This window comes from Procambarus clarkii, chromosome 43 (genome assembly GCF_040958095.1).
Source record: "Procambarus clarkii isolate CNS0578487 chromosome 43, FALCON_Pclarkii_2.0, whole genome shotgun sequence".
NCBI lineage: Eukaryota > Metazoa > Arthropoda > Malacostraca > Decapoda > Cambaridae > Procambarus > Procambarus clarkii.
The window spans coordinates 32,795,388-32,939,566 of record NC_091192.1 but is presented as its reverse complement, the minus strand read 5'-3'; the positions used below and the strand labels follow the sequence as shown (position 1 = coordinate 32,939,566).

The 144,179-nt window shown below is 41.4% G+C and overlaps 4 protein-coding genes across 10 annotated transcripts; all 4 read right to left on the bottom strand.

Annotated features, from left to right (window-relative positions):
- Positions 1-296: 296 nt before the first annotated feature.
- LOC123755936 (gamma-interferon-inducible lysosomal thiol reductase) lies at positions 297-11,876 on the bottom strand. Its single transcript, XM_045738905.2, has 5 exons — positions 11,719-11,876; positions 8,440-8,577; positions 8,016-8,186; positions 6,332-6,478; positions 297-1,292 (listed from the first exon to the last, which is right to left on the bottom strand). The coding sequence occupies exons 1-5, from the start codon at positions 11,773-11,775 to the stop codon at positions 1,197-1,199; spliced, it is 609 nt and encodes a 202-aa protein (XP_045594861.1). The 5' UTR covers positions 11,776-11,876; the 3' UTR covers positions 297-1,196.
- A 19,750-nt stretch (positions 11,877-31,626) lies between these two features.
- On the bottom strand, positions 31,627-32,485 carry LOC123757777 (uncharacterized). The gene is made up of 2 exons (XM_069299931.1): positions 32,333-32,485; positions 31,627-32,172 (listed from the first exon to the last, which is right to left on the bottom strand). The coding sequence occupies exons 1-2, from the start codon at positions 32,483-32,485 to the stop codon at positions 31,627-31,629; spliced, it is 699 nt and encodes a 232-aa protein (XP_069156032.1).
- Positions 32,486-36,927: 4,442 nt separating this feature from the next.
- LOC123755933 (putative helicase mov-10-B.1) lies at positions 36,928-108,132 on the bottom strand. Of its 7 annotated transcripts, XM_069300214.1 has the most exons (24): positions 108,063-108,104; positions 98,867-98,925; positions 81,861-81,939; positions 81,009-81,064; positions 80,745-80,836; positions 79,733-79,842; positions 77,259-77,411; positions 76,512-76,636; positions 74,192-74,316; positions 73,083-73,220; positions 72,309-72,483; positions 68,164-68,303; positions 65,358-65,528; positions 63,587-63,734; positions 60,458-60,594; positions 59,858-59,980; positions 57,752-57,966; positions 56,496-56,653; positions 51,656-51,796; positions 50,233-50,340; positions 46,439-46,609; positions 46,152-46,228; positions 40,790-40,911; positions 36,928-39,959 (listed from the first exon to the last, which is right to left on the bottom strand). In XM_069300214.1, the coding sequence occupies exons 3-24, from the start codon at positions 81,862-81,864 to the stop codon at positions 39,889-39,891; spliced, it is 2,760 nt and encodes a 919-aa protein (XP_069156315.1). In that variant the 5' UTR covers positions 81,865-81,939; positions 98,867-98,925; positions 108,063-108,104; the 3' UTR covers positions 36,928-39,888. The 7 variants fall into 7 exon arrangements, with proteins under 7 accessions (XP_069156315.1, XP_045594857.2, XP_045594853.2 ...); XM_045738901.2 differs by lacking the exon at positions 98,867-98,925 and having other exon boundaries at positions 108,063-108,132; XM_045738897.2 differs by lacking the exons at positions 98,867-98,925; positions 108,063-108,104 and adding an exon at positions 85,087-85,225.
- A 5,848-nt stretch (positions 108,133-113,980) lies between these two features.
- LOC123755934 (transmembrane protein 209) lies at positions 113,981-143,762 on the bottom strand. The gene is made up of 12 exons (XM_045738904.2): positions 143,585-143,762; positions 142,128-142,273; positions 140,676-140,857; positions 140,070-140,294; positions 138,922-139,031; positions 133,484-133,664; positions 127,207-127,338; positions 126,536-126,654; positions 124,818-124,997; positions 124,454-124,612; positions 119,384-119,536; positions 113,981-114,696 (listed from the first exon to the last, which is right to left on the bottom strand). The coding sequence occupies exons 2-12, from the start codon at positions 142,250-142,252 to the stop codon at positions 114,505-114,507; spliced, it is 1,758 nt and encodes a 585-aa protein (XP_045594860.2). The 5' UTR covers positions 142,253-142,273; positions 143,585-143,762; the 3' UTR covers positions 113,981-114,504.
- Positions 143,763-144,179: the final 417 nt, after the last annotated feature.

Here is a 144,179-nt window from a genome sequence, read left to right as displayed (position 1 = left end):
TCTTTCCTCATGGGAAGATCTCCTCTTATAGGGGAGAAAGGTGGAGAAGGGGGGGGGGAATTGTGGAAAAGAAGCACGTCCGGCTGCGAGCAGCCACGTCCAACAGCATGGTCGACCAGTCCAGCAACCAGGAGGCCTGGTCGACGACCGAACCGCGGAAACGCTTAGCCCCGAAAACATCTCAAAGTAACCCTAAGGAGGGGGAGAGTGAGACCCGGACACAGCCGGACACATTTAGTATATTTACTTAAATTTTTGACAAACGTGAAGAAAAAAAAGTATAATAAATTTCAAACAATATTTGTAATTTATTAATATTACAACAAAATATATATGAAGCAAATTAACATGTCAGCAAAAAATACCAAAACAACGTGATCCAAGATCATCCTGGTGATTGTATCTATGCTCCAAGGGTATCCTGGGGAGTGTATCCATGCTCCAAGGGTATCCTGGTGATTGTATCTATGCTCCAAGGGTATCCTGGTGATTGTATTCATGCTCCATGGGTATCCTGGTGAGTGTATCTATGCTCCAAGGGTATCCTGGTGATTGTATCTATGCTCCAAGGGTATCCTGGTGATTGTATTCATGCTCCATGGGTATCCTGGTGAGTGTATCCATGCTCCATGGGTATCCTGGTGATTGTATCTATGCTCCAAGGGTATCCTGGTGATTGTATCTATGCTCCAAGGGTATCCTGGTGATTGTATCCATGCTCCATGGGTATCCTGGTGATTGTATCTATGCTCCAAGGGTATCCTGGTGATTGTATCCATGCTCCATGGGTATCCTGGTGATTGTATCCATGCTCCATGGGTATCCTGGTGATTGTATCCATGGGTATCCTGGTGATTGAATCCATGCTCCATGGGTATCCTGGTGATTGTATCCATGCTCCATGGGTATCCTGGTGATTGTATCCATGCTCCAAGGGTATCCTGGTGATTGTATCCATGCTCCAAGGGTATCCTGGTGATTGTATCCATGCTCCAAGGGTATCCTGGTGATTGTATCCATGCTCCAAGGGTATCCTGGTGATTGTATCCATGCTCCAGGAATATTGCGGTGATTGTATCCATCATCCAGGGGGATCCTGGAGTATTAGTAACACTGATTGTAGCACTCTGGAGCATTAGTTACATTAGCTAAGGTATCTTGGAGCGTAGTTGGTACTTTTGCAGCATTTCCAAGCATTAACTACAGCCTGCAGGTGGGGTTCCCTCGTAGGTCCTGCACACAAGGCCTATCAGGTCTAACTGGGCCTCAACCAGGTTGTCCGCGGTATACACCTGTTTGAAGGGTACGAGTGTTAGTGATGGTAGTGTACACACACATATACACGCACGCACACACATACACGCACGCACACACATACACGCACGCACACACATACAGGCACGCACACACATACACGCACGCACACACATACACGCACGCACACACATACACGCACGCACACACATACACGCACGCACACACATACACGCACGCACACACACACACTGGAGGACATCAAGAGTGAGATGCAAGAAATGATGCAGGAAATGAAGAACGAAATAAGCAACCTGAAAAGAGAGCTGAGAGTAGCAAAGGAGGAGATTAGAGCCCTCAAAGAGAAGGGTATCGAGGCTGAGACTCAGAAAATCATCCAGGGAGAAGGTGGTAATAGTTTTTTGGAAAAGAATGCCACAATAAAAGCAACATTTGCAGAAATGCTAAAAAAAAACTCTGAAGTAATGTCTGCAGTGATGGAGGTGGCCATGAAAATAGCCACCTCACAGGAGGCGGCACGCTCCACTAGCCAACTGCTGGAAAGGAACAGATCAGTGGTTGCTGTGGGTATTAAAGAGCAGGAAGGCTCCAATAGGACAGAGTGGAATGACAAAGACAAAGCGGCAGTGAATGAAGTACTGAAGGCACTTGACATGGAAGGGGCTGAGCATAGCATTGAGAAGGTTTTCAGGCTAGGATGGTACAACAAAGACCGTGACCGAGTGATAAAGATAGTGTTTGCAAACGAGAGCACAAAGGAGAAGATTCTATCAAGGAAGAACTCCCTGAAAAACGTGGGAGAATTAAAAAATGTATTCCTCCAGAGAGACATGACAAGAGAGGAAAGAGCCGTGGCAGCAAAAGCAAGGAGGCGCAGGGCAAGAGGGGAAAACCAGGAAGTTACAGCTCCCAACACAACACCCCCAGAGGCGAGGGAGGAACCCACAACCCGCTACCCAGTAACACCAGAGGGGAGGACAACCCCGCTACCCTCCTCTGCTTAGAAAACCCCCCTACCCCAAACCCTCCCTGCCCCCACTCAAATGTTCAGCCAAATCTCCCTCCCCCCACACCCAATCCCCACCCTTCTACCCCTCCCCTCCTCCTGCCGAGTTCTCCCCCCCCCCCCCCTTTCCTTCCTGTCCTCCCTCCCCTTGCACCCCATACCCTCCCTGTCCCTCCCCCTTCACTGGATCCCCCGCCCCTCATCCCAGTATCCTCTGAGACCCTGTTATCCACCTCACAGGTCCTCACACCCATGGAACAGCTTCCCCTACCAGCAGAACACTCACCAAGGAGGCGATTTGAGAAGGGACAGAAGAAAGTGAGCCTCAAAGCGATGTACACAAACATAGATGGAATTACAAATAAAGCAAGTGAGCTTAGAGAACGGGTACAAGAGGAAAACCCAGACATAATAGCCCTCACAGAAACAAAGCTAACGAAAACGATAACAAACGCAGTGTTCCCACAGGACTATTATGTTATGAGGAAAGAGAGGGAAGAAAGAGGTGGTGGTGGTGTAGCTCTGCTGGTAAGACAAGGCTGGGATTTTGAGGAGATGGATATTCAGGGCTGTGAAGGTTTCAGTGACTACATAGCAGGTACTGTAACAAATGGAGGGAAAAAAATTATAGTCGTAGTCATATATAATCCACAACCAAATGACAGAAGACCTAGACAGGAATATGATAGAAACAACATGGCCACCATTAACATAATAGAAAGAGTAGCTTCTGTTGCTAGCAGGAATGGATCTGGACTACTAATTATGGGAGACTTCAACCATGGGAAGATAGATTTCGAGAACAGAGACCCGCATGTAGGATCAGAAACATGGAGAGCTAAGCTGCTGGACGTGGCAACAAGAAACTTTCTAAGCCAGCACATCAAGGAACCAACAAGAATGAGAGGAGAAGATGAACCAGCAATGCTTGATTTGATATTTACCCTAAATGAGTGGGATATAAGGGAAGTTAAGATGGAAGCGCCCTTGGGAATGAGTGCTCACAGTGTATTGAACTTTGAGTACCTGGTAGAGCAAGGAATTATCTCCCCAAAAAAAGAACTAGGAATCAGAAGGCTGGCATACCGAAAGGGGAGTTATGAACAGATGAGAAGTTTCCTAAGTGAAATACCTTGGGACACAGACCTCAGAGATAAGTCTGTACAGGGTATGATGGACTATGTTACCCAAAAGTGTCAGGAGGCAGTAAACAGGTTTATCCCGGCCCAAAGGGAAAAATCCGAGAAGCAACAGAAGAATCCATGGTATAATAGGGCATGTATGGAAGCGAAGAAACTGAACAAAAGGGCGTGGAGGAACTTCCGGAATAACAGAACACCAGAAAGCAGAGAGAGATACCAGAAAACCAGGAATGAGTACGTCAGGGTGAGAAGAGAAGCAGAGAAAAGTTTTTAAAATGATATAGCAAATAAAGCCAAGACCGAACCAAAGCTACTCCACAGTCACATCAGAAGGAAAACAACAGTGAAAGAACAGGTAGTGAAACTTAGAACAGGCGAGGACAGGTATACAGAGAATGACAAAGAGGTGTGTGAAGAACTCAACAAGAGGTTCCAGGAGGTCTTCACAATAGAACAAGGTGAGGTCACTGTGCTTGATGAAAGGTAGGTAAACCAGGCGGCCTTGGAAGAGTTCGAAATTACGAGAGAGGAGGTCAAGAGACACCTGCTGGATCTGGATGTTAGAAAGGCTGTTGGTCCAGACAGGATCTCACCATGTGTACTGAAAGAGTGTGCAGAGGCACTTTGCTTGCCACTCTCCATAGTGTATAGTAAGTCACTGGAGACGGGAGACCTACCAGAAATATGGAAGACGGCGAATGTGGTCCCAATATACAAAAAGGGCGACAGGCAAGAGGCACTGAACTACAAGCCAGTGTCCTTGACTTGTATACCATGCAAGGTGATGGAGAAGATCGTGAAAAAAAACCTGGTAACACATCTGGAGAGAAGGGACTTCGTGACAAATCGCCAACATGGGTTCAGGGAGGGTAAATCTTGCCTGACTGGCTTAATAGCCAGACTGGCTACGACCAGGTGACAAAGATTAAGCGAGAAAGAGAGGGCTGGGCAGACTGCATTTTCTTGGATTGTCGGAAAGCCTTTGACACAGTACCGCATAAGAGGTTGGTACATAAGCTGGAGAGACAGGCAGGTGTAGCTGGTAAGGTGCTCCAGTGGATAAGGGAGTTCCTAAGCAATAGGAAGCAGAGAGTTACGGTGAGGGGTGAGACCTCCGATTGGCGTGAAGTCACCAGTGTAGTCCCACAGGGCTCTGTACTCGGTCCTATCTTGTTTCTGATGTATGTAAATGATCTCCCGGAGGGTATCGATTCATTTCTCTCAATGTTTGCGGACGATGCCAAAATTATGAGAAGGATTAAGACAGAAGAGGACTGTTTGAGGCTTCAAGAAGACCTAGACAAACTGAAGGAATGGTCGAACAAATGGTTGTTAGAGTTTAACCCAAGTAAATGTAATGTAATGAAGATAGGGGTAGGAAGCAGGAGACCAGATACAAGGTATCATTTGGGAGACGAAATACTTCAGGAGTCAGAGAGAGAGAAAGACCTGGGGGTTGATATCACGCCAGACCTGTCCCCTGAAGCTCATATCAAGAGGATAACATCAGCGGCATATGCCAAGTTGGCTAACATAAGAACGGAATTTAGAAACTTGTGTAAGGAATCTTTCAGAACATTATATACCACATATGTCAGACCAATCCTGGAGTATGTGGCTCCAGCATGGAGTCCATATCTAGTCAAGCATAAGACTAAACTGGGAAAGGTTCAAAGGTTTGCCACCAGACTAGTACCCGAGCTGAGAGGTATGAGCTACGAGGAGAGACTACGGGAATTAAACCTCACTTCGTTGGAAGACAGAAGAGTTAGGGGGACATGATCACCACATTGAAGATTCTCAAGTGAATCGACAGGGTAGATAAAGACAGGTTATTTAACACAAGGGGCACACGTATTGGGGGACACAGGTGGAAACTGAGTGCCCAAATGAGCCACAGAGATATTAGAAAGAACTTTTTTAGTGTCAGAGTAGTTGACAAATGGAATGCATTAGGAAGTGATGTGGTGGAGGCTGACTCCATACACAGTTTCAAGTGTAGATATGATAGAGCCCAGTAGTCTCAGGAACCTGTACACCTGTTGATTGACGGTTGAGAGGCGGGACCAAAGAGCCAGAGCTCAACCCCCGCAAGCACAACTAGGTGAGTACACACTTCTTTTGCAAACAGAGTGGTAGAAGGTTGGAACAAACTAAGTGAGAAGGTGGTGGAGGCCAAAACCGTCAGTAGTGTCAAAGCGTTATACGACAGAGTGCTGGGATGACGTGACACCATGAGTGTAGCGCTCGTCCTGTTACTACACTTAGATAATTACACTTAGGAAATTACACACACACACACACACACACATTCCCCGCCCCCCCCCCCCTCCCCAATCTTCCCTATATACTCCCGAGAAATAGTTATCTTATGAACATTCTTGCAATTTAAGACTGCAGAGAGCAGCAGCCTCCAAGAATGCCCCAGCCAAATCCAGATATATATCTAACTGGATGAACAGATCTAAACTGGATATATATCTCAGCAAACCTAGAGGCCTCCGTAGCACATGTTAGTATACTGTCAGTATGACAGCCATTCGTCACTTGCTTACGTTTTTACAACTGCCTTTGTGTATTATCCTGACAGTACTGACCTGTGTGTATTTATAAATACATATACACAAGAAAATTATGTTCTGTAACAATATATTCTGGTATTAATGTCATGTATTCCCATATGCATACTCTAATTATATATGTATGAATATATGATCATGAGTCTTCATCATAGCATTATTAATCACATGTTTTAACATAAATACATAAGAATTAAGGAAACTGCAAAGGGCCAATAGACCCATACGAGGCAGTTCCTATTGGCCCATACGAGGCAGCTTCTATTGACTATATAAATACAACATTCACAATCAAACATATCCCTGCAGAAAGACTGAATGTGACCCACATCATTGATGATGATCCAGGGGATCCAGTCCGGAGCGGGTTGAAGGGCATCCTGCTCCTGACCCTGAAGATAGAGCAGCGTCTCCCCCTCCGTCGACTGCGCACACTCGCCGATGGCCGCCCACTCCACCCCGACCTTCTCGGCGCACTGTCAAACCAAAAGGACTATAAGGAAGATTTCTGTCAAACCGCGAGGACGAGTTATACGAAATATTTCAAGTATACTTATCTGGTTGTCTGAAGACGCCCAGGCAGGAAGGGTTAATGCGTGTGGTCGCTGCTCTTTGAACATGTTGTCAGCCAGGATGACATTCTTGTGGGGGGCGTGGGAGTGCGTCGGTCGTGTCTATTATAGCATTGTGGAGCACAACTGTGTTCCAACGTCTGGCTGTTACTGTTTGAGTACCTTGCTAAACCATCCATCTGATTCACCAAACCATGCATCTGATTCACCAAACCATGCATCTGATTCACTAAACCATGCATCTGATTCACTAAACCATACATCTGATTCACCAAACCATGCATCTGATTCACTAAACCATGCATCTGATTCACTAAACCATGCATCTGATTCACCAAACCATGCATCTGATTCACTAAACCATGCATCTGATTCACTAAACCATACATCTGATTCACCAAACCATGCATCTGATTCACTAAACGATGCATCTGATTCACTAAACCATGCATCTGATTCACTAAACCATGCATCTGATTCACTAAACCATGCATCTGATTCACTAAACCATACATCTGATTCACCAAACCATGCATCTGATTCACCAAACCATGCATCTGATTCACTAAACGATGCATCTGATTCACTAAACCATGCATCTGATTCACTAAACCATCCATCTGATTCACCAAACCATCCATCTAATCCACCAAACCATCCATCTAATCCACCAAACCATCCATCTGATCCACCAAACCATCCATCTGATCCACCAAACCATGTTTACTCCAGGACGCAAGTAAACTCTCCGTGTATACTCACTGAGATTCGGGGTCTACCTCTCAGTGTACATGACTCCTACGGTCAGTATGGAGCATAGGTGGGTCATGTAGCACAGTGGTCTACGTCCTCGATTCATAATAGAGACACCCCAGGTTCAATCCCCGGGCAGGACAGAAACAGTTTGTCACGTTTTCTTTCACCTGATGCCTTTGTTTATCTAGCAATAAAAAGGTACCTGGAAGCTAAGCAACTGTTATGGGCTACATGCTGCGGTAGGGCAGTAGTTGGCCTGGGGACTAGGAACCTTGATGAGCCAATAAGTTCCTGCCCCCGAGAACGGGAATTTTAACCCCTAGAATGAACATGGAGTCGAGACGTTTTGAGAACAGTCTCCGTGGTGTAGAACTCCGACGATCCCCGCCGCGTAGTGGTAAGACTCTCGCCTGGCGTTCCGCGAGCGCTTTGTCATGGGTTCGTATCCTGGCCGGGGAGGATTTAGTGGGCGCAAATCCTTAACTGTAGCCTCTGTTTAACTCAACAATAAAATGTGTACTTGGTTGTAACAACGATTCTTCGCGGCGGGGATCGTATTCCAGGGACCTGCCCGAAACGCTACGCGTACTAGTGGCTGTACAAGAATGTAACAACTCTTGCATATATCTCAAAAATAAGAAAGAAGAGTGTTTATTAAAAAAAATTCTTTCAATTCTTTCCCTACCGTTTCCCCTTCAGTGGGTGGATATTCTCCCGTCATAAGACAGATGCTGAAGTCAACGTATGTCTCGTAGTCTGAAATATAGGCCTTGGCACAAGCTTCGACCTTGTTGCCCTGACACTCGTCATCTCCGTGTTGACAGTCGAAGACGTAGCCGTCGCCAGAGGGAGTCGCCTGGAGGAGAGAGAGCAGCGCTGGTTATACCAAATATAATTCAGAAAAATTTATACATTTTGTAATCAAAGTGTCTACATAAGAGAATAAGGAACTGAGAAGAAAAGCTGAGGTAAAATACGGTAATATGAGGAGAAAACGCTTGGTTTCACAAAATATAATGTAGCGAATAACATAAGTTTTGGAGATAGGTTTCAGAAATCATACTGTACCGAATACCTCATTTTTTAAATCAGAGTTACAGAATACATACTGTAGCAAATCCGTACGCGGTGAGGTCAACTTCCATGATGTCTCTGATGGTGTTCCATGCCGGCTCCAGCTGGGAGTTGAAGAAGGCGATACTGTCCGGACACAGAGTCTCGAAGAACACTGACACCTTCACGGGTTCCTGAGACACAAGATGTCACAATTACGTAAGAATCCATTACGATATATACAATAAACTATGTAACTACCTTATGAAGATTGTAACGTGCTTAGCCAAATACATTTAAGGATTCAGTTCCTGAGCCCATTCTGTGCCTATGTAACCATTTCCAAAACCACCCATAGGATGGATATAGAGTCCCACACCACCTGCAGGATAGGTACAGGGTCCACTACAACCCACAGGATGGGGTATGGTGTTCAATACCACCCCTCAAGGTGGGCATAGGGTCCATTACAACCCACTGGGTAGGTTTGGGGTCCATAATCAATGAAGTAAACTAAAATAAACTAGCCTAATGGGGTAACTCATGGGATTTAATAAAAGTTGTTCTAATGCAATCAAAATTTTTTGACGTTTTATATGTAAAAAGGGCTGCAACTGGTCCAAGTTTTAGTACTGCAGCCTAAATAGAAAGGGAGATTTAATATTTTTTGTTTTCAACGAATATTACACATTTTCAAATCCTTATAACAACCACAAGTTTCAAATGAAATCATTTCTATGACACTTTAGCATATAATATAGGATCTGTAGCAAGGGATTTTCCAAAACATCTTTAGTTTTCCTAATACAAATAGTCAAAGTTCCCCAAAAAAATTATGCAAATATATCATGTTTATTGCTATTATAAAATCAATAAATAAACTTAGGAAAAAATGCTGGCCCCCAGATTTTAGAGACATAAACTTTACATATAAGGTGTTAGTTTCACGTAAATTGAATAAAAAATGAAAGAGTTATAAGAACGTTTATGTTACTTGTAAATAAATAAGAAAAAAATTAATTCTAAGGTGCTGCCATCTGTGGCTGAGGTTGACATCAACCAATTTCCTCCAGAATTGGCACCCTTACAGATAGGCTTAATTGCAGTCAGGTGTATAAGTTTCATGCAATTCGTCCGATAAACAAATAAAAATAAAATTTAAAAAAAAATTAATAAAACTAATTATAATATTTTTTAATATATGGTATTGTGATACCTGAGAGTCATAGATATGATTTCAGTGGACACTTGTGTTTGATAATCGTTTTTTACCATTTTGGAAAATTTTTGACACATAATTCAATATTTTTTTCTCCCTTCCTATTTATACTACGATGCTGAAACTTGGGCCAGTTGAACCAAATTGTATATACAACTAGTCAACAAAGTTTGATTGAAATCGAACCAGTTTTCATTTATCGCATTTTTCCATGAGTAGACCACCTTAAGTCAATTTCCCGTTCTTAAAATGCCTTCACATTTTAAAAGAATTTACCCCTGGAAAACGGACAAACAGCTGGTGTGGAACTACGCATGTGAAAATACCAAATAGTCAAAGCACTGGCTAAATATCTGCAGTCGACCAACAAATTGGGTCACATCTGACCCGCGCCACATTTATACCTGGCGCCACCAACAGCTAAACACAGAAAACAAATGCTTCGTGGCAGCACCATGGATCAGCTGACGCCATAAACACAACACACCGCCCTACGGTGCGGCAAGTCTCCCTACAACACACACCTCTGTTTTAATCACCGTTCCTCTATCTACAGCACAACGTAACAAACACCTTGGTAGCTCCGATCATCCTCAACATAAACGCGTCCACCAACATCAGTATTGGTGCAGTCATCGGGAGGACAAACCCTTCATGCAAACTGCACCTACTATCAACAAGAAGAAGTATCCACTCTGGTTGACACCTACGTACACTTCGGTGCTGATCAAGCAGGTGGGGCGGCCAACCACAGAGATATAGCAAAATCAATCAAATACAGACGATTGGAAGGTCAGTACACCTTTGTTCCCATAGCGTCTGAGACGCATGGCCCCTGGGGTAGGAGTGCCTTGGGATATCTCAAAGAATTGGGTTCCACGCTCATTGACATCACCAGAGAACCAAGAGCTGCCAGTTTTTTTGTTTCAGCGCCACAGTGTGGCGATCCAGAGGGGAAATGCCTACTGCGTCCTCGGTTCCCGTCCGGAAGTGGAGTTCCAAAAGATCTATAACCTTTAACCACTCATTGTATCATCCAATGTACGTCTTGTAACCTTTAAATATTTAATAAAGCACAACAAAACACAAAAGGAAGGGGGTGGTAGGAGAAACGAACATAGAAACAGTATTGGAGGGGACCTAGACATCCCTTCTAATGCGTTATGTGTTCTTTCCTCCGAGGCTAACAGTCTCCTTCTTCCAGCCAGAGGAGGTACTCCCTTCCATATTTGAAGAAAAAAAAAATATATATACACACACACACATACTACTTCCCCACCGGCACTCGGATGGTAATCTTGGGCATAGCATTTTATCAAATCAAAGGGCCTATTGGCGCATATTTCTTGATGCTTCTATATTGGTGCGGAGTCTTGAAGTGGGTGGAATATAGTTGTGGAATAGAATATATAGAATATATAGTCACAACTATATTCTACCCACTTCAAGACTCCGCACCAATATAGAAGCATCAAGAAATATGGGCCAATAGGCCCTTTGCATTTACTTCCATTCTTCCCCTTTAACTTTACCCAATATTACCCAATATTTCGTGTTCTATCTTGTGTTGAAAGTTTGTTTTCACCTCATCCAAAACTGTTGTAACATATCACCTCACCCAAATGCAGGTATATAAAATGAAAACCCGTTTGAATTATAGCATAGTAAGAAATCTGTTTGTGTTTGCAGGTTATAGTTGTGTGTGTGCAAACTAAAGTCTTTGAAAATGTAATAAGTTGTTACGAAACGCGTTCAAGTGTCGCGTCAGACTAGAAATAAAAATGAATTTTGGAGAACTGATTTTTCAATTACCATCGACAGTGAAAAGAACCATAAGAAATATTGAGAAAATTCGTGTTAGAATTATTAATCTTACTTTTTCGGTCATATTTATTAATATATGTCTACAGGAAAGACTGCTACCAAAATATACTAATATATATATATATATATATATATATATATATATATATATATATATATATATATATATATATATATATATATATATATATATATATACATATATATATACATATATATATATATATATATATATATATATATATATATATATATATATATATATATATATATATTTAAATAATCTACTAACCTGAGCGGCAGCTGTGGCCACCAGGAGAGCCAGCAAGACGTGTACAGCACCTGCCATGGTCAAGATGTTACTGGAATCTGAGCCACGAGTCGGTAACTATCTCTGTATATAGATACCGTATTATTTATGGGATCTCGTGATGGCAATGGAGTGTTGTCACTTCCAAAACCTTCAAACAATGATGGTAATAAATTACTTTTTATAATACATTCGAGCCGGAAGTTAGTTTTGATACCTGGAAAGGAATTTATATTTTTTGGTGAAATAATAATGTTCCAGAATATTGACAAATTGATTTATATAATTTATTAAATTTTCTGTTTTTACAGAAATATTTTTAATGGTTTAATTAGAACTTCGTTAATCTTATGATATAAGATATGTACTAATAATGATGATATGTAATAATGATAATAAGACTGGTAAGTGCAGGTGTTAATTAAGGCACGTTATCAGGTGTGGACCGTGGGAACGTTTTCAGGTGTGGAGAAGAGAAACTTTCCCGCTCCACACGACAGAAATCCCCAGTTTTATAATTATTATATATTCATTCTTGTGAACTTCCACCTGTAGCGTTATAGTTATTTCGCAACGGGAGTTACTAGGGTTCCATTCTCGAGTTGGGCGAGAGGTTTGGGTACCTTTCCTTAACCCTGATGCCTCTGTTCACCTAGAGGCAAACAAGTATGCTTGGGAGTAAGGTGACTGTTGTTGGTTGCATCCTGGGAAAGGTCAGTAGTTGTTAAAATTTCTTGTTATATCACTAAACTTAGAAACTTATGGTTAGTTCAGTGTTCATCACACCTTACACAGTGTTCATCACACCTTACACAGTGTTCATCACACCTTACACAGTGTTCATCACACCTTACACAGTGTTCATCACACCTTACACAGTGTTCATCACACCTTACACAGTGTTCATCACACCTTACACAGTGTTCATCACACCTTACACAGTGTTCATCACACCTTACACAGTGTTCATCACACCTTACACAGTGTTCATCACACCTTACACAGTGTTCATCACACCTTACACAGTGTTCATCACACCTTACACAATGTTCATCACACCTTACACAATGTTCATCACACCTTACACAGTGTTCATCACACCTTACACAATGTTCATCACACCTTACACAATGTTCATCACACCTTACACAGTGTTCATCACACCTTACACAGTGTTCATCACACCTTACACAATAGGTAATAGCAATGTCTCCTCACAGACATAATAACATGGATAAAAACTTCACACTTGTGTATTTGTGAAATTTATATAAAGAATTACACCAAGTCTTACGCACTCTCCTGAGTGCTTGTCAAGGTCTGAGTGTGTGGTGAGGGCGACACATCTCAATGTCTAATCAGACTAGTCGTCGAGATGTTCGTCTCGTCCTAACCACACACTTGACAGAAGAGCTAGGGGAGACATGATCACCATATATAAAATTCTCAGGGGAATTGACAGGTTTAGACAAGGATGGATTATTTAACACGGGTGGTGCACGCACAAGGAGACACAGGTGGAAGCTGAATACTCAAATGAGTCACAGAGACATTAGAAACATTTTATTGTCAGAGTAGTTAGTAGATGGAATACACTAGGAAGTGATGTGGTGGAGGCTGACTTCATACAGAATTTCAAGTGTAGATATGATAGAGCCCAGTAGGCTCAGGAATCTGTGCACCAATAGATGGACGGTTGAGAGGCGGGCCCAAAGAGCCGAAGCTCAACCCCCGCAAGCACAACTAGATGAGTACAACTATGTGAGTACACTCAGACCTTGACAAAGCACTCAAGAGAGAGTGCGTAAGACTTGGTGTAATTCTTTACATACAAATACACAAGAGTGGGTTTTTATCCTATACTTTACACAATGTTTATGACGCAAGTCTTGGGTCGAGGCTTCGAACATGTCAAGTGGACTTTTAGCCAAATACTGACTAAAATACATTTTAGTATGTCAGTATTTGACTTTCAATGTTTGAAGCCTACCATCAGGAATGACCTGGGTAAATACAGGCTTGGAATTAGGGTTATTGATTTATGAAACAAATTACCGGTTAATATAATAGACATTAACACTGGATTGTTTCAAGCGTAGGTGGATTTAAATAGAAGGGCAGGGATTAGAGGAAAGCGCCAAGCCGTTACGACTATATAGCACTGGGAAGGGGTCAGGATAAGGATTTGAGATGGGACGGGGGGAAGGAATGGTGCCCAACCACTCGGAAGGTCGGGGATTGAACGCCGACCTGCATGAAGCGAGACCGTTGCTCTACCGTCCACCCCAAGTGTTTGCGGCTGACTCGTATGGACCAATAGGAGCTGCCTCGTATGGACCAATAGGAGCGGCCTCGTATGGACCAATAGGAGCTGCCTCGTATGGACCAGTAGGTCCATACGAGGGCCTCCATTTGGGCATCTCCTATTGGTCCATACAAGGCCTGCTCCACTATTGGTCCATACAAGGCCTGCTCCACTATTGGTCCATACGAGGCCTGCTCCACTATTGGTCCATACAAGGCCTGCTCCACTATTGGTCCATACAAGGCCTGCTCCACTATTGGTCCATACAAGGCCTGCTCCACTATTGGTCCATACAAGGCCTGCTCCACTATTGGTCCATACAAGGCCTGCTCCACTATTGGTCCATACAAGACCTGCTCCACTATTGGTCCATACAAGGCCTGCTCCACTATTGGTCCATACAAGGCCTGCTCCACTATTGGTCCATACAAGGCCTGCTCCACTATTGGTCCATACAAGGCCTGCTCCACTATTGGTCCATACAAGGCCTGCTCCACTATTGGTCCATACGAGGCCTGCTCCACTATTGGTCCATACAAGGCCTGCTCCACTATTGGTCCATACAAGGCCTGCTCCACTATTGGTCCATACAAGGCCTGCTCCACTATTGGTCCATACAAGGCCTGCTCCACTATTGGTCCATACAAGGCCTGCTCCACTATTGGTCCATACGAAGCCTGCTCCACTATTGGTCCATACAAGGCCTGCTCCACTATTGGTCCATACAAGGCCTGCTCCACTATTGGTCCATACGAGGCCTGCTCCACTATTGGTCCATACAAGGCCTGCTCCACTATTGGTCCATACAAGGCCTGCTCCACTATTGGTCCATACAAGGCCTGCTCCACTATTGGTCCATACAAGGCCTGCTCCACTATTGGTCCATACAAGGCCTGCTCCACTATTGGTCCAAGTGGAGGCGAGAGTTTACTTCTTACTCTTGGTCCGTTAAGAGCTTTACGAGGGACGCTCTCACCACGGGTGTCCCACAGTCTACCATGTGTGTGTCCCAGTGTCCCGTAAGTGTCCCTCAGTGTCCCATAAATATGTCCCAGTGTCCCACAGGTGTCCCACAGTGTCCCAGTGTCCCACAGTGTTCCATAGTGTCCCACAGGTGTTCCATAGTGTCCCACAGGTGTCCCACGGTGTCCCACAGTGTCCCACAGATGTCCCAGTGTCCCACAGGTGTCCCACGGTGTCCCAGTGTCCCACAGTGTCCCAGTGTCTCACAGGTGTCTCAGTGTCCCACAGGTGTCACACAGTGTCCCAGTGTCTCACAGGTGTCCCAGTGTCCCACAGTGTTCCAGTGTTCCACAGGTGTCCCACAGTGTCCCAGTGCCCCACAGGTGTCCCACAGTTGTCCCAGTGTCCCACAGGTGTCTCAGTGTCCCACAGGTGTCTCAGTGTCCCAGTGTCACACAGTGTCCCACGGTGTTCCACAGGTGTCCCACAGTGTCCCAGTCTCCCACAGTGTCCCACGGTGTTCCACAGGTGTCCCACAGGTGTCTCAGCATCCCACAGGTGTCACACAGTGTCCCAGTGTCACACAGTGTCCCAGTGTCTCACAGGTGTCCCAGTGTTCCACAGGTGTCCCACAGTGTCCCACAGGTGTCCCACAGTGTCCCACGGTATCCCAGTGTCCCACGGTGTCCCAGTGTCCCACAGGTGTCTCAGTGTCCCACAGGTGTCCCACAGTGTCCCAGTGTCCCACAGTGTCCCAGTGTCCCACAGTGTCCCAGTGTCCCACAGTGTCCCCAGTGTCCCACAGGTGTCCCAGTGTCCCACAGGTGTCCCCAGTGTCCCACAGTGGCCCAGTGTCCCACACTGTCCCAGTGTCCCATAGTGTTCCACAGGTGTCCCACAGTGTCCCACAGGTGTCCCACAGGTGTCCCAGTGTCCCAGTGTCCCACAGGTGTCCTACAGTTGTCCCACGGTGTCCCAGTGTCCCACAGGTGCCCCATAGGTGTCCCACAGGTGTCCCATAGTGTCCCAGTATCCCACAGGTGTCTCACAGTTGTCCCACGGTGTCCCAGTATCCCACAGGTGTCCCACAGGTATCCCACAGGTGTCTCAGTGTCCCACGGTATCCCAGTGTCCCACAGGTGTCCCACAGGTGTCCCCAGTGTCCCACAGGTGTCCCACAGGTGTCCCCAGTGTCCCACAGGTGTCTCCAGTGTCCCACAGGTGTCCCATAGTGTCCCACAGTGTATATTTACTATTTTTGTACAAGTATCGGGCTGTTAGCTCTTGGGCCCCGCCTTTCTACCCGTTGATTGTTTAATGTACTGACCTATTTGTTATTTCTACTTCATATTTCGCTCACACACACCCAGGAAGCAGCCCGTAGCAGCTAACTCCCATGTACCTATTTACTGCAAGGTGAACAGGTGCATCAGGGGAAAGAAACTCTGCCTTTTGTTTCTGTCTCCTCCGGATGGCACTGGTCGTGTGTGTGTGTGAATGGTTCTCGCCTAATTGTGCTTGCGTTTGTTGAGCTTCGGCTCTTTGGTCCCGCTTCTCAGCTGTCAATCAACTAGTGTACAGGTTCCTGAGCCTACTGGGTTCTATCATATCTACATTTGAAACTGTGTATGGAGTCAGCCTCCAGCACATCACTTCCTAATGCATTCCATCCGTTAACTACTCTGACACTGAAAAAGTTCTTTCTAATGTCCCTGTGGCTCATGTGGGTACTCAGTTTTCATCTGTTTTAGCGAGTACCAATAATTTATCTTTATCTACATTGTCTATTACCCGGAGAATTTTGTATGTGGTAATCATCTCTACCAAATCCTTCTGTCTTCCAGCTACATGAGGTGCAATTCACGCACCTTTTCCTCGTAACTCATACCTCTTATTTCTGGAACTAATCTTGTGGCATACCTTTGAACCTTTCCCAACTTCGTCTTGTGCTTGACTAGGTATTATGGCCTCCATGCTGGAGCCGCGTACTCCAGAACACATACTCGAGTCTGACATATGTGGTATACAAGGTTCTAAATGATTACTTACACAAGTTTTTACAGGCAGTTTTGATGTTAATCAGCCTCGTTGTTGTTGTTGTTTTACTTTAACTACGCTTAAACTGACACTTAAAAGCACTTACTTACTTAGCTGACACTTAAAAAGTTCTTTCTAAAGTCTTTATGACTCATTTGGGTACTCAGTTTTCACCTGTGTCTATTACCATGGTAATATAATTTTTTCACCTGTCTTTTTTCACCTATTCATCTTTTTTATAGGTGATCACGTATCGAAATCAAGTATCTATATCAAGGATCATGTATCACCTGTGTCTAGCAACATGGACATAGAACGAAATGTCCATGTAGCACGGGCTATAGTGAGCCCGTAATTCAGCCTCGCATATGCCGCTGATTATATCCTTTTGGTGCGGCTTCAGGAGACAAGTTCGGTGTGATATCAACTCCTAGATACTTCTCTCTGTACGTTTCATGGAGGACTTCGTCTCCCATTCGGTACCCTGCGTCTGGCTTTATGCTCCCTCCATCTAGTTTCATTACTTTACATTTACTGGAGTTAAACTCTAGTAGCCATTTGTTGAACCATTCATTTAGTCTGTCTAGGTCATCTTGTAGCCTCTTGCTATCTTTCTTGGTCTTAATTCTCCTCATAATTTTCGCATCATTAGCAAACAATGAGAGTAACGAGTCTATATTTCTGGGAGATGGTGTGTGGACAACCCGTATCTCTCAGAATGTTCAGTAATATGTTTATTGTTTGTGATGTGTGTATATGTATGTATTAACACGTTGTACTGAACGGGGTGAGAATAGCTTGAGCTACCTCATCCCTTTGTGTGTATTTTATCTCAATAAACTTATTTCAATTTCAACCCGTCCTCCTAATAAAACGTCACATTTTGACGTATACTCTATATACCTAAGACCAAAAGTTGTCGTACTAGAAAATGGTAGCGGCCTCGTTTTTTGTTTGGGGTCCTCTGGTAGGTTAGGGTAAGGGCACTTTAGTACGACAATTGCTGGACGTTGGGAAATCTTAGGAGGACGGGCTGGTGTGTGTGTATTCACCTAGTTGTATTCATCTAGTTGTGCTTGCGAGGTTGAGCTCTGCTCTTTCGGCCCGCCTCTCAACTGTTAATTAATCAACTGTTACTAACCACTATTTTTTTTAACTCACACACACACACACCCAGGACGCAGCCCGTAACAGCTGTCTACCTCCCATGTACCTATTTACTGCTAGGTAACCGGGGCGTCAGGGTGAAAGAAACTCTGCCCATTTTTGTTTTTCGCTGGCGCTAGGAATATCGAACCCGGGCCACGTGTGTGTGTGTGTGTGTGTGTGTGTGTGTGTGTGTGTGTGTGTGTGTGTGTGTGTGTGTGTGTGTGTGTGTGTGTGTGTGTGTGTATGTGTGTGTGTGTTCGATAAGACCAATATGTTCAGTTCTCACCCTCATAAGTGAACTCGCAACTGGGAAACCTCGGGCTGATAATGACCCAAACTCCGATAGAGATAATACATATATACCGGTATATATGTATATATATGTATATATATATATATATATATATATATATATATATATATATATATATATATATATATATATATATATATATATATAACTGAAAACTCACACCCCAGAAGTGACTCGAACCCATACTCCCACAACTGGTATGTACAGGGACGCCTTAATCCGCTTGACCATCACGACCGGACATAAGGAAGTGATAGCCGAGGCTATATGAACCACTTCCCCGCCGGCACTCGGATGGTAATCTTGGGCATAGCATTTTATCAAATCACCTCATTCTTTGGGGCACACGTGAGGAACACAAATGCAAACAAGCCTGAATGGTCCCCAGGACTATATACAACTGAAAACTCACACCCCAGAAGTGACTCGAACCCATACTCCCACAACTGGTATGTACAGGGACGCCTTAATCCGCTTGACCATCACGACCGGACATAAGGAAGTGATAGCCGAGGCTATATGAACCACTTCCCCGCCGGCACTCGGATGGTAATCTTGGGCATAGCATTTTATCAAATCACCTCATTCTTTGGGGCACACGTGAGGAACACAAATGCAAACAAGCCTGAATGGTCCCCAGGACTATATACAACTGAAAACTCACACCCCAGAAGTGACTCGAACCCATACTCCCACAACTGGTATGTACAGGGACGCCTTAATCCGCTTGACCATCACGACCGGACATAAGGAAGTGATAGCCGAGGCTATATGAACCACTTCCCCGCCGGCACTCGGATGGTAATCTTGGGCATAGCATTTTATCAAATCACCTCATTCTTTGGGGCACACGTGAGGAACACAAATGCAAACAAGCCTGAATGGTCCCCAGGACTATATACAACTGAAAACTCACACCCCAGAAGTGACTCGAACCCATACTCCCACAACTGGTATGTACAGGGACGCCTTAATCCGCTTGACCATCACGACCGGACATAAGGAAGTGATAGCCGAGGCTATATGAACCACTTCCCCGCCGGCACTCGGATGGTAATCTTGGGCATAGCATTTTATCAAATCACCTCATTCTTTGGGGCACACGTGAGGAACACAAATGCAAACAAGCCTGAATGGTCCCCAGGACTATATACAACTGAAAACTCACACCCCAGAAGTGACTCGAACCCATACTCCCACAACTGGTATGTACAGGGACGCCTTAATCCGCTTGACCATCACGACCGGACATAAGGGAGTGATAGCCGAGGCTATATGAACCACTTCCCCGCCGGCACTCGGATGGTAATCTTGGGCATAGCATTTTATCAAATCACCTCATTCTTTGGGGCACACGTGAGGAACACAAATGCAAACAAGCCTGAATGGTCCCCAGGACTATATACAACTGAAAACTCACACCCCAGAAGTGACTCGAACCCATACTCCCACAACTGGTATGTACAGGGACGCCTTAATCCGCTTGACCATCACGACCGGACATAAGGAAGTGATAGCCGAGGCTATATGAACCACTTCCCCGCCGGCACTCGGATGGTAATCTTGGGCATAGCATTTTATCAAATCACCTCATTCTTTGGGGCACACGTGAGGAACACAAATGCAAACAAGCCTGAATGATCCCCAGGACTATATACAACTGAAAACTCACACCCCAGAAGTGACTCGAACCCATACTCCCACAACTGGTATGTACAGGGACGCCTTAATCCGCTTGACCATCACGACCGGACATAAGGAAGTGATAGCCGAGGCTATATGAACCACTTCCCCGCCGGCACTCGGATGGTAATCTTGGGCATAGCATTTTATCAAATCACCTCATTCTTTGGGGCACACGTGAGGAACACAAATGCAAACAAGCCTGAATGGTCCCCAGGACTATATACAACTGAAAACTCACACCCCAGAAGTGACTCGAACCCATACTCCCACAACGGTATGTACAGGGACGCCTTAATCCGCTTGACCATCACGACCGGACATAAGGAAGTGATAGCCGAGGCTATATGAACCACTTCCCCGCCGGCACTCGGATGGTAATCTTGGGCATAGCATTTTATCAAATCACCTCATTCTTTGGGGCACACGTGAGGAACACAAATGCAAACAAGCCTGAATGGTCCCCAGGACTATATACAACTGAAAACTCACACCCCAGAAGTGACTCGAACCCATACTCCCACAACTGGTATGTACAGGGACGCCTTAATCCGCTTGACCATCACGACCGGACATAAGGAAGTGATAGCCGAGGCTATATGAACCACTTCCCCGCCGGCACTCGGATGGTAATCTTGGGCATAGCATTTTATCAAATCACCTCATTCTTTGGGGCACACGTGAGGAACACAAATGCAAACAAGCCTGAATGGTCCCCAGGACTATATACAACTGAAAACTCACACCCCAGAAGTGACTCGAACCCATACTCCCACAACTGGTATGTACAGGGACGCCTTAATCCGCTTGACCATCACGACCGGACATAAGGAAGTGATAGCCGAGGCTATATGAACCACTTCCCCGCCGGCACTCGGATGGTAATCTTGGGCATAGCATTTTATCAAATCACCTCATTCTTTGGGGCACACGTGAGGAACACAAATGCAAACAAGCCTGAATGGTCCCCAGGACTATATACAACTGAAAACTCACACCCCAGAAGTGACTCGAACCCATACTCCCACAACTGGTATGTACAGGGACGCCTTAATCCGCTTGACCATCACGACCGGACATAAGGAAGTGATAGCCGAGGCTATATGAACCACTTCCCCGCCGGCACTCGGATGGTAATCTTGGGCATAGCATTTTATCAAATCACCTCATTCTTTGGGGCACACGTGAGGAACACAAATGCAAACAAGCCTGAATGGTCCCCAGGACTATATACAACTGAAAACTCACACCCCAGAAGTGACTCGAACCCATACTCCCACAACTGGTATGTACAGGGACGCCTTAATCCGCTTGACCATCACGACCGGACATAAGGAAGTGATAGCCGAGGCTATATGAACCACTTCCCCGCCGGCACTCGGATGGTAATCTTGGGCATAGCATTTTATCAAATCACCTCATTCTTTGGGGCACACGTGAGGAACACAAATGCAAACAAGCCTGAATGGTCCCCAGGACTATATACAACTGAAAACTCACACCCCAGAAGTGACTCGAACATATATATATATATATATATATATATATATATATATATATATATATATATATATATATATATATATATATTTTATTAAATATGACCGAAAAAGTAAGATTAATAATTCTAACACGAATTTTCTCAATCTTTCGTACATTATGCTTCACTGTTGGAGGTAAATCAAAAATCACTTCTCCAAAATTCATTTTTATTTCTAGTCTGACGCGACACGGGCGCGTTTCGTAAAACTTATTACATTTTCAAAGACTTCACAAATACACAACTGATTAGAACTTGCGTTTCCCTGATTTTATATCTACATTTGAGTGAGGTGGGAAGGGTGATGTGGCATTACATTTGAGTGAGGTGGGAAGGATGATGTGGCATTAGAGAATATTAATAGGGTATTAAAAGTATCAACACAAGACAGAACACGAAACAATGGATATTGAATAGAAGTGTTTGTAGAAAGCCTATTGGTCCATATTTCTTGATGCTTCTATATTGGAGCGGAGTCTTGAGGTGGGTAGAATATAGTTGTGCAATAATTGGCTGTTGATTGCTGGTGTTGACTTCTTGATGTGTAGTGCCTCGCAAACGTCAAGCCGCCTGCTATCGCTGTATCTATCGATGATTTCTGTGTTGTTTACTAGGATTTCTCTGGCGATGGTTTGGTTATGGGAAGAGATTATATGTTCCTTAATGGAGCCCTGTTGTTTATGCATCGTTAAACGCCTAGAAAGAGATGTTGTTGTCTTGCCTATATACTGGGTTTTTTGGAGCTTACAGTCCCCAAGTGGGCATTTGAAGGCATAGACGACGTTAGTCTCTTTTAAAGCGTTCTGTTTCGTGTCTGGAGAGTTTCTCATGAGTAGGCTGGCCGTTTTTCTGGTTTTATAGTAAATCGTCAGTTGTATCCTCTGATTTTTGTCTGTAGGGATAACGTTTCTATTAACAATATCTTTCAGGACCCTTTCCTCTGTTTTATGAGCTGTGGAAAAGAAGTTCCTGTAAAATAGTCTAATAGGGGGTATAGGTGTTGTGTTAGTTGTCTCTTCGGAGGTTGCATGGCTTTTCACTTTCCTTCTTATGATGTCTTCGATGAAACCATTGGAGAAGCCGTTATTGACTAGAACCTGCCTTACCCTACAGAGTTCTTCGTCGACTTGCTTCCATTCTGAGCTGTGGCTGAGAGCACGGTCGACGTATGCGTTAACAACACTCCTCTTGTACCTGTCAGGGCAGTCGCTGTTGGCATTTAGGCACATTCCTATGTTTGTTCAGTTTGGATACAACTGACGATTTACTATAAAACCAGAAAAACGGCCAGCCTACTCATGAGAAACTCTCCAGACACGAAACAGAACGCTTTAAAAGAGACTAACGTCGTCTATGCCTTCAAATGCCCACTTGGGGACTGTAAGCTCCAAAAAACCCAGTATATAGGCAAGACAACAACATCTCTTTCTAGGCGTTTAACGATGCATAAACAACAGGGCTCCATTAAGGAACATATAATCTCTTCCCATAACCAAACCATCGCCAGAGAAATCCTAGTAAACAACACAGAAATCATCGATAGATACAGCGATAGCAGGCGGCTTGACGTTTGCGAGGCACTACACATCAAGAAGTCAACACCAGCAATCAACAGCCAATTATTGCACAACTATATTCTACCCACCTCAAGACTCCGCTCCAATATAGAAGCATCAAGAAATATGGACCAATAGGCTTTCTACAAACACTTCTATTCAATATCCATTGTTTCGTGTTCTGTCTTGTGTTGATACTTTTAATACCCTATTAATATTCTCTAATGCCACATCATCCTTCCCACCTCACTCAAATGTAATGCCACATCACCCTTCCCACCTCACTCAAATGTAGATATAAAATCAGGGAAACGCAAGTTCTAATCAGTTGTGTATTTGTGAAGTCTTTGAAAATGTAATAAGTTTTACGAAACGCGCCCGTGTCGCGTCAGACTAGAAATAAAAATGAATTTTGGAGAAGTGATTTTTGATTTACCTCCAACAGTGAAGCATAATGTACGAAAGATTGAGAAAATTCGTGTTAGAATTATTAATCTTACTTTTTCGGTCATATTTAATAAAATATGTCTACAGGAAAGACTGCTACCAAAATATACTAATATATATATATATATATATATATATATATGTCGTACCTAGTAGCCAGAACGCACTTTTTGGCCTACTATGCAAGGCCCGATTTGCCTAATAAGCCAAGTTTTCATGAATTAATTGTTTTTCGACGACCTAACCTACCTAACCTAACCTAACTTTTTCGGCTACCTAACCTAACCTAACCTATAAAAATAGGTTAGGTTAGGTTAGGTAGGGTTGGTTAGGTTCGGTCATATATCTAACTTAATTTTACCTCCAATAAAAAAAATTGACCTCACACATAATGAAATGGGTAGCTTTATCATTTCATAAGAAAAAAAATTAGAGAAAATATAATAATTCATGAAAACTTGGCTTATTAGGCAAATTGGGCCATGCATAGTAGGCTGAGAAGTGCGTTCTGGCTACTAGGTACGACATATATATATATATATATATATATATATATATATATATATATATATATATATATATATATATATATATATATATATATATATATATATATATATATATAATATATTGTTGAATATGACCGAAAGGGTAAGATTAATAATTCTAACACGAATCTTCTCAATATTTCTTACGTTCTTCTTCACTGTCGAGGGTAATTGATAAAGTTGGTTGGGCATCGTTCTTTACCTGGTTGATACCTGGTTGATACCTGGTTGATGGGGTTCTGGGAGTTCTTCTACTCCCCAAGCCCGGCCCGAGGCCAGGCTTGACTTGTGAGAGTTTGGTCCACCAGGCTGTTGCTTGGAGCGGCCCGCAGGCCCACATACCCACCACAGCCCGGTTGGTCCGGTACTCCTTGGAGGAATAACTTTACCCCGTCCTCATATCCCAGCTCCTTGTCTTCATGCTAACTTACCACCGCCGCGCACTGGATGGGCGCAGTGGTAAGGCACTCGCCCTGCACTTCATAAACAATTTGGCCCTGGTATTTTGGCCGGGGTGGAGCTGACTAGGCGCCAATCCTGAATTTTACCTCTCTGTTCACCCAGCAGTGATTGGGTATCTGGTTGTTAGATGATTGGCGGGTCGTGTTGCCGCCCAGTTGGGTGGGTGTGCAGCAAGACTAGTAACTGTGTGACTCACTATAGATGTAAAGTGCCTTGTATAGTGACTGTTGTGAGCCTCTTGTTGAATCACTTGTGACACAAAAGATTATCGATGTGTGTATTTGTGTGGGGTGATTAAATATGTATGTGTATGTATATATGTATACGTATGTATATGTACATGTATGCATGAGTATGTGTACTTGTATATATAACATTAATAATTGTGTAACTATCGTCAAAAGATTGTTATTTGCTTAGCTAAACGGGTTCAGTTCCTGAACCGATTATGTGCCTCTGTAACCCTTTACACCACCGCCCACGGGATGGGTATGGGGTGCATAATAAAATAATAACAGTAAAAGAAAGTGTTCCAAGGAGACTAGTGGGTAGGGCTTACCATGAACTATGGTAAGGGAAGGGAAAGCTCTCAGCCTGCTAACATTTGTCACCATTCGTCTGTTTGAGGCCAGTCGCTGGCCTCAGTGTTCGCGGACCTCAGTATTCCATTGTTCACTGTCCTCATTGTCTGTTGGCCTCTGTGTTTGCTGTCTTCAGTGCTCGGTGGCTCTCAGTGTTCGCTGACTTTAGTGTACAATCTTAGCTGGACGCCAATTGGTTCAGTGTTGGGAGACTTTGGTGGTGTTTGACGCGGGCGCGATATCCGTTTTGTGTGGATATCTTGCGTGGTTTACCAAGTACAGAACGCGAATTTGATCATTATCGTGCACCGGGACGTCGATATGACTCGGGTCCCGTGGCTGTCAGCCATGTCCTTGACGCTCCTGATAGACATTTGTGTAACTTTCTGACGGTCATAGAATATTGAGGAGGAACTGAGGGCTGTAGTTCATAACAGCTAACAGAACAATTGCACTATTTTTTTTGTTTGCGAACATCGTGTGTAGAAATAATTGGCAAACAACTTAAAAAATTCCCTTGACTGAGCTGTTACAAAGTTTGGTGTTGGCAATATTCCTGAAACAATGATGATGAAGCAATGTTGCAAAATAAAAACACAAGACAAAACGATGGCAGGAAAACTGGCATGAAAAGCGATGGAAAGGAAAGTGACTGTTCAACTACAGTCCTTGTGCTCGTTTGTCATTGTCCGCTGAGGCTTTTTACCAGCCTCACCGTACCTTTTGAATTATTGGAATTATGATCATTATGATCCTTTTGATTGGGGAATGATGAAAATAAGTTAGCTCTTGAATACCTAATTTTACAGTACCATAGTCTTACTGACAATTAAATAAAATATACTCAGAATTACTCAGCATTACCACTCAGAATTGTTTGAGGCGCGTACACCAGCCCTTCCTCCTAAAGTTTCTCAACGTCAGCCCAACTTACCAGAGGACCCAAAACAGAAAACGGTACAGTACGTAAATTTCGCGAGACTCTACCATTTTCTAGTACGAAGATTCTTGGCCTTAGGTAGAGTATATGTCAAAATGCGACTTTCTATTAGGAGGACGGCTTGACGAAGTACTGCTGGACCTCATGAGTTACCACTGTGATCTGATCGATCCTCTCTAGTTTGTATATATAAAATAATATTTTCATTTTGAGAGGATTATATAAAAGTTATTAAAGAGGGAAGGAAGCTAGACGCTTACATGCCATTACCTTACATCGCCATAAGGCTGGCAGTACTTTAAAGAAACCACCACTCTCTACATTTGTAAATTTACTTAATTGTTCGTGCTCAACCCTTGTTCCTTAATCTCAGAGGCATCAGAGTCGTAACAGTCTTGTTAAAAACGTTAATAATAAATATTTTGTTAACAAGCTTTCTAAAAAACATTCATTTATTTCAATTTCTTTGTTATACTTTTGTTAATAGTGAAACAATAAATATACACGTAAATAAGCAACATGACTCCTTTTCTTTCTTAAAAACATATCTTCATTACTCCTACCAATTCACTCATTTTATTTCTTTTGGAGTTACTATTGTTATTAATAACATATAATTCCTAAAGCTGTACCATTTAATACGATTCAGAAGAGTTATTGGACCGTTGCCTAAACAGACTTGTTTAAGAATACTTTCAAGCATTAATTGTTCTCTTTCTCCATAAAATATGGTACTATACAAATATAATAATAAATGATAATCTGCAGCTCAAAATTCCCATGGGCATTCGAGATCTTTTTTTTCAGAAACCTATTGCCAATTTGGGCTCACGCTCTTAAAACCGTTCGTCGCCCCCCACATAGCGCAACCTGCCCTGTAGTTGACTTATGGGAGAAGTTTGGTTACACTAAGTACAGGCTTCCTGTTCCCGACAACGGGGATATTAATATATTATATAGACCGGGGGCAACAGATGAGCTGTGTTATCACTCATACAGATTTACGGGTTATTCGTGTTGGTGACACGAATAACGAATAAGTGACTTGGGTGACATAATCTTCATCAGTCAATCACTCATACAGACTAGAGTACCTATAGCAGCATACAGAGCTCTGTACCTCGGTTATTAGTGAAAGCAGTGTGGTTGTGGAAATGTGTAGCCTAGCTATTCAGTGACCATTTACATATTCAAAACTTAGAAAAGCCCGCTGTACTTTCTTGTAAATAATTAAATTAATTATAATTATGTAAATAAGTAAATTAATTATTTTACCTGTATCTACAAAATTACCTACAGTATGACATTATTTTGCCAGACATTATAAACAGCTGATTATATCTACATATGAACAAATAGGTGCATAGGTGCGCCCTGATTCTCAATGTTTACATTAGTCCTGAGCTAAATTATACCTGTTGGTTAGTAAGTTCTTGTAGTGGCCTTAGTAACTCTCCCGAAATTTATAGGCCTCAAACCAGATACCAAACCATTTATCAGCCAGTGTTATAACTTCCCACACCACTTACTGATAGTAACAATGAACTCTGGGAATATTGGTGTAGGATGGAGCACCTGTGATGGATAAGATTTAGGGTCAGGCTACAATTATAGGTGATGACTTGTCAACTGAGGGGCACCCGGTTCAAAGAGCGCATAAGAACTACTTTGAATCCATTTGAGGACTGAGAGAGCTTTGTTAATTAATTCCTTGAGACATATGCCATTACCTTTAACTGCGAACGACAGATGCAGTTTGTTTCAAGATTAACTATGTTAATAGCAGTCTAGAGATTAATAAATGCAACAAGAAAGCGCCATCCCTACCTCATAAAATATCCAGCAAACCCTGATGTTGACTCTTGCAAGGAAAAAAACCATACAGGTTCAGAGAAAGTGTCAGATTTGAGCCATCAAATCTTGAGGAGAGAACCATACTCTTTCAAGACCGTCACACCGGCCCCTCGCAACTGATCACCTTGGCTAATGTGATGACTCCTTATGGCAGGGGTCGGAGAACAGGAGTAAATTACCCCAAATGGGGGATCCTTTCAGCGGATAGTGACTTGACGTGTTGAAGGGACTCTTGTGCGCCGCCCTCGGAAATACACCCCATGCAATTCAATGTCTTTCTTTTTTATGCACCCCATACCCATCCCGTGGGCGGTGGTGTAAAGGTTTACGAAGGCACATAATCGGTTCAGGAACCGAACCCTCTAGTTCGTTTAGCTACTCCATGTGTTAACCGTGCATAGAGACCTGTACATTCCCTTATGCTCCTTCATCTGGGACTTGAGACTTCCCTGCGGTTGGGACCCCTGGGGGGAGGGGGGGGGGAAGGATGCAAGTAAACGCTTATTTTGGTGAGGGGAAGGAAGTAAAACATTACCTCCATCACCGTTTCCGACATCATAGTGCTAGAGTAAACTTCAAACAAGTGCTTATCGCCTTTAAAATCAACCATAAGAAATATTGCCGGAACAACCGTGGACATCTTCAAGATAAAACTAGATCATTTTCTCAAAGGAGTGCCGGACCAACCGGGCTGTGGTGGGTATGTGGGCCTGCAGGCCGCTGCAAGCAACAGCCTGGTGGACCAAACTCTTACAAGTCAAGCCTGGCCTCGGGCCGGGCTTGGGGAGTAGTAGAACTCCCAGAACTCTTTCAACCAGGTATCAACCAACTTTTTATCATCGAGCATATATTGGGAGGTGAAGTTTCATTACAGTACATATATAATATCAAATAGTCAAAACACAGCTAAATATCTCCAGTCGACCAACTGGGGCGCCTGGTGACTGAATGGACAGCACTCAGGACTCGTAACCCTGGGGACCAGGGTTCGATCCCCGGCGATGGCGGAAAACAAGTGGGCGGTTTCTTTCACCCTGATGCTCCTGTTACCTAGCAGTATATAGGTACCTGGGAGTTAGACAACTGTTACGGGCTGCTTCCTGTGTGTGTATGTGAAAAAAAAATAATCGTTGATTGACAATTGAGAGACGGGCCGAAAGAGCAGACCTCAACCCTCACAAGCACAACTAGGTGAGTACAACAGTTACAGCCCCGCTCCTGTGCCAGGTAAGTCTACTACGGGCTCACCAAAGTCCGTGATACTTGGAACGTTTTGTTCCGAGTAGCTGAATCTAAAACAACAACAACAGCAACAGCCCAACACAGAAAACAATGCCTCGCCGCAGCACGAATGAGCAACTGACGCCATAAGCACAACATCCCGCCCTAGAGTGCGGCAAGTCTCCCTCTAACACACGCCTCTATCTAGCCGCCCCTTCTACATCTACAACAAAAGACAACAAACTAAACTCTTCAAACCTTGTCACTCTCAACGCTGAGGCGCCACGGTGCCGCGTCTCCCAACACCACCCCCTCGTGCAGGCGTTGGCAGGGTCATACTGCACCAAGAAGAACACACTTGCCCTAATGATGTGCACAGTTATACATATAACCACTTGATCACCCAGGTTACGTTTAACCCCACCTGGACTGGTAATTGTGTTCGTTGCGGCCCCTTCCCTGTCCACCGCCGGCTGCGCTTCTGTACACTCTGGGTTGATCCTGTCTCCTTCGTCCCGTGTTCCAAGTTAGTTTAGTTTAGTTCATTTATTATGCACCCCATACCCATCTTGTGGGCGGTAGTGGAAAGGGTTACAGAGGCACATAATGGGCTCAGGGACTGAACCCCACAGTTCATTTAGCTAAGCAAGTTACAAAATTCAATATACGTCGTCACAGCATCAGTGGGTTCGAGATCGACCAAAAGTAGTTTGTAACATGTAGCAACTGACATGTGGAGAACTAGTGTCATATTTGATATATTTGTCCTGCACCCCCGCCCCTACTATCCAGTGGGCAGCGGTGGATAGGTTACAATCACTTACAAGGATCGTTTATCTCAAGTTGTCTGCAGTGTCAAGTCTAGCCAGCCTGCGGTCTACCCCTCGGACCATGACAGTTGCAAATAGGGACCGTGTTTGAAACAACGCGGGATTTTCTGTATTAAGAAAAACCAGTGACTAGAGACTTGCGCGGGGCTGCGCACACAGCCGCTGGGCGCACTCAAAAGTCAAGCGCCATATGAATGTTATTCTCACAGGGGAGACATCTCCCGTCACGCAGGGTGCAGTCGCACCTCCACAGATCTCCAGTATCGGCTATTGATACTGGTAATGGCCCCAAAGGACCACCACCTACGGGCTATTCATGCCCGTGCCACCTTTTGGGTGGCTTAATCTTCATCAATCAATGAATGTTATTCACACTCCCGTGGAAATAAATATTCTGTCCATCTGCTGTATGGGTCTCGAACCGTGGACCCCACACGTGTGAGGGCGACGCTCTATCCACTGGGCTATAAGCTGTCTTAAAAAAAAGGAGTTTCCAGAAGCAGCATCCTGCTGTCAAACTGGAATTTTCGACCTTCCCTGACTACTACTTTCCGTGGGTCATTCTGGACTTCAGCAGTAGTAGTCAAGCAAAGTCGAAAAATCCAGTTTTGTAGCAGGATGCTGCTTCTGGAAACTCCTTTTTTTTATTTTTTCCTGCATCTGCAAAAGAAGGCCGGGAAATGTGCGGAATAATCAGACGGCGCTAAATATAACTTAGAATGCCAATATGAGGAACAGAAACGCATAAGGCGAACGATACTAAAAGTATCCGATTCACCAAGAATTCTATCGAAAGCCAAATGACCCCGAGGGACGGTCGAAAACCAAGACACACGCTCGTCCTGGAAATCAGGACATTCAACAAGGATATGCACGATTGTAAGAGGGACAATGCAGTTTGGAAAATAAGAAGCAGGACGGCCCAGCTTAAGAGCACGCAGTTTGTTACCAGTAACAAAAGACCAACAACCCTGCCAACGGGCAAGGATGGATGAATGAATAAATGGGTAAAAGTCGGAATAAGGAATACCTTTACGGGAGATGGGACAAGTGTGGATAGCTTCCTTAGCGGCAGCGTCCGCACACTCATTTGAAGAGACACCAACATGGCTGGGAACCCAGCAAAACTCTATAACGTACGATTATGTTACGTAGTTGGGTAGATTAGATACACAATGTTTAGTGAGTTTCATATTTATTTAGTAGTCCTGGATACAGCAGTGTCGTAGACGTTGAGACGGAGCTTGGAGCAGAGCAGAGAGCTGAGTGTGGCCGGAGTCGCGGAGCTCTATGTGGGAGAGCGTTGTAGCTCGATGCGGTCCTAGTCTGCTGCCTGTTCTGTGTCGAAGCTGTAGCGTCTTGAAGACAATTAGAATTGCCTACGCCGAGTGCTACATTCTTGACTGGAAATTGTACTGTCGACTATTCGCAATTCGCTTGGTTATATTCGGTGACTACACCTCAGCTTCCTCCACTAGGAGAGATGGATGGAAGAACACTAGGAGAGGTGGATGGAAGAACACTAGGAGAGGTGGATGGAAGAACACTGGGAGAGGTGGATGGAAGAACACTAGGAGAGGTGGATGGAAGAACACTAGGAGAGGTGGATGGAAGAACACTAGGAGAGGTGGATGGAAGAACACTGGGAGAGGTGGATGGAAGAACACTGGGAGAGGTGGATGGAAGAACACTAGGAGAGGTGGATGGAAGAACACTGGGAGAGGTGGATGGAAGAACACTAGGAGAGGTGGATGGAAGAACACTAGGAGAGGTGGATGGAAGAACACTAGGAGAGGTGGATGGAAGAACACTGGGAGAGGTGGATGGAAGAACACTAGGAGAGGTGGATGGAAGAACACTAGGAGAGGTGGATGGAAGAACACTAGGAGAGGTGGATGGAAGAACACTAGGAGAGGTGGATGGAAGAACACTAGGAGAGGTGGATGGAAGAACACTAGGAGAGGTGGATGGAAGAACACTAGGAGAGGTGGATGGAAGAACTGTTACCTGTAAATAGGGATAGGATTGTAGCTTGTGTAGTTAAGTGCTAATTAGTTATGCCATTAAGATAATGAAATAATGGAGCGAGTCTAAGGTTTACTCGCTACAACTCTACTGTCTTAAATCTACTAGAGATAAGAAACAACCAATGTCGAATCTCAACTACCACCGGATGAACTTTATTAAAGGACTCCAGCGTCATGAGGGCACTGCGAAAGTCAACTATAACCACAATGGAGGACTGACAGCTAGAAAGCAATAGACGAAGAGCATAGAGTTCTGCTGTGAAGATGCTGGTCTGCAGAGGCAGGCGACACATATAAGTGTGGTCAGGAAAAACAACAGAGTAGCCTACACCGTCTGCAGACTTCGACCCATCGGTGAAAATGGAAATGGAGCGGGAGTGTGAAGAAAAGTGTTCAAGGAAAAGACGTTTCAGAACTGTAGGAAGGGTAAAGGCTTTAGTGATCTGGGATTTACAAAATTTAGGAAGGGGGACATAATGAAAAAGCAACTGCATTAGCAGAGTTTGAGCCATGCATATAAATGTAATAGTAGCGAATAATGGCAGAAAGAGAAGTTCAAGGAAAAGGCACCTCAGCTCCTCATGTATACTGCTACACAGCCTTCTCGGCTTGGCGCGTTCTTTTGATAATTACTTACTCCACGTGCATACATTTCCTCACAAGAGTTGCAATGCCGAGATGCCCAATAAGTCATACATGTAAGAGACACATATCCGGAACAACTAAAGCCGTCCTATTGTTTGTAAACACCTCACATTTTGAGAAAATATTAAAGCCATACAATGGGACTGGACCCACATCCTTGAACCCACTACCCAGTGAACCATCATAAGATACACCCGTTCTTGTCATTCCACTGCGCCCGTCACGTGATTATTACTTACTAGTTGGAATATACTCAAGCACTTCAATCAAGAGGTAACATTTATTTTTATAATAATGAACATCCAGTAGTTACAAAACTCTTATTTTTTCGACTTGGTGATTCAAACACGCTATGACGATAAAAGTTCATTGACAAATTTAATGATTATTAACTTTAATTATAAATTATATCAATTTGAAGGTAATAATAAGGGTAATAAACATGTGAAAGTTTTCACTGGGTAAAATAACTTGATAACATTAACGATTTAAGTTAACAATGCACTCTAACTTAACCTGTTGAATTAAAATGACGAAGTTTAACATCGTGAGATTAACCTTGTATATTAAACTTGGTAAGTGTAACAAGGGCAAATTTAATAATGTGTAACTTCCAGAGAGCAAGTCTAACAATGAGGACTTACATTGGTGAAAGTGCTACCTTGGGTAAAATAACAAAGTAATACAGTAACATTGTATGAGTTAAAGCTGTATTGCCGGGTAGGAGGGGAGGGGGGACCGGCGGAGCCCTCACTTGAGAAGGCACATGGTACAGGGCACCTTAGTGAAGTGCCGAAGGCCCGGGAAGAAGCGGGTGGGCGTTTCAGCGCACAGCGTGTATGTGACCCAGAGAGCGCTCCTGTGCCTTGCTGTGGAGGAGCCTAGCTGGCAACGACCCTGTGCCACTGGTGAACCGTACCTTGCTGTGGAGGAGCCTAGCTGGCAACGACCCTGTGCCACTGGTGTACCGTACCTTGCTGTGGAGGAGCCTAGCTGGCGACGACCCTGTGCCACTGGTGTACCGTACCTTGCTGTGGAGGAGCCTAGCTGGCAACGACCCTGTGCCACTGGTGTACCGTACCTTGCTGTGGAGGAGCCTAGCTGGCGACGGTTGTGCCTTGCTGGTCAAATGCCTCCACCGAAGCGCGCAAGTTTGAATCCCCAGAGCCGAAAAATTAGAGCGCAATTTTTACATTTAGTATTTCGTCTTTGTGATTCAAACAAGCTATGGCAATAAAAGTTTATTAATAAACTTAATTATTAATAACTTTAATTATAAATTATATAAATTTGAAGGTAAATCTTATTTTTACATTTAGGAATTTCTTAAAAACGAACTGCAACTATTGGAAACAATTTGTACTTTAGCTCATCATTTGCTCAACTGGACACAGGCAAGTGTTATGACACTTGTCCTTATCATTAGAAAATAATCAATCTTATTCATATATATTTTTACATGTGAAATCCAAAAAAAAAAGTAAAACTGGAATTTCTACTTTAAATATATATATATATATATATATATATATATATATATATATATATATATATATATATATATATATATATATGTCGTACCTAGTAGCCAGAACTCACTTCTCAGCCTACTATGCAAGGCCAAATTTGCCTAGTAAGCCAAGTTTTCATGAATTAATTGTTTTTCGACTACCTAACCTACCTAACCTAACCTAACCTAACTTTTTCGGCTACCTAACCTAACCTAACCTATAAAGATAGGTTAGGTTAGGTTAGGTAGGGTTGGTTAGGTTTGGTCATATATCTACGTTAATTTTAACTCCAATAAAAAAAAATTGACATAATACATAATGAAATGGGTAGCTTTATCATTTCATAAGAAAAAAATTAGAGAAAATATATTAATTGAGGAAAACTTGGCTTATTAGGCAAATTTGGTCTTGCATATTAGGCTGAGAAGTGCGTTCTGGCTACTAGGTACGACATATATATATATATATATATATATATATATATATATATATATATATATATATATATATATATATGTCGTACCTAGTAGCCAGAACGCACTTCTCAGCCTACTTTGCAAGGCCCGATTTGCCTAATAAGCCAAGTTTTCCTGAATTAATATATTTTCTCTAATTTTTTTCTTATGAAATGATAAAGCTACCCATTTCATTATGTATTTGGTCAATTTCTTTTTATTTGAGTTAAAATTAACGTAGATATATGACCGAACCCAACCAACCCTACCTAACCTAACCTAACCTATCTTTATAGATTAGGTTAGGTTAGGTAGCCGAAAAAGTTAAGTTAGGTTAGGTTAGGTAGGTTAGGTAGTCGAAAAACAATTAATTCATGAAAACTTGGCTTATTAGGCAAATTGGGCCTTGCATAGTAGGCTGAGAAGTGAGTTCTGGCTACTAGGTACGACATATATATATATATATATATATATATATATATATATATGTCGTACCTAGTAGCCAGAACGCACTTCTCAGCCTACTATGCAAGGCCCGATTTGCCTAATACGCCAAGTTTTCCTGAATTAATATATTTTCTCTATTTTTTTTTCTTATGAAATGATAAAGCTACCCATTTCATTATGTTTGAGGTCAATTTTTTTTATTGGAGTTAAAATTAACGTAGATATATGACCGAACCTAACCAACCCTACCTAACCTATCTTTATAGGTTAGGTTAGGTTAGGTAGCCGAAAAAGTTAGGTTTGGTTAGGTAGTCGAAAAACAATTCATGAAAACTTGGCTTATTAGGCAAATCGGGCCTTGCATAGTAGGCTGAGAAGTGCGTTCTGGCTACTAGGTACGACATTATGTGTGTGTGTGTGTGTGTGTGTGTGTGTGTGTGTGTGTGTGTGTGTGTGTGTGTGTGTGTGTGTGTGTGTGTGTGTGTGTGTGTGTGTGTGTGTGTGTGTGTGTAAATCACGAAAATTATCACATGATGAAAAATGTGAGTGTCAGACCACGAAGGAAGAATTGAAACAGGAATTTCATTAAGTACTTTTGTATATTAATATATCTTCAAAAGGAATGAAACAATAGCAATAACAATAACTCATTCCTTCTGAAGATGTATTAATATTCGAAAGTACTTAAGGAAATTCCTGTTTCAATTCTTCCTCCGTGGTCTGACACTGTCATTCATTCATTCATTCATTTTATATATATATATATATATATATATATATATATATATATATATATATATATATATATATATATATATATATATATATATATATATATATATATATATATATATATGTATATATATATATATATATATAGATAGATAGATAGACACACACACACGAGTTTATTGCTTACTTTGGGATGGGGTTTACCATTCAAAAAAAGCTGGTTTTGTACATTTCACAAGGGACACAGCAGGAATCTTAAAACATAATGAACTAGGTATAAATATAATGTTGCTGCAAAATAGAATCCTTCACAATTTTCTTTGTGTTAATGAAAATTTCTCTCACAATAGGGAGGGAATGGTATTAATTATAATAACAAATGTAGTAACAATGCCCAGGTATTTTAATGGTGAAACAACATTAAAGAGAAGTCATGGATACTGACATAGCACTAGGGCAACATAAACTACTCGGTATGCACTTTCATTCAGCCATGGTAAACCTTTTTTTTTAAGATGTTCGCATTGGCTCTAGAGGCTAGTTTGGTCTTGCAGTTTTAAACAAGACAATAGCTAATTCACACCCTACATTGTAATGCTTCCAACTCTCATCAGGACACACATCTCAAAAGCTGGGATTGCCAAAAACATGCAAACAGAGCTATGGCACTCCCAAGACATGATTATATAGCGTGTGCAATACAAAAGTATTTATACATACTGTATGGATACCAATATTACAATTAAATTGTATAGGTTAAAAAATAAGAATATTGGCATAAATAATTCCTTTCTGTGCCTTAACTTTACCATGGTTTATTTAGTGATAAAGTTCAGATGGATAATTGAAGCTACGAATGTCAAAATGAATCACATTTCAGATTCCACAGAACAATAAATGAAGATTACAAACAAAACTTAAATACGGTGGTAATACAAACAAAACTTTGATCAGTTTCATTCTAGTTAAATTTATTATAAAAAATGCCACAATTGTTTCGAAGTTATTTTTTATCACCAATATTAAAAATACAGTACACAGTCATGAAAAATAATACCATGGGAAGTATGAGCAAAAGTCAGTAAATATGACGATATTACTACGCCTAAGATCACAAGAATATGACTTGTTCTATTAAGTCTTACATCAGGTATCATAACTGCACGAGTTTTTAATTTCTCCTTATCAAATAAATGACTGTAATCTTAGAATACATAAATCATATAAAATTCTAGGATAATGATATAGGAATGCTTTGGGTGGAATGATAACACAAAAAAAGGTATTTGAGAATAAGTAACAGGCATAAATGGATGTAAAAACACAGGAAAGAAATGAGTTGTAACTACAGTACAGACATGGAAATAGGAACTAATACAAACACTGGCAGGATCATAACTCTGGATGGGTCAGCTGGCACAACAAACATGAAGTGTCAGAGTGAGTGAGTGAGTGAGCGAGCGAGCGTGTGAGTGTGTAATTACCTAAGTGTAGTTACAGGATGAGAGCTACGCTTGTGGTGTTCCGTCTCCCCAGGATCAACATGTGCGATGTCACACACGCACACACATGTGCGTGTGTGCGCGCGCTCGCACTTTACTCACAAATCAAGATTTTTCTACATTTCATTCTTTGTAGTGGCAATAACTTCTTAAAAAGAATGAGATGACACAGTCCCATGACATAATTCACAGTATCTAGTAACTACTGCCAGGATAGAAATGCTGGGTAGTCTGAGGCCTTAGTACAGCATAGGAGAATGTCTGCCTTTCACCGCACTTGATCACTATGTGATGTTAGGGTAAAACCCACACCTCATGATATCAAAGCACAAATGATTGGTATTGCAATATAACCGGCCAGAAACTCTTCACAAATCTGAAGAAAGTGTTTGTAATATGGATATGCTTCCATCTTTACCATATTCACACAAATCAAGCCAGGTGTAATATATATGGCTTGGAGTAAGTGCTAAACATTTAATCTTGGTTAGGCACAAGGGCTTCGCTGCTAATTTACTTAAGATAATATTAAGAAAACTCATGTTATTTACTTGGTCCCACATTTAACAGAAGATGGTGCACATAAAAATCCACCATTTAGCATATACTATACAGTGCACCCTCCCAAATTCAGACCTTCACAATAATGGATCCCTCTAAACAATGGACCAAATCTCCCTACTAGATTTCCCCCTCCAAAATCTGGATATCTTAAGAAAATAAACGGATTCTGGAGAGGGATGCAGTGAAATCAGAATTCTCGGTTCATAATCAAGTAATTTCTATCAAACCATATTTTTTTGACATTTTAATTTGAAAATTATAATTTAATTTCTTTGTTTTCTTTCTAATATATCATTATATGCACACTGAAGCAATGTTGTGTGGCAATAGTAGTATGTGTACATCAGACAAAGATAAGAGGAACCTCCTTTTCATGGTCTTGTAAGGCTACGTTATTAGAATAACAATCCATACCATTTAGACAATAAGGCTACATTATTGACAACAGAAGCGTAAGTCAGAATCATATAGCACTATAACAGCATTTTGCTGCTCTGTATTATCAAGACCAGTCTGTGCTACATCACGTTAGGTGAAACCCTAGATTTGGGTATATATTTTTCGTGCACAATCATTTTACAGAAGGATAAATTTCCAGTAATCAGAATTTCATGCAACTTCCAGATAAGGTCCGAAATGAAATGATCTGGATTTTGGAGATGTCACTGTATCTCAAACTGATGCATAGATATATTTGATTGTGCACAGACAGTGGTAAATAGGTACATTCTTTTGTGCACAAGCATTACTAATCTACTAAACTGGCACTCGATAAATCTGAAATTTGTGCTTATAAGAGGTATACACAATAGCTAATTCTTATATATTCTATACAAAAAACTCTCATATATATATTCTTAATTTTTTCTTTAAAGTTATGCACCTGTGCACGCTTTAATTCATCTTTGGTCATCTATTAAAAAACTGGTAGTTATTGCAAGATGTGCTATGCAAATTAAACAGATACATCAGAAATATTCCAATTATCATTCAATTGTCTGCAACAATCTTTCAATTATTTGTAACAATTTAATTCCACTTGTACTTTTAAAGTTCCTCTCCGGTGAACTTCCACATTACTAAAAGAGAACATAAAAGTGACGACGCCTCAAAAACTACACAATACTGAAATCAATAAAAGTATTTGAAAAATCTAAATCTAAACAATGACAAGAAAAGTTGTTTATTAAGCAACTTTCTTAATAAAAGTGATTGAGAACTAAGCATTTATGATTGACAAAAATGAGAATCAGTGTTGGTGTTTAAATAATATAAAAATTATCAGAATAAGATACTTAAAAAAAAAAGTGTAAAAGGTGATACTTCAACACTAACTTATCACATACAAGTATTGAAACTTCTGCCCATAAACTACCATCACATGACCTCACCTCATGAGAACATAACATATATTTTTGTATATATTGTCTTAGAGTTTCATTGTCCAAGAAAATCAGACAAATACATAAAATATAAAAAAAAAAAACATACGAGAAAACATAATTATGTAATTAACAGAAAAATAATCTTTAAAAATACATCACAAAATACAAGCACCATTTCATTAAACTCCAGTTGTGATTAAACTCCAGTTGTGAGCTAGATATTGTAAGCACATACATGGAGTAAATCACCTACAAATAACAGTGTTATAAACAAAATGTCCACACATTTCTACAATATGATTGTCATGCTGTTGGTGATAATGGATGGCTAAAGCCTCTAGTGTGAGCCCAGAGCAGGGTACATGTGACAGTGCACTACTTGTTGGAGCCCAGCGTAGGACACACACTCATGTATCGGCACCGCTCGTGTGCTATCCTACTGCTGGACGTGTACATCAGTGTTCTGTACGCCACTCAGGAGTCTCCGCTAATTCCCGGACACTGATATCCTCTCCTAATACTGGACCTGGAACAATAAAACACACTATAATATAGATCAATTTCTTAAAATGGAATAATTCATCTGCAAGAAATTCCTTACTTTTAATAACAATGCCCAATAAAAAAGGTTAAATATTTTTCTGAATATTTTGAAAGTTCAGAAAAGAGGGAGAATAAAAGGGAAGAGAAAGGATAGCCAATAAAAAGGAAAGGGTGATGGTAGGAAGGAATGGAGGGGGTAGGTGTAGGGGGCAATGGCGGAGAAGTGGGAGCAGGAACAAGAACGGGGGTGAATAGGATGAAGAGGGAGGAGAGGGAAAAGAGGTGGGAGAGAAGAATAGGGAGGGAGGGCAGTGAGGGAAAGGAGAGGGAACAGAAGAGGGAAATTTAGGAAGGGAGGGAAGGAAGGGAGGAGGGAAGGAAGGGAGGAGGGAAGGAAAGGAGGAGGGGAGGGAGGGAGGGAGGGAGTGAGGGAGGGAGGGAGGAAGGAGGGAGAGAGGGAGGGAGGGAGGGAGGTAGGGAAGGAGGAGGAAGGGAAGAGAGGAAGAGGGGGGGGGAGGAGGAAGGGAAGAGAGGAGGAGGGGGGGGAGGAGGAAGGGAAGAGAGGAGGAGGGGGGGGAGGAGGAAGGGAAGAGAGGAGGAGGGGAGGAGGAGGAGGGGAGGAGGAGGAGGTGAGGATGAGAAGGGGGAGAGGAGAGGAGGGGGAGTGAGAGAGGGAGGGAGGATGGAAGACAAAGAGAAGAGAAAGGGGGGTAACAGAGGAAGGGGGTGGAAGAGAAAGGAGTGGTAGGGTAGGAGGGAAGAGTGTGGGGAGTAAAGAGTAGGCTAATACATTAATGAACCCAATACACTTACGGAGGCCGAGATTATCAAATCTTGTCAGAATATCATCCAAATCATCAAAACCATTTCGAGAAAATCTATGCCCTCGATAACCGCCTTTCTGTTGTATGAAATCAAGCAGTTTTCCCCAATGCCTGCAAAGAAAATAACAAACAATAATACAACATATTAATACATACTGTACATGTAGTACAAGACAAGTAGTAAATTTGCATATACAGTATAAATGGTAAAATAAGTTTATAACTAGGACCACGATTCCATGTGCTGGTGGAGATAGGTAATTACATTCATGTGCACGATGGGGCCCTAAAGACGAAAAAAATTCAGAAAAATTGTAAAATACTGAAATATTTGCAAAAATACTACATATTTGTGGCAACACAGTGGTGCAAACCGATTATTTTTATGATGAAAACTTACGTATTTATGGTAAATTTGCAGCCGCAATTGTACAAAATCCGGTGACCCACGTCTCGGGTGCCCGGGAGGGTACTGCGCCATATGTTCTAAACGTAATTATTTTTGTAATAATGTAGAAAATAACTTCTTATGCATAAATAATACACTCACTGTTGACCAAACCAAACACTATAAAGTGAAGGAACGACTAACAAACGTGACCTAATAAAGCTTATCCTTTCATTTATCTTTCTTTCTCTTTCCTTCTTTCTTTTTCTTTCCCTTGTTTTCTCTTACGATCCCTTGCCTATTCCTATTATTATCCCTTGCCTATTCCTATTACTATATCCTTCTTATTCCTATGCGTATGACAGTCGAGAAGGATACCATTGGACGGATATCCCCTTCTTATTGGGTGGGTATAAATAGGAGCTGCCTCATATGGGCCAATAGGCCTCCTGCAGTTACCTTTGGTCTTATGTTCTTATTCCTATTACTATCCCCTTTATTACACCTTACCTTTTGTACCTTTGCCTTGCTTTTTCTTCCTCTAAGATTACCCAAATAAAGCTTACCCTTCCATTTATCTTTCTTTCTCTTTCTCTTTCCTTCTTTCTTTTTCTTTCCCTTGTCTTCTCTTACGATTCCTTGCCTATTCCTATTACTATCCCCTTCTTATTCCTATTACTATCCCCTTCTTATTCCTATTACTATTCTTTTCTTATTGGGTGGATATAAATAGGAGCTGCCTTGTATGGGCCAATAGGCCTTCTGCAGTTACCTTTGTTCTTATGTTCTTATTCCTATTACTATCTCCTTTATTACACCTTAAATTTTGTACCTTTGCATGGAATGTACACACCTTGCTGACCGCATGGCTCTCTGCAAGAGTGCCAATTTTGAAAGAACTCGGCCAACGTCAACATCAGCCACAGGTGGTCAAACTTTAAACTTATTTTACTCAAGTAAGTAATTTACAACTTCATGGTGCCTGTACTCATTCATTTATTAATCAATTTTTATGAAAATTACACATTATATATAGAATTTGTTCTTCTACAATCTGTATGAGACACTTTTCTTCTATGTCCATTTATTGATTTTTAAAAATATTTATAAACATCAGTTTGTTGCATATTTCTGCAGGGAAACTGAAAAATTGTATTATTGCACTAAACAATTTTTTGATAAAATTGTTCATAGAAATCCATAAAATATGCTAATGTGATAGCTGTCATAGAAATTATTTTAATTGACACTTGTGTTTGTCCAGGCATTTTGAAGTGTTGAAAATTTGTTGAATAATAGGTTTTATATTTTTTCTCCTTTCCTAGTTATGCTATGATGCTGAGACTTGGACCAGTTGAAGCCCTTTTCATATACAACTAGCAAATAAAGTTTGATTGAAAATGAACAACTTTTATTTTTTGGTGTTAGGCCCCCTTACGTAATTACCTAAGTGTATTTATAGGATGAGAGCTACGCTCGTGTTGTCCCGTCTTCCCAGTACAGTACTGTACTCTGTCGTATAATGGTTTCGGCCTTCACCACCACCACACTTGTTCCAACCATCTACCACTCTTTGTTTTCAAAAGAAAACTTTCTAATATTTTTTCAGCACCTTTGTTTCCTAAGCTTGAATCTGTGTCCTCTTTTTCTTGAAGATGCTGGTTTCAGGAATTCCTCTTTGTCAATTTGGTGGATTTCTGTTAGTATTTTGTTAGTAATGATCATATCATTTCTTTTTCTTCTATCTTCTAGTTTTGGCATGTTTAATGCCTATAGTCTCTCCTTGTAACTCTTATTTTTCAGTCCCAGAAGCCACTTTGTAGCACGCCGTTGCACGTTTTCCAGTTCATTTATGTGCTTCTTGAGATATGGGCACCATACAACTGCTGCATATTCCAATTTTGGACTAAAAAATTCATGAACATTTTCTTTAGTATTTCACCATCCATAATTAAAAGAATATCCAAGTTGGAAAGCAACTCATAAGCTCCTCACACAATGTTCTTTATGTGTTCCTCTAATGACAGTTTACTATCCAAAACCACCCTTAGATGGTCTCAAGAATTCTTTAACCACTGCACTGCTCAAAGTGCCTTAACCACCGCACTGTAACCACTGCACTGCACAGAGCGCCTTGAGGCTCTAGATCGCAACCCGTTCTCGCAAATTTAATAAGTCAATATTGACTTATTAAATATGTGCATAGGTGACATACTTAACATAATAGATACCCTTAAAAAGATTCATAGAAAACACCGACCTTACCTAACCTACTTAGTATGTTAAGATAAGCATCTTATTGCTTCGTAATTACAATTATTACCTAACCTATAATAGGTATAGGTTAAGTAATAATTGTAATTACGAAGCAATAAGATGCTTATCTTAAGATACTAACAAGGTTAGGTAAGGTCGGTGTTTTCTATGAATCTTTTTAAGGGTATCTATTATGTTTAGTATATCACCTATGCACGTAGTTAATAAGTCAATATTGACTTTACGAATTTGCGAGAACGGGTTGCTAGATCGAGGGTGTGCAGAGCGCCTCACGGTGATCGTAGGTATAGCGTAGGATTCAAAACTCCCGCGAGTACACGGGGCTCACATCTTATCAAATTGTGCACATTTTAAAGGCACTTATTTTGAAACTATCCCGAGGTCAATGGGATAAAAAATTAATTTTATACAAATATCTTTGTAGTGGATGCAAGTCCTGTCCACGGCTATGACTCAGGAGAAAAAAAATGGACGTGATCGGTGTCCAAAGCGAGCGATAGTGCTAAAATGCATTCCCTGGTAATAAGGGAGAACAAAATTATTGTATGTGACTTACTTTGGCTGTGGTAAAGCCAGAAAGTCTTGCTATGACGTCACGATTTATGTGCGCTCATCAAGCAAGCTTCCCAAGTTGGTAGCCACGAGCCAGCCGTCAGGCAGGAGTTGCCATGAATATATTTTTACATATCTATATCAATATTTATGATTAGTTTTTTGTTTTTGTTTTTGTAGTAATGTTATTCAACAGTGTGGCTTTGCAAAATTTTGAAATAAAATGAATGGAATGTCGGAATGCTCAAATATTTTCACGTCACTAAGATGTGTCTATCTTTTTTGCTAGAAACACTTAAACATTCTATTTATGGTATTATTATACTGTATACATACTACATATATAATTATGTACATTTCATTCACGATTATGAACCCCTGAGCTGTTGTGATGGGTGTGGTAACCTCATAACATGTGGTCAAGAGTTCAGCCAGGCTCTACATGTTTTGCATGAAATTGTAACTGCAAGCATTGAATATATATAATGTTTTCTTCTCATTTCTAATGATATTCCATAGTTTTTCAAGTGCAATGACACAACAGACTGTCAATAATGTTATTTGTATCACAGAACATGTAGATCATAGGTACGCACAGATATATTAGTGTCACTAAGATATGAACTATATTATTTGCTAAAAGAACAATAAAACATTCTATTTTTGGTGTTATGTCGACCAGTTTTGAGCTAATAAGTGCTATTCCCTTGAGGTCAGAGAAGTGATGCATGTATTAGCTCTAGAATTACCGAAGTTATCCAAGTTTACAGATCCAATGAAACATAGCTAATTTAATGAGCCGGCGCAGCTGCAACCTCACCGATGGCGACAACATCGAACAGTGTCAACGAATTTGTTTTAAAATAGTGTCCATTTACTTTAGGCCTGAGGAAGCCAATGTAAGCCTGTATACCCGTGGGATTTTAAAAATCTTATGCTGTACCCTAATACTTCATATGATGGGATGCGCAGCCTAAGGGTTAATCATGGCGGCTGTGTTTACATTTATTAAAGTTCATAAGCTCCAAAGCACTGCAAGGTTTTAATAACAACAATAACCTTGGGCTGAGGAATTTCCAAGCTCATAAACTGTTTAATAAATGTAAACAAAACCACCATGATTGAGGAAAAATGTACAATTGTCGTAAGTGGTTGGGTAATTGCTTGATGAATCCCAACCCTGCATATTCTTGTGGTATCAGGCATTTATTCAGCCATCTTGAGGTTACCTTGAGATGATTTTGGGGATTTTTAGTGCCCCCGCGGCCCGGTCCTCGACCAGGCCTCCACCCCCAGGAAGCAGCCCGTGACAGCTGCTTCCAGGTACCTATTTACTGCTTCTCTCCAACACTCTTTCCTCTTTCTCAACAACTATTAATACAACTAATCCATTCCCATATCTTTATGTTATCCCAGCCTGCTTTTCCAACTTGAGAATTAGCCTACTGTAGGAGACAGCATCAAACTCTTGCTCCATTACTGTATTTTCTAGCAGATAAGACGCATAATTTTTGCTCCCACCACCAACAGAGATTATACTGGATTTACACACAAGGTCAAACGATTCTTACTAGTACACAACCACTTGAAAATTGCTTTCAATAAATTTATAATGAATCCTACAAAAACAATCTTCCACAAAATATCCTCATTAAAATATATGTGTCTTATATGTGAGCAAATAAGGTCAATAAGATCCTACTAATCCCATAATGAGGATCACCTCAACATTCTGCACCAAACCTATGCAACACAGATCTTTTACATGTGCTTCTGTTGGAATAAATGCATCATTAATTATTTAAATACACTTACTTTCTAAATATTTTCTTTTGAGAACTAATGGTGTGTTTAAACCTGTAAACCAACAAATACAGCCTGGATAATAATTTGTATCTATTGATAGCAAAAAAAAAACAAATGGCCCGACTCATTTATGAACTCAATAAATATTTCACCATAACAAATGCTAATTTGAAGCTAAGAAAATGGTTGAAAAGATGGTCAAGACAAAATGGTAACTGAAAGAGCCTTCTCTTGGAAATATAAAATCAACATGACAGGCAAACTCCCAACAAATGGCTTAACAAAGACACTTAACATGTGTCTTTGTTTACTTAAAAATAATACTTACTCATCCAAACACAAGATTTCTGGACAGCCAACTATGATGAGCAAAGCCTTGGCACGAGTGACAGCCACATTAAATCTCTGCAAAGAAAGTACATGCGTTAGTCGATAGCAAATATACTTCATGTATTTTATGTTACTATTATGTTCTAATAATTAAGATAGGGTACAAAAGCAATGAGGGCCAAATGCTTTATATTTATAGAAATTTTGTCACTTTCATTTCATGTGCGTGGGTTGGGTTATTTATCCGAGAAAAGCTTGAACTGCTCCTAGAAATCAGGGTAATACCTTAGGATTGCGCAAGAACCCAAGTTTGAAGAACTGATCACCAGCAAGCTTATCAGCAGAAGCACGAACAGTAGAAATTATGATGACACGCCGTTCGTCTCCTTGGAATTCTTCAGGGGAGCCGACCTTAATATCATTTGTGCCATGTACTTTCTTCATTTGGTTCCTGATCTATTAAAAGTAAAAATATATTGCAATATATAGCAACAGACAAAAAATGAATTCAATATATTAGAGCACAAATGTTTTTATGATTCAACAAAGGCTGTCCATATATACTTAATAAAAAAACAGTCGCTTCTACAAATACAGTGGACTACAAATACATTTATACTTTTGGAAACACATACAGATGGATTTGCTTAAAAACTGAAAGAGTACATTTAATATTCACTGCTGAAATAAACAAAACACAGTAAGGACAAGAATATCATTAAATAAAAATGTATCCCTGATAATTGAATATTTTTGTCTAAATTGTGTAATTACCTAAGTGTAGTTACAGGATGAGAGCTACGCTTGTGGTGTCCCGTCTCCCCAGCACTCTTTGTCATAGAACGCTTAAAAATTACTGACGGTTTTGGCCTCCACCACCTTCTCACCTAACTTGTTCCAACCGTCTATCACTCTGTTTACAAAAGTGAATTTTCTGATATTTTTTCGATAACTTTGTTTCATTAGTTTAAATCTATGACCTCTTTTTCTTGAAGTTCCGGGTCTCAGGAATTTTTCCCTATCAACTTTATGCTGTTACTACTTTGTACCTAGTGATCGTATCGCCTCCTTTTCTTCTATCTTCTAGTTTTTGTATATTTAATGCTTCTAATCTCTTCTCGTAGCTCTTGCCCTTCAGTTCTGAGAGTCACTTAGTGGTATGTCTTTGCACCTTCTCCAGTCTGTTGATGTGCTTCTTAAGATATGGGCACCATACAATCGCTGTTTATTCCAGCTTTGGTCTAACAAAAGTCGTGAACAATTTCTTTAGTATTTTTCCATCCATGTATTTAAAACAATTCTGAAGTTAGAAAGTGTAGCACAGGCTCCTTGCACAATGTTCTTAATGTGGTCCTCAGGTGACAGTTTTCTATCTAGAATCACCCCTAGATCTCTTTCTTTATCAGAATTCTTTAAAAGCTTCTCACATAATTTCTAAGTTGTGTGGGGTCTATGTTCTCCAATTCCAGATTCCATAACATGGCATTTAATCACATTAAATTCCATTTACCAAGTGGTGCTCCATATACTTATTTTGTCCAGGTTTTCTTGAAGGACATGACAATCATCTAAGTTTCTTATCTTCCCTTTTATCTTAGCATCATCAGCAAACTTGTTCATATAATTCTGTATTCCAACTAGTAGATCGTTTATGTAGACAATGAACATTACCGGTGCAAGAACTGGACCCTGTGGTATTACGACCCTCATTTTTCTATCAGTTAGGAAATTTTTCATCCATGTTAGAAGCTTACCTGTCACCCCTCCAATATGTTCCAGTTTCCAGAACGTCTTATGTGGAACTCTGTCAAAAGCCTTTTTTAGGTCTAGATAGATGCAGTCAACCCAACCATCTCTTTCCTGTAAAATCTCTGTGGCTCGCTCATAAAAACTGAGTAAGTTTTACTGACTCTGATATTATATTGTTTTTCTCCAGGTGTTCTACCCATTTAGTTTTATTATTTTTTCCAATAAAGTATTTTGACTATTACACTTGTCAATGATACAGGTCTATAATTGAGGGAGGGTCTTCCCTGCTGCCACTTTTGTAGATTGGAACTATGTTAGCCTTTTTCCACACATCAGCTACAACTCCTGTACACAGGGATGCCTGAAAAATCAGTTGAAGCGGAATGCTGAGTTCAGGTGCACATTCTCTCAGAACCTATGATAAAACTCCATCTGGACCAACTGCTTTGTTCTTATTTAGCTCTTTGAGCATTTTTTCCTCTTCGTCTCTACACACCTCTATGTGCTCTATGTTGTTCTCTGGAATTCTTATTGTATCTGGTTCCCTGAAGATTTCTTTTTGTACAAACACACTTTGGAACTTTTCATTTAATGTTTCACACATTTCCTTTTCATTTTCCATGAATCTGATTCTCATTTTCAACCTCTGAATATTATCCTTTACCTGGAATTTGTTGTTTATGAATTTATAGAATAGGCCTGGTTCTGTTTTACATTTGTCCGCAATCCCTTTTTAAAAATTTCTTTCTGCTTCTCTCCTCGCTGCCGTGTAGTTGTTTCTCACACCTTTGTATCGCTGGTATGTTTGGGGGTTTGGCCTCTTCTTATATTGATTCCATTTATGTGTCTTTTAGTCTCTGGCCATCTCGCAATTTCTGTTGAATCAATCCTGTTTCCTAGTTCTGCATCCCTGTTTTGGTATAAATTTTGTTATACCTTTATCATATATTTCACAAAACTTGACATACATCTCATTTACTTCATGTCCTAACAGCAAGTCTTTCCAGTCAAATTCCTTAAAGAAATGTCTGAGCTCCCCATAATGACCTCTCCTGAAATCAGGATTTTCAACTGCTTCAACCTCATTTTCTTTCAGATTATAATGCATTGCATACTTTATTCCCAAAAAGACATGCATCACTTTTACCCAAGGGAGTAAAGGTACTGAATGTCAAATATCTCTTCCTCTTTCCTGGTAAATATTAAATCCAGCATGGAGGGAACATCCCCTTCCCTCATCCTCATAGCTTGTTTAAGATGTTGAAACATGAATGTTTCCAGGATGAGGTTTCCAAATCTACAAGTTCAAAAATCCTGCAGATCTGTAGTGTTATTATGTCAACTTCTCATGGACTGGTAATCATTATTTCGTTTACCTTCAGGTGTTCTTTCACCAGCACAGCAACGCCACCGCCTTTCCTAAATTTTCTATCCCGTCTTCAGACCGAGTAGCCCCTTTGGGAATATGATCTCATTTAAAATATCATCTTCAAGTTTTGTGTATGTGCTTTTATGTATCTTCAAGTGTGTGTATGTCCACGTGAGTAGATCATTTTAGAACATCCTGGCTTCAATCCAGATACAGTATTCAATCCATCGTTGAGAGATTCAAATCACATACAGCAATTAATTTATCTTTTGACAGATATTCAGCATATGACAAGTTCAAATTAAGATTTTGCTAAGCAAAATTTGCCCATTAATCTTGGAGAAAAGAGAGAGACTATATAGTACTGTACCTCTAAATAATGCTTGGATTGAGTTTTCAACAATTTACCAAATAGGTACAGTCCTATACGAAGTTTGGGTAAACCATAGAGAAGAGCTAAAATATAATGCTATGGTTGCTTTTTCATGGTGTTTGACAAATTATTTGATGTAAACAAAATATATATAGATTAGGAGATAAATAGCCAAGAAAGAGTAGCATTTCTGACATTCAGATTTCTCATGAATCCAGACAAGGACACATCAAGCAATTGTGTGACCACTTACAAAACCTGTGTAGTTTTCCCCGATCATGGTGGCTTAGTTAGCATTTATTCAACAGTTTATGAACTGCAAAGCACTACGAGGTTGTCTATAACAAGAATGACTATGGGGTCGCAAAGTTTCCAAGCTCAAACTTTTTAATAAATACTGGAACAATCTAAGCCACTACAAATGAGGAAAGATTTTGGACGTGCCACTAGAAAGATTAACTAAAACCATAGAATGGATCTAGTTCAAAATAGCTAATTCTATTGAGGATAGACTCCTCTACACTCATACACTCATACACTCCTTTTCAATTAAAACCATATCTGGTTTCTTTCTAGCCTAATTCTTACCTTCTCTACTTGTCTTCTGTAAGGAGTAATTATTCCAATTTCCTTGGGCATGATCTTTGGGTTTTTAGAATCAAGGAGCTTCTTTACATAGTCCATCACTGAAGACACCTGGTGATATAAATACATGCAAGTGGTTAACAAACTTTGGTCTACAAATTATTCATGTAGTCTTTACCAAATTATCATAATGCTATTAAACCTGAAATGTATCAGTGAGATGATATATATATTACAGTGTTATATATACAAGCTGTCATCCAAAAGTGAGAGTATCTATACAAGTGGCGCCTCGATTAACGAGTTTAATCCATTCCGACACCGAGCTCATTATGTGGAAAACTCGTCTTGCGAAACAACAACAAAACTGTCGTCGGAGGTGTCGGGAGAACAAGCGGGAACGCTCGTTAATCAAGCGAAAGCTCATCAGTCGAGACATATTTTCTGCGAGTGGCTTGCTCGTTACTCGAAAGGCTCGTAACTGGAGCCCCACGTCACTCGAGGTTCCACTGTATTTACTATGGAAGGTAGTACAAAACATGTCTATTACACAAATGAACTCCATGTTTCTAGTATTGATACCTGGTTGATGGGGTTCTGGGAGTTCTTCTACTCCCCAAGCCCGGCCCGAGGCCATGCTTGACTTGTGAGAGTACCGGTACCGGGGGATTAATTTGGTAGAGGATTCACTGAAAAAGATAACAACCAAACCTAACTTTTCCTAGGCCGTGTTAAGTATATGTACTAAATTATGCATTTATTAGACCTAGGATTTCTTAGGTTATCTGTGTGGATAGTATATTCCACTTTTTTGTTATGCTCTTTATAATTCCAATAGTACAGAACATGAACTTTTTTGGATGACGGCTCGGACGAACAATCCTCGCTTAATAAAACATTTGTATGTTCCATTGAATATTAAGTACTGAATGTAATTTGTTTAGACCATCCGGGAATTCGTTAGAGCGGGGCTCATTGGAGTGAGTATGCAGTATACTGTATTTAAAATAGAGAAAATCATACTAATAGCAGCATTAGAAGTAGAGCTTAGAATGTAGATGATAAGCTCCTTTCTGAGAAATGCATCTAGCAGCTCTGAAAAACCAAGACAGTAGAAGTAGGTACAGGTACAAGAGAGTTGACCCAGAAGAATGTGTGTGAGATTAGATCAACAGCCACAATTGCTAGACTAGCCCTAGTATTTGAAATGCAATTTCAAATAGTGTACTGTAATGGTGCAGAGCTGCAAGAAAGGATAGCAGCATTTACAGTCAAAAATGACAAACATAAAGGTGTGAATAGGGATGATGGATCAATCCCATTGAACAATCCCTCAATATTTTCTCATTGATTCATCATTTTCTAGTAATTTGACTGTGAAAGCTATACATATTTTTATGCATGCGCGTTAGACATGCGAACAAACCTCAAGAGAATTGAAGTAGCTGGGAGAATTTCCTTCTCGTTCATCTTTGCCTTTAACTGCATGGAAGATGAGGGGAAACTTTTTCTTTGGAAGATGCTCCCAGTTACAGAGAGAATTCACCAACACCTGGTCTGAACATGGCTGTAGAAAAAATCAACTAAGCATTAATTCAGCAGGTTTAAATATTCAACAAAATTATTTTTAACATGTGCAACAACTAAAAATAGTAAATAAAGCGTAACAAAAATAAATAACATTAACCCTTAAAGTGCGCATCACTTCATATGAAGTGTAAATCGTTTTACCAGTCAACTGCGCTTCACTTCATATGAAGTGTATGGGTACCGCGCACGATTTGAATGGCCCGCGGTGTAGCTGGGGGTCCCATACGCTGCCCAGGGGCTCTAGTAAACAGCGGCCATTTTGAAAAAAAATCCAGCTCACGCTCCGATGGCATGGGAGGCCTCAGTTTAGCGAGAGTCACCATGGCGAGCGCACGGTGAAACGCCTCACGAGCACGCATCACTCAGTCCCTCACCCCAGAGCAAATAGCCCACGAATTATTCTCTGAAGGTGAAGAAAGTGTGTTTGACGATTCAGACAACGATGAGGATTATACACAGTTGTCGGGAGATAGTAGCAGCAGCAGTGAAAGTGAGAATGACCGCCATGCCATGGCGAGGCCTATACGCTCTCCCATGCCTCCTCGCCCATTTTCTACCCCAATTCTACCACGACCTCACAGTTCCTGTGGATATTTTCTGTTTGAGGGTGACGAGTCAGAGGGAGGTGACTCCTTTTCTGGGTTTAGTGACTCAGATCAAAGTTTTATTGAGCCTGTGGCTGGTACCAGTGGTGTAACTGGGCGAGAAATTGTCGCGTCAGCAGCATCTCGCCCAGCCAAGCGCCACCGCATAGCACCAAATGAGGGACCAAGACCCTCGTGTTCACGTGCACCCACCTCACGTGCACGTAGCCGCCGTGCTTCTCGCAGACGGTATTCAGCTCCTGGTCGCCGGTATGCATCGCTTCCTCGCCGTCTTTCCTCTGCATCTCGCAGGACGCCTGGTGTACTTGAGTGGAGTGATGGTGACGATTTTATTCCTAATATTCCTCACTTTGACGATAAAGATGTAGGGATTACAAACCTTTTCCCTAATCAAGGTGAGGACATGGCTGAGATGGAATATTTTACAGCATTCTATGATGAACCACTCATGGAATACATTGTACACCAAACGAACCTGCATGCTGCTTACCTGATTGAGAGGGAAATCACAGAATTTTCACGACTGCAGCGTTGGAAAAATACCACAGTGGCGGAAATGTATGTGTTTTTGGCACTCTGTTTGTTGATGAAGCACTGTCACAAACATGCAATAAATGACTATTGGAGCAAGGACAAGACAATACCAACACCTTTATTCGGGAAATATATGTCACGAGACAGGTTTCAGATACTCCTCAGGTGTCTACATTTTGGAAGTGTTCAGGACCGAACACCTGATGATAGACTGTGGCGAGTGAGGCACTACATGAACGATGTTATTGGAAAATTCAGAGATTTTTACGTACCAGCACAGAAGCTGGTGGTTGATGAATCTCTCATACTTTTCAAGGGACGTGTTCCATTCAAACAGTACATTCCCTCAAAACGAAACCGATTTGGCCTGAAATTTTTTGTTCTTTGTGATTGTGAGACAGGATACGTGTTACACATGATTCTGTACTTGGCTAGTGATGTAGACATTCCCGGTAACGACGAACATGGATTCTCGGGGAGTGTAATGAAGACCATCATGGCTCCGTGGATGAACAAGGGACACATTTTATACACAGATAATTACTATACAAGTCCCTTGCTAGCTCGGTTCTTGCTAGAAAATAGAACCGGATTGGTTGGTACAGTAAAGCCACAACGAAGGGAAATGCCTGTGTTTGACAACGACATTGCAGTTGGTGAGTGTCAGAGAAGGAAAAGTGATAACATTCTGTCAGTTCGGTGGAAAGACAAAAGAGAGGTGAACTTGTTGACAACAATTCATGATGGAACAATGGTGAACAGTGGGAAAGTGAGCCATAAAACAAACGCACCACTATATAAGCCAGACTGTGTTTTAGACTATAATATCAACATGCGGTTGATTGATAAATCAGACATGATGATTGGCACTGCAGAGTGTGTGCGGAAGACATGTAGGTGGACGAAAAAAGTGTTCTTCCATCTTGTGGACATGAGCATGCTGAACTGTTTCAACATGTACCTTGTGAGAACTGGACGTAAGCCCACTTTCCGTGACTTTGTATTTGATGCTGCAATACAGTTATTAGGAAAGTTTGCAAAAGATGTCCCAGGTATTCAGCGGCCCATCATAAACCCACTGTTGCAGCATGCTGGTACTCCATGCCTCGCTCACACTGAAGGCTTCCTAGCACACAAACTTAAGTATTTGCCACCTGGTGTGAAGCGTGCAATAGCCCAACGTGATTGCTTGGTGTGTAAAACAACGACACGTAGAGACAAGAAACGGAAGCTTGTGCAAACATGGTGTGAAACGTGTGGTATCCCATTATGTGCTGTCGACTGCTTCAATGACTACCACAGTCTAGAAATCTTCTAAGTGTGCTTCAAAGTGTGTATAGTGTGTGCGAGTGTGTAAATATGTAAACATATAAGCAGAACATATAATATAATAGACTGTAATGACATATTATATTGCCGTAATTGAAAACATTTGTGTGCGCCTGTGTATACTCAAATATGCAACAATTATTGATACAAAATATGTTCAAACAGTATTTGAAACACAATTAGTGAAAAAAAATTAGATAAAATGCGCTTAGACATTGTAAATAAATAGCGCGAAAATATATTTGTGGCAACTCTGGCTGTTTGAGGACCGCGCGCAACATCTCCCGGGCGTGTACTGCATGAGCGACCATGCAGATTGTGACGTCATCGCAGAGCTTCTCGGCTCTATTGCAACAAAAGTAAGTACAATAGAATTTTTTTTTTATTTTTCCCGTAATCAGTGAACAGAACTTAACAGATTAGCAAAAAAAAAAAATTTTTTTTTTTTTCAAAATGACATGCGCCTGTGTGGATAGCAGGATATTAGACCCCGAGCATGTTAAGGGTTAAAGGATGGTATTCAAGAAAAAAATTAAACACACCACAAAATAGGCAGAGCTTCTTAGAAAACCATGTATGTAGCTAATCCACTTAAGTTTAACTTAACAACATAGAGGAAACATATGAATAGATTCTAAATGCTCAAAAATCCCTTCTTTCCCTCAATGATATGCAAGTATTGAACTAAAAAAGCAACACCATTCATGTTAACTGTAGTCGAGTAAAACCCTGGTTTTTGTCTCGAAGAGGCTGCAAGATCTAATAAGTTCAGTAGAACTTCAGTTTCAACTCTTTTGATCATGTCGTAGCTCAGTCGATTAAGGTAGCGTCTGGGATGCTCCTGGACGTAGGTTTGAATCCTCGTCGCAGCCCTTGTGGATTTGTTCATGTTAACTGTCTCTATTTGCAGTAACTTACTAGATAATTCCTCAAGGTGGAATTAGTTGATTCTTATTCATAGTCAGTGAAATCATTCACACTTCAGTTTCTTTCATAATTTCAGCTTGCTGGCTGGCCTGCTGGCTTACTGAATGGCCTGCTGGCCTACTGGCTTGCTGACTGATGTATTGGCTTGCTGACTGGCTGGTTGGTTCATTGGCAGGCTCACTTTATTCGAGCTTCAGGTGTAAAGCTGATTGGTACATACAACAGTATTTTATGATGCTTTATGAGAAAGATCACGATATATATTAAAAGGCATCATATATTGTATAATTCTAAACCCTCAAGTTGTTGAACACCAATTCATTAAATAATACATATAAATTTGATATCAGTAGTTGATATTAAATGGATAACACGATAGAATTTTGAGTATGATAAAGCTTTTATACCAAGTACAGTACAGCTGTCAAGTTGATATTTCAAGTTATGGCTTCGCAAGGTTCAGCCTAATGGTGGCTAATGAAGTGTTCTCGTGGAAATCCAAGCCAAGTCCGGGACTACAGATAGCTGGGAGCAAGCCAGTAGGCATCCCCAAAAATAATGAGGCAGAAAAAAGGGGACTATAAAACATAGTTGAAAGAAATCCATGTCATCACGTAACAAAAGAATTAAGGACACTGCAGAAGGCCTATTGGGCCATTCAAGGCCACTCCTAATAATATCCATCAAACTAATTTATATATATATGTATATATATATATATATGTCTAACCTATGTTTGATTATGCTACCTAGTTATTTTTCCATAAATCCCTTGGGTATACCAGAGGATTTATTTTTCTTCCCTTGGGTAGACCAGTGTCTACCAAAGTTTGTACTAAATCTAAATTACTCCCATCTGTATCCGTTATCTTAAGATGTTTCAAATTTATATATTTAAATCTTGTAGTGTCTCTTATCTGCTCAGTGCGTGCGTGCGTGCGTGTGCGTGCGTGCGTGCGTGCGTGCGTGCGTGCGTGCGTGCGTGCGTGCGTGTGTGTGTGTGTGTGTGTGTGTGTGTGTGTGTGTGTGTTTTGGTAAATGAGGCTAATCTATTGAGAAGATACTATAAAATAAAGCAAATAATACATTATGAAAATATGGTACAGTAGTTGTATGATATGACTGAACTTGCATACCTGAACTCTCCAGGCACACACGCTACAGAGAGTTCAGGTATGCAGGTTCCATCTCATCATACAGACTCAATATTTTCTCCTTGATTCATCACAGAAATCATCAGTAACTTCAATATGCAAGTAATACATTTAATAATACAATTACCTTCAATTCTGATTTGTAGAATAACTCATTAGGCTCCTTAAGAATATCCTTATGAGAGCGGTAGTTGTTGAGCAGCTTGGTCACGACCTGATTATTGAACGTCCCATTTTTGGCCTGATACATGTCCATTTCCATCATTCTCTCCAAGTATGACTTGTCTGTAAGATGGTGATAATGCAAGAATATTAGGAGATAATGATAATGTACTGATCCATCTACAATCCCACAGCTAAATTCAGCTACAATCCAAACTACGGAACAGGTGGATAAGCTCTGCAAAAAAAATAAATATACTACACTTCTGTCAAATCAAGCATGATTTTCACATTTTTTAATTTAAGGAAATTTCTTTATGCTAAATACTGTAATAAATTATTACCATTAGCATTTACAATTCCACACCAGTGTCAAATGGCCATCAAACTTTGACTAATGCTACAATGCCAACCTTGGCAGAGAACAGCACTAACTAAAGTGAAAGATGTCTCACCAGTATGTTAGGGAAGGCAACACTCCCATCCTTACAAACTCCCGCTCCTTTACCTGCACGTAACCTTCACTTGAAACAATTTACCAATGTTACACCAATGTTACTTGGTAGTTTATTCCACACATACACAACTATTCCTAAACCAGTATTTACCCAGGTCCTTGCTAAATCAAAACTGATCAAATTTATATCCATTCTTTTTGTGTTGATATATTTAAAACTATTTACCATATATCCCCTTTGGTCTACCCTCTTTTTCATAGGTATACTTAAATCCTGTTACCTCTTAACTCTTTTGTCTTTCTACAGAATGTAAATTAAGCTTTTCTAAAACTCTTCATCATTCAGATTTTTACCCAAGGGCTACTAACCCTAGTGGCCTCGACAAGGACAGGAAGACGGCAGCTTGTCGAAGATGCCCCCCCCATTCCTAGGCTTAAGTTTGTCATTCTTTTAAAGTGAAAGTGTTTCAAATCTGAAGATATCTAGGAATAAATATACAAAAATCAGGACAAAACAAAACCAACAGCACCTATTGTAATAATAAACAGACACAAAATTGAAGTACAGTACTGCCAGGTAAGCAATCAACAGAAATACAAAAGAGAAGTATTGCCAGGTAAGCAATCAACAGCAATACAAAACAGAAGTATTGCCAGGTAAACAATCAACAGCAATACAAAATAGAAGTACTGCCAGGTAAACAATCAACAACAATATACAAAACAGAAATATTGCCAGGAAAACAATCGGCCATAACACTTACCCAAGCCATTATTTGTGAAGAGTTTCTCACTAGAGAAACATTGTGTATTTCTTATCACTGGCCCCAGCTGGTAGGGGTCTCCAGCCAACACCACCTGGCCGTCTTTAGCCAACACTCCTGCCAGTGGCACCATTGCTTCAGGTTCCATGGAGTGTCCACATTCATCAAGGAAAACATGGGTTATGTGACCAGCTTTAAGAGCTGCAGACACAATCCTGAAAATATATATAAAATAGTAAAGCAACAAAACTTCATAATTGCATTCAAGATAAAGGTTTCTTTACCTTTTTTTTTTTGCATAAACAAAATATATTCTACTCTATATTGTTTATTTTGTTGTAATGTCTAATTAGTCACTTTTGTTAACATTAGGCCACTTCTTACTTTATTTAAATTTAAATCACAAGAACAGGATGTATCCGAGAAAATATTGAAACCGTATAATGGAATCGAACCCATATTCCTGAACTCAGGCGCACACCCTGCTCCAGGCGGCAATGCATGTGCGTGGCGAGCTCAGGGATGTGGGTGTAATCCCATTGTATGTCTTCAATGTTTTCTCCTTACTATATTTAATTATTTCACTATCTGCTTGATACCTGCTTGATGGGGATCTGGGAGTTCTTCTACTCCCCAAGCCCAGCCCGAGGCCAGGCTTGACAAACCTGAGGCTTGATCTACATCTAGTAGATATATATGACTGCACGTACTACAGAGGCACATAAAAACCTTATGAAAATCTATGTACCTTCTTATACTGAACTATATTAAAGTACAATATTGTCCATATCATGTTTTTCAGTACAGCATTCCAAATTCAGTGAAAAACTCAACACATAGAACAAATTTGCATTTTTTAAATCAGGACGAACACAGTATTTTCATAAACTATGGTTGATATCCGCTCTGGTTGACAACGAGAGCGCAACTCCATAGTCTCCCGAGACTTCAGGATACCTACTACTATGGTTGATTTTATTACCAAATTTTAAAGTGAATTAAAGCTAAAATTAGTGAAACTAGCTAAAATTAAATCTAAAAATGTACATACCAAGTAAGCCTGTCAACCACTTCAAGCAACCAGAATGTTCAACAACTTATCCTCAACACATATTACACACACATTTGTAGTAATAGTCACAGTAACATGGCTGAAACAAAAGCCAATCAGACTGGCACTGGAAAATCGTGACCACTTGATAAGGGTTCGAGACAGACCGAAAGTTATTTTTACTTGAAGTACGGTTGAGTTATTACAAGCTCGTAGTGCGACTCCCACCATTTTGACATTGACAAATTAAAATTGCCATTAACAATGACCTATAATTAATTTCAAATGTTTGTTATTTGATCATAAATTTGCATATAAGTTACAATGACTTACCAGATGACTTAGCCTGAAAAATTATGCCTAGTGTTACTCCATTATATTAAATGCCTATAATTTCTGTAAATGACGAGTCAATAACTGATGCATTTAACCAAAGGCAGTACCTTTATGCAAAAAGTAATTATTTAACAAATAACACTGATTAATAACCCATTACATCAGCTACACAGCAATTAGCACCCACTGCCAGCATGCCCAACTGGTCCAAGATCCATCACACATTAACATGTCCACTTACAAAACCTGTACATCTGTCCTTGATCATGGTGGTTTACTCTGAAATTATTAAACAACTTACAACCTTCAAGTCTTAGTAAACCACAGTAAATATTGTTAAACAACTTCATAGCATTCTGCAGCTCATAAATTTTTAATAAATGCTAAGCAGCCACGATCGAGGAAAGACGTACAGGTCTCGTATGTTACACACGTAAGATGCACAGGTTTCATAAATAGACATGTAAATTGACCAGACCACACACTAGAAGGTGAAGGGACGATGACGTTTCGGTCCGTCCTGGACCATTCTCAAGTCGATGAGAATGGTCCAGGACGGACCAAAACGTCGTCGTCCCTTCACCTTCTAGTGTGTGGTCTGGTCAACTTACTTTAGTCACGTTATTGTGTCTCATCGCCTGCATAGACATGTAAATGCTTGATTACTCCTGGCAACAAATATCCCACAAGAACACTTCTATCATCCACATTTCACCTACCTGGCAGCAGTTACCATTGTGCACACAATAACTCTATATTCTTCCAACACTTCTCCTGAAGGGTAGAATACTTCATGATTTCTCAGGTTAGATATTTCTAGAAGTTTATCCGGAATTGTAATACTGGAAAGAAAAAAAAAAAAGATGTGCATCTATAGGGGGCATAACAGCATCATTATACACAAGGCATAATATTTGTTGGTGAATAGGATCCAAGATTTTGGTCTACAACCAGCCCAATATACTGTATACATTATACACACACCAACTGCCTAAGTCCCAGGTGCGTATTTTACTACTAGGTAAGTGTACCCAACCAGGTATCAAACCCGGGGTCCTTGATTGCGAGTCAAGGACGTAGACCACTGTACTACAGAGCATACAGTTACACAAAAGTTACACAAACATTAACATATTTTGTCAATATGTGAAAGTGTTAAAGAAATCACATGGAATAAATGCAGAATAACAATATAACAAAATGTTATCCTTGTGAAGACAAACAATTTGGTCATACAGAAGAAAGACTTAGCAACCCAAACTTGTTAACCTGATAATATAGTAGTGGAAGTATAAATATTTAATAAATACAGTACATACCTTTGTCTAGACTTTGCATGCATTCTCAGCAAGTGAGTCTTGTTAATGTGTTCTAGAAGCCGTACAGCAATGAGATCTGCAGCTGAATTAGAGGGAGCACATGCTAACACCCTACTGAGTGGCTGCATCTTGTACACCTGCAACATTACCCCAGTAATGTATATAATAACAAATTAATATTCCCCTACTTTAAAAACTATACTCTTGTACAAAGGCTAGCAAGGATGAATTATAAGGGACTGATTAACAAAAGGGTATATACAAGATAGGTAAAACTATACATAACAAAATCATAATACAGTAAAAGTTGGGATTTGGTTTGGATATCTTTATTAAAATTAACAAGGGCTTGATAATTAAGATAATTAACTATACTCACCAGCTATTTGTTGAAGTAGAGACAAGGCAGCAGATGAGATATGACATTAATATACATTCTAAAACAACCCACTAATTAGTTATTAAATTACAACATGGGATCACATAGGAATTTGTAATGCCACCAGTTGTCCCAGACAGTACAGTCATAGTATATGGCTAGAGAAGAGAGATTTTAAGTGCCAGCAAGGATGCTGGGTGATCACCAAGGGTGACTGACAAGAGTAATCCTTCTCATGTTTCCTTATATTTAGAAATAATTCCTGTGTCGAGAACAAGAATCTTGTACTTAACCCTCTAGTTGCGCAAGACATCATACGATGCGTTGAGTGGCTTGCAGTAACTTGCGCTCCGCATCATATGATGTTTTGGAGTACCGCGCAAGGTTTAAACGGCCCGAGGATACACAGGGTTCACCACACCTTTATCAGGGCTCTTGTAAGCAGACGCCATTTTTTTTTAAAATCGTGGGCCAAATTTCCGGGTGTGAGGGGCCTCAGTATTGAGTGAGCTACCAAACCTGACGCACGCAACATGAGCTCACAGCACTGCTGTTCAGCTTGTGACCACAGCATCGCCTAAAAATGCCATAATATACATGTTCTTGCTATTATTTAGAGATGATATTATTACAGAAGACCCATGACTGTGATAAAACTGACCAGGGTTCTGATAACAGCAAGATTGTGCTAATATTTAGCGCTGTGCTCCATGGAGGGAGGAGGGCTGTGGGAGGGAGGGTGCTGACGTTGTCTTCTGACTGTGTGTGGCCACCTTTTATTGACTGCACTCACCATACCAGCTTAGTGGTTCGCTATGGTGAACACAAATGTAGATACTTATATATAATGTGTGTATAGAGTGTAATAATAGCAATAGGAGTAGGTTGGGAGCCGCCATTTTGGTGAGGGAGGTGGCGTCATCTGCACAACTTATCATGTTTACTGGTGACCACTATGGTCTTTGGGCACCATACCAACTTACTTGTACAAGTATGGTGAATAAAACAGGTAGATACTTTTATATAATGTGTATGTATAGCATAATAACACCACAAACAGTATTGTTGGAGGAGAAATATCAGTGCGTCTGGCCTTGAGGGCGGTCGCCACCAGCTGACTGTGTGAGTAGCTACGTCTTTGTGCATTTACTCACCATACAAGCTTAGATGTGCAGTTATGGTGAACAAAACATGTAAATACTTATATATAATGTCTGTATATAAAAGCAAAAACAGTATGGTGGGAAGAGAGTGTGGGCGAGTGAGGTGTTGAGGGAGTGAGTGGCAGCGAGTGGCTGGGTGGTGTGTGGCGGTCACTCCTCGCTACTTTTTGACTCATAATAGCAACTTAGTGGTTCGTTATGGTGGACAAAACATGCAGATACTTATATATAACCTGTGTATATAGTGTAATAACCAGCAGATACTTATATATAACCTGTGTATATAGTGTAATAACCAACAAAGTATTTGTTCACCGTTTGATGAACATAATAATTGAATCAACAATATGCACACCATATTTTTTAGTACAGTGATGGCGATGGTACAGCGATGATTCACTCATTTTATTATATAAATATATCACACTACACACTATTGAATAATATTACAACAAAAAAACTACGAAAAATCAATCAGAGACATTGAAATAATTAGGTAATTATCTCTTTGTGGCCACTCCTGCCTGACAGCTAGGAGCAACAGACCGTCTGGGACGCACGCTGAGTCAGCGCCTGTTTTTTGCCAGAATTCCCCGCCCTATAGCGGGCAATATATGCCACTTACGATTTTTTTATTATTTTTCCCATGATCAGTGAACACAAATTATCAGGTTTAGAATTTTTTTTTTTTTTTTTTTTTTTTTTATGCGCCTGTGGGTGACAAATGTTAAATAGCCTGGTGCCATACAAGGGTTAAAACTTACCGAGGCTCCCCCTTTCCCCACCCTAGGTCTACTACTGACCTTCCCTGGGATGCAACCCACAACAATTGTCTGACTTAAGCCTACCTATTTTATTGCTAGGTGAACAGAGGCATCAGATTAAAGAAAGAGTGCTCAACTGTTTCTATTCACCTGAGAATAGAACTCGGGACCAAAGACTGAGAGTTGTGGACATAGACCACTGTACTACATGACCCAAGACAATCAATTTAATGGAAAAATGCTTGACTGATAAATATATGATCTACAGTCAAAACAACATTGTCATCAATGATAAATAAACTAATATTTTATTCATCTAACTTTTGGGTAAGTTTTACAACAGGTGCATAACACACACAAGATCCAAACTAGAGGGTATAATATTGGAATAATTTTGTCTGCACATACAGGGCTTGTTACATTTTATACCTGTGCAGTACAGTGGTTAAACAATACAGCAATCCCACGCCTTTCCGGTATCTAAACTTCCCCAATTTACAGTACAGTATATCCAATGCTTCAAGTTCTATTTTTAAACTTTATATTTAAAACCTTATTTCTATCCCATCATCCATCTATATGCATCAATCATGTCATTCCCTACATTTCATCCTTCTAGAGAATGTTGTACTGATCACAAGGGGTCTCACTACTGATGCCAGTGGTGGCATGCAAACCTGATGTTACAGTACAAGGATAAACAAAAATGTCTTTGATGATGTAATTTGTAAATATTGTGCACAAACTGCATTGCAGAAGAAAGTTTGTTTACATTATTTTCATCTTAACTGACACATAAATCACCAAACATGTCTGTATTTACCTGTTTAATGGCTTCTACAATAGTAACGGTCTTTCCGGTACCCGGGGGGCCAAACACTATATACGGGGCTGGCTTCGATGTCCCCGAGACGATGCTACACACTGCTAGCATTTGCTCCTTGTTGGTCTGTAGCTTACGGTTGTATGGCCTACAAGGAAGAAATAACCAGAAATTTGGTTTTATACCACTAACAATAACTAGAGAATGATCATAAAAGTTGTAAAAGATATGCCAATGAAGGCTGGTCAGAGACCAAGCCATAGGGACTTTGATCCCCCAGAATTAACGCAAGGTAATGCATTAAATCATTAAATTTAAGAGGAGACATTAATCAAAGGCTCAACTACTGTTACATGATTTTTTAGCTTATGAATGTGAATATAAAACAGGTGGGATACAGTAGTAACAACTGTAATAACATCTTTATATTGGTGGAATACTGAGAGGCAGCAAAGTCAGGACATCATCAATATGGTGCAATGATAGCCAATGATACAATATGGTGCAATGATAGCCAATGATACAATAGTTGACAGTAGTGGTATGTGGAACTGGTGCTGTGGATGTTGTGGTGGTGGTAGTGAAGTGATATGGTACTTACTTATCAGTAACTTTGGGGAAGTGAGGTCTAGCTCTTCATGCCCTGCATTCTACCATAGCCTTGCTGTACCCATTGCAATAAAGCTTCTGATGGTAGTGGAGGAATATTGTGGTGGTATGGAGGGATATGGTTACCTTGAGGTTACAGTACCTTGGGATGATTTCGGGGCTTAGCGTCCCCTGCGGCCCGGTCCTCGACCAGGCCTCCGTTTTGTTATACATCCCCAGGAAGCAGCCCGTAGCAGCTGTCTAACTCCCAGGTACCTATTTACTGCTAGGTAACAGGGGCATCCGGGTGAAGAAACTCTGGCAATTTGTTTCATCCTCCACCGGGGATCGAACCCAAAACCTGAGGACTACAAATCCAAAGCACTGTCTACTCAGCTGTCAGGCCCCATAAACTAACTATGGTTATTGTAGTGATGGAACATGGTGGTGGCTGTAATGGAGGAATATGGTGGCTGTAATGGAGGAATATGGTGGTGGTTGTAGTGGAGGAATATGGTGGTGGTTGTAGTGGAGGAATATGGTGGTGGTTGTAGTGGAGGAATATGGTGGTGGTTGTAGTGGAGGAATATGGTGGTGGTTGTAGTGGAGGAATATGGTGGTGGTTGTAGTGGAGGAATATGGTGGTGGTTGTAGTGGAGGAATATGGTGGTGGTTGTAGTGGAGGAATATGGTGGTGGTTGTAGTGGAGGAATATGGTGGTGGTTGTAGTGGAGGAATATGGTGGTGGTTGTAGTGGAGGAATATGGTGGTGGTTGTAGTGGAGGAATATGGTGGTGGTTGTAGTGGAGGAATATGGTGGTGGTTGTAGTGGAGGAATATGGTGGTGGTTGTAGTGGAGGAATATGGTGGTGGTTGTAGTGGAGGAATATGGTGGTGGTAATGGAGAAATATGGTGGTACTGGAGGAATTTGGTAGTAAGAGGGATATGGTGGTAGTGGTGCTTTGTAGTAGATATGGTAAAAGTATCCTCTCTGCTGCACAACTTCTTCACTATTGGTAGATGGAGGCCTACAGTGGGTAAGGAGGAGGTTGGCAAGAGAGGAAGACTGGTCACGGGTTAGTGAGAGGATGCTGGCCTTCAATACTAAGGTTAGTGAAAGAGAAGGCCTAACCTGAAAAAGAATGAGGTTCGGGACCCAGAAGAGAAAGCTATTATACTTACAGGATATCCTCTATCAATTGAACATTATTAGTTGGAGGAGAGGGGAAGGTCAAGTACGTTGAAGATCTTTGTCCAGTGAGAACCAGCGCTCGGTGGCACACTCTCAGTGGATAACGATTAAATTCAAATTCAACATTCACTTTCATCTTATCCACAAAAATTTCCATGAACCTGTAAAATAAGTATATACTCATAGCCAAGTGATGGTATACTGACAGGAAGCATTCCCAGCTCCTTACACATAATATTAGATCTTAAGATACAATTTTTATACATATATTGTTCACAAAGACAAATATTCAACACTGTACAACATAATTATATACAACACATTTGAGACAAACTAATTACAGCTGTTAAATGAGACCTGTTTACATCTTGCACTATAATAGCTGATAAACAAAACTGGGAGCTAAGAGGTCTACCATAACATCTAATCAGACAACCTTAAACACTGGGTGCTAACCCTGCATGTCTATAGTACATCACTATCTCTAGTAAACACCTCTGTACTCATTTACACTCCAAAGAACTACCTAGCATCTATATCTGATAGCAATATAGCCATTGCCCTAAACCCGCTATTTAACAAAACATTTCATTATATACTCTGTCTAGCTGACAAACTAGACACATGATTTTCATCTTGCATGCAAAACAGGTTATTCTGTCACAATATGTAGTTTCTTGGTGATAGAAATAAGTCAGTACTACAACTCACAAGGAAGCTTTGCATCTTACTGTTTCTTGAGTCTTCCAAAGCAGTTCAAGGCGGTCCACAGAAAAATTTGGACAGTACTGTATTTGCATTTTTTATGCTTTCTTAACACTTTCCGGCTCCAGGCGAATGTAAAAAAAACAACCGTAAGTGCTCCCGGCGTTTTGCCTCGTAAGCGTAAAAACAAAAATGTGTATACTCTTTTTACTTTCCTGACCTTAGTTCTCGAGCTACGTATTTCATTTTGGTACCAACGTGTTCGCAATAAAATTCTCTAGAAGAACATCAGTAAAAAAAGTCACGAAACGTATAGGGATACCAGCACCAAATAAATAACTACGAAGATGACTTGCCGTGAGCGCCCAACAGCAACAAAATGTTTTTACTCTTGGGATTGTTATCACCTCCACACTTCTCCTACAGCGTTAATTTTGGTATCAATGGACTCGCAATGAAATTCCCAACACGGTGATATGAATATAAGCGTAGAATAATGATTGCGGCCCGCCCGCAAGAGTGTGGGAAGTGGTGAAATTGTTACCCGGTATCGGTGACGGGACGACGCACGGCGCTTTGAAAGTTTATACTTATTTCACTCTCATGACATTATTATTCTATGTACGTCATTCATTTTTGTGTCAATGTGTTCGCAATAGAATGTTCTATGAGCCCGTAGGTAAAAAAGATCAACAAAGCGTAAGATAGAATAGCGCCAAATATAAAACAACGCTGGAACATATCAGTGAGAGTCAAACACACACGAAATGTTTTTACTTTTGTTATGTTTGTGAACCTTTCATGAACTTATTGTACCATGCAGCCTATTGGTGAGAAAGAGAGCCTCATGGCGCGCAGTTTGAAACAAACCCAAAGTAAATCGGATAAAAATTGAATTTTATACAAATATTTTAAAAGAGGACATAAGTTTATGTCCACTTAGCGGTAGCGGGTAGGCGAAACAGGACGCCGGGAGGAGTCCTCAGGGCCGGAAAGTGTTAATAATAAAATAAAAATAATATTCTAAGACATTTTTATATTCTGATGTTTTATTTTATTTGTGTATTTTATGTAACTGTGTATTTTCTTTAACTGTTATATTTAATGCCATCAAATAATTTGACTTTAATAACAATCATTTCTTGATTGGTTTCAGATTCAAATACAATAAACCCATTAGTTAAAAAAGCAAAGAAATATTCTGAATTTCTTTAGTACTACAAAAGATAATGTAACTAATGATAATAGTAACAATAGTAATATGTGCACTTTACTTAACCGTGAGCTAATAAAAAATTCAGAGCCTTCACGGTCCTCGTCAGGCACCATTAGGAAGAACATTTGAACTGGAGGCGGAGAGAAGTAAACACTCAAAATGTCAAGACAATGTGATTCGAACTATGTTGTTGTTTAAGATTCAGCTACTGGGAACTAAAAGTTCCAAGTAGCACAGGCTATGGTGAGCCCGTGATGGACTTACCTGGCACAGGAGCGGGGCTGAAACTTTGATTCGAACTACTTGAAATTTGAATTTATTCAAGAACCTGTAGTGAACTACATCTACGGCCGCTTTGTGTTGTGTGTACTGAGAGTTTATCCAATGATGCCATGAAACCTTCGAAAATCAAGACACTTGCAATCAAAACACCCCAATTTGCTAGGAAATCACTTGAATATTTTCAAAGAATGCATGAAAATATGCAAAAGTAAGTACTGGTAATTACTTTAACAAAAATGACTGTTGGAGACAAGTCCTTATTAGCGGTCTGCAGGATTTAAATTAGTGGTCCGCGGAATTAAAAATTATGAATTTAGTTGTTTGTGACGTCCAAAAGGTTGGCAACTGCTGTTCCAAAGCATGTGACAAGTTGATCACGCAGGCTTTTTAGAGAATTGCCAAGCAAGTAGGAAAGTAAGTCTCATAATCGCTAGATACGGATATTTATGTATTAATTATCAGGTACGCAAAGTAGCTGCGAAGCCAAAAAATAAAAAATAAAAACTCCTACTAGGGACACATAATGAAGATGGGATACCTAGTGCCCTGCTCTACACTACTAACCATAAAGAGTAAATCACAACAAGTCATACCGTTGACTGAAGGCCAAGTAGATCGATTTGTCATTGATCTTGTGGACACGGCCTTCATACACAGGTTTCTTTTTCCCAATTGTAACAAATACACTATCACCAGGTAGGACAGATGGACGGTTTTCTGAAAGGCCAGGAACCTAAAGCGAAAAAATGAAATTAAATACAAATGTGCAGTTTCAGATCTGGAGCATTAATTAAAATTGAAAATACAATCTGCTGGAAAAAATTACAAAGATCCAGCATCGACTAATGAAACACTTCTTTCTGGCGGGTCCCCTCAATAGTTCCCTGGAGCCACTGAAGAAATTCACCAGAAAAGTACCAAATGCAATAATGGCACTAAAGACTTTATAAAACAAGGTCTACGTGACCTTTTCATGACATGAAAAGATCTTGATGAAAACTTCACAATGCAGTAGAACTGCAGGAATAGGATTATCAACTAAAATATATTTAATTATTTGATACATTTAAGTTCTAATATGGGAAATTAAATTATACCTGCCACTAAGCATAATATTTCCAATGGAAAATATTAATTTAAAACTTATTATTAGATACCCAGAAGTAATACATATGTTTAGATTTCAGCCACTAACGAGGTAGGCATCTCCCTGAGACAAAACAATGTTTGTATAACAATAAAAATCCCTCTTTTACATACATATTTAATGTGAACACAAAGGGAGTAAAAATTAGCGATACTCAAAAGTTAGATTAGTACAATCCTCTTATTCTCTTTAAAGTCAAATATTATTGAGAACTAACAGACTGGGTGCCGAATCATTTAACACACACAAAATTGCCAGAGATTAGATCCAAATTTAAATGTCACACTAAATACCTCCTAATTACTGTGTTTTCAGAAGTATAGCACACAGGGTTCAGTTCTTGCACCAGTGATGTTTATTGTCTACATAAATGATCTACCAGTTGGTATAATTATATGAACATGTTTGCTGATGATGCTAAGATAATAGGAAGGATAAGAAACTTAGATCACACACAGAGATCACACTAACGTGATGCATCAAATGAACAAATCCACAAGGGCATCACTGCCCTTGTGGATTTGTTCATTTGATGCATCACGTTAGTGTGATCTCTGTGTGTGATGATGTAAGGGCGAAGAGGGAGAACGGCCTATTGACATAGCTCGGGTGCAGGGGGGGGGGGGGTGTGTAAAAGCCTGGTTTGTGCCTCGGAGAGGCTACGGGATCCAGTAAGTTCAGTAGAACTTCGGTTTCAACCCTTTTTTACCCTGTCGTAGCTGAGTCGACTAAGGCAGTGTCTGGGATGCTCCCAGACGCAGGTTCGAATCCTCGTCACTGCCCTTGTGGATTTGTTCAAGAAACTTAGATGATTGTCATACCCTTCAAGATGACCTGGACAAAGTAAGTATATGGAGCACCACTTGGCAAATGGAATTTAATGTTAATAAATGCCATGTTATGGAATGTGGAATAGGAGAACATAGACCCCACACAACCTATATATTATGTGAGAAATCTTTAAAGAATTCTGATAAAGAAAGAGATCTAGGGGTGGTTCTAGATAGAAAACTATCACCTGAGGACCACAAAAAAGAATATTGTGCAAGGAGCCAATGCCACACTTTCTAACTTCAGAATTGCTTTTAAATACATGGATGGCGATATACTAAAGAAATTGTTCACGACTTTTGTTAGGCCAAAGCTAGAATATGCAGCGGTTGTGTGGTGCCCATATCTTAAGAAGCACATCAACAAACTGGAAAAGGTGCAAAGACATGCTACTAAGTGGCTCCCAGAACTGAAGGGCAAGAGCTACGAAGAGAGGTTAGAGGCATTAAATATGCCAAAACTGGAAGACAGAAGAAAAAGAGGTGATATGATCACTACATACAAAATAGTAACAGGAATTGATAAAATCGATAGGGAAGATTTCCTGAGACCTGGAACTTTAAGAACAAGAGGTCATAGATATAAACTAGCTAAACACAGATGCCGAAGAAATATAAGAAAATTCACTTTCGCAAATAGAGTGGTAGACGGTTGGAACAAGTTAAGTGAGAAGGTGGTGGAGGCCAAGACCGTCAGTAGTTTCAAAGCGTTATATGACAAAGAGTGCTGGGAAGACGGGACACCACGAGCGTAGCTCTCATCCTGTAACTACACTTAGGTAATTACACTTAGGTAATTACACAATTCCACTTAAGAGACACCTCTGTTTTACACTGATATTTTGCAGAAAAAATAATTTAGTAAGTTTATTATACATTTATTATAAGTAATTTTAAAGTGCAGTTCCCCTATTACCATATTCTTTTGCTTTATACGCTATGATATTGAGCTTAAACCTAATGTTATAACAATGCATCTTATCCACCAGAAAATACTGTATTAGGAATTATTTTACTGAGATGCTTACTTGTGCACATGAAATTAACCACCGTGCTGCACAGCCTTAAAGTATGACATTCCGCTGTGCAACAAAAATAATTTATCTGCAAAAAAATTATTTTCTCTTCTTATATTGTTAAAATGCAGTCGCTGATCAAGGGAAAACTAAAATAAATCAGTATTGAATGTCATGAAATGCCATTTTCTGGATGAGTCCCGGAGGCTTCCCGGAGCTATCCAGGCAGATATGGATATATTATATTCTGGCATCAGTCAATGAGCATGGAGTTCTTGCCTACTGGGGACCACGAGCCAGAACCTGGCCTCCTCAGAGAGGCCTTAGGCTGTTCAGTTCTTAGGCTGGATATCAAAACACGCGAAAAACGCTGCCAACCGGAGGAAAGGAGGGATGCCGGGGAGCCTCCAGGACACACCCAGAAAATGGCATTTCATTACATTAAACGCTGGTTTTCTGGAGGGAGCCCCGTCGGCTCCCCAGAACTAACTACCCAAAGATAAGGAAAAGAGAGAAACCCGGGAGGCGGACGCTACGTGCCCTAACCAAAAGCAAAACAACCGGCAATACCGAAGGACCCTGTGGCTGACCCAGGAGACCCGAACCCCGGAACAGGGAAGAAGGAACCCGGGAAACCCAGAGCACGTCTACGGCCATAGACGGCGCGGCACGCAGGCAACGGCGAAGAGCCGTAACTGATCCCCGGGTGAACGAAATTGGTCAACAAGTTAACCAGTTACAAGTGGCAGAAATTGTAACTTTTTTTTTTTTTTAACAAAAAATTTACAGATTTGAAACTATTCTCTTTATTTCTTTAAGTTGTATTGAAGATTGGGACCAGATGCGGGCCTTATCACTTATTTAAAGTATACTTATTAGCCTTATTAACCCATTATCCTTATTGCTATACAGTATTTGTTTTTGTAGGGGATTATTTTTTCTTAACTTTATTTCAACACATATTGGCCTACAACTTTCACATATTCGAGTACGAATGCCAAGTAATATTTATTAAAATTTACATGATATAACAAATTCGAACTACTATATTTATTGTCGAGACGTTTACATTAATTTTTCTCCATGAACAGGATTTTCAACTTTGAGTCAAGCTGTTAAATTCAGTTTCTGATTCTCACCAGTTTTACATAATATGTGTAAAGTCCTTAGTTCTAAGGTTTCTTCAGTTGTGTTTATTCATAAACCTATAACTTTACGAGTTATAAATTTTTGCATCTAAATTTTGCACATATTTTGAAGGCCACAGTGACTGTTTTGTTTTTACAGTAGCTATACTCTCAAACTCAATTTTAAATTGAGGAAAATGAATGTTATATACCATTCTCAGCCTATAATTAATAAAATAAATATTTGTGAAATATTAAATTCATCAGCTTAATTTGAAATTGTGAAATTTTCAGTTCATGTTTATATCGAACCACTATTAAAAGTTGGAGCATTTACCATGTAGATTATGCACAAAAAGTTTGAGTGTGTTTGAGGAAGGTTGAGAAATCAGTCTCCGGCCCCTTAAATATGCTGTGCAAATATTATGCTTCAGTACATTAAATTATAATGGTGGTACAAATCTCTTGTACATAAGATCTTCCTCATAATGTATAACCAACAAGTATTGCCAAACAAACCTTTTTATTAGGATTCAAAATCACATCTCACAGGTTACAGATGCAGTTTTGGAAATACTTGCATGGTACACCTGTAATTACAGATTTCAGCTCACTTACCTCAAGTTCCACACATGATGCAGCAGAGTAGACTGTAAGAGGGACTTTCCTCAGCCTTGCCTCAGGCATGCTGTAGTAGCGAATGTCTATCTCCATTTGCATCTCCTCAACCCATAGCATAGTTTGAAACCAGTCCACATAATTTTTTGCATTCAAGCCAGCTTTCATCATGTCCCTGAAAACCATTAAATAGTAATCAAGTACACTAACATGGAATACAACCATTACAGAGCAACCTCTTTATCTTGTGAGGATACTTTACCAATTACTATTAACAAATTTTATTATTTCATTTAACAAATATTTTAATTTTAACAAATATCAAACAAAAGTTTGAAATACATTAAACTTTACTTTTGAACCAGTGGTTCAAAACGTTAACCAAACGTAACCAGTGGTTACATTTGAACTACTGGTTTTGAAATATGTTTGCACCACTGGTTCAAACTAAACCAGTTTGAACAGTGTTACAGTGAAGCCATTCCATGTTACCTAACCGTACTCTTGTCAATAATCCTAAAACGTTGTCAATAATCTTATCAATAATCCTAAAATATATAAAGCTTTACTTGTAAGTATTCAATCCAGTAAATTCTTTACATCAATTTCACAAACACACAAGTGTGGGCTTTTATCCTATGTTATTATGTCGGTGAAAAGACATTGCCATTACTTATAATAATATATAATAAAACATAAGACAGGACAACAAAGATGTATACTGTACTTTAGTATCAATAGTTATATAGCCACATACAAAACTAAAATACTTACCTATATTTTTTTGTTTCAGCCTCATACTTGGAATCAACTTTATTTGGATTGAAGTTTTTGCTAGCTATTACACGCAACTTGGGTTTGTACTCGTAATGCTCCAGAGGAATAATCTTGGGTAAATCATCATCCATATCTCTGACAATAAAAAACAAAATTTGATATAAATATTTACCAACTGTTTTATATATCAGTTTATCATAAGATGCTGCTAAATGGGTAGAAAATGTAGAATTACAGATTTTAGAGCATATGAAAAGACAAATCATTGTATATTAAATTACAGACAATAGAGTTAACAGAACATAAAAGTTTTAAAGCATTTTTAAAAGCATGAAGCCCCCAATTTTTGTCTGGGATAGTTCTTCCCCAGCCAATTAACACTTTGCGCTCCCTGGCATGTACACCCCAGCCCACCCCAATTCCAGCCTGCGTTTCCCGTAAGCGTGCACCCACAATGTATATACTATATATAAAATGTATATACTCTTCAGTTTTCTCAACTCAATATTCATGCTATGTCGTCCATTTTTATACCAAATTGTTCGCGATCGAAAGGTGCGCATTTTAGAACTAGTCCTATAATAATAATAATCAAACAATAAATGGAATTTTAAAAAAAATTTTAATTTTGGACGCAACACGCGTCCCTGCCAGACATCCGTAAAGTTATTATGGACACAATTTCAGTCTCCGTCCACTGAAAGTGTTAAAAGTGAGAATTGGGGTCATGATAATTAATATTTACTATCAATGAGTAATGCATGCCTGGAAAAATGTCAATAGAGTACCCACTTTTATTGTCCAGACATCCATATAATAAAAACTTCCTAATAACCAAGTTATCCTAGTCAATTTTCCATTATTTTTAAGTAAATCCAGATTCATGGAGGCTGTCACTAAAAAATCTGCATCAAGTCCATTTACAGATGGCACTCAAATTTGTGCAAGGGGTAATCTCCACATAAAACATGCTACTCAAACTTTGCAAAAAGTTATCAAAGTATGACCGTAAGATGCTGTTATATTGTCTACTGAAAGACTAGTTTTACCTGCCAAGCTCTCAAGACTTTCATCCTCATATTAAAACTAATTCAAATTTAACTCACTGTTTTAGAGGAACTCCAGGAATAAATGAGCCAAAATCATGCCGCACTGGGTAACTAGAGCGTGGTTTCTCATAGACAGAGTTAGCAGAAGACTCTTCAGCTACACTATCCAAGACTTTGATTTCCTGGGAGAAAAGCAATAAAAAAATCAACAGAAATAAATAACATTCTACTGTCATATTTTTTATAACATTATAAAATTCTTCTACTTCCGTACGTAATAATGATTCTAAATACATTATAAATACAGTAAAATTCATGTTGTCTGGGACAGGAGGCCTGTAGTCAGGAATGTAAATCTGGGATCTTCCATTGTGAGTTGAGGACATAGACCACCGAATATCTGTGTTCGTTCAGAAGCAGCAACGCTCATACCCACATTACTCTTGTTGTAAAAACTTGCTTTCCTCTCCCTATTACCACAGAATTCTGAAACACCAAAACTTAATTTTCTAATTATTTTAAACTGTGCCAATGTTAATTAGTTTTCTTGCCATAAATTTGTGTATGTCACTATTTACTTTATGAGTCATTCTTAATACTTTACTCATCCACTACCAAGTTAGACAATGATTAGGTCAAAAATAGGTGGTTAAGCATATTGAAATGCTGCTTCATGGATATTACTTGTAATCCCTATAGTCTATGAATGACTCACATCAGACACCAGGCTTTCAACACTTATTCCCATCATGACAGGGCTTTTTGCAAGTGGTCTCATTGCATATCTTGTGTGTACCGGCTCACTGAAATACAAGGGAATAAATCACACCACCTAAATTCTCCCTGCAAACAGAAATTGTGCCATACATGTAAGTATCAAGACTGCTAATAATTGTTCTGCAAAGTATTATTAGTAGATCAATGGGTAGACAAAGCCCAGTACCAAACGTCACTAATATACTAAAACAGTGTGTCAGCGGAGCTGGCTACTATTCCTTGACATTCCATCCACCCAAACAAGCTAGGTCTAGGTCCCAGAACTAAGAGGCATGAGTTACAAAGAAAGGCTGCAGGAAATGCATCTCACAACACTGGAAGACAGAAGAGTAAGGGGAGACATGATCACTACCTATAAAATCCTCAGGGGAATTGACAGGGTAGACAAGGATAAACTGTTTAACACTGGTGGTACACGAACATGGGAACACAGGTGGAAACTGAGCACCCAAATGAGCCGCAGGGACATTATAAAGAACTTTTTCAGTGTCAAGAGTAGTTAACAGATGGAATGCATAAGGAAGTGATATGGTGGAGGCTGACTCCATACACAGTTTCATATGTAGATATAATAAGAGCCCAGTAAGCTCGGGAATCTGTACAGGAATATGGAAAAGGTGTAAAGACATGCTACTAAGTGGCTCCCAGAACTGAAGGACAAGAGCTACGAGAAGAGGTTAGAGGCATTATTTAAATATGCCAAAACTAGAAGATAGAAGAAAAAGAGGCGATAGGTTCACTAAGTACAAGATAGTAACAGGAATCGATAAAATTGATAGGGAAGACTTCCTAAGACCTGGAACTTCGAGAACAAGAGGTCCTAGATTTAAACTAAACAACGCAACCGAAGAAATATCTGAAAATTCACTTTCACAAACAAGAGTGGTAGACGGCTGGAACAAGTTAGGTGAGCAGGTGGTAGAGGCCAAAACTGTCAGTACTTTCAAAGTGTTATATTACAAAGAGTGCTGAGAAGACGGGACACCACGAGCGTAGCTCTCCTCCTGTAACTACACTTAGGTAATTACACAACATTAGTGACAACATTTCAGTCCATTCTGAACCCTGTCAAGTTGTGATGTGTGAACCGAGTTATTTCTTTCAGCCACTTTATTATGACTGATTCACTGCACATGTATTTAAAGTTGTACTGGCAAATACAGTGAAATCAGTACTTATATTTCAAGTTGTGCTTTTGACGATCATTAATTGGCAGTGAAAATACAAATATGTAGTTGTACTCTTCCTGTCAACATGTTTCAATCAGCCTCACATCATATGTAATAGGGGTGGGTATGGGAGTGGTGGAGGTGGGGGAAGGAGGGAGTTAATATTCCCAAAATTATTCCACACTAAAGGCAACAGTTATAGCCTTTCACTATATTCTTTTGATTTTGTCTCCATTTTGATGCCTTTCCATTCCATAAAAGTAAGAAATTTGGTAATGATAATTAATGCCATGCAACCACAACATGTGAAATATGCACCATCCAATACTTGCAAGCATTTCAAAATGAAACATAAAAAAGCATTCCCAGCAAACTTTTCTCTAATCTACGTAAATGTTCACAATAAATGCAGCAGAAATGATGTAACTCACCATTGTTCTCACAATAAAAAAGAGCTCATTTGCTTGCTCAGGTTTGAACTGGAATGCAACAGGTACTTGTGACACCCCTAATGATCCTCCAGCTTGTGCGTGACATTCCAGGCCATATTCCACACCTAAAATAATCGCACACAATTATTTTTGTTTACTCTTCAGATATATACTGTATTATAAATACTGTATACATATTCTACTCCTAAAATAAAACCAGCATTGAATATAATGAAATGTCATTTTCTGGGTGAGACCCAGAGGCTTCCCCCCAGAAAAAGACCATGAGCTTAGAAATGTACATTATTTTTCTATACTTAAAAATATAATACATACATAATCCATACCTAAAATGAATGCACACAAGCATAGATAGGCATGTTATTGTTTAAACCTCAAAAATGTGATGGAAAAACACATAAGAATTTACTCACTGAATCTTTTGTACCTATTTATTGCGAGATGTGAAACTAATGAGAAAATATTGAAGCCGTATGAGAGGATTCAGGTATGCAGGTTCAATGCCATTGCAAAGCATTAAAATTTTCTGGTTATATCACATTTCTGTAATTTAATTGTACCTGTGAAACTAACATTGTTTTCAATACTTGGAGTATTCCTAACAAATTTTGTGTGAAGAATCTACAATTGTACTTCTGAAACATCTGAATAACTTATTAAACATTAACAAATGAGAAAAATGTTAAACATTTTATTTTAGAACACAAGTTCTTAAATCAAATTTACCCGAGAGAACTCTGACGAATCTTTCACCGCGCACAACACCATGAAGATCCTCTAATGAAACCGACGAGCAGGAATGAAGCATTTCTATCTGGCGCAAGATGACTGGCTCTGCGCCTGTGTTTTTAATCAGGATCTGCACAGATTTCGTCCCACCTAAAAATTTAAGAACAATTTCAATACAATTATGATTAATCATGTTAGGTCCATCCCAGCACATTACTAATAATGGTAACTCAAGTCCACCCCTTGAATGCTACCAGTAATAGGTTTTCTTGTTAGAAGCAGCTCCTACCCTAAAAAAATAATGGGTATTCATATGAAGTAACTGTATTAGGATACCATCAGTTATTGGGTTACAACTCCTGTAGCTGCTTTTGAAACAATGTATATGATTCACTGAAAGCTTCAGGAAGAGGCCATCTTTAAGTAAATTAAATAAGTTATAGAACTGACATAAATAAAGAGTAACAAAATAATCAGGAAGACTGAAGCAAAAGTTAAAGTATTGTGGAGTTGTCTATTGGGGAAATACATTGAAGGAAAGGTTTTCATATACTGTACCTTTAACATCATAATTGTAGAGCAATTTGAAGAAGGCATTTTACCCCATGCAATACAAAAATCTATAACCATATTCCCGAACCAGCATTTTCTGAATCCAAACTTACTTATTATATATTCCTTGTTTTGTGTTCTCATAGTTTAATATTCCCTCTGATAAAGTCTTCCATTCATTTGCAGAATGTAAATAAAGCTATCTTAATCTCTCTTTATAAGGAAAGTTTCTAATTCCTAGTATTAAGTCAACCTTCTTTGTATATATATTCAAGTGAAATGATGTTTTATTGTATAATACCAAGACCAAAATTTGATCAACATAATCTAAATGGGGACTAACAAGGGTAAGAAAACTGAAGAATATATTAGATCTCTAATTGCTAACACTTCTCGATATGAATCCCAGTACAGTATACTATTTGCCATTTTTCAAACATTTATATATATATTTTTTAGCTTAAGATGCCTATGACTCAGATATCTACAGCAGCCTGATTTGGTAATTTTAAATGTGTTCAGCTAATATCTGGTAACTATTATCATTACTGTACCTAAGCTCAAAACCTTAAAATCTGTCAGCATTAAACATCTTTCAGGCAGAAAGTAAAGTGGCTAAGTGAAGTGACCCGTTAACCCAATAGACACAAATCCCATTTTATAGATTGTTCACAGATTTTAAAACCTAACCTAATTGTGCCTAACTTAACACTTTCGCGCTCTCCGCAAAGGTCACTCAGCCAACCGAATGTGCGCGCTGCGTTTTTATCGCTTAAGCGTAAAAACAAAAATGTGTATACTCTTTTTACTCTTCTGACCTTAGTTCTCATGCTACGTATTTCATTTTGGTGCCAACGTGTTCGCAATAAAATTCTCTAGAAGAACATTAGTAAAATAAGTCACAAAACATATAGGGATACCAGCACCAAATAAATAACTACGTAGATGACTCGCTGTGAGCGCCCATCAGCAACAAAATGTTTTTACTCTTGGGATTGTAATCACCTCCACACTTGTTCTACAGCGTTAATTTTGGTATCAATGGACTCGCAATGAAATTCCCAACACGGTGATATGAATATAAGCATAGAATAATGATGCAGCCCGCCCGCAAGAGTGTGGGAAGTGGTGAAATTGTTACCCGGTATCGGTGACGGGACGACGCACGGCGCTTTGAAAGTTTATACTTATTTCACTCTCATGACATTAATTTTCTATGTACGTCATTCATTTTTATGTCAATGTGTTCGCAATAGAATGTTCTATGTGCCCATAGGTAAAAAATATCAACAAAGCGTAAGTTAGAATAGCGACAAATATAAAACAACGCTGGAACATATCAGTGAGCGTCAAACACACACGAAATATTTTTACTTTTGTTATGTTTGTCAAGATTATACTTGTTGCACACAGTTATTTTTGGTTGTATATTGATCGGAATAAAATTCCCTAAACAGACATATGCATCTAATACATGATATGGGGGAAGAATTACCAGTATAAACGGCTAAAGTCACCCACCTGCAACCCGTTTGGGACAAAATACCATTTGATCGAAGTTATCCACACCTTTCATGAACTTATTGTACCATGCAGCCTAGTGGTGAGAAAGAGAGCCTCATAGCGCGCAGTTTGAAACAAACCCAAAGTAAATCGGATAAAAATTGAATTTTATACAAATATTTTAAAAGTAGACATAACTTTATGTCCACTATGCGTTTACGTTAGACGAAACCGAACGCGCCGGCGCGTCCAGATAGCGCGAAAGTGTTAAGCTAATACATCCCAACCTAAAGATACAGGGAGTTGTGAAAATATGAAGAGCTCTGAGTACTTGTCTTGAGTACTATTTGATGATACCCCCAACAAAATGAATAATTTAATATCCTTAACTACTGGCATTGAAGCTTTGCCCATACCTGGTCTAAGTTTGACCGATATAGTGCCGGACCGCTCCTCAAAGGTGACATTTTCCTGATTTGCTTGGGGACATATAACAACTCCATTCTTGTCTTGTGCAAGTAGAAGCCTGAAATGCAATGAAAATTAAGATTAGCAGTTGCTCAGACAAGATGGTATATACATAAAAAATTGAATAGATATTTGTACTATATTGTAATCTTTCCTCAGAGATATAGGTTGTTAAGTTTAATCTTTTCTCATAGATATGTGATTTGCTTAGTGACATCATTTGGTTTACTTGGTGTTTGACTTGAGTAGTGGATTGATATTTAATCCACACACATCCTACCCAGCTCCAGTAATGGACCAAATTATTGGTGCAGAGAATTATAATAATATGGCTTGAACAAATAACCCTATCCAACCATTGTTGTGACAAGATATTGGTACTTTGTCTTGGTGGCCGGTATTGGAACTTGGTCTCTGTGGTCCATGTGTGTCTCAGGTGCCTCATCGTTGGGGGTGACCTTGAGATGCCAGTACAATAAACTCCGGGAAGCTACTGAGGGGGCCTGCCCGGAAAGTATTTTCAATGAATTTTCACAACATACGCTACAGCAAGTTATTTCACTATCAATAGCTTCTCTTTTTACTTTTGCTGCTCTGTGATGGGCTCATGTAAAGTATCTACAATAAGGTGTAAAACCAAATATCTCTAGATTACAAAAGAAATCATGGCAAGCAAACAAGTTATGGGAAGTGACATTTAAATGAAATCCTGCAGGGAACTAGGACATGTGACCTTGCTCAGCTCCACTGACCTGGTGGGGGGTGAACAATTTTGAAGTGTCTACACTAATGCAAAATTCATATCAGACTGGTGCCCTAAATTATTTAGACAAGGTACAGTGCAGTACCTATATTGTCATAAGAGATGCGATGAGGGGGGGGGTGGAGGGGGCCTAATGACTATATATCTCACACAGGTCCCTGTTAACATTCACACACGGGCCTGAAAAGATGACATACCTGTTGGTATTGTACCAGTGCTTAAGCCACCTGACACGGTGCTCAGCTGATGACTTATGTTCCTCAAACTCCTCTTTAGAATTAGAATTTATCTGAAAAAACAAGCCAAAAAATAATTACCAAACAAATTATTATTAGAGATAACAGCTAAATTAACTATAAAAATTATCAATATGTTAATCCATCTAAAATCCTTAACAAACATATTTTATTACACTGTGACATCTTAATGAAATAAAAGCATAGATATGTTTTCTAACTTACACAGCATATGGGGCATTGTCTCGGGAAACTCCCTCCAACCTGGATACTTGTACCAACTGGAAAAAGTAAGGTACAGTACATTAAGACTTTATCCATTATGTTATATTCACACTGTACTTATCATGCAGGTACAGTTTCATCTATTAATTACATTTATTAAAATAAAAGAAAGTAAGATTTTGAAACCGTACATCTGTAATTGTCTTGATACCATTATGTGACACCCCATTGACAACATATTGCATAATATGTAGATCTATGATTTATCCAGTACTCATCTAGTTATCTGTATACTGTACAACATTTATCCATATCCAGCCACCCTGATCCTGCAGGCTGGCAAATGCTGTTATCAAAATTTAATCAGAGAAAAACATATTTCTTGACCCTTAAACTGTGCACACTTTTAGGGTGTTTTCCTGGTGTAAGAAAGAAAACTGTTTATTTTGCATACAGTATTATAAAACCTTTATTTCAAACATCTGAAAAATATTCTAATAGTTTTAGTCGGTCCACGGTGATATGAAGAAATGGAGAAAACTTGAAATTCAGAAAGAATTTAAAGTTAAGTACAGTACACTATTTGTAATAGATTTTTTATTACAGAACAAATATTTTCCTTGTCCATAAAAGATGTGTCTTAAAGGCTGGAAAATAAGCAGACAAACTAACAGGAACCGACACCTGTGTTAATTAAACATTAATAGCAGACAATGACAGGCTTTGAGGCGAGCATTCTCAATTCAGATTTATGTAAGCTCTCCTAAGAACCAAACATTTCTTATTCTTAATTTGATATTTAAACTTCACAAACAAACACTAAACTCTGAAACAAAAGTTGACTCAACTCACCCATTATTTGTTAGTTGTGTGAATCACAGTAGTCAACTCAAACCATCAACTTCATCCAGTTACAGGAATTTAAAACTTTCTGAAATGAAAAAGGAGTCAGTGAGGATTTTTACATTTCCCTTTTTATAACTACCATATCATATAAGCTAGCTGCAAGATACAAGCCTGTAACCACATTGTACAGCACAGGCATGTTACCAAAGAGTACAGCACCACAAATGCTTGAAACCAAATGATATAGTAGTGTCCCACAGGCTTGTAACCAAATGCTGTAATTATGTCCCACAGGCTTGTAACCAAATATTGCAGTTGTGTCCCACAGGCTTGTAACCAAATGTTGCAGATGTGTCCCACAGGCTTGTAACCAAATGTTGCAGATGTGTCCCACAGGCTTGTAACCAAATGTTGCAGATGTGTCCCACAGGCTTGTAACCAAATGCTGTAGTTGTGTTCCACAGGTTTGTAACCAAATAGTATCTTGTCCAAAATGCTGTGCATATTAGTGGCTTTAGTGGTATGTACTAGCTCTATCTAGAAATCTACAATTCTGTTTGTAACTCATCTTGTATGTATGTACTTTTACCTGAATAAACATGTATTATTTTATTTATTAGTAGTACCCCACAGGCTTGAAACCAAATAGTACACAACAGTACAAGTAAATAGTACACAACAGCACAACTCCTCATGGCCTTGTAATGATAGCACAGCCCCTTAAGGCCTTGTAATGATAGCACAGCCCCTTAAGGCCTTGTAATGATAGCACAGCCCTTTAAGGCCTTGTAACACAATAGCACAACTCCTCACAGACTTGTTACACGATAACCCTGTGCTATTGCCTTGTACTACAATAGCATAGCAAGCCCTTAGCCCTGTAACACAATAGCACAGAAACCCCATAGCCTTAAACACAATAGCACAACACCCAATGGCCTTGTAATACTGTACATCACAACACCCCCCACGGCCTTGTAACACAGCAGCACAGCACCCCACGGCCTTGTAACACAGCAGCACAGCACCCCACGGCCTTGTAACACAACAGCACAGCACCCCACGGCCTTGTAACACAGCAGCACAGCCTCCCACGGCCTTGTAACACAGCAGCACAGCACCCCACGGCCTTGTAACACAACAGCACAGCACCCCACGGTCTTGTAACACAACAGCACAGCCTCCCACGGCCTTGTAACACAGCAGCACAGCACCTCACGGTCTTGTAACACAACAGCACAGCACCCCACGGCCTTGTAACACAGCAGCACAGCACCCCACGGCCTTGTAACACAGCAGCACAGCACCCCACGGCCTTGTAACACAGCAGCACAGCACCCCACGGCCTTGTAACACAGCAGCACAGCACCCCACGGCCTTGTAACACAGCAGCACAGCACCCCACGGTCTTGTAACACAACAGCACAGCACCCCACGGTCTTGTAACACAACAGCACAGCACCCCACAACCTTGTAACACAACAGCACAGCCTCCCACGGCCTTGTAACACAGCAGCACAGCACCCCACGGTCTTGTAACACAGCAGCACAGCACCCCACGGTCTTGTAACACAACAGCACAGCCTCCCACGGCCTTGTAACACAGCAGCACAGCACCCCACGGTCTTGTAACACAACAGCACAGCACCCCACGGTCTTGTAACACAGCAGCACAGCACCCCACGGCCTTGTAACACAACAGCACAGCATCCCACGGTCTTGTAACACAACAGCACAGCACCCCACGGTCTTGTAACACAACAGCACAGCACACCACGGCCTTGTAACACAACAGCACAGCACCCCACGGTCTTGTAACACAACACCACAGCACACCACGGTCTTGTAACACAGCAGCACAGCACCCCACGGTCTTGTAACACAACAGCACAGCACCCCACGGTCTTGTAACACAACAGCACAGCACACCACGGCCTTGTAACACAACAGCACAGCACCCCACGGCCTTGTAACACAACACCACAGCACCCCACGGCCTTGTAACACAACACCACAGCACCCAACCTTGTAACACAACACCACAGCACCCAACAACCTTGTAACACAAGAGCACAGCACCCCACGGCCTTGTAACACAAGAGCACAGCACCCCACGGCCTTGTAACACAAGAGCACAGCACCCCACGGCCTTGTAACACAAGAGCACAGCACCCCACGGCCTTGTAACACAAGAGCACAGCACCCCACGGCCTTGTAACACAAGAGCACAGCACCCCACGGCCTTGTAACACAAGAGCACAGCACCCCACGGCCTTGTAACACAAGAGCACAGCACCCCACGGCCTTGTAACACAAGAGCACAGCACCCCACGGCCTTGTAACACAAGAGCACAGCACCCCACGGCCTTGTAACACAAGAGCACAGCACCCCACGGCCTTGTAACACAAGAGCACAGCACCCCACGGCCTTGTAACACAAGAGCACAGCACCCCACGGCCTTGTAACACAAGAGCACAGCACCCCACGGCCTTGTAACACAAGAGCACAGCACCCCACGGCCTTGTAACACAAGAGCACAGCACCCCACGGCCTTGTAACACAAGAGCACAGCACCCCACGGCCTTGTAACACAAGAGCACAGCATCCCACGGTCTTGTAACACAACAACACAGCACCCAACAACCTTGTAACACAACAGCACAGCATCCCACGGTCTTGTAACACAACAGCACAGCACCCCACGGTCTTGTAACACAAGAGCACAGCACCCCACGGCCTTGTAACACAACAGCACAGCACCCCACGGTCTTGTAACACAACAGCACAGCACCCCACGGCCTTGTAACACAACAGCACAGCACCCCACGGTCTTGTAACACAACACCACAGCACCCCACGGTCTTGTAACACAACACCACAGCACACCACGGCCTTGTAACACAACAGCACAGCACCCCACGGTCTTGTAACACAACAGCACAGCACCCCACAACCTTGTAACACAACACCAACTTGTGACAATAAGTGTACATTACGCGTACCACTGGCGCGCGACAAGCCATGTATAACTAGTGTAGTTGAGCTTGCCAGGGCTCAGCTACGGCCCGCCTCCAACCTCCAAACTGACTGATATATAGATTACAAAACTTATTGTCCAGTGAACAGTGTTTGCCGTTTCTCCTTCACACACACATTGTATTTGTTCATTATTCCGACACTGAACACCGTACCGCAATGTAATGATGTATGGAGAAGGTGCCCGGAGCCTACCTGTCTTCAGTACCGTGTATCTTGTAGCAGTGGGAGCAACTAGTGCTGGGAGCGTGTACTTGTAGCCACAAGTGTACCTGTCACAGACCCCCGGACACGGCCGGGACACGTATGGTCGCTGCTACACCCGCACGCCGCCGCACGTATCTCTACAACACTCACAGGAAAACATCTCGTACCGCATCTACATACACACACACTACATATACCGTATACCCATTACACACACACATTTGCAGTGCTAACATGGCTGTACGGAGATAGTTTCACTTACTACCATCATACTATATTAGATCCACTTAAACATCATAGCAGGAAATTCCACATCGACAAGATACGTTCTAAAATTCCCGGAAGAAATGGTCACGTGTTTAGTGACGTTGTCACCAACATTAAAACAGATAAAATAGTGATTACTTAGCAACAATTCGAATTTGCTTTGGGAAAAAGCAATGAGGTATAATACTAGGTTGTTGTATTAAAATACTAGTATTTAATGAGGTATAATACTTGGTTTGTTTGCTGGAGATTAACAATACCCTCACTGGGGCACAATATTTTGGCATTTTTTTTTGTAGTACTGGCGAGCTGAAGTATGGTGCAAGAACCCGTGGGCAGAGTTAAGTGATACTGATAGTGATGAACGACCCCAAGAAGTGTAGTGATCGACGACAGACGGGACCTGGGTTACAAAGTTCTATACAAACTCAGCAGGAAAATTTCACCGGAAGAATGCAACAGGACCATGTATACCATGACCACATACAGCTAGAGACGCGGATTAATGGAAGGAAGCGGCTGTTATTTCCTTCGACATATCCACTAACTTTTCATCATAAACTGGTGAGTGAATATGAACCATTATTTATGGAGTAAATGTATAAAATAATAAATAAATAAATTATATATATTTAAGGTTCACCGGCCCTGCATAACGAGGCTCTGAAGGAAGACAAGATAATATTCCAAGATAATAATAATCTAGTAATTTGTTCGGGTTCAAAGGAAAAAGTACCTCTGATTGTATTATTAAATGTCTAGCTAATGAAAATGATTATTATAGAATTTTCATTGATTTACAAGGAGCTTTTGATAAAGCCAACAAAGAGGTTATTTTATATGAATTAGCTGGTCTTGGTGTTAAAGGGAAATTATTGCGCTGGATAGGGGATTATCTTTACGAAAGGAAGGCTCAGGTGTGGTATCAAGGTTGTATGTCAGGTGTGAGGTCTTTTGAACTCGGCACAGCTCAGGGAGGAGTGTTGAGTCCCACCCTGTTTAATGTACTAATGAATAAGATAGCATCTGAGAGATACTCAAATGGGGTAACTCCAATCATATATGCCGATGATATTTTGTTTCAGGGCAAAGATATTTCAAAGGTTCAAGCAGTGTTGGACAATTTCGGAAACCTGTGTCACCATATGGGACTGGTGGTTAATGAAAACAAAACTAAGTTTGAATGTAGAAGTCGGAGCCCCATTGTATTGAAAATAAACGGTAAAAATATAGAGAGTTAATATATATAAATATTTAGGCATATATGTTGGATATACCCATGAGAGTTTGGAAGCTGAGTTGAACAGACTGTTGGGTCAATGTCGGAAGAGATTGATGAAGATTGATGAAGATTAAGCCCCCAAAAGGTGGCACGGGCATGAATAGCCCGTAAGTGGTTTTAAGCCATTCCCAGTATCAAGAGCTGATACTGGAGATCTGTGGAGGTGCGAATGCACCCTGCATGATGGGAGATGTCTCCCTTGTAAATGTGTTAAGATGAAGATGAAGCCACCCAAAAGGTGGCACGGGCATGAATTGGTAAGTGGTGGCCCTTTTGAGCCATCACCAGTATCAATAGATGATACTGGAGATCTGTGGAGGTGCGACTGCACCCAACGTGACGGGAGATGCCTACCGTGTTTTAAACAGAAGATGAAGATGAAGCCACCCAAAAGGTGGCTCGGGCATGAATAGCCCGTAAGAGGTGGCCCTTTTGAGCCATCACCAGTATCAATAGATGATACTGGACATCTGTGGAGGTGCGACTGCACCCTGCGTGACGGGAGATGTCTCCCATGAGAATGTGTTAAAATGAAGATGAAGCCACCCAAAAGGTGGCACGGGCATGAATAGCCCGTAAGTGGTGGCCCTTTTGAGCCATCACCAGTATCAAGAGCTGATACTGGACATCTGTGGAGGTGCGACTGCACCCTGCGTGACGGGAAATGTCTCCCGTAGATGAGTAGATTGATGATTGATGAAGATTAAGCCACCCAAGAGGTGGCACGGGCATGAATAGCCCGTAAGTGGTGGCCCTTTCGAGCCATTACCAGTATCAAAAGATGATACTGGAGATCTGTGGAGGCGCAACTGCACCCTGCGTGACGGGAGATGTCTCCCGGACCAAGTGGTGACCAAATGGTGTCGGAAGAGGTTACAACCTCTGAAGGCCTTGGCGTGCTGTGGAAAGGGAGTGGGAGTCCCTGCGCTACGAATGATATACTTGAGTACTGTAAGATCTCTTATTGATTATGCTGCACCTGTCATTTCTTGTTTTGGTAAAGGTAGGATGGGCAAGTTGGAGAAGGTACAAAATAAAGCCATGAGAATTATCTTAGGATGCCCAAGAAATGCTATGATTGAGATAATGAGGATGGAGTTGAATTTGCAGAGTATTGGGGATAGAATTTCAGAGATAAATGTAGCCTCTGCCATTAGATTAATGAGAGGTGGGGGAGCTAATGATTTAATCCTCTCGGTTCAAAAGGTGGTTAGTAGTGAACAGTGTATGATGAAGAAGAGAGTATATATGAATAAATTATGTTATAATGTTATAAAGTATAATGTTATTACAGAGTGTGTTGCTGTGCCCAAGAGAAAATTTACACCACCATGGGAGGATTGTAATGTAGATGTAGTAATTACTCCCTTGCATAAGAAAAAAAGTATGTATGAAATAGGAGAGCTGAGGGCAACATATGATTGTATAATTAGAAAACTACCTACAGAAAACACTCTACATGTATATTGTGATGGGTCAGTAGCTAGGGATGGGAAGGCAGGATGTGGAGTCTTGATCAGGGAGTACACTGACATCGACACTGTAGATACTGTTATTGGACGCCGCTTAACTGACAATGTCTCTTCAACGCAGGCTGAACTCCAAGGAGTATTAGCAGGATTACAGGAAGTAGTCAAATGTGGTAAAAATGCTTGCTTCTTTATTGACAGCAGAGGAGCGTTAGAGTCTTTAAATAGCAGACGCCCAGTATACCAGAATATTGTGATAGAGTGTAGAGAGAATGTTAAGAGACTAGAAAAAACTGGGTATAAAGTAAGATTCATGTGGATCCCTTCACATGTGGGAATACTGTTGAATGAGGTAGTTGATGACATAGCGAAGAGAGCCACTGAAAAAACTCTTGTTGATGTTGTATGTCAGTTAACCTTGAAACAAATAAAAACAAGAATCAAGATGATCCAGGAGGGTGAAGAAATGATAAAGAGAATGGCAATGGTGGACAGTAGTAAAACACTTAAGAATTATTCAATAATAAATACAAATTCGTCCTTCACTTATGGTAAAGGAAAGTCTACTTGGAAGGATTCAATTTACATGAGATTAAGATTAGGCTACAAATATATCTGGCAATACGGTGTTGATGTCAGTGAAAAAGATAAGGTGTGTAAATTATGTAGTATGCCATACGCCCACACCTTAGAACATTATGTATTAGTGTCAACTTATTGATAACTATAGAAATAAGGAAATAAATAGTGTACCACATCAAATTGTTTGGATGTGTAATAATGGTATAATAGACAGTATACTTAGGAGCTACAAGAATTTTGCCCCGAGAGTGTAACAATTATATGCTGTACTTACTATATTAACCTGCAATGTTAAATGGGATTCTTGTAATGTTATTTGTCTATTTGTACTCACTGAATTTGTGCGCCCCTTGAGGGACTTGAAGTACAGGGGGGTTGAAATAGCCTAAGCTACTCAATCCCTTTGAAATGTATTTATTGCTTATCTCAATAAACATACTTGAACTTGAATTGAACTTGAAGGAAGACAAGATCGTACAGCAGGATCAAGGAAGAAACAGTGCATAGACAGCAATTGCCTCTGTGATCAACTTTTAGGAGGAAGGCACGGCGACGACTAAGGCTAGCCTAGTGGCAGTAAGAAACGAAGCCGAAAAAGTGTACCCTCGTGGTGATGAGGTTCAGGGCAGCGTCGTGGACTCGAGGTCGGTACAAAGATCTTGGAACACCTAAACAAGTTGGACAAGAGAATTGAAGCTCTCAAAAAATTAGCAATGGCAATCAGCTGGAGTGTAGTGGCGAGTGAAGTAGGGAATGAAACGGAGGGGGGGGGGGGGGAAGAAAGTAAGAGGATGGCGTATCGCGGATGGAAGAGCCTCAGGAAAATGAACTATCCACTAATGATGGCTGTGTTCAAGCCCGTGTGGTGGAAAATGTTGACGGAGAAGCTCAGGAAAAATGGTTAGAAAAATAGAATTGGAAGACGTTGTTTAGAATAGAGTTACCTTTGATGGCAGTAGGGAGCGTACAAGTGGTGAGCAAGAAGAAATTTCAAAATATTGCGAGTCTCTGACTAAGGCGATATTGCTTCTCAGTCACTTAAAATGTGGGGAGTGTGTGGACAAGACGATTTTAATTATCAATGAATTGGCAAATCGCAGCAATGTTCAGTCCGGGAACATAGAAGGAAAAACTACTGCATCTACTTTGTATTCCTCCCATGTTGGTGTTAATTGTTTCATTGGCAATGAAACGGCAATGTTTCATTTTACTGGCATTTGGCAATACCAATGTTGGTTTGGCAATGAAATATATTCTTGAATGACATTATGCTTTGTAACATTAGTACATAAGGATCTTATTATGCTTTCACATGCATTATTCATTTCTTCCCACCTTTCGAAGTGAGAAGATTAATTCATTAACTCCCTCGCCTCTCATTAATCTAATAGCCAAAGTATTATTTATCTCTGAAATTCTGTAAGTTCAATCCTATCATCATTATTTCAGTAATAATATTTCTTGGGTCATGAGAATAATCTGGGATTATTATTTTTCTTACCTTCAACTTGTTTAGTCTGAACAAATCCACAAGGGTAGTGACGAGGATTCGAACCTGCGTCTGGGAGCATCCCAGACACTGCCTTAATCGACTGAGCTACGACAGGGTAAAAGGGTTGAAACCGAAGTTCTACTGAACTTACTGGATCCCGTAGCCTCTCCGAGGCACAAACCAGGCTTTTACACCCCCCCCCCTGCACCTGCGCTATGTCAATAGGCCGTTCTCCCTCTTCGCCCTTACATCATCACACACAGAGATCACACTAACGTGATGCATCAAATGAACAAATCCACAAGGGCAGTGACGAGGATTCGAACCTGCGTCTGGGAGCATCCCAGACACTGCCTTATGTAGCTATATAACCTGAGCTTGTAAAAACACCTTCATCACCTTCAGTGATTAAGTGCTTAATTGCATACTAGTTTCTTTATCAGCTATCTCACCCTGTCAGAGTAAATGAGACAGATGTATGTGAATGCATGTGTGTGTATATGTATGTATATGTATGGGTATAAAGTATATATGAAAGCTGATCAGAATTACATTTCACCTTTGTGAATGTACATTAATGACACTATGTAAAAGACACATCAAACACTTTATGTAGGGCATACGTAAATCTGTGTATCTATGTATTTACGTATGTAGGTTAGCTTAGCATTTTAAAAGCACCGAATCACCTTCTGTGGTTGAGTGTTCAATAAACCCCTGAACTCTATGTTTAACATTTCTCTAACCCTGTCCATGGAGGACAGAAGAAAATGTATATATGCTGGTTAGCATTGTAAATGTGTGGCCACGTCTGTGGTAGAAAATAAAAAAAAAAAAAAAAAAAAACTGCCTTAATCTATTGTTTAGTTTGCCTTTACCTAAACAAGACATGACCGGGGCAGCACAATCAATAAGAGATCTCACAGTGTGTCATGTGATTACCATTGGAATGTGAAAGATGGAATATGATTAATAATTGTGTACTGTATGGTTTTGTGAGCCCCTTAAGGGACCTTATATAGACGAGGGTAGATATAGCCTAACACGGGAGACATCTCCCGTCACGCAGGGTGCAGTCGCACCTCCACAGATCTCCAGTATCAGCTCTTGATACTGGTAATGGCTCAAAAGGGCCACCACTTACGGGCTATTCATGCCCGTGCCACCTTTTGGGTGGCTTAATCTTCATCAATCAATCTATAGCCTAAGCTACTCTATCTTTTTCAGATGCACTTTATTTTCTCAATAAACTTACTTGAAGCACTCTACATATCTCCAAATGAGCCACAGAAACATTAGAAAGAACTTTTTCAGTGTCAGAGTAGTTAGTAATTGGAATGCACTAGGAAGTGATGTGGTGGAGGTTGACTCCATATACAGTTTCAAATGTAGATATGATAGAGCCCAGTAGGCTCAGGAATCTGTACACCAGTTGATTGACGGTTGAGAGGCGGGACCAAAGAGCCAAAGCTCAACCCCCGCAAGCTGCTGTTGTTATTTTAGATTCAGCTACTCTGAACCAAAAAGTTCCAAGTAGCACGGGCTATGGTGAGCCCGTTGTGGACTTACCTGGCACAGGAGCGCCCCCCCCCCCCCCGCAAGCACAACTAGGTGAGTATATCTCCACACCACACCGCAAAACATCTCGTACCGCATCTACACAGACTACATATACTGTACAGCATACACATTCTACACATATTTCCATTTGCAGTGCTAACATGGCTGTACGTACGTAGTTTCACTTACTACCATCATACTATATTAGATCCACTTAAACATTATAGCAAGAAATTCCACATCGACAACATACGTCCTAAATTTCCCGGAAGAAATGGTCACGTGTTTAGTGACGTTGTCACCAACTTTAAAACACAGATAAAATAGTGATTACATTAACAACAATTTAAATTTGCTCCGGGAAAGAGCATTTTTTTCTTTAATGAGATATAATACTAGGTTGGTTTGTTGGAGATTAATAATACCCTCACTGGGGCACAATATATTTTGGCATTTATTTTTTGTAATGAAGCTGAAGTATGATGCAAGGCTGGGAGTTGGTTCCCCTGGGAAAGAGGAGGTTGTGTGAAAGGAGGGCCTGGGAGGGCTGTGGTGAGGAGGGGAGGGTAGAGGGGTTGATTAAGAGGTAGGAAGTCGGGGGAGAGATGGAGTACGGGGGGGGGGGGGGGTGAGACACAGGACGGGGGGGTGAAAGACAGGGAGCACAGGGTGGGGATGAAAGATAGGGAGCGGGGGGGGGGGTGATAAGACAGGGAGGGGATAGACAACCCACACGTTGCACCCTCTACCCCCCCCCCCCCCGTAGAGAGGGGACAACGTGTAGGCTGGAGACAGGGTGCCAGAGGGAGGTAAGGTAATTATCAGGAGAAAGTGCTAAACTATTACACTATATAGCACATGGAAGGGATGAAGATAAGGATCTGGGATAGTACTGAGGAAAACAAGGGTGCCCAACCACTTGGACGGTCAAGGATTTAACCCTGACCGTGAGGTCGTGGGGATGGAACTTTACACCTCTGAAGGATTCGAACCCAGACAGCCAGGAGCACTATGGCGTACCTGGTTTAACCACTCGACCACCATGACTGTTCAAAAGATATTGGTAGCCGAAGCTATTTCCCCAACATCCCGACAGCACTTGGTGGTAAGCTTGGGCATAGATATTTCATCGAATCACCTCACTTTGTGAGGCCACGCGAGCAACACAAATAACATGAAATCTCTATGCCCAAGCTTACCATTAAGTGGTAAGCTACCATATATATATATATATATATATATATATGTCGTACCTAGTAGCCAGAACTCACTTCTCAGCCTACTATTCAAGGCCCGATTTGCCTAATAAGCCAAGTTTTCCTGAATTAATATATTTACTATAATTTTTTTCTTATGAAATGATAAAGCAACCCTTTTCTCTATGTATGAGGTCAATTTTTTTTTATTGGAGTTAAAATTAACGTAGATATATGACCGAACCTAACCAACCCTACCTAACCTAACCTAACCTATATTTATAGGTAAGGTTAGGTTAGGTAGCCAAAAAAAGCTAGGTTAGGTTAGGTTAGGTAGGTTAGGTAGACGAAAAAACATTAATTCATGAAAACTTGGCTTATTAGGCAAATCGGGCCTTGAATAGTAGGCTGAGAAGTGCGTTCTGGCTATTAGGTACGACATATATATATATATATATATATATATATATATATATATATATATATATATATATGTCTATATATATATGTTTTACAGTCTCCGTGGTGTAGTGGTAAGACACTCGCCTGGCGTTCCGCGAGCGCTATGTCATGGGTTCGTATCCTGGCCGGGGAGGATTTACTGGGCTCAATTCCTTAACTGTAGCCTCTGTTTAACTCAACAGTAAAATGTGTACTTGGATGAAAAAACGATTCTTCGCGGCAGGGGATCGTATTCCAGGGACCTGCCCGAAACGCTACGCGTACTAGTGGCTGTACAAGAATGTAACAACTCTTGTATATATCTCAAAAAAAAAAAAAATAAATATATATTATATATATATATATATATATATATATATATATATATATATATATATATATATATATATATATATATATATACATATACATATATATATATATATATATATATATATATATATATATGTATATGTATATATATATATATATATATATATATATATATATATATATATATATATAGATAGATAGATAGATAGATAGATAGATAGGAGCTCCGGGCTACCTTCATACTTTATCACAAAACAGAGGTCAAGCAGATGAGGCGTCGGCCAGGACATATGTCAACATCATTAGAAGACATCTTCAGCGTTTGAAGTCCCTCCATCGTCCCAGTCAACGGTATTTTACTATTTTCTCCGGCTTGCCCAAGCTTGAACTCTCCAGCAACAGTGCCAGTGAGGGAGGCCTACCACCTTAACGGCCGGGGCGGGATGGGCAAGGGCGGGGGGGAGACGCGTGAGGGAAAGTGAACCTTAGAGTAAGGCGTCACTAAGAACACCCGCTCACCGGTCAGGCGGAGGAGGCTGGTAGTGGCCGTATTTCAAATTCCCCTCAACACCTCACCGCCTCCCTCACGGGCTCAGTGAATGATAACGAACAATTTCTGTTTGTTTAGTGTATACTTTGCGGCCCCGACATATAAAGTGCATACCGTGTTTATATAGTGTCATAGTGCCATAGTGATATATACATCTCAAAGTGCCAACTCCGATACTCAGTGCCATACATACCACAAAGTGTCAACCCCCAGTTTAGAGTGTCATACATATAACAAAGTGTCCAACCCCATATTCTCAGTGTCATACATACCCTGGTGTACATATATATATGAATGTATAGTGTGTATATTGTGTGTCATGTGTATAGCCCACTCGATACTACGCCTTCCCCCCAAACCGACCCCATCCCCCCTCTCACTACCTGAGCTGACCCTCGCCCCACCGGCCTCCACACCCAGTTGCTGGCTCCACACCAAGTTGCTGCCTCCACACCAAGTTGCTGGCTCCACACCCAGTTGCAGGCTCCACACCCAGTTGATGCCTCCACACCCAGTTGCTGCCTCCACACCCAGTTGCTGCCTACACACCCAGTTGATGCCTCCACACCCAGTTGATGCCTCCACACCCAGTTGATGCCTCCACACCCAGTTGATGCCTCCACACCCAGTTGATGCCTCCACACCCAGTTGATGCCTCCACACCCAGTTGATGCCTCCACACCCAGTTGATGCCTCCACACCCAGTTGATGCCTCCACACCCAGTTGATGCCTCCACACCCAGTTGATGCCTCCACACCCAGTTGATGCCTCCACACCCAGTTGATGCCTCCACACCCAGTTGCTGCCTCCACACCCAGTTGTTGGAGTTGCTTGGCCATGACCCAGGGTGTTTGCCCCCCTCTATAGAACAATGCACAGTTTAACTCTCCCAACCGAGTTGAAATGGAAGGGGTCCCAGCGGTCGGGCAGGACTCCACAAGCCTTGAGGTGCCAACAACTACTACTAAAAAAAATGTTTTTGCCGAGTATGCAACAAAAACACCGCCATAAACTCCAACGGTGGTGTCATCCGCTTTCACACCGTCAACGAGGAAAGATGCAGTGGTTCCCACCAGCTTCCAAAGGGAAGCAATGGCCAGCTGCCATTAACAGTTAGGGAAGAGACTCTCATTAATCTAATCTCATCTGAAAACCTCACCCAAGCGATCATAGCGACGTCTGCTAGAACATTACCACACATCCAAAGGGCGACAGGCAAGAGGCACTGAACTACAGGCCAGTGTCCTTGACTTGTATACCATGCAAGGTGATGGAGAAGATCGTGAGAAAAAACCTGGTAACACATCTGGAGAGAAGGGACTTCGTGACAAATCGCCAACATGGGTTCAGGGAGGGTAAATCTTGCCTGACTGGCTTGATAGAATTCTACGATCAGGTGACACGGATTAAGCAAGAAAGAGAGGGCTGGGCGGACTGCATTTTCTTGGATTGTCGGAAAGCCTTTGACACAGTACCGCATTAGAGGCTGGTACATAAGCTGGAGAGACAGGCAGGTGTAGCTGGTAAGGTGCTCCAGTGGATAAGGGAGTATCTAAGCAATAGGAAGCAGAGAGTTACGGTGAGGGGTGAGACCTCCGATTGGCGTGAAGTCACCAGTGGAGTCCCACAGGGCTCTGTACTCGGTCCTATCTTGTTTCTGATATATGTAAATGATCTCCCAGAGGGTATCGATTCATTTCTCTCAGTGTTTGCGGACGATGCTAAAATTATGAGAAGGATTAAAACAGAAGAGGACTGTTTGAGGCTTCAAGAAGACCTAGACAAGCTGAAGGAATGGTCGAACAAATGGTTGTTAGAGTTTAACCCAACCAAATGTAATGTAATGAAGATAGGTGTAGGGAGCAGGAGGCCAGATACAAGGTATCACCTGGGAGAGGAAATTCTTCAGGAGTCAGAGAAGGAAAAAGACTTGGGGGTTGAAACCACGCCAGACCTGTCTCCTGCAGCACATATCAAGCGGATAACATCAGCGGCATATGCCAGGCTGGCCAACATACGAACGGCATTCAGAAACTTGTGTAAAGAATCATTCAGAACTTTGTATACCACATATGTCAGGCCAATCCTGGAGTATGCAGCCCCAGCATGGAGTCCATATCTAGTCAAGGATAAGACTAAACTGGAAAAGGTTCAAAGGTTTGCCACCAGACTAGTACCCGAGCTGAGAGGTATGAGCTACGAGGAGAGACTACGGGAATTAAACCTCACTTCGCTGGAAGACAGAAGAGTTAGGGGGGACATGATCACCACATTCAAGATTCTGAAGGGAATTGATAGGGTAGATAAACAGTCTATTTAACACAAGGGGAACACGCACAAGGGGACACAGGTGGAAACTGAGTGCCCAAATGAGCCACAGAGATATTAGAAAAAACTTTTTTAGTGTCAGAGTGGTTGACAAATGGAATGCATTAGTAAGTGATGTGGTGGAGGCTGACTCCATGCACAGTTTCAAGTGTAGATATGATAGAGCCCAATAGGCTCAGGAATCTGTACACCTGTTGATTGACGGTTGAGAGGCGGGACCAAAGAGCCAGAGCTCAACCCCCGCAAACACAACTAGGTGAGTACATCCCAAAAGCGGCCCGTCCAAATGCAGCAGCCAAACTCTGTAATTTTCTGAAAAGGGTCAATGATGCCCCGGAAAACATTCAAGCGTGGCATAATGTCCTTTTGTTTGGCAATGTATGCCTCACCGTCCCTCCAAGGAGGGACAAATCACTTACATCCCCGGTCCTGAGGGCGATAAGTGAATACCCAAGGGGGGACAACCTAGTTCGCCTGCCTCTCCGAGCAAAGCACACCCCCCGCAGAAATGGTAACAACATACCGGAAACGTACAAAATCAGAGCACAAAACACCAAGAAAATTGAAGAGGGAAATACCGCAAGTTCATTAGAGTCGTTCAAGTGAATTTATATCCATTCTATAGTACGGCGACCAAAACTAAACTGCATAATCTAAGTGGGGCCTAACCAGAGCAAGATATGGTTGAAGAACCACACCAGGTGTCTTGTTACTAACGCTTCGATTAATAAATCCCAGTGTCCTATTTGCCTTATTACGAACATTCATGCATTGAAATTGAAATAAGTTTATTGAGGTAAAATACACACAAATGGATGTGTGTAGCTCCAGCTATTCTCACCCCGTTCAGTACATCGTGTTAATACATACATAGACACACATCACAAGCAATAAACGTATTACCGAACATTCTGAGAGATAAACATATACATTTCCTATTCAAGCATTGATCCTTTGGTTTTAAATTCTTACTAATCATAACTCCAAGATCCCTTTCGCAATCCGACTTCGCAATCTCAACACCATCTAGCTCGTATCTTGTAACTCTATCATCATTACCTAGCCTCAAAACTTTACATTTATTAGCATTAAACTACATCTGCCAATCTTTTGACCATTTCAAAACCTTATTTAGATTAACTTGAAGTGATTTTTGTATCGTTGGCAAATTTGCAAATGTTGCTACTCAAACCTGAATCTAAATCATTTATATATATTATAAACAGAGGTCCCAGGACAGAGCTTTGAGGCACTCCACTTACAATATTTTCCCACTCTGACTTAACCCCATTTATACAACTCTCTGTTCCCTTTGGTATAGCCATGCCCTAATCCAACTTAATACAGCACCCCCAATACCATGAGCTTCTATCTTTTTAATTAAACTTTTATGTGGTACTATATCAAAAGATTTACTAAAGTCAAGGTACGCAACATTACAATCCTTACCACTATCAACTAGGATTGATAGTGTCTATTACGGTTGAGCGGCCTATTGACAGAGCTCGAGTGCATGGGGAAATTGCGTAAAATCCTGGTTTCTCTCTCGGAGAGCCTGCAGGGTCCAAGTAAGGGCAGTAGAACTACTGGCTGCAATTCTTTTAACCATATCGTAGCGCAGTCGTTTAAGGCAGCGTCTGGGATGCTCTCGGACGTAGGTTCGAACCCTCGTCGCGGCCCTTGTGGATTTGTCCATTTCATGCATCACGCTATTGTGATTTCTGTGTGTAAATGGGAAGAGAGGCGAACGCTTCGGCTGGTTAGGGCCGTTGTCAACACCAGACTAAGAGAAAACAGAACAATGTTGTCAATGTCGAAAGAGATCACAACCTCCGAAAGCCTTGGCATGCTGTGGAAAGGGAGTGGGAGTCCCTGTGCTACGAATGATATACTTGAGTACAGTAAGATCTCTTACTGATTATGCTGCACCTGTCATTTCTTGTTTTGGTAAAGGTAGGATGGGCAAGTTCGAGAAAGTACAAAATGAAGCCATGAGAATAATCTTAGGATGCCCAAGAAATGCTATGGTTGAGATAATGAGGATGGAGTTGAATCTGAAGAGTATTGGAGATAGAATTTCATAGATAAATGTAGCCTCTGCCATTAGATTAATGAGAGGTGGGGGGGAGCTAATGAATTAATCCTCTCGGTTTAAAAGGTGGGAAGTAATGAACAATGTATGTTAAAGTATAATAAAAGAGCATATATGAGTACCTTATGTTCTAATGTTATAAAGTATAACGTTATTACAGAATGTCCTGTCTTACCTAAGAGACAGTTCACACCACCATGGGAAGATTGTAACGTAGATGTAGTAATTGTTCCCCTACAAAAGAAAAAAATGTATGTATGAGATAGGACAGCTGAGGGCAACATATGATTGTATAATTAGAAAATTACCTACAGAAAACACTACACATGTATTTTGTGACGAGTCAGTAGCTAGGGATGGAAAGGCAGGATGTTGAGTCTTGATTAGGGAGTACACTGACATCAGCACTGTAGATACTATTATTGGACGCCGCTTAACTGACAATGTCTCTTAAACACCAAGCTGAACTCCAAGGTGTATTAGCAGGATTACAGGAAATAGTCAAATATGGTAAAAATGCCAGCTTATTCATTGAGTTTCTGATAAATTCTAATTTATATACTTCTTGAGAGTTTGTCTCCTGTGGATTCCTTCCCATATTGGTCTCCGAATGCATGATAGAACTGATGAGTTAGCCAAGACTTTTGCTCGTAGAGAGGGAATTGATTACCAACTTGGACTGCTTTTGAGCAGCCTGAGGGCAGTAATATTCCGGGAACATCAACTAAATTTCGGAGACTTGAGGCAAAGTGAAATTCACACCAGTTACTCCATCTATCATCATTCTATTATGCAGGAGGTACCGCACGTCTATGGGTACCCACACCTTAGAACATTATGTATTAGTGTGTCAACTTAGTGATAACTATAGAAATAAGGAAGTAAGTAGTGTACCACATCAAATTGTTTGGATGTGTGATAATGGTATGATAGACAGTATACTTAGGAGCTACAAGAATTTTGTTCCGAGAGTGTAACACTTATATGCTGTGCTTACTATATTAACCTGCAATGTTAAATGGGATTCTTGTACTGTATTGTGATTTGTACTCACAGACATTGTGCGCCCCTTGAGGGACTTGAGGTAGAGGATGGGGGGGGGGGGGGGGTTTGAAATAGCCTAAGCTACTCTATCCCTTTGAGATGTATTTTATTGTCTCAATAAATATCATTGAACTTGAGAAAACAGAGGGAGGGGGGGGGAGGCCAACATCTACGGCTTGACCACCCATCCCCAGGGAAAGATTTACACAGAAGCAGGTATAGATTAGCTTAAAACAGTCACAAGTAACAAGCGGTCAGGGAATAAGTGTGAAAGATTAAACAAAAAGCCTCATTGAACAAATACATATTTGATTATAATATTGTATTGACACATTGTAACCTTCCCTATCAAAGTTTTGTCTTAAACTGTTGTGCAATATTGCAACTTAGAAATGGGTCACGTTTGTACATACCAGTACTAACACTGAGAAGATTTGAACACTGACTAATTAGGGCAGACTCAATCAAATTCCGTTCCACGAAACTGCTGCAATTGGTAAAAATGTTTTTCGCTCCCCAATTAGTAGTGTGATCACACAAACTTGTGTGTAGATATAATGCACTAGACGTTTGGGCAGTTCTAATACTATAAGCATGTTGGAACAAAGGAAATTATAAGGATTTTTTTAGTTTATCTAGGAAAACCTGATACCCTTCGGGCTAACCACCTGATTCACTTGCGAGTTGAAACAATCCTTTCACGACCAAAGATCACATTCACTCTAAATATCTACCATCTACGGGCTCTTCTTGCCACCTCTTGGGTGGCTTAATCTTCTTCAATCAATCTCCAAGGATTGTACAGTACTCTCAATATTGACCCAACAGACGATTCGACTCTGCTTCAGAAGTTTTAAGGGTATATCCAATATATGCAGCTATATATTCATATATTTATATCTTTCTAGATTTTCCCCCCTTTTATTTCTAATACAATATAGGGTGCCGACGCCTACACTGAAAACTGTCGAGGTTACCACTTATCAAAAGACTATTCTTCCGCCATGACTCATCAGTGGGGACTTCCCCAGTAACTTCTCTTACTAAACAAAAACTATGCTATTTAATTCCACTTAAAAATCTTGAACATTATTTACCATTATGATCTGGATCTGGATCTACGTCAAGGTAACCTCAAGGGGGACTGCCTATACCGGCCTATAGCGTACCAGGAGGCACCCTAACCAGTGGTCGTCGTACGCCAGGCAGCGCTGCTGGCCGCTAACAAACACCCAGTAACAAGTACGGTACATTACAGCAGGAGCTATGGAATGACCAAGCGCACAGTAACGAACTAAATATCTTTGCGGGAACATATACACAGTTCCATTAATAACCATTGTCTATATTACTGAGATACAAGACATTCACACACTGATCGAGAGGCATTAGTGTATACTTATAATAATCATTGTTAAATATAAAACATAAAATAATCCGTTAGGGGGACAGAGGATCCAATAACCTAATAGTTATTTTAGTTTTTTTTATAAAGCGTAGGTTAGACATATATATGAATGAGTTTGAGTAAATATGAGCTGCCTCGTATAAGCCAATAGGCCTTCTGCAGTTTTCTTACTTATACAAAAAATTATGTTATTTATTCAACCCGTCCTCCTAATAGAACGTCGCGTTTTGACGTATACAGTACTCTACTTAAGGCCAAAAATCGTCGTACTAGATAATGGAAGCGGCTGGCAAAATGGACACTCCCGTTTTCTGTTCGTAGGTGGTCCTGGTAGGTTAGGTTAAGGGCACTTTAGTACGGCAGTTTCTCGACATTGGGAAATCTTAGGACGGGAGGATTTATTACGTGCAGCGTTACGGTCAATAAAGCTATTGTGGTGGCCAGAATAATTAAACCTTCCCGCGGTTGACAAACCAAAAAGCCAACGCCAAATTCATAACCTGCTGCTGGCAACTGATTGTTGCCAGCAGTGCCAAAAGGTGCCAGGAAACAGGCGCGACTGAGGGGGGGGAACATGCAGTCTCAAGCACCTAATTGTGCTTGCCGGTAGCTGACTGGCAATTGGTCTCTCTCATATGTTTTTTTTCATAGTGTACAGGGCTATCATATCTTAGCTACTACTATTTTTCCTATAATTCAAAATTTGCTTAGCTAAACTAAACAGAATCGAGAGGCAAGGAACTCGCAAAGTGAATCAGTTGTGGACACAGTATCACCCAGGCTGTGTGACAATCCAACCCGTTCTCGCAAATTTAATAAGTCAATATTGACTTATTAAATATGTGCATAGGTGACATACTTAACATAATAGATACCCTTAAAAAGATTCATAGAAAACACCGACCTTACCTAACCTTGTTAGTATCTTAAGATAAGCATCTTATAGCTTCGTAATTACAATTATTACCTAACCTATAATAGGTATAGGTTAAGTAATAATTGTAATTACGAAGCAATAAGATGCTTATCTTAAGATACTAACAAGGTTAGGTAAGGTCGGTGTTTTCTATGAATCTTTCTAAGGGTATCTATTATGTTTAGTATATCACCTATGCACGTAGTTAATAAGTCAATATTGACTTTACGAATTTGCGAGAACGGGTTGGACAATCCCCTAGATCTCCCCCCACACCCCCCCATCCTTTCCTTGCATCCCTTCACATCCCCTTTCCCACTCCCTCTCGCTCTATTACTCTCACATCCCACACACACACATCCACCCCCTGTTCCCATACACACACACACACACCCAACACACTAGGCAGCATTCAACAGTATTCAATGATACTTTACGACCAGTAACCCAGTATACTATACCCAATCACCCAGTACAGAATTCAATGATATATTATACCCAGTCACCCGGTAAAGTATTCATTGATACCCTACACCCAGTACACTATTCAATGATACCCTACACCCAGTCACCCAGTACAGTATTCAATGATACCTTACATCTAACACAGTACCCACACCAACACATCATTCAGTGATACCAACACAGTATTCAGTGAGACCCTATACACAGCACAATATTCAGTGTGATACTTCTACAACCAGTACAGTATTCAGAATATGTTTATTCAGGTAAGGTACATACATACAAGTGATGTTACATTAATGGATTGATATATAGATAGAGCTAGTACATACAATGCCTAAAGCCACTATTACGCAATGTGTTTCGGGCAACAATAGATTTACCTCATGGCCACTAGCACTAGTGAACTCGACGAGGACAGGAAGCCGGCGGTTTGTTGAAGCCCCCCCCCCCACACACACATTTGCCATGATGATCTTTTCCATGTGGATTTTAAAACCCAACAGTGTTTTGGCATTTGCGGCTTCATCGGGTAGGAAGTTCTATGGGTTTATAACCCTGTGGGGTGAAAAAACATATCCTGTTCTCAGTCCTACATTGAGGTTTGTTGTGCTTGAAACCATTACTCCATGTTTGTGTTACATTTGAACTTTTAAAGAAATTGTCAGGATCAACATCATCCAACTTGTTCAGTATTTTAGAAGTTTCAATGAGATCCGCCCTGTCATGCCTGGTTTGCAGTGATGTTAGGCCTGTGACTCTCAACCGTTCCTGATACGAGAGATGATTTGGCTCTGGAATGACTTTTGTTGCCCGATGTTGCACTTTCTCCAGAGCAGCTATGTCCTTCTGAAGATGAGGTCTCCATGCTTGGAGACCTCATTTGGTGATTTACACTGTTGAATCACTACCTTTTTTTCCTTCAAGCCAAATGTACACTTGATTATTCCAAGGATTTGGTTAGCTTGACTGACTGCTGCTCCTACCTTTAATAGAATACTTTAATATAATAGAGTAGCTGGGTAATTGAATTTATGGTGAATACTGTATGATACTTGGGAATCATTTGAATAATGGTATTACAGTAATTAGTTTCCTATGATAAAATAACACGACAGTAACACGGAGGAGTTAGCTGTGGTTTTAGGAAGTGCATGCCCAGGTACCTGTTACTGATAACCATTTGCTACATGGTCATAACATGTTATCAGCACATAGAACACCTTGTGTAAAGGATATCTTTGCTCTCTGCTGATAAGAGTGTCAATTTGTTCTGGAAATAATGTAACTGACAAGTTATTTTGAACCTATCTGCCACTCACCAGAAAAGAATGGTCCATATAATGACGTTAAAATAAACAGCTAATGTTTGGGTTAATGACATTAAACCAAACAGCCTGGGCCACCAGCAGAGCCAAACAGCCTGGGGCCACCAGCAGAGCCAAACAGCCTGGGCCACCAGCAGAGCCAAACAGCCTGGGCCACCAGCAGAGCCAAACAGCCTGGGGCCACCAGCAGAGCCAAACAGCCTGGGCCACCAGCAGAGCCAAACAGCCTGGGCCACCAGCAGAGCCAAACAGCCTGGGCCACCGTGAGGGGGCCAGTTTATTCCCCTATTCTTCCCCCCACCAGTAATACGAAGCATATAGGTGACACCTCCGGGAACACCAGTACTCAGTCCCTGCCAGCACCAGTACTCAGCCCCTGCCAGCACCAGTACTCAGCCCCTGCCAGCACCAGTACTCAGCCCCTGCCAGCACCAGTACTCAGCCCCTGCCAGCACCAGTACTCAGCCCCTGCCAGCACCAGTACTCAGCCCCTGCCAGCACCAGTACTCAGCCCCCTGCCAGCACCAGTACTCAGCCCCTGCCAGCACCAGTACTCAGCCCCTGCCAGCACCAGTACTCAACCCCTGCCAGCACCAGTACTCAACCCCTGCCAACACCAGTACTCAACCCCTGCCAACACCAGTACTCAACCCCTGCCAACACCAGTACTCAACCCTTGCCAGCACCAGTACTCAACCCCTGCCAGCACCAGAACTCAGCTCCCAGCCAGCACCAGTACTCGGCCCCTGCCAACTCCAGTACTCATCCTGCCAACACCAGTACTCATCTCTTGCCAACACCATTACTTAGCCCCCTGCCAACACCAGTACTCAGCCCCTACCAGCACCAGTACTCAGTTCCTGCCAACACCAGTACTCAGTTCCTGCCAACACCAGTACTCAGCCCCTGCCAACACCAGTACTCAGCCCCTGCCAACACCAGTACTCTGTTCCTGCCAACACCAGTACTCAGCCCCTGCCAACACCAGTACTCAGCCCCTGCCAGAACCAGTACTCACCACCTGCCAACACCAGTACTCACCCCCCTGCCAGCACCATTACTCAGCCCCAGCCAGCACCAGTACTCGGCCCCTGCCAACACCAGTACTCACATCCTGCCAACACCAGTACTCAGCTCCTGCCAACACCAGTACTCAACCCCTGCCAGCACCAGTACTCAGCCCCCTGTCAGCACCAGTACTCAGCCCCCTGTCAGCACCAGTACTCAGCCCCTGCCAGCACCAGTACTCAGCCCCTGCCAGCACCAGTACTCAGCCCCTGCCAGCACCAGTACTCAGCCCCTGCCAGCACCAGTACTCAGCCCCTGCCAACACCAGTACTCAGCCCCTGCCAACACCAGTACTCAGCCCCGAGCCAGCACCAATACTCAGCCCCCTGCCAACACAAGTACTCAGCCCCTTACCAGCACCATTACTCACTCCCTGCCAGCACCAGTACTCAACCCCTGCCAGTACCCGTACTCAACCCCTGCCAACACCAGTACTCAGCCCCTGCCAGCACCAGTACTCAGCCCCCTGTCAGCACCAGTACTCAGCCCCCTGTCAGCACCAGTACTCAGCCCCTGCCAGCACCAGTACTCAGCCCCTGCCAGCACCAGTACTCACCCCCTGCCAGCACCAGTACTCAGCCCCTGCCAGCACCAGTACTCAGCCCCTGCCAACAACAGTACTCAGCCCCTGCCAACACCAGTACTCAGCCCCGAGCCAGCACCAGTACTCAGCCCCCTGCCAACACAAGTACTCAACCCCTGCCAGCACCAGTACTCAACCCCTGCCAACACCAGTACTCAATCCCTGCCAGCACCAGTACTCAACCCTTGCCAGCACCAGTACTCAGCCCCTACCAGCACCAATACTCAGCCCCTGCCAACACCATTACTTAGCCCCTGCCAGCACCAGTACTTAGCCCCTGCCAGCACCAGTACTCAGCCCCTGCCAGCACCAGTACTCAGCCCCTGCCAGCACCAGTACTCAGTCCCTACCAGCACCAGTACTTAGCCCCTGCCAGCACCAGTACTTAGCCCCTGCCAGCAACAGTACTCAGCCCCTGCCAACACCAGTACTCAGCCCCTGCCAACACCAGTACTCAGCCCCTGCCAGCACCAGTACTCAGCCCCTGCCAGCACCAGTACTCAGCCCCTGCCAGCACCAGTACTCAGCCCCTGCCAGCACCAGTACTCAGATCCTCCCAGCACCAGTATTCAGCCCCTGCCAGTACCAGTACTCAGCCCCTGCCAACACCAGTACTCAACCCCTGCCAACACCAGTACTCAACCCCTGCCAACACCAGTACTCAGCCCTTGCCAACACCAGTACTCAGCCCCTGCCAACACCAGTACTCAGCCCCTGCCAACACCAGTACTCAGCCCCGAGCCAGCACCAATACTCAGCCCCCTGCCAACACAAGTACTCAGCCCCTTACCAGCACCATTACTCACTCCCTGCCAGCACCAGTACTCAACCCCTGCCAGTACCCGTACTCAACCCCTGCCAACACCAGTACTCAGCCCCTGCCAGCACCAGTACTCAGCCCCCTGTCAGCACCAGTACTCAGCCCCCTGTCAGCACCAGTACTCAGCCCCTGCCAGCACCAGTACTCAGCCCCTGCCAGCACCAGTACTCAGCCCCTGCCAGCACCAGTACTCACCCCCTGCCAGCACCAGTACTCAGCCCCTGCCAGCACCAGTACTCAGCCCCTGCCAACAACAGTACTCAGCCCCTGCCAACACCAGTACTCAGCCCCGAGCCAGCACCAGTACTCAGCCCCCTGCCAACACAAGTACTCAGCCCCTTACCAGCACCATTACTCACTCCCTGCCAGCACCAGTACTCAACCCCTGCCAGTACCCGTACTCAACCCCTGCCAACACCAGTACTCAGCCCCTACCAGCACCAATACTCAGCCCCTGCCAACACCAGTACTTAGCCCCTGCCAGCACCAGTACTCAGCCCCTGCCAGCACCAGTACTCAGCCCCTGCCAGCACCAGTACTCAGTCCCTACCAGCACCAGTACTTAGCCCCTGCCAGCACCAGTACTTAGCCCCTGCCAGCAACAGTACTCAGCCCCTGCCAACACCAGTACTCAGCCCCTGCCAACACCAGTACTCAGCCCCTGCCAACACCAGTACTCAGCCCCTGCCAGCACCAGTACTCAGCCCCTGCCAGCACCAGTACTCAGCCCCTGCCAGCACCAGTACTCAGATCCTCCCAGCACCAGTATTCAGCCCCTGCCAGTACCAGTACTCAGCCCCTGCCAACACCAGTACTCAACCCCTGCCAACACCAGTACTCAACCCCTGCCAACACCAGTACTCAGCCCTTGCCAACACCAGTACTCAGCCCCTGCCAACACCAGTACTCAGCCCCTGCCAACACCAGCACTCAGCCCCTGCCAACACCAGTACTCAGCCCCTGCCATAACCAGTACTCAGCCCCTGCCAACACCAGTACTCAGCCCCTGCCAACACCAGTACTCAGCCCCTGCCAGCACCAGTACTCAGCCCCTGCCAGCACCAGTACTCAGCCCCTGCCAGCACCAGTACTCAGCCCCTGCCAGCACCAGTACTCAGATCCTCCCAGCACCAGTATTCAGCCCCTGCCAGTACCAGTACTCAGCCCCTGCCAACACCAGTACTCAACCCCTGCCAACACCAGTACTCAGCCCCTGCCAACACCAGTACTTAGCCCCTGCCAACACCAGTACTCAGCCCCTGCCACCACCAGTACTCAGCCCCTGCCAACACCAGTACTCAGCCCCTGCCAACACCAGTACTCAGCCCCTGCCAGCACCAGTACTCAGCCCCTGCCAGCACCAGTACTCAGCCCCTGCCACCACCCGTACTCAGCCCCTGCCAGCACCAGTACTCAGCCCCTGCCAGCACCAGTACTCAGCCCCTGCCAGCACCAGTACTCAGCCCCTGCCAGCACCAGTACTCAGCCCCTGCCAGCACCAGTACTCAGCCCCTGCCAGCACCAGTACTCAGCCCCTGCCAACACCAGTACTGAGCCCCTGCCAGCAACAGTACTCAGTCCCTGCCAGCACCAGTACTGAGCCCCTGCCAACACCAGTACTCAGCCCCTGCCAACACCAGTACTCAGCCCCTGCCAACACCAGTACTCAGCCCCTGCCATAACCAGTACTCAGCCCCTGCCAGCACCAGTACTCAGCCCCTGCCAACACCAGTACTCACCACTAACAACACCAGCACCCCGACCCTTCACCAGCCAACAATCAAAACACAGTTGGTTACCAAGTGCGCACACTGAGAGGGTTCGTCAGTCTAATCCGGATTACTCTCAAATCTTGAATCCTAATGAATCCAGCATGTGAAATCCAGTATAAGTTTAACGTATATATATATTTATTTATTTATATGTATATACAAGAAGTTACATTGAGTTTGTCAGACTACATAGCATGATGTGTTCCCATTCTTGTAAAGCCACGAGTATGCACAGCGTTTCGGGCAGATACGTTTGTGAATACACTCTGGCTTCTTGTCCCCCGACACAATGAATTATTATTAGTATTATTATTTAAGAATCAATAATATTTTTCTTAAAAAAAATAGTAAGTATGAGATGGTCATATAAATTTACGAGAGCAACCTTCAATCTTGCCCGAAACGCTATGCTTAATAGTGGCTTTAGGTATTGTATGTACTAGCTCTATCTATATATCCAACATTATGGTTGTAAATCAACTATGTATGTACTTTCCTGAATAAAATTTACTTTACTTTACTCTTATCAATTAGGTGGTGTAAGGAATGTTTACAACTCCTTGAGAAGGCGTGTTGCTTGCAGTCATGACTCAAGGTCTCAAGACGCTAAACAAACTTTATAATATAACGTTGAGAGTGTTTCCTAAACCCACTACTGGCACTAGAGTTTGTCGTGATCGTCACTAGTGATAGTGATCGTCGTCACTAGTGATAGTGATCATCGTCACTAGTGATAGTGATCATCGTCACTAGAGATTGTGATCATCGTCACTAGAGATTGTGATCATCGTCACTAGTGATAGTGATCATTGTCACTAGTGATAGTGATCATCGTCACTAGGGATTGTGATCATCGTCACTAGTGATTGTGATCATCGTCGCTAGTGATAGTGATCATCGTCGCTAGTGATAGTGATCATCGTCACTAGTGATAGTGATCATCGTCACTAGTGATAGTGATCGTCACTAGACATAGTGATCATCGTCACTAGAGATTGTGATCATCGTCACTAGTAATAGTGATCATCGTCACTAGTGATAGTGATCATCGTCACTAGTGATAGTGATCATCGTCACTAGTGATAGTGATCGTCACTAGTGATAGTGATCATCGTCACTAGTGATAATCATCATTAGATAGTGATCATCGTCACTAGAGATTGTGATCATCGTCACTATAGAGATTGTGATCATTAGAGATGGTGATCGTCGTCACTAGATAGTGAACATAGTGACTCACTAGAGATAGTGAACATAGTCACTGGATAGTGATCATCGTCACCAGAGATAGTGATTGTTGCCCGAAACGCTGTGCGTATTAGAGGCATTAGGCATTGTATGTATTACCTCTTTCAAGAAATCCAACATTATGTTTGTAACTCATCTTGTATGTATGTACTTGTACCTGAATAAACATTTGATTTGATTTGATTAACGTCACTAGAGATAGTGAGCCACATCCTTCCCGGACCTGCCATGGCCACAAGATATAATCGCTCTCAGATTATCAGGAAAAAATATAATCAGCCGGACCATTATTCTAGTCCACGGTGACTTTCCTAATCTGATAAAGGGCTTAATGTAAATATTTTGCAATTGCTGAACTGTTTAGCAGTTTTCTGAAAAGTTTGGTATGTCGATATTGTCGAGTCATTTGGATGTACTTATTGAGAAAATACAAGCTGTTTTACGTGACTCCAGATAGTTTCAAAATCATCAACAAGTTTTAAAAAACTAAAAATCTAAGAATTTTTGTGTCTGTAAAAAAATTAATGAGTCAGCCACTTGTTGAACAGAGTTCAGGGAGATAGGTCTATAGTAGTTCAGTGAAAGGTCTATAATAGATCAGTGAGGCAGATCTATAATAGTTCAGTGATAGGTCTAAAATAATTCAGGGAGGCAGAGCTCAAATAGTTCAGTGAAAGCGCTATAGTAGCTTAGTGATAGGTCTATAACAGTTCAGTGAAAGATCTATAATAGATCAGTGAGGCAGCTCTATAGTAGTTCAGTGAAAGGTCTATAATAGATCACGGAGGCAGATCTATAGTAGTTCATTGATAGGTCTTTAATAGTTCAGTGATAGGTCTATAGTAGTTCAGGGAGGCAGATCTATAATAGTTCATTTGTAGGTTTATAATTGTTCAGTGAGATCACTAGTGGAACATATACACTAGTTCAGGAAGATGGGTCTATGGAATATGAGGGAGATAAGTCTATAGTAGTTCAGGAAGATTTGGTACACAGCAATTTGGAGAGATTAATCTATAGTAGTTCAATGTGATAGGTCTATAGTAATTTTGTATAATAGAAATACATAGTTCGGGGAGATGGGTCCATGTTTGTGGAAGGAGATAGGACCTAGACAAACTAAAAGTTTAAGTCTGAGAAACGGCTTTAATCCAAGTAAATACAAGGTGATGAGATTTAAGACAGGGGAGAGAAGGACACAGGAAGACTACATGATAACAAGACAATTGCTCAAGTCAGAAAAATAATATCTGGGCATTGTCAACCCCAAGTCTAAGATAGAAATCATGAACTTGGCAATTTTTTTGAAATTTTAACTATGCTTCACAGTGTTTCCAAGTTCAAGACAATAAATAAATAACTTTCCTTAATAAGTAGCAAAGATGAAAATCAATAAGGTAAAATTGTTCACTAAAAAACCTTTCGACATGCCTTCGAAGCACAATGAAATCTCCCCTATCTCCTTGCTGTGGGACCCTCCAAAAAATCAGAGCTTATTTTATGCAATCAACTGTTTTTCCATTTCCAGGTCAAGGCAAATATACATGGTATATGAAAACACAAAAAACACTTCTGATCATTATAAGTAAGAACTGAACTAAAAACCAATAAAAATGAGCAGTTACCCCACAAAAAGGTATCCCAGCAGGCAAAATGTGCTCAAGAAATATCAAATCAACAAAGGATCAGCATTAATTCACAGTTGTATTAACATCACTGTCCCAAATTTACCCATGGGAATATGTTGAGAATACATTACACTCACCTGTACTCGCAAAATACAACAATAGAAGAGTTGGGGCCCATTGCTATCATTAATACATTAAGACAGCATGTAGCCAAAGCCGCTGCAAGATTAGCATGCCAAAAAAAGACCATTGTGCTAACATCTTGCATAGATTGGATGTGAAGCACTTCTTGCACTGGAGATGCCTTCACTTGCAATTATATTCACCCAAACAGAAAAGCAGCATGAACTATTCCTTGTCTAAACTGTAGTGGTGCTAACGTGGTCTAATATTTTAGTGTAAGATTTATTTCAAAATGTGCTTACATAACTATCCACACACAAATCTCAACATGATAAAATTATATCAAATTTAGTCCAATAATAATGAGCTTCCTTAGCCACTTTACAAAACTCTTGAAACTTCCTCTAGTTACTAAGTGTCCTTGAGCCCACACTAACCGTACATTTTTTTTATATAAAACTATACAGTATCTTTACCAAGTTTTTTGTTAAATAATTTGACGTTTCAAGAAGCTGCATCTTTCATGTATTTGAATGGGTAAAGGTAAAGGGGAGTGCTGGGAATGAGTTACAATAACATGGCTGAAACAAATGAAGCAAACTCACACATGAAATTAAATGAGAGCGATTATGCTTCAGTCTGTCATGGACCCTTACCATGTGGTGACATGGAAGAGTGGGAGTGTCACTGTTAGCTCGGTCTTCATGCTTGCTTTCTCTACTCACCCCTCACCACACATCACCTCACCTTCCCACTCACCCCTCACCATCTCACCTTCCCACTCACCCCTCACCACACATCACCTCACCTTCCCACTCACCCCTCACCACACATCACCTCACCTTCCCACTCGCCCCTCACCACACATCATCTCACCTTCCCACTCGCCCCTCACCACACATCATCTCACTTTCCCACTCGCCCCTCACCACACATCATCTCACCTTCCCACTCGCCCCTCACCACACATCACCTCACCTTCCCACTCGCCCCTCACCACACATCACCTCACCTTCCCACTCGCCCCTCACCACACATCATCTCACCTTCCCACTCGCCCCTCACCACACATCACCTCACCTTCCCACTCGCCCCTCACCACACATCTTCTCACCTTCCCACTCGCCCCTCACCACACATCACGTCACCTTTCCACTCGCCCCTCACCACACATCATCTCACCTTCCCACTCGCCCCTCACCACACATCAAGTCACCTTCCCACTCGCCCCTCCACACATCACCTCACCTTCCCACTCACCCCTCACCACACATCACCTCACCTTCCCACTCACCCCTCCACACATCACCTCACCTTCCCACTCACCCCTCCACACATCACCTCACCTTCCCACTCACCCCTCACCTTCCCACTCACCCCTCCACACATCACCTCACCTTCCCACTCACCCCTCCACACATCACCTCACCTTCCCACTCACCCCTCCACACATCACCTCACCTTCCCACTCACCCCTCCACACATCACCTCACCTTCCCACTCACCCCTCCACACATCACCTCACCTTCCCACTCACCCCTCACCACACATCACCTCACCTTCCCACTCACCCCTCCACACATCACCACTCACCCCTCCACACATCATCTCACCTTCCCACTCGCCCCTCACCACACATCACGTCACCTTCCCACTCACCCCTCCACACATCACCTCACCTTCCCACTCACCCCTCACCACACATCACCTCACCTTCCCACTCGCCCCTCACCACACATCATCTCACCTTCCCACTCGCCCCTCACCACACATCACGTCACCTTCCCACTCGCCCCTCACCACACATCATCTCACCTTCCCACTCGCCCCTCACCACACATCACCTCACCTTCCCACTCACCCCTCCACACATCACCTCACCTTCCCACTCACCCCTCCACACATCACCTCACCTTCCCACTCACCCCTCCACACATCACCTCACCTTCCCACTCACCCCTCCACACATCACCTCACCTTCCCACTTGCCTTCACCAATTCCTGATTTAACCTTGTACAGGTTAAAATACCTCCAAGTTCTTCACAGATTAAGGAGAAAAAACTATCAAAAGTCGCCACAGAGCCAAAGTAGCAGAAGGAAGATCCACTGTGATGTGGTATGAAGAACTTAGTACTCCTCTTTCAAGCCTGGCAAAAAGGTATCCAGACACATTGCAGTAGCCATACACAGACTCAGACTTGGTTACAAGTACTGCTGGGAGGTAGTAAACCCAATAGATAAAAAAATGTCATGTCTGTGGAACAGATGCAGAGGCGCCACTATTACTCTACTTACTGAAATGTGAAGCAACTAAAGCCTTGCGCATCAAACTCAACATTCATCCAACAAGAGCAGCTGCATTAGATACAAAATCCACAGCAACTACAATGATTCGAAAATCAGTTGAAGAATGGGACACTTGAGTGAACACTGCATATATATCCGCTACCAAGATAATGTTATTAAAACAAGACTAAAACCAGTGCCCTTAAACAGAAGTTAAAAAGAATGGGAGAAAAGGAGGAAACCCCACCTCCATTTAAAACTTTGACCCAAATATCACAGTAACAAGGTTATCGTGAACAACAACAAACTCAATTACGGGCTCACTATAGCCTGTGCTACATGGACATTTCACTGAGCAGCTAAATCTAAAGCAACATCATAATCTGTCACAACTTGAGAAGGATCCAGGACGAAATAAAATTGCCACTTTCGGTTCATTTTACATGTGGACCGAGTTGTGTATGGCAGGGGCCAAACAAAAACAAATACAGTATTAACCGTGCCAGACGCTATCTCTGGCACAAAGGGTTTTCAGTGTCTAGTGATTAATATATAATAATACTGCAAAATGTGCACTTGAAAGGGTAAACAAACTCAAATGAATAAAGGTAACTGGATGCTTATAATGTGCCCCCCTTGGGAACAACACTAGAGCGGGCAACATCTAGCTCATCTCCACATTTTATTGTATGCTGGAAATGTTGGGACAAAATAAATTTATACAGCATAAATTTTACAAAATATCAAGTAAAAAGGTCTGTAAGAAAAGCTAAACTACTGTACGTATAATTTAAATTCAATTAAAAATCATTCAGAGTTTCAATGTGCAGTACTGAAATAAAAATATGTAAGGAAATCAAGTCCAATATTTGTTAACATCATATCTACATCCAAACAAACCTCCACATTAAAGCATTTAGATATATCAATTGGTACTGTTAAATGAACAGATAGGAATACATTTCAAAGATATAAACTAATAACTTACATGTTTCACACAAATATTATAAACAAAACCCAGTTCTCCTTTCCTCGACTTGTATATTTATGTATATTTACGATAAATGTAAAACACAACGAGATTCAAATTTACTATTTAGAAGTAAATAAATTTGTCCTTTTCTCAACTGCTACGGACAACCCAGGAAAGGTTTACTCCTGACATAGTAAGGTTGATATTTGCAATGCGCGAGTGCTGCTGGTGGGTGACATGGTGGACAAAGAGTAACAGTGCATGTGTGAAGTTGTTACGGCCATAGCCAACTTCACATTCCTCATCTGGAGGTAGAATTACCTTCACATGGGGTGGATTTACCTGTAAAAAAAAGAAAAAGGCATTTGAGTGTATATAAAGCACTCCATTATGAGCTGGTTACTCAGTTGCTACCATAGGCAATATCTCACTCCCCACACAATATTGACACTTCCAGCCAGAGCTGGTGTGACTTTCCATATCCTTTGTATGGATGGTGAACAGTGAAATGAAAGTAGAGATTGTCAAAGTCAATTCCATCCAAAACTTTATGAAAAACTATGATGAAAAATGTAATATTAAGATAGGTAAGAGGCAGAGCATAAAATGCCAGCTCTCTCTCTCCCCTAGTCACTGATATGTAAACAGTGGGATCTTCTCAATACCTGTACCTTTACAGGGGTCACAAAAGTGGACACACCAGAGAATACTCAGTACAGCATTGAATGACCATCACAAGATACTTTCCTGTACACTCAAAACCTCCTTCAAGCATTGAGAATTCCCCAGAACCTCCCTTCCACCTTCTAGAAATGGAATATTTCCTAAAGGGGTGACCAAGAGACAAATGTTCAGAAATGTCAAAATTACACAATATTGTTCAACACTGTATACAGTATCATGAAAGGATTGTTGTGGAGAACATCCACATTGAACTAAAAGTCTAACATATATTAGTTAGTCATGGTCAATGGCTATTATAGAACAAAAAGCACATGGGCTAAGCCTAGCTATTTGAAAGTCCCAAAGAACAAGTGATCAACATATCGCCACCATTTGAGACAGAGGTGCGTCTGTAGTGGGTCTACAAGGATATGTAAGTAAGTTCAATGGACATATAAATTATGGAAATACTCTGAAATAAATAAACATAATCAATAGTTAACTGTTTAACCAAATACATTTGGTAAACATGAGTAAATCGATATTTAAACAGGGTGGGTATCTCGCATTTCACACGAGGCTCACAGAGGCCTTGTGGTTGAGTGGACAGCGCTCGGGGGTTGTAGTCCTAATGGCCTGGGCTTGATTCCTGATGGAAACAAATGGGCAGAGTTTATTTCACCCTGATGCCACTGTTCACCTAGCAGTAAATAGGTACCTGGGAGTCAGACAGCTGCTATGGGCTGCTAGAGAGAAATATATGTTGTAGATATAATAGAGGAAAAAACAGACTGGTTAGAAAGGAGGGGTCCAAGAGCTAATAGCTCAATTCTGCAGACACAAATAGTGAATACTTGCTCTGAAGAATGCCATCTCATGGCGAGAGCCATCACCAGCCAGTCCTTATCAAAACAATATCAGTCAAGAACACCACGGGTACACGCTACAAAATAAGCTGTTTATCTACCATGTGAACGTTTAAAGTACTGTAACAACAAAATTATAAAGTGAATAATATACCTACACACTATTTAAAAGGGACATAAGTGTGTAAAGCCATAAACAGAGGGTGAAGTGTACCATGAGGGCCACACCAACGTACAGCTGAAGAGTCTAAATGCCATTACCATAAAACTACACCACTCTCAGTAGTGAACACCATTACAATGCTCTGGCCCAGCAAGAGGGCTATGTCTTAACAAATATACAAGACTGAAACACTCATATGAAACTGAAGAAAGGCAGTTAGAACAGAAAGCAATTCAGGAAATAAAGGAAAATCCAAAATATTTCTTCTCATATGCGAAATCAAAAGCAAAAACCACTGCCAGTATTGGACCTATTCGTACAAATGAAGGTTCATACACGGAGGATGACAAAGAAATTAGTGAAATCCTAAAAAAGCAGTATGAGGACATGTTTAGCACTCTAATAAACAACATGAAAGTGGAAGATCCAGACAATTTCTTTATGCGGGATATTCAAACCCCTGTAAATATAACTGATATCAACACGAGCGCACTAAATTTTGAAAGAGAAATTGAAAACATGCCCATGCACTCGGCCCCAGGTCCAGACTCATGGAATTCAATATTTATAAAGAAATGCAAAGTGCCGGTAGCACAGGCACTCAGTATAGTGTGGAGGAAGAGCTTGGACACGGGGGAGATACCAGATGCACTTAAAGTAGCAGACATAGCCCCTCTACACAAGGGAGGGAGCAAAGCATTGGCAAAGAATTATAGACCAGTTGCACAAACATCGCACATCATAAAAGTATTTGAGAGAGTGATTAGGAGTCAGGTCACCAATTTCATGGAGACCAATGACCTTCACAACCCAGGCCAACATGGATTTCGAGCGGGAAGATCATGCCTCTCGCAGCTACTTGAGCACTACGACAAAGTCACTGAGGCATTAGAAGAAAAACAGAATGCTGATGTGATATACACGGACTTCGCAAAGGCTTTCGATAAATGTGACCATGGCGTGATAGCACACAAAATGAAGTCAATGGGAATAACCGGTAAAGTAGGACGCTGGATACTCAGTTTTCTGTCAAACAGGACTCAGCGAGTAACGGTCAACCATATAAAATCTAGTCCAAGTGCAGTTAAAAGCTCTGTACCTCAGGGTACAGTCCTTGCACCGCTGCTTTTCCTTATTCTCATATCAGATATAGACAAAAATACAAGTCACAGCTTCGTATCATCCTTTGCAGATGACACAAAAATCAGTATGAAAATTACCTCGGCTGAAGACATTGAAAAACTTCAAGCTGATATTAATAAAGTTTTCGACTGGGCATCAGAAAATAACATGATGTTTAACAGTGATAAATTCCAGGTACTCAGGTACGGTAAAAATGAGGACCTTAAACTTAATACAGAGTACAAAACACAATCAAATGTACCCATAGTAGGAAAACAGCATGTAAAGGATTTGGGAATAATAATGTCTGACGACCTACGTTTAAGGAGCATAACCAAGCAAATATTGCGACAGCCAGAAAAATGATAGGATGGATTACGAGAACTTTCAAATCCAGGGATCCCATCACAATGGTTGTACTCTTCAAGTTACTTGTGTTGTCCCGTCTTGAGTACTGCTCAGTACTCACTTCCCCCTTCAGAGCAGAAGAGATTGCTGAAATAGAGGGAATACAGAGAACATATACGGCACGCATAGACGCAATAAAGCACCTAAATTATTGGGATCGTCTCAAAGCCCGCCAAATGTACTCACTAGAAAGAAGACGAGAGAGATACCAAATAATATACACCTGGAAGATACTGGAGGGCCAAGTACCAAATCTACACAGTAAAATAACAACGTACTGGAGTGAACGATATGGAAGAAAATGCAGAATAGAACCAGTGAAGAGCAGAGGTGCCATAGGCACAATCAGAGAACACTGTATAAACATCAGAGGTCCGCGGTTGTTCAACGTCCTCCCAGCAAGCATAAGAAATATTGCCGGAACAACCGTGGACATCTTCAAGAAGAAACTAGATTTATTCCTCCAAGGAGTGCCGGACCAACCGGGCTGTGGTGGGTATGTGGGCCTGCGGGCCGCTCCAAGCAACAGCCTAGTGGACCAAACTCTCACAAGTCAAGCCTGGCCTCGGGCCGGGCTTGGGGAGTAGAAGAACTCCCAGAACCCCATCAACCAGGTAACTGAGCATCGGGTCTGCATTATTACAAAATAACAGGAAGGAGAGTTTGAAGAGGTTCAAACAGGTTGTCTAGGGGAAATTGGATCCTCTTTCTTGTGCATATCTTTGCCATAATACTTCTTTTCTTGCAGATTTGTTATAACATGAGTTTACAATCTCAAAGCAGTACGTAAATTACTTACCAACTCATTAACTATAACTAGCTAGGTTAACTAATATTTAAGTGATATAATGCAATTGTTTAAAAATAAAGTATATAATTTGCATTTATATAATATAAGTGGCTCAGCAACGTATGTACCAAGAAAAACGGTTAAAAAATGAAATGAAAACATGAAAAAATAAAAAAATAAACTATACTCACGAAATGAATGGTATGGTAAACAACACATCTCAATTCCAACGCAATTCACAAAATAATTAAATCAAAATGAAAATAAATCAAAATCTATGAAAATTAAATTTATTAATTAATGTAATCAGAAACATTGAAATGTAATTGTAACATATTTAGTATAGCATGTGTGTTGCTCTTACATGCAACAGATGGCGCTGTTTTTCTAGAAAAGCATTGTTTTACCTGTCACAGGTGTGGCATCTATACTTATACAGTATGTATCACTAACATGTGCTCCATATTTTTCAGCATAGCGATGTTCTACACATTTCATTATATAAATTCATCAAATTGCACACTAATGAATAATATTACTGCAAAAACCACAGAAAAAAACCTTCAGAGGCATTGAAATAAATATGTTAAAATATCTTCATGGCATCTTGTGCCCCAAGGCTCCTGTAGGGGTAAGCACCTCAAAGCAACTACTCACTCAATGTCCATAAATTGTGAAACATCCTCGTATCCAAAAGTACTGTATCACGTCCAAAGTAAGTCGTATACAATTATTTTTTAATTTCCTATGACCAAAGAATGCATTTTAACAATGTTAAAAAGAAAAAATTTGGATTAGGGATTTTTTTTTATGTGCACCATGAAGTTGTCACAATAAACAGACATTTAGTACAGTGGTTAAACAGTTCCAGTTGCTGTAAGTAATTACCTCTTGTGTCTGAATCACCAAATGAGATTTTCACACAATAGTTTTGTGAACTAATTTTTTTTTCATGTGCACCACAATGTAGAACTTTCAATTTGATAAACCATTTAAGGGTTCATTCCAAGTTATTACCTGACTCAGATGAAGCAGAGGTCTGGTGGTAGGTTTAACAGGTTTCTCTGGAGCTTTGATCACATGGGTACTTGAGAACATTCGACCCTCTGGCTGCTGAATATCTGGTGGCAACTGACGATCCATGTACATTGCAAACAAATGCAATAATATCTGAAATAAAAGAATATATTAAAATTATATTTTTTATAGCAGGAAAAGATTTTCCCAATTTATTTCACTCATGTATATTCCAACCTATGCATGTACAGGAATACAGCAATACTGTACATAAAATAGTTAAAACTATCTAAAACACGAAAACCAACCAAGTGTCTCAAGACAGAAACCTTCAGAAAAGACTTTTATTTGCTGTTTTTCCATCTAATATTGTGGCTCAGTATTTTCTCCTAGTGGTGCCACAATCACCGAGGATGGGTGATGGTGGTGGTGGTTTGGGGGTACTTTGGTCACACACACCCCACCCTTGTACTCCGTGAGGAGTGGAATAAGGTTTGAGACTTCCCAGGCCACAGTCTGCTCGCAATCATCAATGCATGGGGCTCTGTACCTTCGACCTAGCCCCCAACAAAAACAACAAACTTTTTCTCAAGGTCGCCACCTGGCTGGTTTACTCTCTACTGCTGCCAGGTAAACTCCAACATAGTGGTACAGTACTTGGCCTCAGCTCAAGCTCAGATGGTGGTACAGGTACTTGTACTTGGTCACAAACCCAGGTAAACAGTTTACAAAGTAAAACTGGGGACTTAATATCAAACACAATAATAAAAGTAACACACATTTACTGAAATAGTATTTACATCTAATTGTTACCAACAAAATTTTGATGAGTTACGTTATGGCAACACACTCAAAATTTAAAACACTAAATGGCAACACAGGCCAGATTCCTCATTACTGTAAATTAATATCTTCTTATACCAAATGTAATGGCTTCACATTTAAAACACTGATGGTAAAATAATTTACAGCATTGGATACTAGTGAGTAAACTTAACATAAAACAATTCTCAGTACGTGTAAACTAAACATAACGTTATAAACTGAATGTTACGTTACAAACAAAACTGCCATAATTCTAATTCCTGGGTTTATTCCTCTTCTTGAACATAACCAAATAAAACCAAAAGGCTTCTAGACTATGTACACTAGACATACAGACTTCTAGACGCCTAAACTGGGGAGTATGATTCTAGGCAGAGAGTTCATCTTGCCAGCACATGAAACAATATTCAGCTTCAATTTACTTTCTAAACACCAATATCATTTAAACGTAAACATCTTTAAAGAATACCTGATCAACCAGGCTGCGACTCATAAATCAGGCTGCAAGCAACCGTGTTAAACACCCTGGTTGACATGACCACTAACTAGTAGGCCTGGTCAGAGACTGGACTGTGGGGATATTGATCCTCCTATTCTTTGCTCTTCGACAGGTATTCAACCCATTTCACAGCATTCTTGCGTTTAAACTCAATAATGAAGCTAAGCCACAACTTGATTTTAAACATTAAAGAAGGAAATCAAGAGAGCTGCAACAGCCTATACTTCAAGACATGATCACGAGAAAAGGTTGCAGCCTAATATGCTGCGGCCTAAGAGGGCCACTTGACTAGCATACACCCGAGGGTGAAAGCACTCTTGAATCCAGCAGGTACAATGACAAACACGACAAAAATAAGCATTAGTGTTCAAAGAAACTCTTAGAACCAGGAAAGCTGCGTGAGGCAAATCAACTTCTGAATCAGTCAAATGCGGTTGCGGTTGTCTTGTCTTAACCAACAGAGAAGAGGTAAACAGATTTCCCAGTAGGAACGAATACCAGCTGCCTGGGCCATAATACAAATTGCCAGGCATGCCACACACACAAGTATCGTTCGCAAGTTGTACATCTAACACCCAACCAATACCAATTATGGGACAGTGTATAAAGCCATGACCAAGATAGAATCCCTTAACATTACCTAGTTGTGCACTTGGAAAACATACAAAGCACTCAAATACAAGTTAAACAAGGCTAGGAACAACGCGCAAACAGGACCAGGAACGACAGACAAACAGGGCCAGGAACAACAGACAAACAGGGCCAGGACAACGGACAAACAGGACCAGGAACAACGGACACACAGGGCCAGGAACAACAGACAAACAGGGCCAGGACAACGGACAAACAGGACCAGGAACAACGGACACACAGGGCCAGGAACAACGGACAAACAGGGCTAGGAACAACAGGCAAACAGGGCTAGGAACAAAGGACAAAGAAGCACAGATTTAACCATACCATATTAATTAACATTTTAATGCGCGCGCGCCCCGTGAAAAAAAATAGCGCATTGTGCGCGTGGCGTTTTGGGCTCTTGAGCGTAAACACCAAAAAGTGTGTAATCTTTTCACTCTCCTGACACCAGTTCTCGAGCTACGTATTTCATTTTGGTATCAATGTGTTGGCAATAACATTCTCTACAAGATCATATGTATAACATGTCACCAAAGCATTAGCTATCCCACCACGAAATAAATAAAACGTAGATCACTTGCCGTCTCGCCGTACGCCCAAACAGCAACAAAATGTTCATACTCTTTTGTTTGTTGTCAGCTCCACATTAGTCCTACAGCGTTATATTTTATATCACTGAACTAGCAATAAAATTCTCTACACAGACATGTACATATAAATGTAGAATCATGATCGCGGCCCACACCAAGAGTGTGTGAAGTGGGCGATTACCCTCGTTGTGTCAACAACTCAATAGTCTCTCCTCTAAGTTACAATACAATGCCGTTTTCTCAAATAGGTCATGTGCTTATTAGAGAAAACAGAAATTTAATGCCAAACATTTTCATACTAACCCCAAGTCGATCGAATAAGAATTGGATTTTATATGTTTTTTTTAGATCGGCCGGCTATTTACGGCACTGTTGCGGAACCCGTTAGCCAAGCGGGCCGTATATTTATGGTCCGGTTGCGTTAAAATGTTAACCCTTGGGACACTAAGGGTCATAATGGCTTCAACACCCACAGGGGCAAAATTCCAAAAAATTCTTTTGTCTTATAAAAGTGTTCATTTGTGTTCCCAGATCAAGGGGAGGGAGGGGGGGGGGGGGGGGGGGGAAATCGTAGGTGGCATATTTTGGGCGCAATAGGGCGGGGAAGTCTGGCAAAAAAGAGGCATTGACAGAGCAGTCGTCAGATGAGGTCTGCTCTGCCTGAGCTGTCAGGCGGGGGTTGCCTCAAAGATATTATTACCTAATTATTTCAATGTCTGATTTTTTCTTATTTTTTTTTTTGCAGTAATAGCATTCAATAGTGTGTATTGTGATATATTTGTATAATAAAATGTGTGAACCATCGCTGTACTCAAAATTATTGTGTTCATATTAGTGATTCAATTATTATGTTCATAAAACAATAAAGAAATAGTTTTGTTGTTATTACACTATATACACAGGTTATATATACGTATCTGCATGTTTTGTTCACCATAACGAACCACTAAGTTGGTATTGTGAGTCAAAAAGCAACGAAGAGTGGCCTTCACTAACCAGCCAGCCAGCCACTCGCCGCCACCTCCCTCACTCACCAACATACTCCTCCAACCATACTGTTTTTGCTTTTATTCACTATACACAGATGTTAAATATAAGTATCTACATGTTTTGTTCACCATAACTGTACATCTAAGCTTGTATGGTGAGTTCAAGCAATAAGAGACGTAGCCACACACATAGTCAGCTGGTGGCTGCTACCCTCTCTGCTTCAAGGCCAGATGCACTAATATTTCTCCTCCAACAATAGTGTTTGTGGTGTTATTACACTATATACACACATTATATATAAGTATCTACCTGTTTTATTCATCATACTTGTACAAATAAGCTGGTATGGTGCCCAAAGACCATAGTGGCCACCAGTAAACAACTTGACATGTCATGCAGATGACGCACCTCCCTCACCAAAATGGCAGCTCCCAACATACTCCTATTGCTGTTATTACACTCTATACACACATTATATATAAGTATCTACATTTGTGTTCACCATAGAGAACCACTAAGCAGGTATGGTAAGTCCAGTCAATAAAAGGTGGTCCCACACAGTCAGAAGATGACACCACTACCCTCCCTCCCTCACCATTACTCCTCCCACCATGGAGCACAGCGCTAAATATCACTACCATCCTACTATTATCAGAATCCTGGTCAGCTTTATCATAGTCAAGGGTCTTCTGTAATACTATCATCGCTAAATATTAGCATGTACATATATATTTTGATATTTTTAGGCGATGCTGTGGTCAAAAGCTGAACAGCGGTGTTGTGAGCTCGTGCTGTGTGCATCAGCCTTGGTGGCTCGCTCAGTACTGAGGCTCTTACACCCAGGAATGTTGACCACGATTTTTTTCTAGATGGCGTCTACCAACTATCGGTCGTGGCTGCACTATAGCTGCCCCTATCCCACGTGGGGCGTTTAAATGAAAGCGCTAGACACTAAAACTGCTATTAATGTATTGCGCGGTATCGTTAATGTTACGTTAATGTTGGTAGTGGTCTCCTTAGCTGTCTGGGTAAAATCAAATATATCTCAATATCATCCACTTGCAGAGTTGACACAGAGAAGAAATTCAAACCCCCCCCTCAAAAGGTATCTCAGATGGCGATAGGTAAACACAATCTGACCACCAAGGAAGGAAACCTGGCCCAAACCCAGTGCCAGATAACAACCAGGGAACACATGAGCTTTAGGGTTATGGACTTATATATGGAAGTACAACATGACAGATTATTTTAATTAAAATGCCCATCAAAATTTTACTACATAAATGTTACATTTTCTCTATAGGCAGACAATGAGTCATAATAACATGGCTGAAGATATGATCTCCAAACCACACACCAGAAAATGACTTTCTGATGTGTGGTTTGGTCATCATACCTTCATAACTTTAAGGACAATCATCATGTGCAACATAACTGCCTTACATGTATCTACAAAATTGCAATATATAATAGAGCAAATGCTTGAAGCCCTAAATTAATTTATAAAAACGATTTCTAATCAACACGTACAGCTGTGTCAGTAGGGTATTCTTCTTTCCATTGCTTCCCATTAAAAGTAGAGCTCCCTCTATTCCACCGGTACGCAGAAATAGCTCCACCAGCACTCAACTCTCGAAGACGGTGAACGAGGTAGTCTTGGTGTATTGTAACATCCAGGAATGGCACAACCTGATAAATGATGCAATATATGAAGCTGTTACTGATGATGGGCCAGGCATGGAGAGTAAAATTTCCAGATCCTCATCCAGGTACAATCCAGGTAGGCCTTCTGAAGATGCTTGAAACTTTAGGAGCTTTTATTATTTACAAGAACATTTATTTGAACTATATAAATTGCTTAAGAAAGAATTACAGTACTGTAATTGCAACTCACATCAGCCAGCTGCTTGAGCCCAGATATGTTCTGTGCCGTCTTCTTGAGCTTGTCAACACCAACACAACCTATCTGGATCTCGGGTGCTACTGATCTCAAGGCCTTGTTAGTAGTGTCAATATCTTGCACTAGCGGAACCAAAAGGTTTGCAGACATCCAAATCCGCAAATTTTCTGTAAACTATTTACATTACTGTAATTAAATTAAGGCAATAAATATCTGCCAAATCCTTCAGCATAACAAAAATATTGAGGTAATCTTGCGTACAAAATTTCATTGGAATACTCACATGAACCTTAACCTATCAGAGAAACAAATACAAAAATTTAAAATTGGTGGATTTTCACGATTAGAATTTGAAGTAAAGTTCCGCACAAGAATAAATCAAGATTTTGTTCTCTCCTTCCAATGATGATGCATTCTTAGGCAGTATTCAAGCTAACTTTTACATGTTTACTGACGTTTGTCCCTTTCCTACACAGGTTCTTGTCATCTCTCTCTACACTGTCAAGCACAATAAGATCTCAAATGTCATAAACAGAAATAGGTGCTGTATATAACTAAAAGAATCTGTTTCACAAGAGGGATGCGCTTGATAATCCAAATGATATAGGATCCTCTCCCATTCAAATTAGCCAATTTTTTTTACTAGGAATGTCCAAAAAACTTATTTTTAAAATTTATTCAAGTTTTCATTTGGTAAAAATCTCACTGACTGAAATTTTGATTCATGATGAAAGGCCAAGAACTCAAACTTGAATTTATTTTGGTTTCCCATTCAGAATAAATCTCAATAACCTGAATATTTATTCGAGTCAAAGAGGTCAAGAACCTGAACTGTAATATATCTGGGTGTTCATTTAGCATAAATCTCAATAATCCAAATTCCTATTCTGGTTAAAAGGTAGAAAACATGAACTCGTCTGGATTACCAGGACATTAGAATTACTGGAATCCAAACTTCCAAACTCTTGCAGCAGGTTTAACCAAATGCATAAATAAATAAATAGATCAACTGATATGAAGGCTGTTTATTTAACATACTTTATTCATGTGAAGATACACAAGAAAGGTATAATTGGATAGTCATGATAAAAAGACTAATTTGTGTGCACTCGCCTGACCCAACACAACTACAATATGGAAGGGCAGAGACAGCCCAGCCTTAGAAAAAAAAAAAAAAAACTAAATAAAAACAAGGTGGATTCCATGGAAAAAGCAAGAGCAACAAATGAGGTGCCTCCAACCTTGTGTAGCTGGTACTGCCACCTGGTGGTCAATGTGGCAGGCAGCTCACTAATTACCAGTTAGCCGAAGGATAATTGCCTATTTTGGTGACCCAAATTACTGTATTGTTTTGACAAACATTTTGACAACTTTCTTTATACTTCATTCCTTCATTCTGCCCGAAACGCTGCACGTACTAGTGGCTTTACAAGAATGTTATTACTATGCTATGTATCCTCACAATCCCAATGTACCTTCTTTTATATATATATAAATAAAATAAAAAAAATAAAAATTCACCTAGCTTTAAACAGGTACCTGGGAGTTAGGCAACTGTTATAGGTTACATCCAGTGGAAGGTCTTGGCCTAGTTGTACCTCAGTAAATTATTTAGCAAACCTCCTGTCCCCAACAATGGGAAACCATTGATTGCCAAAGACCTGGTGTTCTTTTAGGATCCTGAGCTATTGGCTTGGTGAGCAGAAAATTACCTGAAAGAGTTGCTCTGGGGAGACATTCCTTTTGCGCCATATTTTGCTGACGGTGTTGCTGCACAGGGTGGAAGTTTTGGAATCGTCACTCTTGCTGTCGGCAGAATTTGTTTCTTGGCCTGAAGATCAACATAAGCTCTAATTAATTTAATAAAAATAAAGAAAAACTAGACATAATCAGACTGCAATGCCAAGACAACTGAAAAATTTCACCATTTGAAGCAAATTTAATAAATCAGGAATAAAAAGTTACCAACCAAATAATTCCTATAAGTGATAAAAAAATATAGTATTTTCTGACACATAGGACACATGTTTTTGGTCAACCACCATTCACATATACTGTACTGTATTTACATGCACAAAATCATGTTTTTACCCTTACAAGACTACAGTACTTGAAAGTCACTTCCAATAAATGTAAAATGAAATATGCTAAGAAAATAAAAATCCACAAATATCTCTTTTAATTAGGTGTGTCTTATACTCCAGGAAATACGGTATTCTTAGGTTATAAACATTACAGATAAAAATAAAGCCAAAATTTTCTTCCTGAGCTGACTAAGATCATGAAAGTAATATGAAGAAATTTGTTATTCTAACATGTAGGACACAATGAAAATAACAAAGCTTATATATTTGAGAAAAAAAAAATTGAAAATCCAAATTACCAATGTCTTTGGTGGCAGCCTGGTAGACATTCTTGCGGAGGATACTACCATGGTCGGAGAGTTGCAAGTGAGGCGACGTTCCGTACGCCCACAGGGAACTGTTCATAGTGTTAGTGCTTTCTGATTGAGACACTGGAAAGTAAGGCCAAAATCTCAAAAAAAAAAAAAACAACATTGAATGTAATGAAACGCTATTTACTGGGTGAGACCCGGAGGCTCTCCGGAGCTTATCCAGGCTGATATGCTAATGTCAGACTTTGGCGTCAGTCATGTGAATGGAGTTCTATGAGCTTACCGGCTGCTCGATATCTCATGTCGTTCCCGGGCCCATTCGGGCCTGTGTCACCTTGGGTTGGCGGTTGCAGCCAGTTGTCTCGACTTTGAGTTGGGGAGTGTACAGTATTGTACTACCATCAAAAGCCATGCTCCCGAATGTCAGCTAGGACATGCTGCCACGACGGCAGCAAGAGCAGCGAATGTACGAACGTCATGGGCACGGAGATAGAACACAGGCTGGCTAGCTGCAATAACACGGCGGATAACCTGGGAGACCTTCACCAGCGAACAGGGAGGAACGGAACCGGATCAACCCAAAGCGCGTCCCGGACACAGAAGCCGTGGCGCGCAAATAACAGCGGAGGGCCACAACCGGACACAAAACACGATGCACCCCCGGCCTGACCAACAAGCACCAACAAACCAAGGACCCCTCCAGAAAGCAGCAGCCTCATTCCGTGCCAGAAAAAAGGGAGACAGCTGCAACCGAAAAAACCAATCGCCACGACCGAAGGAGCAGAAACCCCTGCATCAGAGGAGAGCAAGAAGCTCAGCGACCCAACCCCTAGAGGCAAATGCCAACAAGAAAAGTCTTCAAGAAACAAACCTGAACCGAAGGGGTCACAACCAACCGAGGAGAAGAAAGAGCACACTGTCCAGAGACCAGGACGGTTCAGGCGGAGCAAGAGCAGGCCGGAGGTGAAACAATGCATGAGACCGCTTACAAACGGCGCAGATGCAACACCAAGACCGGAAGCAAGCCGAAGCGGCTCCACCAGCGCCGCACGAAACGAAGCGACAGTATGCGGCAAGATGACGGCCCCAAACCCCCACCAGAAAAGCCAAGCTGACGTCAACAAATGTAGCCACCTAAGAAGAGACAGAAGGAAAAGGAAGGACTGCCAAAATACCCCATACTGCTGCCAAGAAGAAGCACGCAGGTGGGACACCAACAACGAAGCCACCTGACCACCAACCGAAGGTGAGAGACTCGAGGCAGAACCTAACCAGCCCCATCAAGGTTCATTCGAGCCCAGGAAGAGGCGGAGCCGCGGGACGATCTCGGGTGCGACCACCGAGCAAGCAGAGCCGGAAACCCAAGCCGGCAAAGAAGGAGATGGAACGTCTGCTGAACAGAAAACTCCCCAACGAGAGCAAGCTCGCCAGGAGATCGGAGACTACGGGTCTGACGCGAGACTACAGAGAAGGGACACTGCAAGACCCTGAAAATGCCAACAGGCAGGGCAAGCCAGGAAAACAGGAACCCAAACCTAGCAACAGGAGGGCCAAAAGGCACAAACAAAACACACAACCGTGTGTAGGAGAAAAACGAGAAAAAGATCAATGCACACAATTGCACACGCACCATATGACACAGGCGGAAGGAGCGCCCAAAGAAGCCAAAGAAATGCAAGAAGGAAACATTCCAGCGGCAGAGTAGTAAACAAATGGAATGCACGAGGAAGGGAAGTGATGGAAGCTGACCCCACACACAGCTGCACGTGCAGACATGACAAAGCCCAGGTGATGTCAGGGAAGCGACGGGAGAGAGGCAGGACGGAAGAGCCAAAGCTCAACCCCAGGAAGCACAACCAGGGGCGGACAACTAGGCGAGGACAGAGAAACCATTGTACATGGAAGGACCAAGCCAGGCACTCTAAGATGGGAAAGGAAAGAGGGACCCCAGATAAGACCACAAAAAACGCCACAAGCAATCCCCAACACGCAACGCCAGGCACAAAACTGCAGCAAAATGTCACCCCACAACCTCCTGACAAAGTAACAAGTACCACATGTCACCATGGTACACGTTACCAATGCACACATGCACCAGCAACACGCAACATGTAACATGCAACATGTAGTAACTTCTCTCGGCGAAGGCAGAGAAATGGTGGAGGCTGACTCCAGACAGGGTCAAATGTAGATATGATAGAGCCCAGCAGGCCCAGGAACCTGCACACCAGGCGACCGACGGCAGAAAGGCAGCACCAAAGAGCCAGAGCTCAATCCCCCAAGCACAACCAGGTGAGCACAACTAGGTGAGTACATAACCTGCACCTCAACCATCATACCTCGTAATATGGATGAGGTGGGCCCCTTGATCGACTCGAGCATGGGTTGGACATGCATATGAGTGGGACTGGACGGGTCGAAATAGGGGCAATCATCTATGTGCTGACGGATGCCGAATGCCCCCGTCGCTACCCCCGGAAGAGGAATTTCCCAAGATCGCCCAAGTCTCAAAACTAACGAAGCCCCGCCCCGACCCCGAACCCACAGATGGTAAGGATCCGGATGCACGTAGGAAGGGGGGACCAGACTAGACCACAACAGGGGAAAGACAAGGGGGCGTGGAAGGAACCGAAGCAACCAACACCCCCAAGCCCCAACACCAACTAAAACGGGGCAGCCTTGGGGGTTCCGGGGAGCAAACAACTGAGTGTGTTCCCACCATCGAAGCTCAACGTGCAATGCCCTTGCTGCCTGCACCCACAGAGTCAGCATAAGACTGGGTAACCGAGTCACAACAAGCAACAAAACTCGCAGGACTCCAGGCCATAGATGTCACCGACCCTCAAACTCGCTGGAAGCTATGGGGAACTCCGGGGTCACATCCATCGGGCCCGCGCGCCCCCAGGGGTTTCCCAGGGTCCTGAGCATTTACTATAATAGGACTCGTGCTCAGGTAATCCCAGGCAGGGTACTGCTAACTGGCACCCAAATCTACCAAACAACCTTCTAAGAACTGAACCCCCAGGACATGTACACTCACGGGGACCTAGCAGGGGAAACCACTGGAAGGAAGAATACTTGGCACACAGGGGACATAGGGGGCAAGAACAAAGGCAGACCCCCACCAGGCAGATAAACAAAAAGAAAAAGAAAACCCCACAAGAGGACAGCGTACCCAGGCGGAACAGAGCCAGCCGCCATGATTGGTGAAAACAAGCTGCGCAGTACCCTGCGCCCTACCAGTGCAAAACTGCCCCTTACCCTAAGGCGAACAAGGGAGACAGAACACCCCGAGCACACAAAGGGCGACCAAAAACCAAGCAGTAAACGGCCTAGCAGGGGCAGAACCCAAGGAACTTGTGGAAGGTGGCCACAAGCCCCAAGGGCAGTACTTACAGGGCACCTAGGGAAGGAAACCCTAGGCACATGCAGCCCGAGTACGGGAGAATCACTCCTGGCTCACGCACCACCTAGAAGACAGTCACCACACTCTAGGTGCTGAAACAACCACCTGAGCTGGAACACACGACCTCAGCCTCTAGCATCAGCCGAAGAACTGATGGTGGATAGCCGGCGCGGCAGGTCTGGGGCTCCCCCTTTTCCCTCCCAGGAAGAAGGGAGCTGCGCAGACAGCGGCGCAGTGACATATGATGTCATGATCGTTTGCTCATTTCTTGTAGGGGAGTTCTATCCACTTTTTCAGCTAGTGGTAGCAATTTTCACCAGAATAGGGGTTTGTTTTGAGACGCTTACCTTTCTGGGTGCCTGACCCGGTCAATGGCAGACATAGAATGCTTCCAACCACACAGGGTTTCTATAGGCCATTGCCCCCTTGCCTCTCTGAGGGGGCCAGGTTCTGACTCGTGGTCCCCGGTAGACCCATAGAACTCCATCCACATGACTGATGGCAAAGTCTGACATTAGCATACCAGCCTGGATAAGCTCCGGGGAGCCGAAGGGGCTCCCCTCAGAAAAGGATACAGTAATTCAATTTGCATAATGAAATCACAAGAACGTGATGAATCTATGAATAAATTATTGAAGCTGTATGATGAAGCAGGTGTTCAAAAGAGTTCAAGGGTTTCGGTTCAGTTCTGTTCTACGGCTTCAATATTTATTCCAAGTTTAGAGTAGAGATAAAATAAAGCAGATCCAATGCACTGGTACAGTCTTGAACCACTTGCATTGTTCAACTGGAAATCTTGTGAATGTGTGAAACATTTGCCCGAAAAGCAATCTGTCTGTGTAACACTGCAATAATGTACCATTTAATCACTAAAATAAACAGATAAATATTCACATACACACACACACACACACATGCCCAGATGGAGTTTCACCTCGGGTTCTGAGAGATACTTGCTTGATACCTGCTAGATAGGGTTCTGGGAGTTCCTCTACTCCCCACGCCTAGCCCCAGGCTTGGCTTGACTTGTGATGGTATATAAAGTGTACCAAGGAAAAAATCTACTTTCTTAACCCAAGTGACTAACATCATGTATGCCTACATTTGTACATCCCCTAAGACACCTTAGAGGAACCAAGGTGCCAACTCAAGGGAACTAGCCACAAAAGCATCAACTGCAAGACTACTAAAACAGCAGGCACCGAAGACAGCTTTATGAAGCATTTATCTACCATATCATTAACACAAGAGGAGCACATAACTCATTTGCTGACTTTGATATGGAAAATGCTGTTGTTACTGTACTGTATACTATATTTAAACATTTAAATCCAATAAATGTGTTACAATGCCAAACTAAATTGAGAATTTGCACCCGAGCTCAGCATTCCACTTCAATTGATTTTTCAGGCATCCCTGAGTACAGAGATCCTGACATATATATGAAAAGGCTAACATAGTTCCAATCTACAAAAGTGGCAGCAGGGAAGACCCTCTTAATTATTGACCTGTATCATTGACAAGTATAGTAATCAAAATATTGGAAAAACAATTATAGTTAAATGGGTAAATGCCTGGAAAAAATCATGTAATAACAGACAGTACGATTTTCGATCAGGAAGATCCTGTGTAACGAATTTACTTTGTTTCTATGATAAAGTCAGAGATTTTACAGGAAAGAGATGATTGGGTTGACTGCATCTATCGAAGGACAAAAAAAAAAAGCAGCAGCCTTTTTGACAAATTTCCTCGTAAGAGGTTTTTCTGGAAACTGGAATATATTGGAGGAGTGACAAAGAGAGCCTTCTAATTTCAAAAGCTTCAGAGAGGACAAATAAATTTCTGACAGAAAAATGAGGGCAGTAATCAGAGGCACTATATCAGACTGGAGAGATGTCACAAGTGGAGTACCACAGGGTTCAGTTCTGGCACCGGTGATGTTCATTGTCTACATAAACACTATCAGATGGAACACAGAATTATATGAAAAATGTTTGTGGATAAGATACTGTTGAGGATAAGAAACTTAGACAATTGTCATGCCCTTCAAGAAGATCTGGGCAAAATAAGTGTATGGAGCACCACTCCATACACTTACATTCCATTTATTCACATTAAATCAAATTTAAGTGAATAAATGCCATGTTATGGAATGTGGAATAGGAGAAAACAGACCTCACACAACCTACAAATTATGTGAAAAAGCTTTAAAAAATTCTGATAAAGGGATCTAGGGGGCAATTCTAAATAGAAAACTATCACCTGAGGACGAAATACAGAACATTGTGTGAGGAGCCTATGCAACACTTTCCAATTTCAGAATTGCTTTTAAATACATGGATGGTGAAATACTAAAGAAATTGTTCAAGACCTTTGTGAGACCAAAGCTGGAATATGCAGCAGTTGTAAGGTGCCCATATCTTAAGAAGCACATCAACTGGAAAAGGCATAAAATCATGCAACTAAATGACTCCAGGAACTGAAAGACAAGAGCTACGATGAGAGATTAGAGGCAAACATGCCAAAACTAGAAGATAGAAGAAAAAGAGCTGATATGATCACTACATACGAAATGACAAAATTGATAAGGAGAATTCCCGAGACCTGGAACTTCAAGAACAAGAGATTACAGATTTAAGCTAACTAAACAAAGTTGTCAAAGAAATACAAGAAAATTCACTTTTACAAACAGTGGTTGACAGTTGGAAAATGTTAAGTGAAGTGGTGTTGGGGGCCAAAGCTGTCAGTAGTTTCAAAGCATCATATGACAGAGTGCTGGGAAGACAGAACACCACAAGCATAGCTCTCATCCTGTAACTACACTTAGGTCATTACATACACAAACACAACTGCACTTACTGATCTGTTGGTGTTTTTTCCGTTCTTTGTGTTGATATAAATAGGCGAAGAGTTCTGCTTCATTACAGATAGGATTACGATGCAGTTTAGGAGAGACCGGACTGCTAGCACTGCTGCTGGGCCGGGGACCAAGAAGCGAGTCCGATAACTGAGATTGTGAGAAGGAATGCTGCTGTGGGCTCTGGAATTTGAAATAAATAAGTATAAAACTATGCACAAATAAGTAACCTAACACGCACATATGAACACCCTCACATGAAAAGACATGAAGGTGAAAATGTTTCACTCCATCCTGGAGCCTTATCAAGTCATGACACAAGCCCACTCCTGCTATGTCATGACTTGATTAGGGGTTAAGAAATATTGAAACAATCACTTTCACTATTTTAATGTGTGTAGAGCATTTATAAAATTATCATAGCAACTACAACATATAATACCAATATAATATTCATTAAGATTAACCACATGGTACAACAGCCTACTCAGTAAGGCAACATGCACAATTTAGTTTAATAAATAGGAATAATAAATAAATGACCCAACCCACTCATCTATATCTATAACATAGACTCTGCCTGCCTGTCCAAGGGTTGGAGGCCAGACACTTGGGGCTAGCCTCACCCAACTTTCCAAGATGACACATGCTGGGCAGGGAGTGTCATAGGCCAGTTGGTGGAATTGCTTTAAGAAATATCTCCATTCATAGACCACCCCCCATGCAATTTCCATGAAGTCAGAAATATTTGTTTCTCCACATAGAATTCTTCAGCAGTTACAGCACTTCATAATAATAAATTTTGAGAGGTGGAGGGAGGAGAGAGGGTGGGGAAGAGGGGAGTGGAATAGAGGGGAGGACAAAAGGGAGAAGAGGCATGGAAGAGGAGGTAAGAAGAGGGGATGAGAAGGGATGGAAAGAAGAGGGGGGGTTAAGAAGGAATGGAAAGAAGAGGGGATAAGAAGGGATGAAAAGAAGAGGGGTAAGAAGGGATAGAAAGAACAATGGGTAAGAAGGGATGCAAAGAAGAGATGTAAGAAGGAATAGAAAGAAAAGGGATAAAAAGGGTTGGAAAGAAGACGGGAAAGAATGGATTGAGATAAGAAGGAGCAAGAAGGGATGGAAACGAAGCATCAACCACCCAAGGACCCCTCCAGGAAGCTGTTGGCTCATTCTTCACCAGAAAAGAAGAAGAAGGCTGCAAATTAATAAACCTACCACCAGGACCAAAAGAGCAAAAACCCCTGTGCTGGAGGAGAGCATGAAGCTCCCCAATCTGACCCCTCAGAGGCCACCATGAACCTAGGACAGGAGAGAAGAGAGAGCACCCTGTCCAACGACCAGGACAGCTCAGGCACGAGACAATGCACGAGACAGCTTGCAAAACGGAGCGGAAGTAACATCCACCCAGAGCGGCTCTGCCAGCACTGCACGATATAAGGCAACAGTATTTGGCATAAGACGACGGTCCTGAAACAACCAAGAGAGAAAGGACAAAACAACCCGTTCCGAAATCAAAGACAACCTAAGGAAGAAGAAGAAAAAAAGACCGCCAGGAGACTTCATACCGCCACCGAAACAAAACATGCAGGTGGGACACCATAAACGAAGCCACCTGATCACCATACAAGTACTCATCTAATTGTACTCACCAAATTGTGCTTGTGGGGGTTGAGCTTTGTCTCTTTGGTCCCGCCTCTCAACTGTCAACCAACTGGTGTACAGATTCCTGAGCCTACTGGGCTCTATCATATCTACATTTGAAACTGTGTATGGAGTCAGCCTCCACCACATCACTGCCTAGTGCATTAACTACTCTGACACTGAAAAAATTCTTTCTAAAGTCTCTGTGGCACATCTGGGTATTAAGTTTCCACCTGTGTCCCCTTGTTCGTGTCCCACCCATGCTAAAGAGTTTGTCTTTGTCCACCCCTGTCAATTCCCCTGAGAATTTTGTAGGTGGTTATCATGTCTCCCCTTACTCTTCTGTTTTCCCAGGGATGTGAGGTTCAGCTCCTTTAGCCTTTCCTCGTAGCTCATACCTCTCAGTTTCGGGACGAGCCTGGTGGCATACCGCTGAATCTTCTCTAACTTTGTTTTGTGTTTAACTAGGTATGGACTCCAGGCTGGAGCTGCATATTCCAGGACTGGTCTGACGTAAGTGGTATACAGGGTCCTGAACGATTCCTTACACAAGTTTCTAAAGGCAGTTCTTATGTTGGCCAGTCTAGCATATGCTGCTGATGATATCCTTTTGATGTGGACCTCTGGGGACAGGTTCAGTGTGATATCAACCCCCAGATCTTTCTCTCTATTTGACTCTTGCAGGATTTCACCTCCCAGATGATACCTTATGTTCAGCCTCCTGCTCCCTTCGCCTAATTTCATTACCTTACACTTCTTCAGTTGAACTTTAGCAGCCATTTTCTAGATCATTCCTCCAGTTTGTCCAGGTCACCCTGTAGTCTGTCTATCTTCATCCGTCTTGATTCTTCTCATAATTTTTGCATCATTAGCAAACATTGAGAGGAACAAGTCTATACCCTTCGGAAGATCATTTACATATATTTGAAACAGGATGGGTCCAAGTACTAAGCCCTGTGGGACTCCGCTGGCGACATCTCGCCACTCTGATGTCTCCCCCCCTCACTGTTACTTGCTGTTTCCTGTTGCTTAAGTACTCCCTTATCCACTGGAGCACCTTCTCTTTTATTCCTGCCGGTTGCTCGTAAACGAGCACAAATTGGTGCTTGTTTACGGGTAACTTTAGGCTTTCCTGAGGGGAGGCATGCCAGGCTTTTGTACATTATATTCATATACACCTGTAGGGAATTCATTTGCAAACACAATGATACCAAAACGAGCAACGTAGCACGAGAATTAAGGTGAGAAAACTGAAACGAGTATAAACATTTTACTAATTTTATGCGCTCACGGGTAACTTTTCCGCCTTTAGGCTTTGCTGTGGGGAGTCTCGCCAGGCTTGTGTACATTATATGCATATACATCTGCAGGGAATTTAATTGCGAACACAATGATACCAAAACGAACGATGTAGCACGAGAATTAAGGTGAGAAAACTGAAACGAGTATACACATTTAGGCGTCGCCGACGCTCGCCCACAACATTGGCTCCATGATGTCAAAGTTTGCGGCGCACTCGTGGGATGCGCGATAGTGTTAATTGCGAACACGATGATACCAAAACGAACGATGTAGCATGAGAATTAAGGCGAGAAAACTGAAACGAGTATACACGCTTAGGCGTCGTCGCACGCTCGCCCGCACCATTAGCCCCATGACGTCAAAGTCTGCAGCGCTCACGCAAAATAATGTTAATACTTTAACCATATGTATATGCATACTATATAAATTTACCCCCCCCCCCCCAAAGATTGTGTATGGAGATAGCTCTAGAATTAATATAAATTTACATTTCATTTAGTAAGATTTATTCAATTTCAATTTTGCATTTAATAAAAAAAGAGATCCATAGGCAATGGTTCTGTAATTTTTCAATATTAAGAATGGTCCTTCGAAACATTTAACATTATTATTTACTAGAGCTAGATTTCCCCTCAGGTTAAGCCCCGAAATCATTCCATGGGTAACCTCAAGGTAAGGTAACCGGGACCCAAAGCTAACAAGGGGGGAAGATCAAAACTGAAACCCCTGTGATGTGTACAATCACGGGGGCCTAGCAGAAGGCCACCAAATTATTATAAGTGGTCCAATAGCCATACCAGGCAAAGCATAAAAAAAGAAAATAAAAAACCCGCAAAAGTACAACGTCCCCAGAGGAAACAGGAACTGGACGCTGCGTAGGTAGGCTGGCTGTGAAACACCTTTACAATATATATACAGTACAGTACAGCAATACAATCAGCAACAATACCAAGTCCTACCAAAGGCCAAACAAGAACCACAAAACCCCAGCTGACCCCAAGAGCAGGGTAGATGCCGGGCAGCAAGAACCCCTACAGAAATGGCGTCCCAAATGCACCAGGGAAGAGAACCCTAATATGCAAGGGTAGTACTCATAGGGCACTTAGGGGAAGCTGCCCTAAGTGCATGCAGCCCCGGTACACTTCAGGTACACCTGGCCACAACACCAAACCACGAACAGCAGAGGACACCACTAAGGCAAAACACTGTGTAGGAAATCGAGGCCAGAGATGAAGACAGCCCTGGTTTGCATCAGCCAACGAACTGGAAAGGCTGGGTCACCAGCACGGGGGGCTCCCCCCCTTCCCCCTGCCTCTGTTTGGTTTTCGGTTGCAATTTTCTTACCACGTGGGGTCTGTTTTGTTATGCCTACCTTTCTGGGTGCCTAACCCTGGTCAATGACAAAGAAAATCCCCAACCACAGGGGGGGTTTTCCAGGACCATTGCTCCTGTGCCTCTCTGAGGGGGGCCAGGTTCTGGCTCGCGGTCCCCGGTAGGCTGAACTCCTATGAGTAATGCCGTGGTCTAATGAATTGCATATTAGCCCAATAGCTCCAGGAAGCCAAAGGGGCTCCCTTCAGAAAAATCTGTAAACTGCAAGATTGAGGAGAGCAGAGATGGTGTGGGCATGCTAAATGAATGGATAATACTAGACTAATGAAGGGAGTGCATTTAAGTGAATTTGAAGGTAGGAGAAGAGGAAGGCCATGAAGAAGATGGGTAAATACAGTGAGTGAATGAGTGAGGGGGCAAGGAGAGTGTAGACAATACACAGGATAGGGGTAACGAACAAGGCTGGATATAAGTGATTGCATGGAGAGATAATGTAATGAATATAATTCATGAGCAGCATTCTCCACCTGGTCTTAGGAAGCAGTGGATGACTGTGGATGACTGATGGAGTGTGGTAGTTCTTGTTTATCCATACATAACATTGTCAATGACATTTTGAATGGGCAAGTGATATTTTATTTGTTATTATTTAATATTTATTATGCTCCAATTATATTTTAAAGCAACAAGGCATTTTGACACCTAATAAGGATTCCCAATTAAATTTCCATTGTACGCATATTTATTCCAATATTTAAAAATTGATTTCACATGCAAAGTAGCATTAACATTTCTGTTGTGTATGCATTATATTTTAGGTGAATGCTAAAACTATAAATCACTGAAGGTGGGCAACTTTCTAAAAGATTGTTACGCAATTATAGTATTGTACTAGCTATGCTCAGTAATCCTAATCACATGGGGCCCACCCCCATTTGAGTTAGCCAAACATTTGACTTAAAAAAAATTCTTACCAGGAATGTCTAAAAATGAACAAATTTGCAAGTTTTTGCACCACAAAATTCAAAACACTCACTGTGTACTTAATTACTCGAACATAAATTGATTCAGGTTACCGAAATTGGGATTACCGAGCTCTTATAGGTACTGTAGTCACAAAAATGGAATCAAGACGATATAAAAAAATTTAGTTTTATCTCACATTCATAATGTTATAGGAAGAATTCAGTAAAGATGACTGGTTGCAATGATATGCCCAAGAGTTAGCCGTAACAGATCCACCGCTGCTGCTTGTCAAGCTGAAGTTCAGACCTGTTAAAATGATTCAAAGTTAGTTACTAAGGTAAAGATGACAAGTTTATAACATTCTTCTTCTTCTTCAGATTATTCTTATTGTTGTTGTTGTTAATGTCAACTCAGTTTAAAACCTATACATATTTTATTTATTCAACAAAATCATCCTTTCTTAACCCTTTGGCCATGAAAGTAGACACTTCGTCACCAACACAAAATTCTTCTTTATTGCAATAAGTGATATTGTTCACTTTTTCAGACAATCTTCTGTATACTGAACTGTAATGTTATCTTACCATAATCAACAACTTGAAAACTACAAATATATACAACTCAGTACGCATGTGTTGCCAAGAAGTAGTAGTGACAATCAAAAACATTTCTCCTTTCAGCCTACACCCACCCTTATCCAGCAGAATATTTCACTAGAACTATTCTAATTATAACCAAAAGTATCAGGCTTAACATGCAATTTTAAACCAGTTACACAAAACTATGCATACTTGGTAGCAATGTACAGTACAGGCTTCACTATACATTGGTTTTTATTCTAGAAACTTTTGTTACCTCCTACATTCCTGCCCTTATAACAATGTACAGGATGTTGAATTCTTCTTAGAGCCATAAGGCACTCTACATTATATTGGTTGTATTTGAATAGCACATAATTTAATAAATATAATCCAAAAGGTAATTTTCTTGGATTGTTTCCCACTGAAACAAAATTTAGTGTTTCTTCTAAAATACCGAATTTGTTAGAATTCATGGACAATTTTCCCCCTTTATATTACAAGTTCAGGTAACATTTTTATCTTGTTAATGAGTATGTTGTACCATTTATACTGTCATACATAAAAGACTTTTATTATTAAAATTTAGCTGAAAAATGTAATATTTGTAGATACACTATAAGTTGTTATAAATAAAACCTATCTGTATATCTGGCATCACAGAGCCAGCAATTATATTAATAAAAAACAGAAAAATGATCTCTACCAAATTGACAAAAACAAATTTTTTTTTAAATAAACAACACACATAATTATCACGATTTACCTGGACTATCAACAGATGATCCTGGACTCTGCATGGCTGGGGAGCCCTGACAGGAGAGGTTTCCCCAAGACGCCGTAGACATATTAACAGGCGAGACAGCTGTTGGGGGGCTCATGGGCGATGAGCCACGTAATGTAGCATTGAACAAAGACGAGAGAGAGACTGACTTGTTAGCAACTGGTGTGGAGTTCAATTTCTTGGGTGTTGCTGGTTTAAATCCAACATCTAAAAAGGAATTTATTGACATAAGCCCAATGTCAATTTAATACTGTACTTACAGTATTTAATATTTATGAATATTAAGTATGTTGAGGAATAGTTGAGATTATGCTTAATCCTCCATGTTTGTTCCAAAGATACAAAATCAACCACAAATTTGCTGCCATAGGAGACACCTATTATACAAGGATATTTCGAAGATTTTTTTTATAATACAGTATACTTATTGCAAGTGATTTCAAAGTGCAACTTCCCCATTTCCATGCTCTTTTTTGCAAGAAAACAAGCTTAAAGTTAATGTTAAAACAATGGATCCTATTTGCCATAACAAATTAATATTAACATAAGCTAACATTATTATAAAACATAACATCAAATGGTATATACCTGTTTCATTTATAGAGAGAAGGGACCGTTGCTTGTCATTCACTTCTATGGTACTAAGCATGAAAAAGTTTATTGCATAGCTTAAGGTGAGCTTGACTAAGGCAGCAGTTGCTACGACACAGAGGACCAGGCATGTCCACCACCACAACTTGCTCCGACCACTCAGGTTCCCACCGTCTTTCCTGAAGACAAGCACCATTCATTACATTACTGTACTGCCAACTCATCCTCTCGCCTAATACCTCTCATTTCTTAACAATTTACCAATCCGTTAAAAATATGACCTATTCATAAATATTAAAGCACTGCATGATTCATGTTTTCTTTTAATCAGCCTTGAAGGACTCGGTGGGTTGTCTTGAGTTTATATATTTCTGGTTAGGATAAAGAGTTGCATCTTTCACATAGCTTGAGATATCTCGAGATGATTTCGGGGCTTTAGGTGTCCCCGCGGCTCGGTCCTCGACCAGGCCTCCACCCGCAGGAAGCAGCCCATGACAGCTGACTAACACCCAGGTGCCTATTTTACTGCTAGGTAACAGGGGCATAGGGTGAAAGAAACTCTGCCCATTGTTTCTCGCCGGCGCCTGGGATCGAACCCAGGACCACAGGATCACAAGTCCAGTGTGCTGTCCGCTCGGCCGACCGGCTCCCTCTAATACTGTATATGCTGTGTACTGTATATGCTGTTTACATTACTGTATACAAGTACTATATGTACCCATGGCACTATAGTTTATTACAATGTACAGTACCACATTGCACTTACAGTAGGAACTGGCTTTATATGCATTAATGAAGTGTGATGTATCATTTAACAATAATTTTTGACACATTATCCTTAATCAGTATTGCATATAGAAAAGAATATACTGTAGTCTACTGTACAAGATTCTGAAAGAAATTTATTTTATGAAAACCACAAAAATGGTACAGTAGTTAGTTCATGTATATTTAAAGGCACATTTATATTGTTTATTATTATTTAAAAATTTCACAGGAGGTATTTTTCTTTATGATTCAGAATAATGAATCAAAAGGTGGTAAATTCTAATAATTCCACATATAAGGCCGGCAACTACCGAGCCTCATCCTACCAGTCAAAAGAGAGCTCTGCACATTATAAACATTTTACTGTATTATATTACACTGCTGTGCATTTTCAATTTTTATCCATAAAATATTAGGGTAATTTTAATTTTTTTCTAGTGATATATTTTATATTATTTTTTTTTCTGTTTCAAACTATTTTGTTCATTAATTTATAGTTGCAACTTTTCTCTCTTTACTTCAGAAACTTTTTTCCCTTCCATACACAAGCCTGTTGTACCGGAACAAATGGTAATAATCCAAGCTAAACACTATTTAAGGCTCTGGATGCTATGTACTTGCCAATACAGTATTAACTTATATTCATCATCAGATTCATCACAAAATTAGAAGAAAACTCACAGGTCATGTACTAGCACAGCAATGAATAAAACAATGAATGCAGCCCATTTCTTGCATGAGGTAATGGTCTGCCCGGCAGATTTGCGGGAGAGGACTTCTTGAACTAGGGTAGACACCTGTGCCATTACTCCATTACCCGACAACACCTGGAAATAATGCAGATTTACATTGAGAAGCTTTACTAATAACCGATTTATAGAAATCATTAGTTGTGGCTGGACAGACAATCCAGAGCCTTCACTTTCCATTTCCAGAACAAATAAAGTTTTTTTTAATGATAATATAATCATAAGGGAGGCTCCTTGTTCTTGGCACTGTCATCCTTCTTTGTGTACATTCAAGCGAATTTATGTCCATCCTATAGTACAGTAGAAGTGGGGCCTAATAGGAGTAAAATAAATATAATGAATAACATTAAGTGACTTGAGAAAATCCACCAGGACTATGAGGTGGGCACGACATTGCTAGTCCACATACTAGCAATGTCGTACACGTACTAGCAAACTAGTACTTATGACCACGATATTGCTAGTCATGTACTCTACCACTAGACCACCGAAAACTTGCGAGTCATGTAACCGGATTTCTACTAAAATCACGGCTAGTCTGAAGCCAGTCCGTTTACATATAAAATAAAAAATAAAAATAAAATGTTTATTCAGGTAAGGTACATACATACAAGAGATTTTACATAATTTGATCGATTTATAGATGGAGCTAGTACATACAATGCCTAAAGCCACTATTACGCAAAGCGTTTCGGGCAGAGTATGGCCCACAAGTTCTCGGGTGGAAGAGCAGAGTGGTCCCATACCTTACGTCCCAACTTCAGAAACACAAATTACATTAATTATTGTGATATATATCAATGAGAAAATCCACTAGGACTATGAGTGGGTCACAGCCCTTGTGGGTTATACATAAAAACTTGGCTTCAGTAGGGCCTCCAAACTTTCTGTGATTTCAGTAGAAATCCTCTAGTGGTAGTGAAGCTTGTTTGGTTTGTTACTGGGCACCAATCTCTAACTGTAGCCTCTGTTCACCCAGCAGTGAGTGGGTTCCTGGCTGTTAAAGAATTTGGCGGGTCATATTCCAGGGAAAATTAGGATTAAGGACTTGCCCGAAAAGTTACACGTGCTGGTGGCTTTACATGAATGTAAGAACTCGTGTAATATAAATAAAAAAAACAAAACAAAACAAAAACAGAACGAAGTTTAAATTAAACTAAACAAATTAATAGGGTCTACGACCCATAAAGCTGTGCATGTTAGTGGTTTGAAGCTGTATTATTTATGCACCAAAATCTCTACTAATACAGCCCAAAGCACCTTATACACGAGTAAATACAAACTAAATAGTTAATTCAAAAGCGACGGAGGTGGCAACATTATGTTGTGATGCCCTTTCATCTTCCCTATTCAAACTATTCTTGTAATTTTTGTCAATTTTTAAATTACGTGTGAGACGAAAGAAGTGGAGACTCCCTCTTGCAGGTGAGAGTGAGAGGTGGTGTGTGGAGGCGAGTGTGAGGTCGAGGCTGAGTGTCAGAGTGCCTTGGTCAGCCTCCAGCTCCTGTAAACACCCGCCACCACCGCCGCCACGTTGTTTGTACACTCACACTAAGTCGCTAACTCCACCGATCCGCCGCCCCAATTTATTTATTTATTCATTTATATATTTATATACAAGAAAGTACCTTGGGGTTACGAAGGTACATAGCAATGATGATTTTACATTCTTGTAAAGCCACTAGCACGCATAGCGTTTCGGGCAGGTCCTTAATATAATATTTATGTACTTTACTTTTGCACAGGTATGCATTGTATGTACTAGCTCTATCTATAAATTCATCAGTATTTGTATCACACCCTATATGTATGTACTTTACCTGAATAAACATTTGAATTTGAATTGAATTTGAATTTGAAAAGGTAATTTTAAGTAGGTAATTTCTAGCAAAATTAACAAAAAATGTTTACAGTTACATACTACTCCATCTCGAGTGCGAAAAGATACGTGAATTCAGAGATAATTCTATAACAAATGTTCTGG

Excerpts from the sequence above, each read along its gene's own strand:
- LOC123755936 (XM_045738905.2), bottom strand. The coding sequence starts at position 11,775 with ATGGCAGGTGCTGTACACGTCTTGCTGGCTCTCCTGGTGGCCACAGCT. Across the intron at positions 6,479-8,015 it reads CACCCACTGAAGGGGAAACG|TGCGCCGAGAAGGTCGGGGT; the intron begins GTAGGGAAAGAA and ends TTGGTTTGACAG. Across the intron at positions 1,293-6,331 it reads CCTGGATCATCATCAATGAT|GTGTATACCGCGGACAACCT; the intron begins GTGGGTCACATT and ends CCCTTCAAACAG.
- LOC123757777 (XM_069299931.1), bottom strand. The coding sequence starts at position 32,485 with ATGTGTCGCCTGCCTCTGCAGACCAGCATCTTCACAGCAGAACTCTAT. Across the intron at positions 32,173-32,332 it reads TTAATAAAGTTCATCCGGTG|GTAACAGTTCTTCCATCCAC; the intron begins GTAGTTGAGATT and ends CCCTATTTACAG.
- LOC123755933 (XM_045738901.2), bottom strand. Across the intron at positions 77,412-79,732 it reads ATCGGTCAAACTTAGACCAG|GTGGGACGAAATCTGTGCAG; the intron begins GTATGGGCAAAG and ends TTAAATTTTTAG. Across the intron at positions 73,221-74,191 it reads CCTGGAGTTCCTCTAAAACA|AGATATGGATGATGATTTAC; the intron begins GTGAGTTAAATT and ends TTTTATTGTCAG.
- LOC123755934 (XM_045738904.2), bottom strand. The coding sequence starts at position 142,252 with ATGGCACAGGTGTCTACCCTAGTTCAAGAAGTCCTCTCCCGCAAATCT. Across the intron at positions 127,339-133,483 it reads GAAAAAACACCAACAGATCA|TGTCTCAATCAGAAAGCACT; the intron begins GTAAGTGCAGTT and ends CTTACTTTCCAG. Across the intron at positions 124,613-124,817 it reads GGCTCAAGCAGCTGGCTGAT|GTTGTGCCATTCCTGGATGT; the intron begins GTGAGTTGCAAT and ends ATCATTTATCAG.